The sequence below is a fragment of the Saccostrea cucullata genome, unplaced genomic scaffold (assembly GCF_032062105.1).
Source record: "Saccostrea cucullata isolate Sc308-1 unplaced genomic scaffold, CSIRO_AGI_Scuc_v1 ctg34, whole genome shotgun sequence".
Taxonomy (NCBI): Eukaryota; Metazoa; Mollusca; class Bivalvia; order Ostreida; family Ostreidae; genus Saccostrea; species Saccostrea cuccullata.
The window spans coordinates 138,340-260,235 of NW_026933012.1; the positions used below are offsets into that span (position 1 = coordinate 138,340).

Genomic DNA, 121,896 nt, shown 5'->3' on the forward strand with positions numbered 1-121,896 from the left:
GTATCTAGGCTTACTGCACAATGAAATGCAGGCTATGACATGGATGTTCAGGCAAAATGACGGAGAATGATTTCTAAACTTTGCTTTGGCAAATTCTTGCAAAAGTGGTTCACGCTCAAAGGTGACAAGAGTCAAATACATTGGTACCCAACAGAAGGCCTCGTTCCATAGAAAATCCTTGTGATATATAAAAAAATATCTCCAAGAAAACATTGTCAATCACATTGTTGAACTACTTGACGATTTTTTGCGGAAAATTTTCAATGTTACACACACTACATGCAATTTTTATTATAAAGAATGTTTTATACAAATACATATAACAGTGAACCGTGCGCGCATAAATTTCGCAGTCGAATTCTCGAATTACGGGAGAAGCTTATGTACAAGAGAAAGGTTGGCCCGAGGTGGTATACAGTTGAGTGCCTATGGACAAGCCTTGCTAAATAATGGATAGGGACATACTATAAAGCATTGATTGAGATACCAGTACAGTGGATGCAAACATCTATTTCATAATGAAATCCATTAAAAATTATATAAATCAAGTGTTTTATTTGTAATTATGGACTTACTATAAAGCATCGATTGAGATACCGGTACAGTGGTTGCAAACATCTATTTCATAATCAAATCCATTAAAAATTATATAAATCAAGTGTTTTATTTGTAATTATGTTTGTTTTAATTGCATAAGGTTTTCGAAAGCGGATCATTGCGCTTGGTGTTGATGTCAAGACTGAATATTGTGTTTAATCAAAGGAATAATTGTAACAGTACAGTACAGTTTGACGATATTTACACTAAAACAACTATTTCACATTGAATGGATAAGGTAATCAACACAAGCACATTAATTTGTTCAAGGAAAATGTAAATGTTTTATAAAGGTATTCCTAACAATGCTTCAACCAATGTGTACGAATACATTAATATATTTTTATGTAGAAATCGCGTTCTCTCGAAGAACAAAAGCCCACTTACTTTGAAATTGTTTTAGGGGGTAATGCAAAACTTGTGTATTTGCCTTTATAAATGCTTCTTCATCCTTTGATTGAAGACTAAGTCACTTTGTAGAAAAAGTACTTTTTTGCATAATTCAAAGAAAGTCAAAATGTATATACTTACTGTGATTGCATTACCAGATCCTTTATGCATGGCATGAGTTCACTAGATTATCTTTTTTGTAATTTTGCCTAAGATCGAAGAATTAGAGTTAAAGTTTAAGACAAATTTCATTTTTTTTTTCATAAATCGTGACAAATATATTTAAATAAAACAAAAACAACAGGGATTAAAGAAAGTTTATAACAAATGAAAAGCCAAGGGAATGTTTCAGCTTTCTACATGAACTGCAGTACCTGTCTACCTGAGGTAACCATGTTCGTTTACCTTTAGATAAGCTTATCCAAAAAAAAAAAAAATCAAATACATGACATTATATTTTTTCTCAAACGTTTTTTCAAGCATGATCAATAATTGCAACATGAAATGAATTAACTCAACAGAATTGAGAATTCGTGTGAAAAGTGTTGTATAAAGCAAAGTTTGAATTATGGAGATAACGAATGTCATTTAAGTCCAAAACTCCATAATATTGCAATAATATAAATCGGGAGCAGAGCTAAAATGGTTCTCTAAAAAACAGAGACAGGATAAGGTGCCATGGAGGAGATGGCATCCCATGTCGATCCGCCGTGTCATGATCAGGCAAATGGAAAATCCGTTCATCACATCATATTTATCATAAAGTTATGTTACCAGATTAGCATCAACATATTTTCTCTAGTAAAATATCAAGAAATGAAACATTGGTGTCAAATTTTTTTTTATAGGATCTTTGATTTATGTGAAATATCGATCAGTATTCGAGCTCAAAAGTCCGTTACGCATTTAATTTACAAAATGAGAAGGGAGCAATCACGGACCTTCTAAACATCAGATGTTGGATCAGGTGCCATGGAGGAGTGAGCATGCTCCTTGTCATGATCAGGAAATAAAAGAAAAATCGGTGGACAACTCAGTGTGTTAATACTGGTCCAACAATCAGGCTGATAAACGTCGGTCAGCATTTGACTTAATGATAAATAATTGTATTTGGTCAATCTACCATTAATTTCGAATAGATATACAAATGATCAAAAACAATGAGAATATTTGATGCTGTCCTTTAAAAAAAAATACCTGGAAAATCCGAAATTGAATTAAAGAAAATTTGTAAGTAAGTGTGTTAATACTGGCTGATAGTACTTTCATACAAATTATCATTGGCCTATAGTTTTGTCATTTTAAAAAACTATTTTGATACATATAACCCATAAGTCAGCATTTGACTTGATTATAAATTGTATTCGCTAAAATGTTCATTGGTATCAAGCTGTATTTGGACTGTATATCATAAATTTGCACAAAACATGATATATCAGAACTGTTCGTTGAATGATATAAAAATGGATCACAAACCATAGAATTAATGTTTTAGTTTGTATATAAAGGTATGTATATAAGAAAAAAATATAAGAATAAATAAATTATATGCAGAATTAGGAGATTTGCCATTTTATATTTGAAAAAAATGTCAATGATGTCATAATAAACCCATCCGGGCTTATATATCCAAAGGGGAATGGTTCCATTTTACTGAAAAAAAATGTCAATGATATCAGAAAAACACCCTGAACTTTAATTTGTCGTATGGAATTGTTGTATATGAAGTTCGAAAATCGTAGTTTTTTATGTAGTTGATTTGATAAAATTTTGTGATTTAAAATTTTCCAAAAGTTCCTTGAAATTAACAAATTTGATAATTAGAATTTATCAATACTTTGTCCATAAATCTAAATGTCTAGCTCAAGGCTACAGCCTCGTGTAAAAGTCCTTGAATGAATTCTGCTTCATATAAATTCAAAATTAAGTATACTTATAAGGAGACTCAATTGCTGAACTTCTTTATCACAAAAGTAGGTTAAAAGGTATGTGCATTGATTTTCGACTTAGAAAGGTTTTCATTTATGAAGACATCAATTGAACTTTTTGTCCCCCGCATTCACTGAAAGTGGGGGATATTATTTCGGTCTGTCTGTCCGTCTGTCTTTCTATTTGTCTTTCTTTTTTCCGCAAGCTATCTCAAAAAGCCTATTTTACATAACTCCCCATGTCCTAAAGAAGACGTCTTTGGATTTTGAGGTTTATAAGATCAAAGTTTAAGGTCATAGATTCAGAAATTCTGCCTTTATTAACATTTTCAGGATTCACTAGAGAATATGTAACATTTTACATAACAACTCCCTAAGGCAAATTTATAAAATTATTGTTTCTAAAACTTTCATTAACGTGTGATATTATAAGAAGTTTTTGAGATTTTGCAATTCAATTTTTACAAAATTTTCCAAAAGTTCTTTGGAATTAACAAATTTGATAATTTGAAAATCATCAATACTTTGTCGATATAACTAAATGTCTAGTTCAAGGCTACAGCCTATAAAACAATTTTGTCTTACACAATTTGAACTTCTTTATCACAAAAGTAGGTTAAAAGGTATGTGCATTGATTTTCGACTTAGAGAGGTAGTCGTCTGTAGGAATAGTTCTTAGTTATTTGCTGATCAAACAAGATTAATTACAGGATCCATAATATATACATGTACATCAATTTTATAAATTTAAATTCATTTCTTAAAAAGATTTACCTAATACAATTTTGTAAAAAAAAAACGTGAGGTTTTAAAATTATTCAAATCAAAAAGTTTTTTTTTTTAATTTTCATCCATATTTCTGGAAATTTATTGAGCAAATGTATATATTTAAACAATAAACTTTTTAGCTATTTACAAACCTTTAAAATGTTTGTTCTTAGGGTTAAGTAGGCTCATGAGTAGGCACATTCCAATAGAAAATGCATTATAATGTTTCACTTCTCTTCTAATTATGTAGAGGACAAATATAAAAAGAATGTAGGGTGATGAACAAGCGTCTTTACAGTTTGTAAAATTGATTGATTGATCATATATTGTTTAACAATTCTAGTCTCAAACCCCAAAGGCCTCTTTTCACTCTTTTAGCATCTAAGCAGTCTTAAAAACAGTTTCCATGTGGGGATTCATAGCATAGATTCATTCCCTTCGTTGCTATTGAATTTACAAAACATATGGAGATAACGAATAGTATTCAATGTCAAAAGTCCATAAAACAATACAAAATAGGAGCGGAGCAAACACAGACCTCTCAAACATCGGATGTAGAATCAGATGCCATAGAGGAGTGAGCATCCCCTGCTGACCTGCCACATCCGCCGTGTGCTCCTAGTCATGATCGGGAAATAACAGTAAAATTTGTCGTCAATTCAGCGTGTAAATAATAGACTAACAATTGGTATGAAAAAAAATCAGCTTTTGACTCAATATTGTATTTGCTGACAAAGTCATTGTATGGACCATAGAACTTACAAAATGATGACCTTAAACGAGGCTGCTGATATTCTTGTTTCATCAACGTGTTTGTCATGAATAATTTACTACGTTTTAGAAATTGTTCATACGCAGAGCATGCTCTTGCGTATCGAATCAACTGAGATAAAAAATCTCCGTATACACGTATGAAGATATTTTGTTGCATAAATAAGGGAAGTTGACGAAAGAAAAGTTAAAATCATCGTGTTTATCATAGAGCTTGATTGTTAAATTACCGTTGATGTCTTTTTTCAAGTAAAATACGAAACAGTGTTTCAGATTCGGTGGTGTTTTTTTAATTTCAAGACCAGGATATATCGTATGGACATAAGAATGTTGCTTTATCTTGTGAAACCGATTTCTTGGAAATTAAGTTTGTCAACATCTATTAGTTCTTACTATGAAAAGAAATAAGAATTCATACTCGTTTGTAAGGTGTCAAGATATTTGTTATTTCAAAATTGCCTGACCAAAGACATGTTTACTTAAAAATATAGATCTTTGGCATCCTCCAGATTTCGGCTGTTGAATGGGATTTTTGCTCTAGGTTTGTAAAGGATACTAATTGACTATATATGTGTAATCTTTCATGTCTAAGACTTTTAACAATCTGTGTGAATTCACATATGTACGAATTTTGCTTATTTTTGAGTGGAACTTTTTTTTCATGAGGCAAATACTAGTATTTAAAAAAAACTATGACATGTTAAGAGGAATTCTCTCTCTCTCGGTTGCCTTCAGTTTGACCCATGAATATGTCAACGACTTTGTATCAATTGAATATATATTTTTTTTACTCAATCTTTTAGAAAATAAAATAAAATCGACAAAAAATGCTCGAGAGTCAATAACATTAAATTGTACATCTTTTTAAATGAATTATACAACCATCCCTCACTATAAATAAAAAAGTAGGCTTTAAGTTATCATCAAGATGATTGTTTTTCAATAAAAAAGACTAAATTTGAAATGCAGAAATTTTCTTCTCCTCTGATTGGTTATCAACAAAATTACCTTGTTAAAAGTTGCTCTTATCCTACACAAAAGTTACTCCCAAATTGATATAAAAAGAATGCTATAGAGTTCTTCATTTTCAATACCTATGTATAATTTTCTGAGATAATGTCTTCAAACTACCAAAAAAATCTCTATTTTACTTTAAATAAGCGAAATAGAATTCAAATAAATTTCTTTGTAAATTGGGAAAAAAATTATTTAACATCTTTAAAGTCATTGGAGACGACATTTATAACCAACCTCAATAAACACAAGTAACTTCCATTCATACAAAATGTATGTTGACTAAATATATTTAAGTGAATTTGAAAGAAAAGAAACCACAGAATCTACCATATCTGTATATATTTTAATTTTTACGGTCTATAGACAATATGGTTCAACTAATAACTAAACTGTGTGACAATGAAGATGTTTATTGCTTGAAAAATCATCATCAACTTTTCTACTATGTGTAGTAATAATAATATTCCGTTATAACCTGTATATTTATGATGTTTACATCGATCTCGTTACTTATTCGACACTCAATTTCTTCCTGTAAGTATGATTTTTTTTCAAACCTAGTACTATAGTATGCTTCTGATAAATGTTGATGTTACAGGGATTTAAACTATCTCGTTAAAAGTCTTCATTTTTTAATTTCTATGGTAGTTATAATCATCTTGTTAGCAAATATAAAGTAAATATTTAATTAAAATAAATATAAATTTCATTTAGATACATATACATGTACATCAATGGATAGACTTTTCGGTACACTTAAAAAATGTACATAGGAAAAACTAATTTTATAGAAAATGATATTTTATTAGGATGCATTATATAACAGCTCCTTTTTCAAATAACCATCGCCGCTACACATTCATCACTACTATAAAATAATATACATTATCTTCACAAATTCCTTTGGATGAGACCTTTAAAACCGACACTGTGTCACGGTAGGCATTGACACGATAATATCCCTCACTGCTCAAAGGCCCCAAGTGTCGAGTAAAGGTCTAATCTGAAACCCTTCTGCAGGATATGGTGACGTTCTCCATATGAGTGTAAGTTTCTTGAATGGGACGCAAAACAACATAGAATCAATTCCACTTTCTAGCGTCTCATATAGTTTTGTACATATATACTCGTATGTGCATTAGAACTGTTTTTATGCTCACAGCAGGGAGTTTATGCTCACAAAAGGGAGGTGAATCTTTGACAATTTTTTTCCACTTTATTGTATAAAATCTTAGCAATTGCTTTTCAGTCAAATAAGTTTTTAGGCCAAATTGTCGTTTTTGTTGAATAAAATGGGTGTAAAATGAAAAGATTTTTGTAACATGAAAGATCGATTGCGAGATGCGTGGGTTTTGATGGCTTATTTCAACCCAATTTGTCAACACATTAGACGATTTTAAATCTTTGAAGTGAATGAGTTCTTTATGATACTCTTGATACTGAATCAAGGGATTTTTTTTAACTTTATCAACTTTAAAAGTTAGAGAAAATTATGATAATTTAATACATAAACTCCTGTCCTCCGAGGCTCCTATGTTAAAATTTAAAGATTTTTCAAATACATTAATTTTATATATATTAAAATTTTCATGATTTGATAAATGAAGGCAGGGAGGCCCAACCTTTAAGCCCTGTGGACATAAAATTCACAAAAAGGTAGAGGATTAATTGTCATTAAAAATATATAACGTACAAACAAATTCTGGTCAGTGGGAAAAGAGTTATACCGGGTACTGAGGGAAAGATAAAAATGTTTTTCTTATGAATATAGTCACCTGCGTGGCACAGTAGTTAGAACGTCTGTTCTATAGTCGCGAAGTAAGAAGTCGATCCTTACGTCGCGGGTTTGAATCCCACAATGGGACGCGGAGACCGGTCCTTTGGATGAGACCGTATAAACCGAGGTCCCGTGTCGCAGTAAATGCTGGCACGAAAAAGATCCCTCACTGTTCAATGGCCCTGAGTGCCGAACATAGGTCAAAATTTGTAGCTCTCCACCGGCAAGTGGTGGCGTCTCCATATGAGTGAAAAATCTCGAGAGGGACGTTAAACAAAAAACAATAGTTCAAATCAATCAATCTTTTATACATTTGTTAAAAACTCTTTAAATTCATAATTTCAGGATTTTAAATATTTTTTCCCATATTTTTTGCATGCATGATATGTTCAAGGTTGGTTCTCAAATAGGAAAATTCATTACTTTGCTCTACAAATGGCGGCCAAGAGGAATAATTTTATGCAAAATACGTCATAGAAAAACGTTCTAAATGTCGAGCTGAAGGCCACAACAAGTGTTTTCCACTTTTCATGTACAATATTTTGGACAAATTCTACTTCATTTGAATATAGAAAAAATTCTGCTTATAACTAGACACAATTGGTACCCATGGGAATTCCAATTGTTGGAAGACCTTGTCTCCCAAAATCACATAGATATTGTCAAACAGAATCTCAAGCATCTTTTTTAAATCAACTTCAGAGTACTTGTGTGTAAAATCAGAATGGTTTTGATAAAATAATTTTGCAAATGGCCAATTACAAGGCAAGTAAATTTACCATTTTTATTGAAAAAAGCAGCTGTGAATGATATAAAAAAGCCTTGACTTATTTGGACCTTTATCGTGGGGAATGGTTGTGTATACAGTTGAAAAGTCTTAAGTCTTTAAGCTGTTTATTTTGGTAAAATCTTGTGATTTCAAATTTTCCAGAAGTCCTTGGAATTTTAAGTATCCACATCTGATTTACACCACTTCTCGAATATATTCTTTCACAGTACTCTTGAAGTTTCTCTTTCGTTACTGGTAATATCTTAGCGAGGAGAAAAGGAAGAGGCTTGGTTGAAGATTTACTAGAACCCGCATTGTATCTTTGTTTTTATGAAGTTTCGGAATTCAAAAAAATTCATTTTGGGTGTTATGGATATTAAAAAATATTCAAAACTGACATATGATTTTAAAGAATTTCTTCCTTAGAGAGGGAAATAAGAGTTGAAGATGGATTACCACGTGCACTTTTAAGAGTAAAAACTTCTTTTAAAAAACAATTTATACTTACAAACCAAGACAACGTTATTACCTGCTTTGTCAGCAGGGACTAGTGCGTACTGATCATGTTATCTAATTCTTTTTTTCACTTCTGGATTATTGAATGCAGAATGATAGAGGGTTTTCATATTGCTCCTCAATCATTTAATACTTGATTGTAACATAGATCTGATATACATTAAGTCTATTCTGACAAAGTGTCAATGTCTTCTTTTTTCATATCTGGCATACACATACACAAGGATTCCAAAAATGTATTTTAAGAAGCTTTTGTCATGCACACCTTATATCCCATGGTGCCTGGAACCAGGAGTTCAGATTAACATTCCTTTCAGAGGAGTAATAAATGTCCAAAAGATTATAGATAAGATACGATGACGGGCAAATACGGAATTACAATAGGCCACATGATTAAATTTTCTAAGATTTATGAAAACACTCTGGAACATTGCAAACTGTGGTTGTCGTAAATATGATTTTATTGACATAATATCTAATCATACATTCAATTTCAATTGAGCTGAACAAAGTGTTTTAAATATATTCCAGTAATATTTGTATGAGACTTAAACGGAGATCGCTTCATATATCGCTTTTCCGAAGGTTTTAAGTCTTTCTTGGAAAACCTAGAATTTTTAAATACAAATTCTAAAACCAAAAGAGGACGGAAAAGCAAAGCATCTCTATTATATAGAAAAAGAGAACAAAATATATAATGTATTGTTCATAACATTTATCCCACATATGCGCCTTTCCAACACTTGATATGTATAAAAGCAAACAATGTAACAAAATGTTGCAAAATGTTATACATTCTTATGTTTGGTATTTGATTCACTATTAACAGATCGCTTATGTTTAGATTCCACATTTTCTGGCATCGTTTCCATCGATTCTCGTTTCGAGTTAGGAAGTCCTGGAAGCATGTTACCATCTAAATCACTCACATCTCTTTTATAATTGTAAAGATTCATTCCACCCAGGCTACTTAGGCCTCTCTTGTACCCATGTAAACTAAACCCACCCAGCGAACTTAAGCCTCGCTTTGAAAATCCACCGTGGAGTGACATACCACCAAGTGAACTTAAACCTCGTTTGGAAAATCCTCCGTGGAGTGACATACCACCTAGGGAACTCAGACCTCGCTTTGAAAACCCTCCATGAAGTGACATACCACCAAGGGAACTTAAACCTCGTTTGGAAAATCCACCATGTAGAGACATGCCACCCAGTGAACTAAGACCCCGTTTCTTGAAATCACCATGAAGGGACATTCCACCCAGATTGCTGAGAGCTCGCTTATTAAAGCCTCCGTGTAATGACATTCCTCCAAGAGAACTTAGCCCTCTCTTGTAACCATGGAGGGAAAATCCACCTAGGGAACTTAGAGCTCTTTTATAATTATGCAATCCGAATTCACCCAAAGAATCTAACCCTCGTTTGTAATAGCTGTGGAGAGCCATTCCTCCTAGGTTACTAAGCCCGCGTTTTAAATTGTGAAGGGACATTCCACCTAGTGAGCTAAGCCTCCGCTTTGCAAAGTTGTGAAGATTTAATCCTCCGAGAGAATTCAGTCCTCTTTTGTATCCATGAAGGGAAAATCCACCTAAACTGCTAATAGCTCTTTTCTCGTTGTCACTAGAGAAATCCTTGTCATCAAAAATTTCGTCAATCTTATTCTCTGATGGAGAAATTTCTTGAATAAAATCCAGAGAATTTTCTGGGGTATTGTTGTCAGTTTCGATAGGTTCTGGTTCCTGTTGAAAGATATCTTCTAGATTGTCTCCCGCTTCCCTGTAACCCTTATGTACGATGGTGCCACCTAGGTTATCAAGGGGAGGTAATGTAGTCATAGAGAGTGGTGCAGGTGTGGTGAGAGTCCAGCCCATAAGTAATTCTAAAAGTTGACTGTCTTCTGAAGGATCGAAGCTTCGAGTCTAAAAGGAATTAAAAAAAATGGTTTATATATATGTTTGAGAATGTTTTTACCAATATAGAAAATCGTTCAAATATGCATAGAAAATTTAAAAAAACACATTTTACAGATGTTTCTGTAACAGTTGATTGCCTTACAGATAAAGATCTTTGAATATATTTTATTATTATATATTATATCAACACTGTCCAAATTCTGTCCATGTAAAAAAAAGTATTCTTTTGATGCTCTTAAATCATTTATATTTTATGTAACGTCTTCATAACCATCGCTGCTTTCAAGCAAAAAGAGTAAATGCCAAAAAGAAAAAGAAAGAAATATGATTGCATGAAAAATACTTTGGATATTAAAATGGAACAAGTAATAAGAATCTTTTATTTGAGATGTCCAGTTTTATTCAGTAATGAACTTGTTATTTCATGGCTGGATGGCTGGGGATAGAATTATGGGTTTTGTAATTATACCGGAGTGGCGATTCCTTCCATGGCTATCGTAAACTTGTCCTGCGGCTTATTGGATTACTTCAATCAAGATATAAATGAATTATTGACACTAGATGTTCTCCCAGAAAGACAATTCTCCGGTAGCCGGCGACTAATTAGAGACCCCAACTTTACGTCAATACCTATGTATTTGACCCTTCGGGGAAGCTTAACGGAATCACGTGGTCAAACAAAATAGAAAGTTGCAGGTAAATTGCATGCTTGTAAGTATAGAACTATGTTAGCGAAAGATTGCTATTGATATGAAATAAATATAATTTCTGGCGATGGTTATGTTTCATACACATCAAAGAAAGAATTATTTCTCTCGTTGGGCAACAAAACTTTTTTAGTGATTTGTCTTTATTTGAAGAGGCTTAACAATCATTTTCTAAATTCTCAATATTCAAAATCCCTTCATCTGAGTTGATGTTTTATTTAGGCGTCAATAAGGATAGGTTAGAAATGGAATCCTAAAAGAAACAGATTTAAAGAGATAAAAACACTATTGTATGCATTATTTACAAAACAGCTTCGCAGTTATTTACAACTTATTTTATTCAGCAATTCCTCGATCGAGTCATAAAATGGTTACAATCGAATTAAAAGTCTATTACAGGAAACAATTGTATAACTAGTGGAGACCAATGGCTGAATGTTAGGGACTGTTGATTGGCCTTGTTACATAATTTATCTGTGTGAAAAATCGGTTTCTTAATGTAACATCTTATATTTATAGACGGCAGCAGTTCTGGGCCTGTTTATGGGTGTCATGTAATCAGCTGAAATACATAAATGATTGATCTCTGATCTTTGCTTAATTCCTACCGATCTTCATCGAATAAGATTATAATGCTAAGAACTTAACCAAGAGTACATGCTATTTCTCATGTCGTTTTTACTAGAGGACACCCTGATCTTGAATTACCAGGGATCGACTTCGAATTTGATCCAATAAGATGTTAATTCCAAGAACTTTACTATCTCCTGTCATTGTTGACTAAACAAATAAAATGTTTCCTACACGGCTTATATGAAAAAAAAATCTGCATTATTACTGTATTGAAAAAATGCCGGGGCATTGTATTTACTCCAGTAGACGTAAAACAATAATTTTAATATTTTGTTTGACTCTTACCTTACCAAACAAAGCAAACAATTTTCTTTAATTATTATCCTCTTGTGTTATTTTTTTAAAATTGAATTTCATTAAAATCCAATATTCATTATATTAAAATCTTAAACCAATAAAATCAAAACTGATTCAAAAGTACTCTTTACAAAAATTATTATCTTTGACTCAAAAAGACCCTGAGAAAAGTTAATGTTTAAAATTTTAGACAGAAATCAACTTAAACATCAAAACTTCATCTTATTGGGTTAATTAACATATTTTTATAGGCTTTCTACTTTCAGAAGCAGTAATTTTGAACATCACTTGACAGAAAAAGCATATTATATATTTATAAACAGGAGGCTACTTATGAAAACTGCTAGTATCATTAGAAAATATGAGGTTTTGTCATTGAGAAAAAGTAACAAATATGATATTTATGTTATTTATCAAACATTTTAGATAAATATCTCATAAAAATCTGAATAATTTCTAAACTTAATTTATATGTAGTACTAAAATTTTATGATTTGCATGCATATCTAAATAAAGATATTTTTGCTGACCTGCAGCATAAGTTGATGCGAAGCAATCCTTATACTAATAAAATGTACTTTCCCCTTTCCTCCTATAAGTTAAATTACTTTTTTTTCAATGAATCATAATTTTTCAGGGTTTATTGATACAATACCTATCACTATATACACGGTACCTATGAATATGACAAACATTTTTGTTGTGTTGCAGTACGACTAGTTAATTACATGTATTGCACAAAAGGGTCCTAATCGTATACAAACGTATGTCTTTCACAGACTACGAAGAAAGGGGCAAAACCGTCACAAACTCATGCAGAAGGGAGAATATTGATTTTTTTGGAAACCTCAGGCAGTGTCCAAAGCGGAATAACTCAATCGGGTTCTCCCGAAGATAATGGTTTGTTAGCTTTTTAAGGAATCACTGTCAAGTTTGTTGGGTATGCCAGGGCTTCAACGATAATTAGAAAAGTGGGATAAATTGCTTACATGTAACGGGCTAATCCCTTTAAGCATAAATTTCCCCACGTTTCTGACTATTTTTAATGTCCCTGGCATATCCAACAATCTAGACAGTGATTTCTTATATTTCCATTTCACTATGAAATAAAACTAAATTTAGATGTGAAAAATGTTTTCTAAAAGATTTAAATTACACGAGACGAGGCCTTCTTTGCCAATTGCAATAGTCCCCGCCCGCCGACTCAGACACAAACACAGACGCATGAGATCTACATGCATTTTAGGCCTTCTTGGCCTAAATTGCCGAAATTCGAAATTCACATGTATATTCCGGTTGAATTATTAAGAAATCATCTCACCTAACAAGAGTTATCACAAAGAAAACAAAAAGAAATTGAAATATGTTTAGTTCAACGTCCCTCTTGAGATTTTTTCAATTGAATAGAGAGGCCACAACTTGCCGATGGACGGCTGCAAAATTAGACTTATGTTTAGCACTCAGGGAAAATGAGCAGAGAGGGATCTTTTTCATGCCAGCTCCTATTGCCACACGTGACCTCGGTCAAAATGGTCTCATCTGAAGGCATTGGGAGTCTAACCGCGAGTAAGAACCAAATCCTTACTCTGCAGCGCTGTAACCCTGCCCCGCGCTTAGATACTGAAACAGGGCGCGTAAATGATACATTCAGCTGTATATGAAGGTGTATTGTTCAAAAATATATATATGTTGAAAATTTAATGTCATTATTGTACAATCATATATAATAAAGTTTTCTCAGGAAGCTATACTAATTATTGAATTGTTCAAGAGGGAACTACATTGTACGCCATATGTGTAAGCATTTGCCGGAGAAAGACTGCTTTGAATTCGAACGTACAACTTGAAGGCAAAATTGGTTTTTGAAACAACATACTATGGAAGACTAAATAGTAAGACTGTATTTTCCATGGATTGTGAACAGTAATTTAAGCCCAAATCTAGCCTCTTCCCCAATTTCCAGGAAGAAAAATGCTGACATCAATAAGTTTCTTTGACATTTTCAACACTTAATTGAATGAAAAAGATACCTTTACACTGCTACAATAAATGGAAACTTTCAAAGTTTCACAATGACTACAACTTTAATTTTTGCATGTCAAGACATCCGTTCCAATTCAGAAATTCATTTTTATATCAATGTATACTGTGTATTTTTATTATAATTTTTTTTGCCCTCATGATTCTAAAAAATAATTCTGCCTCAATGGTAAAATGTAATTCATTTTCAACTACATCACTTCATCCTTTCTTCCCTTTTGGTCATCGAGTTATTTAATGGTTCACAAACACCTTCAAATTTTAAAGGAGATGCGAAGTCAGTATTTTTATACCATATTTCAATATGACAGAAACTTGATTTTAAAACAGATATCAATATTAATGAATATTCAGATTGTTCGAGTTTATTCCTATTTCATTATCATTCGTCTGTTCGGTATTAGGATTAAAAGATTCCGAAGCTTAAATAAATCCTACTAAGAGACCGCAAATCCCTTGAGAATTTTCTTTCCCCCTAAAAATTTAAAATTAAAGCGTTATGCATATTGAGTTTAAAATGAGTCATTAATTTTCTCATTTTAAACGGCTCATTAATAAAATATACAATCAATTTTATTTATCAGCATCGATTAACAGAAATGTAAAATTAAGATCACGATACAGAAAAGGGAGTGTGATTGAGAAAATTATGCAAATTAATTTTCTTGAGAAGATTTTTTTTATTCAATAAAAAGGAATTTTTTGCGGCCTTTTTAAAACAAGGTCAAAAGCGCGTCCTTACATGATTGCTGTTTAGCATTTTACTCTCCTTCTCTGTCATGCGTGGCACAAAGTTGGTAATTCCACAGTATTCCTTAATAGTTAAAGATTAAAGTTAATCATATTATAAGAGAGATAACTCTATATTGTTATTGAAAAACATAATTGTCCATCAACAAATATTCCTTTAAAGAAATTTGTACCAGGCATTGTAATTGTCTAGTTTTTTAATTATTTCCAATTTTTGCACATGCAAGTGTGTAAAATGCTTTAATTGTTTGAATTTAATTTATAATGCTAATAAGCAGTTCTTTTGGAAAATCATTAAAAGGTTCAAGTAAAATTTTATAAGAGTGAGCAAAAAATCTTGAATCTTAAGGGAAAATTGTTATGAAAAAAACATTTTAAGAGCGTTTCAAATTAAATATAAATTTTGCTATATGCGGAATAAGGAGATAATCTGCTATACGCAGAGTAAGGAGTTAATCTTTGCGGACCCGAATCTCACTGCGGAACGTGGATACAAATGTACCTGACGTCACGTATTTTTCTTCTAAAAATATATATATACCCCAATCTGCATTATTTTGCAGGGGGTAACGTTATATATTTTTATAAAAGAAAAACTGGTAAAAATCAGGTGTCTGGTCCTTGAGGTCCCGTGTCACAGTAGTTGTACGTGCTGACAAGAAAAAGATCCTTCTATATTCAATGGGCCTAAATGCCGACTTAATCTCAAAATTTGCAGCCTTCACCCGGCAACTGACAATGGTGGCGTCTTAAAAAGAGCGAATGGTTTTCGAGAGGGACGTAGAGCAAGAGACAAACAAACTAACCCCGTCTCTCGTATTTTCTAAGAAACAGCCTTATTTGGAAATATTTAAATTCTTTATAAAAATCAAATGGTTATTTTGATGTTCCATTTCCAACAACAAAGTACAGGGCCTGCTAACAAACAGAGTCGGTCGGCGGAAATGAAATTCTAAATTTGAAAACTCCGTGACGGTAACCAGATGCAAACAGTCTAACGAGAAATATTTGTGCAAGCACCTTCGGTAAAATGCCATTGTGCACAGATACCAGCATTGATTAATTAAGTTGGGACCTAACTAATTAGAAAACTGTTGAATTAGTGGTTAGTGTAGAAACTTAAATCGTACCAATCCGTGGAATTGGTCGTGTTTGCTTAATCTTCTTGTTCAAACGAGCAACATATGCTGGATTAGCTACCAGGAACTCTGCCAGCGTGTCTAATATGGCCACTCATGTAGATGAAATTTTAATTACGCTTTTTGTTTTATGACTGCGCGTTAATTTTCGCTGTCTTTTATTCTTCCTCCAATAAAGCACTCATTCTTGCAATCGTGAAAGTGAATTATTAATATATTGCACCGCATTGCGTCATTGTTTTTTCCTGTGTTTAATGAAATAACAAAAGGAAACTTCATCTTGCCCTAGAAATTATATTTTTTAGCTAAATTTCCCATTGACTCGATTCACTTTAATGTAAAAAATCTTATTCTCCTCCACGGCACCTGATCCCACCTGTGAGGTTTTGGAGGTCCGTATTTGCTTTGCTCCTATTTTGTATTGTTTAATGGACTTCTGAGCTTGAATACTGTTAGTTATCTCCATATATTTCATTGAGACATATGTTAAATTATTAAGGAAATATATTTTTTTTACCAATTTATATTACCTGTACAAACATTACATGACTATTAAAATCATCTTTTTATATATTACGGTCATCGCATTATATTTACATCCACTGAATATATTATAATAATTGTATCTGAAATAAGCGGCGAAAAAATGTCCTAAATTATTATGACAACTTTTATAATATTTAGATGCGTCATGGTACGAAATAAAGTTTGCCTTCATTAATTCGGATAAATTAAAGCTGATTTAATTAGTTTACTTCCAGTCTTGAACGAAAGTAATCCAAACATTTTGTAAAAACTCACGAGAATCTGTCTGACAGGGTGTTTATAACTCTGAGTTCATTCGATAGCCAATTAAACATCAACCGTGAGAAGTTACAGACAAGATGGGCGATCACCAATAAGCAGTGTTATCTGAACATTTCATCTCAAATAATTTGTGTGTGAATTTGGACAAGATATGACACATCAAAAATCATCTCTGGAAGAAATTCGCCAAAATATATTGAATGTGTATGAAGGTTTGACAGATAATTGATAGCAGCAATCCAGTACAATTTCATGAAAATCAAAACTTTCAATTTTTGGTCTTTGTTAAGGTAATAACGAAGACCTTGGATAAATTATGGATAAAACATGTCAATAATCTCTCTTTCTCTCTCTCCCTCCCATGGAGTCCCCCTCTCTCTCTTTCTCTTAGAATTTACTTAGAATGACGTTTAGCACAAAAAATGGACGCCTCTCAACCATTTTGTTCTTCCACTTTGCTACGTAATTGAGAAAAACGAAGTCGTCGATGAGTTAATTATACTCGTGACTATTAACTTAAATGAAAAATAACACTGTATATTAAACAGATTTATCAAACAGCGAGAGGATCACGCTTGGAGAGTTAAATTAATAGAACTCAGGAAATATATGTCTCGCAAATTACTCGCTATTTGAAACGGTCATTTAGAAGAAATAATAAAGATTCATTGTTTTAATAATCACTAGTGATGAAACCAAACTTCTTGATGTATCTCCTAAAATATCCAAATTCAAATCATTTAGTTTTCTGGAAAAAATATTCTGGCATTGGAATTTTTTCTTCATTTATTGCATGTGCATCAACATTAACTTTTCATCAATTGAAAAGTATGAAACAAACTAAAGAATCATTCATGTTCTCTAAAAAAGAGATATGGAGATATGTATGGAACACTTTTCTTACATGTTTTGTATTTAGTAAGTATTGAAGAAGTATTTGTCTTCATTATGTCCTGAATGGTGCTCATTTGACAAGTTTTAAAAATTCATCATGTTTACTGTTTCAATCAAAGTACAAAACAAGACGAAGTTAGGCGCAATTATTTTCTATTTTGATGTTTGGAATTTCGAATCAGGGTTTGTCAAATACAATACCATTTTTATTATCTTAAGCAGATTTCTTACAGATAAGTGATAAAAATTTTTACTCCTCTAATTGAAAAGATTCATATTAGTTATGTCGATTATCAAAAGAATTAGATCCTACAGAGAAGCGACAATGCTTTTATTGCTGTAAAGTGGGAGAACAGCATCATTGAATGGATCTCCAAGATAGCACGCAATAGTAAAGCCTTGCACTGAATAGCCATCGTTTAATATACAAAATTAAATTATCTCTCATGCAATATTCGGTTTATTGTTCTCCTAATATGCTTCAAAGAAATGTAATTCTAATAATATAACCATGATTGTTCACGCAAGAAATATAACATTTCATTTAGAAATCAAGTGAAATAAACGCTGTAATTGTGTGTGAAAAAAGAATTTATTGTCAGCGAAAATACACAGATGTCCCTAATTCTTTAAAGTAATCTATATTTATTTATAACAAATTAAGGGTGTCCCGCTCCTTCAAATTGTAACAATAATGATGAATTCATAATTGCTTATTGAATTCTCGAATCAGACAAACGGAAAAATACAGACCATCTTTTTTGTTGTTGTTTCCAGAAGACTGGAAGACAAAAAAATCTAATGAAAAATATATGAAATGATTATAACTGAAAAAAAATGGCTTCTACATCGTCTTCTTATAAGGACCATTATTTTACTTCTTAAGTTCCACATTTGGTTATACCACTTATACTCACAGACAATTTCCACGTTATAATGAAATTCTTAGAATCACGTTTCGTCCTCGTTGCTTAGTAGCAGAGCATCTGTTGTAGAGTTTCAATGTAATGAGCTTTTCCGGTTTCGAGTCCCACTTTGGGACGTGGAGACCGTTCCTTCGGATAAGACCGTATCAACCAAGGTAGATGTTTGCACAAAAAAAAAACCCACTGACCAAAGGCCCAAAATTTGCACTCTCCACTGGCAAGTGGTGGCGTCTCCATAGATGTAAGTGAAAAAAATTCACGAGAGTGACGTTAGACAACAAAAACATCACATTTCAGATCTAAACACTTTAAATTCACTCAGTAAGCTGGACGGCATTTAAGTATTAACTTTAATCTTTTGGAATTTTATCCAAATCTTGGAAAAATGGTAAACTTAGAACTTATCTTTATGACAAAATAAACCAATTTAGTTTTACTTTAGTCTGTGTACAACAGTATATCTTATGTAGATCAAATTTTAATATGAGACATGGTACTCACAAATAAGTAAATCTTAAAAGCGCTTTGATAGAAAGATCTCGCATGAATCAAGACTTTGCAAATATTATAGTTGTTAAAACGACCTAGTTTGCATATACAGTAATATTAGGTCAAAGCTTGACAGACATGTTCCATATCAATTTGCAGGCTATCGTTTTCATCTTGATATTGACAACGGATTAAAACGTTTATTCGTTCAATATACCAGACTTAGGTCGGGAGGAACTGATCGAATGAATACTTGCCTCCATCTAGCCACCTGATTCCAACACTGATGTTCCCAGGTTTAATTGACCACTGTTTGTAATCTTAACATCTTTTATTACTAGAATAACAAATGCGTTAAGAATAGAAAAGATAGTGTACTTTATACATATTATTGGTTTTGCCAACAAGGATCAGCCAATTAAGCATTAGCTGTTTTTGAGATGAGATATAGCATCATGAAAAGGCATATTAAAACAGGAACATGTTTTCTTTGTGATTTCTCATTGAGATTAATCATCACAGTCCCTTGGAATTTGTATAGTAAATCAACGTACTGGATGAAAAATGGAAAGCTGAAATTAAAAGATCGTGAACACGAAAAGGAATTAGAATTTTAGATTAAGAAGAACAGGTATTACCGGGGCCTATATACATATGGTAGTGTGAGGGCTTTTAAGCATTGGAAAAATTTCCAACATTACGAAGGAACATGCTTAAAAAATTGAAAGACATAATAAAACTGTTTCTATGACAGAACATTTTTTCTTCTTATTTTTTTAAAAAGATCTTTTTAGCTTGTTAAGTAGTAGTAGTGGTAGATTTTATGAACATTTAATGTACATGTCTGTATATAAATTATACATTTATAAAACATGGGCTTAATATATCTTTAACCGTTAATTAAAAACATTAAAATTAGCTATTTCAGTTTGACTAGATTTCTTGATCAATATGAAGAAAACAAATATAGCTATAGATTTCATGAAGTTTTCCTTTTAATTTTCAATCTCAGTGATTTCTTTTGTATTTTTTAATATGAATTTTGATTCCCTGTGATTGGTCTAGATGCCTTTTCCTAAAATGTACCTCAGAATATTTATATTTCTGATTAATATTGTTTTCTTCGTAGAAATTTACGTGCGTTGATTTCTTAATAATTAAACTTGAATGTAAATTTCGCCGTGAAAGATCAGTAGGTGATATGCATGTTAATTAATCTTGTGCAGCTGACTTTATGTCTGACGTCAGTGGGCGGGACTACTGAAATTGACATGGTAGGCCTCGTGTATTTTTATCTATTAAACAGCATTTTCCTTTACATTTACAATTTTACATACATGTATAAATGTATATATACATGTAACGATTATTTATGTAGTTTGTTGGGAATGCTATGGACATCAATAACAGCTGGAAACGTGTAATTATTTATGTAAAACGGGCTTCGCCTGTTATGCAAATTATTCCTTGATTCCAACTATCGTTGATTTCCTGGTATATCCAACGAAGTAGACAGCGATTTTTTAAGTGTCCTCACCTGAAACTAAAGTTCTGGGAGTTTATTTAGGTTTTCCCTCTTACCACCCATATAATTATACCCCCGCTTGAAAGCAGGAGGATATATAATAATCGGTATGTCCGTCCGTCTGTTACACTTTGGGGTACCCATCTCTTATCCGCAACTCCTCTCATACCACTGAATGAAATTTGATGAGACTTTCACAGAATCTTTATTACATGCCATTGTGACCTAGCTCCTATTTTACTTTTTCATTTGATACATATTTTGGGCTTTACCATAGCAAAACATGGACACTGCCATTATATTCATATGGGAGGCGGGGGTATCATTTAGTGAGCTCATTGCTCACAGTACCATTAGTTTTTATTTGCTTACATTTTTCTCAACTAATCAAATTGCTCGTTTAATCATGCATCGTTGTGAAAATATTTACATTTGCTGTGCTTTTCTACACAACCAACTAAAAACTAATTTGAATGCCATTTTCATGAATACTTAGGCTTAGAAATGAGGAAAACTCCTGATAAATAACATAACAATGAGGCTATAGAGACGTTAATGAAAATATAACGATATACGTAAGGCAGGAAGAATACAAGGATTTGGTATATTTTGATGCTTTTAAACATGTAAAAAGGTTTAAAAACCTTTATATTTGCTTTGTCGGCATCATCCAGAAATCCATACTTTCAGTAGAAATGTCCAAGTTTACTTAAACAATAAAATGCTTTGTTCTTTGTTTGTTATTTTAGCTGATCGGGTTATGTAAATTTTTTTGCAGTTACTCCAGTAATCCATATTGTTTAATTTATATCTGTTTAAATAATCAATTAAAGTAGGATTAAAAAGATTAATTATTGTATTAATGTGAAAAAATGGAACAGACACTGATTAAGACTTATGCCAAATCTAAATATTCACTAGAAATTTAAACAGATATACATACGTTGTTCATTTTGACACCATAAAGATTTTCTTTTTAAGGGTTTGCCTGACTTCTACTCAGAAAAGATCGATTAATTGACCCTGATTTAGTTATAAAGCCATTTTAATTCTTGTCTAAAAGCTTTGGACAGATAGTAATAAATGCCGTAGTTGATGTTGGCGATAACTTCCGGTTCTAATTCTTTGAGGTGACCATTTCTACTTTCACTTTCTCTTAATTGCTTTTCTTCTTTTTCTACTATCCTCGATTCTTTCTCCAGAAAAACCAATGCGACACAATAAACACAATATGTATGTGGTCGCATTCCAGTAATCAAATTAATGTATAGTATGTCATAAACGAGTCTGGTCTTTTGTTGCGAATCTTATGGTTAGACCACGGAGGCGGTCCCCTTTGTCTGGGGATAATCTTGAATAAGGTTCATAGAATGAATTCGTGTTCTATCCTGGTTAGTCTTATGCTAATTCCTCGGCTAATTAAGAACAGTTTCAAAGGGCTATTTTATCATCTATTTCAGACTAGTCACGATAGACAATCATTCTCACGTTGAAATTAATTTTAATCATTGCAGTCCAGATGAAAAGGTGTTTTCTTCCAATGGGTTAATGTTCAGTGCAAGTAAAATTAATCAAATATCTTATAATTATGAATGTAGAAAGTGTTGAAAACTCCTCCCAATATCTGTCAGAAATTAAAATACGTGTCCTTTAATTCATTAACTTTTTTTGATAAGCCGTTGCAAAATGCGTATTAAGAAAAAAAACATATTGATTTGTCACTAACATAAACTAAATCAAACAGGAAACAGGTTGACTAGAAGATTTTATAAAGAGTTAATATTATCTAAGGCACAAAGGCATTTTTCAATAACTATGGGTTGTTTCTATGAGCACTTCACTCGCATTTAATAAATAAAAAGCTTTTCTTAATGTGATCAGTAACCGAATCCCGGTATTGCAATTCTATAAGGAAAAACAGCTGAGAGCCTGAAGACTGAAACAAATGTTGAATGGGAGGAGGGAATTAAAGAGCCATGAGTTCACTGAGGCGTGATGAATTTTCGCGCATTAAATTGGTGTATTTAGAATACAAAAATTTATATTATTACATGTGTATATACAGTAAAACTTAACATTGATAGATATCATCCTGGAAGCATTTTCATATATAAAAACATTTAAAAGAACAAACGTAGAATGAGCACTAAAACAAGGCATACATGTCTTCATCTTAACCACTTTCTGGAAATTACAATGTAAATTTTTTGGTTATCAATAATCATTGTTGATCTCTTAAACAAAGGTATAACATTTTAAAGGAGAATAACTCATTAAAGTCCCATTTATTTAATATACTATACATTTTCAAATCTCATAATTAAAAAAATAGAAATATAAACGATCTGTCTACAAAATAGTTGGGAATTATTACAAAATAAAGCTTGGGATTTAACATAACAAATCCGGTGTCACAACCCCTTCTTTCAAATTAAATGCATTTTTTAATGAAGTCAATACGTTTCATCCATTGATCATAAGATTTTTTTCTTGAATAATTTGACCTAATATTGGATTTTACTTCATGAAAATGGCCAAACTAATTGCCTTGTTGGCATTATTGGGCAAAAACAAATCTGAGTATTTGACTTCAAAACACTGTTAATGACAAATAACGTTTAATCTCAACAAATTGGCTATTTTGTTTACTAATTACAATAAAGAACAGTTTTCGTTGAAATGATCATATAAAGTACCTTCAAAAGCTTTCAATCAATGATTTTAATGAAGTTCATAAAGTGCAGATAACAGCTCTTACTTAATAACAAATAAACAAAATCTTGTCAGGACAAATTTTAAAATTTCACTCCATCTTTCTGTCTATTAACGAACATCTTTCATATTTAAGAATATATTACAAATATATGTTATTGTTATATATGCTAATATCTGGTAAATCTTGAAGTCTACTTAATGCAGATTTAACACTATGATTTGAAATAATTTTACAAATATCAAATTTTGTTCTTGTTTCAAACTTGTCCTTTTACCTAAGAGTTCAGTTTTTTCTCAATACTACATTGACAATGAGTTCATTTTCACACATATATACAAAAAAAGAACTATATTCAACAATTCTTTGCGAATGAAATACTTGCTTTCTTTCTATGTCTAGCCATTATTTTTTTTCATTACGGTTATATTTTAAGAGGTTCTGTCGTCTACAGAAAGATTTTCAATCGCAGAGTGGTAATTCTTGTCTTAATCTGTCATTTCCTTAATTACAAGAGTCTAACAAAATCCTGGTAATGTTTGAATGAATCCCTCGGTATTGGTCCTGAACTTTGATGTTAATGGAAGTGCATGTATACACAGCTTTACGTGGCTAATCGTGCTCATCAACTAGAACCTTGGTCACTTCTAGACTCAGCATAACAGATCACGAGGTTAATGGCGAATGCCAGACATTTGTACTTGTTACTCATTAAACAAGCACATATACCTTAAATGATGGCATAAAAATTTGTATTTGATTTTCTTTTTATTTCATTTCAAATCATTGTGTATTTAAGTAAAAATAACATAGTAATTAGACTTACTAGAATAGAAATTTGAATGTATCGAAAAATAAAAGATATTTAACTCTTTTTAATGAAATACAGAGGAGAAATACATATTCTCAGATTGAGCCGCTTCTGTTAGAATCTATTTATAGGGCAGAACATTCACCCATCAATGACCGATTAGAACCCTTTACGATTGAAAATGGAGAAAAAGGTACGTCTTTTTGATGTTTAGAAAAAAGAAGTAAGTTTTTCCTCTGTGCAATCTCACCTAAGCAAAGAGAAAACTCATATCTTACCTTGTCTGCTTCTTCTAGTATTGTGCATTCACAGTTTCTGATATATAGCAGCCCCAGACAAAGAAATGAGACCCAAGAAATTGTCATCTTAGTCACTGCAGAGATACAGTTAGGCTTCTCACAAAGTAAGCACTGTTAGTACGTTACTACTATAGCTTGTGGCGCTGCGTTTAAATTACCGCCAGATATAAGGCGGACCCACTCCTGGTTTTTGTCCGTTCGATATGGCCGCAGAGCAGATCTTTTATCAGAAGTAGTTGGCGAAAGGGGTTAACGTTTTGAAGTAGATGCTCTCTGCCTTTTCAGTATATGACGGTTATTGTTCATAACTTATAATACTCATCAGCCTATTGGTGTGACGTAAGCAGTGAGAAAAGAGGCGGGCCTCTTCCAATCATCATCTGTATCTTGATTTAAGTTCATATGAATCTGATATTAAAGCTAATCATTTTTGTCACGCTAAAAGAACATAGATTCAGTTGATCAAATTTTAATTTTTCATTATAATTTTAGATATTTAGGGAGGATTTACAATATTATATCTAAAGATTTAAAGGAACTAAAACGAAAGATTGACTATAACTTTCATGTAAATATTATTCTTATATTTGTATCATTTTTTAAGATATACATGTATATACATACAAAACCTTGCTATTCTAATGCAAATTCATTTCATTTTTCCCTTTAATCTTTTTTTTTTTAATTTCAGGGTCAACTTTATTAAAACTATTAATGTGTATATCTTTATCGATGTATATATTTTTACATAGATGCTGCACCAAAATATACGGAAATTTCTCTGTGACTTAATGACTATATCGCACTTTAACAGTTTGTCCATAATTCATTGATCGGATAAAAGATAATGAGTTTATGCAATGGTATGTTTATGAAAAAAAACTGTTTAGCACATTAATATAATGGATTGATGTTATTCTCTGCCCTTATGATCACCCATCGATCCTATTCAAAATGCAATAGAACTGGTTATGTATACATGGTCATCTTCAGGTAATAATACATGGTAAAAAGAAAAAATGTGCGATAGAGCGAACACAAAGTGGAGACCTAGAGAGAAAGAAACTTGGAAAATCTAGAGACGGAATACATATTAGAAATATAAAATGAATGTACATGTAGTATAGAGAAAAATAGATGATCCCCGCCTCTCATATGTTAAAATGGCAAAGTCCGTTTTTTTTCTCTGGGAAACCCGAAATAAGTGACAAATCAAAAAGTAAAATAGAAGGTGCACAATGTCATTATGTAATAAAGAATCTGTGAAAGTACCATTTTATTTTATTTATTGGTATGGGAAGAGTTACGGATAAGAAAGACACTCGTCAATAATATAGAAATAATGGCCGTGTCTATGTTTTTCTCTGGGACACCAAAATGTGTGTCCGATCAAAAAGTAAAAATAGGAGGTGCACAATAGCACTATATCACAAAGATAATGTGAAAGTCTCATTAGATTTCATTCAGCGGTAAAAGAGGAGTTACAGATAAGAGATGGGTACCCAAAAGCGTAACGGACGGACGAACGGGCATTCCGATCACTATATACACTCCCACTTTTCCATCGAAGGTTATGAATATATGTAAAATTAGAGGGAATACAGTGACAACTTTAAGGAGATAGAAGTCTATAGAGTATCAGGATGGAAAGTCTGAAGTGAAAAAGTGGAAAATGTAAAGTAATACTGGGTAAAAAGTTCAAAATAATTGGTTAAATCTCTAGAGAACAAAGGGTGAAAACGTCTAAGAAGGTCAAGAGTCTTGGGAGGAAAAAAAAAGAGAAATATATAGGTACTTCAAGGTGGAAATTATTTTTATTCAACGAATTGTGTGTATTTTCCCTAGCCTTAGCGTGGGGAAGCGAACATGTAACGAGTTGGATAATAATCATAGCCAACCACAAATCATATGAGATTCTTCTTATTCTCTCGTTTATACACTACTGTTTTATATGACACTCTTTTATATGACTCAAATTTATTTTACTTAATCACTCTATCGCAAATCCAATTATGGGTGTAAAAACTGTGGTATGTAAAAATATTGAAGAGGTAAAAGATTAAAAAAGATATATCTGAATTATAAAAATGCCATGCAGTAAGAATATGAATTTGTTTTTCTCATATCACCCCTTAAATGCTAATTGTGACCTCATGTACTTGTTCATTTTCCTGAATTTTCTTATAAAGTCGCACTTTGAGTGGAATTTTCTTTCATGTAATAAAAGCAAATGAATCGCCCATAATGGTTAGAGAGATGGGAATTTTAAAAGGATTTTACAAGACATATCTAAAACTTAAAGTAGGCTAGTGTACCTTCTTTTCACAAATTTTACCTGTTTTCAGCCTTTCCTTTATTTCTCGATCTTTTCTGCAGGCGAACTCAACATGATCTCTAAATAGAAGCTGCTCATCTGAGTGCAAAAATGTATTTAAAGATTGTAACAAAATAAGTCAGTATAAATTTCATTAGAGTTTTAGGTGACTTAATCCTGACTAAAAACCTAAAAAAAATAGATATCAACAAAATCTCATGCCTACATGTTCATTGTGTGGAACATGAGATGCTTTTTGTAGTTTTTCCTTTAGAGAAGTGGACAAGCTTTCGCCTACATCTAAATCTCTATACAGATCTTCAGGTTTGAGTTTGGTAAAAAGTGTAAATATCGAAGCATGCAGGGACAATCTACACTTAAACTGACATTTCGACACAGATATGTCTGAATCTATTTCACACAGATATTTCTACAGCTTTATCATAAATACACAAAACATAAATTCAAGACTGAGAACTTGTGAATATGAATTAACACGGAAATGTTGGTTTTTCTTGTATAAGATGTGCATTTCTGTTAAAATTGTTTTTTTTTTATAAATATAACACGTCTTTTACGTACATTCAGACATATCTTATTCGAACAGTCAGTTGAAGAGTAGATTGTCTTCGGTTTAACATTAATAAAAACCTTTTCAAAAATCAAAAGGTTTGCAAAGAGAAGGAGTGTAGGCGACAGTCTATCCTTTCCTCTAAAGAGATACATTTACACTGACCTCTATATTGTCTTAATATATATTCTTGTAATTTGTCGTAATCTGTATGAGTTTCACTTTACAAACCGCACATCAATATTATCAAAATAAACAAGAAAATATATCTAAATAAGACGGAATATATATTTTGTTTTAGTGTAAGTAAATTCAAGCTAATGATGAAATACATTAGATATAATTGACACAGCACACCAGTCCTGGTGCATAGATCAGAATAAGATGATCGATTTTCACATTTTGTGGATAGGGTAATGAAATATGAAGAGAAGATCTGAAATCATTAGTCAAAACGAAACCTTTATACCTCAGTGCATTTTAACATATTTTCACTGGTCCTTCCTGACATTTGAATGACTATTATACCCCCAGAATTGCACAGTCACAAGTTTTAATAAAACATTTCATTTGTGAATGCATAAAGGAGTATTTTTTTGGTTACTAAAATGATGAATTACTTTTTCCTTATTAAGCTATTTGTAAACTTTTCTTCAAATATTCGTACAGCGGTTTTGTCCCTTTACTAACATCGTGACCTCTACAGTCCCCCACTCCCACTCTTGGAGTACCTGCTTATCTATTGGTTTGGTACGTGATACGTACCGGAAAACATTGCGCGCTTGTTTACCGTTAATCGACCGTAGTCCAAATCCGTCAAGTAATATATCCCGTTTCCCACAATCTTTATAAATTAATTCCTTAAACATGGATAATATTTACCCTTCTGGCCATGGTTCTATCCGTCAAAGGATGATAAAGACATAGTACACAGATGAGTGACGTCGATTGATCAGTGTTAGATGAACCCTTGTATTATTCCTTTAATGTAACTATAGACAACAAAACGCGATGAAAAGTAATTGGAAATTGATTTATTCATTTTTTTCCCTCTTGATTTTAAATGCTAAGGATCCTTCAAAATATGGAATTAATGATCCTATAGCAGAGAACCCATAATATTTCACTAAAGGGTTTGCGATAAAAAGATTGACTTCAGTTTCGGTGTTTACTTTTAGCGGGAGACCTTGCTGATAACAATAGTCCATTTTACGTCAATTTTTCTGTCAAAATTAGCTATATGTTTTCATCACTTAGGCTTTAAGTATTTTGAGAGCATTCAGGAAGTCTTAGATTTATGACACGATGAAAATAAACACTCTGTGATGTTGTAATTCGGTAACAAATTTTTAATTTCATTCAGAATATCTGTAATGCAAAAATGATGACGTCATATGACTGGGGATTGCAGCTTAAATATTTACAATTTGAAATAAGCAAAGAATTATACATTTTAAACAATCTTCGAAGATAATTTATTTTGAATCTACTGATAGGAGACAAACATTGGTTATTGTATTTATGATTATTGATAAAACTCACATGCACATGATAATGACGTAAAACTAGAAATAAATGAAATAATTACATGTATTTCACTTAAACGTCTTTTTCATATTATTTCGAATAAATATACATCCATATAGATACATTTATAAGTTTTAAACTTTGATTTGCCCCCCCCCCCCAAATCTCATCCTATCTTTCTCTTTATTTTTTATTCACAATTGTTGTTGTTTTGTGCTGTCATATTGCTATTTTTCGAAAAAAAAAAAAAAAAAAAAAATGCGGCCTGCAACATAATGATTAAAAATTTTCAAAATGACCACTGTTGTATTAGAACTTGATAAAAATTTTTAATTTCATTTTTAATTTCTTTTTTTTTTTTTTTCTTTTAATATAATTTTCATTTTTATGGTAATGGCCCTGTTGCAATGAAAAATAAATTGATAAAAAGTGGGGTATATACGCTTATGTTTCAGCTCCTTAAAGTTAAACATTATTATACACCCCTCCCCCCCCGCTTGAAAAACGAGAGGGTATGTATATAGTTATCGGGATGTCCGTCCGTCCGTCTGTTACGCTTTGGGGCACCCATCTCTTATCAGCAACTACCCTTATACCACTGAATGAAATTTGATGAGACTTTCAGAGTATCTTTATTAACATGTACACACTTTTTGTGACAAATATTTTGGGCCATTGCAAAACATGGACCTGCCATTATATTCATGTGTACTTTTTGATCTGACACATACTTTAGTTTTTTCACACAACAAAACATGGACACTCAAAACTTTTAATGACAAATTATATTCATATGTGATTTAAAAGAAAATAGCGGGGGTATGCACCAAAATTTTTATTACAATGCACAATACCTCTAGTTTTTCGGCTGTTCAAAAATACTAATTGAATAACTTCCATAAAAAAAACAATGTTTGGAAGTATATTTGAAATTATTTTTATAATACACATCTGCCATGTTCCAATGTCACGTGATATGACTAATTGAAAAGTGAAAGATGTTTTATATTTCTTTCCATGTGTTAATTTTAATAAAAAGCAGCATTTTTTAAAGGAATGACCAAAAATAACGTTGTATATACGTTTATGTTTCAACTTTTTAAAGTTAAATATCATTTTTCATATCATTTTTTCTAAAGTAAATTTTTGTATTAATTTATATTGTGTGTTAAAATATTCAACTATTTATATATGTAAATTGGCGTCTTTGATAGCAAATTCTTAATTAAAAACACACTTTTTTTGTATTATATATTTCTTCGTGTGATTTAGAAGAAAATAAATATAGTATTTCCAAAAAAAAAAAAAAAAAAATGGGCCAATATTTTTTTAAAATACTGTACAATGCACAAATTCATGCATATGCCATTTATAGAACTTGTGTATGGCTATGTGTGTACCAAATGTTTTTCTCATCTGAAGATAATCGACTTTTTGATATATATTCTAACTGCATGGAATTTCAATGATTCAAAAAGAATTATTTTTTAATTTCTTGCATAATTTCACTATCTTAGAAAAATGCAGGGCTAGATTTGTACTTATTTGAACTGTACCTTGTTCCTTTTATCAGCATTATTTTTACTTATAAAAAACAGAAGTAGTTTGCACAAATTATTTAAATAATTTTTCAGCATAACATTTTATACTCTCATTGTTATTTGAAACTTTAATGGCTAATACATGAAATGATAACAATTGTAGAACTAATGGCAAGTATATCTGATGGAATTTGCATAGTTTCTAAAGTATTCAACAACATTCTGCTGTGTTCCAGTATAAATTTGAAAATTATTTCCATTTCAAAATTCAATTTGTGTTTAGATCTGATTTCTCAAAAGTTGCTGGTAATAGCTTGTAATGAAATTGTTGCAGTTTTCCATATCTTTCAACATTTTTATTGATAGATAATACACATTATATAAAAATACATTTTTGTTATAATTGTTTGTATTTTGATATGTAGTGTCAACGGATGAAATATGAGGTAAAGAGATAGGAAATGTGTTTTATTTATTTTATTAATATAAAATTTGGTTTATTAATCCTTTTGAGTAAATAAATCATTTTTTTTTATTTCATGATGTTACTTTGTACTCCTTTTGCTTTTCAAAAGTTAAAAAAGCATATTGATGATATATTTTATGAACTATTAATAAGATTCATGAGAACTCAATGTTGGCCCTTGTTAATGTCTTTATTTTAGCTAACTAAAAATCTTGAAGCAGTTCTCATTGGTTTAAAAACAAAACGGCTGAATCATTGTTTTAATCATCATACTGTAGAACACAAGAGACGAAGTCCCATTCAATGATAATAAAACACAAGTTAGTTAAGGCTAACCCAATTACAAGTTGATATAAGTGCCAGTTGATTTTTATCAGATAATTGAATGAAGAAGTGCACTCTTAAACAATAATCTGATGAAATTAGATTTTTGAATCATTTATGAAATAAAACCAAAATAAGTTTCAAAATGGCGCATTGAAAGAGCATTTTTTGCACAATAATAATAAATATAAATGCATACATTTTTATCGTTTACCGAATGTACACATGTACTTATCAAAATAAAAAAAAGTGTTGAAAATGGCTTAATATATATTTCCATAGATTTTAGTAATATTTTACAAGAACCATGTATACTTTTACACAAACAGTGATATAAGGACTTCAGTTACATTTTCATGCGGAGTGTCATCCGGACCATAGTTACATAAGGCATTCATGCGTAATAATATCCGGATTTTAGTTATAAGTTAGTGATTTTCCTGTAAAGAGATATCAAGTCTTAAGTAACATGCAGTCGTAATTTTTTTTTGCGTAGTGATATCCAGACTGAAACTACATAAACTGTGCCTTTATATTTAGACTTCAGTTCGGATGAGAACGACCACTGTTCGTTATCTCCAATATCACATTATATTCAATCGTAGATTATTAATAATTAGACTTTTGCTACATGTAGTAGTGGGATTTTCCTGCAGTTATTCTCAAATCTTGGATACATGTAACATATGTAACATAAAATTTTCCCGCGTGGTATATACAGACTTTACAACATGTTGTCGTAAGATTTCCCTGCCTAGTCTACACAACCTTGAGCTCCTTTTATGACATCCAGATTGTGTCGCAGTTTCCACTTTTGGGATTATCGAATGAAAAATCTAAAGCATTAGACCCAATGGCTTTTAGAAGTGCAACACTAATAAACTACAGCCAAGAATTAATATATTGTTCTGGGCAAATTTAATTTTCGTTATATGTCGAACGATCGGTGAAAGTGTGAAAATAAGGAACGCAAATTTATCATGATGAAAAGTGTTTCGCCATTATTCTGCAGTGCGCTTTTCAGTCAATTTAGGATGAATTTAATTCCCACGTCTGGACAATAACTCCTAATTGTAAATGACCTAGGGTGTTCAGAGCTCACTTTATCAAATCAAAATAATTTTTTGCCTAAGTCTAATGCCTTTTTCTGCTTTGAATGGTGTATGATTTACTTTTCCTGAAAAAGATATATTTATTTTCATTTCCTGTTTCGTGATTTTAATGTATATTTTAACATGATATTGAGAGCAAATTATATTAAAATATGATAATCAATTTACAATTTGAAATAAAAATGGTTGCTCATAAAGTCGAATTTGTTCAATTTAAATTTGTTTTAACTGCATCTTTCGCGAAACCTTTTTTTTTTAAACCTGATGTTCAATTTTACTTAAAGTTGTGTTTTTGTACATCAATTTTATTTATAATTCATTATTTTAAATTTAATATAAAGGAAATTTTTCATGTTTACGAATACTTAACTAACTAAAGGTATTTCTAATGATCAGCAAATTTTTGAATTTCAGTCCATTGTCAAATTCAGTAAAAATTAAAACAGATTTAGAGACTCCAAGCATTTGTTATGTAAACAAGGCTTGAACCATGTTTTTGTTTACATAGGTAAATAGAATAATGATCCTTGATATGTGTCTCTTTATGTTCTTAAAGCTACTTGTGTGCCAAGTTATATTGAAATCAAACCAAAAGAAGTTAGCATTTTGAAACAATTTTACAGAAATTTCTAATTTTTGCTGACAACATCGTTTTGAAATCAAAAACATGATATTTTCTAAACTTGTGTGTTATATTGAAATCAAAAACTGTAGGCACGAGCCTTGAAACCATTTTACTGAAATTTTATTTTTGTAAAGAATTCATGGAAATCAAAAACCGATAAACCTAATTGTATCTCCTGTGTGTTATATTAAATCAACAAATGATGTTCAAATTTTTAATGAAATCATTTTTAGAATTGCCTTAGTTCATGGAAATCAAAATGATAAAAATTAAAATTGGTTGAAGTTACTTGTGTGCCAAGTTATATTGAAATCCCAAAACTGTAGGAAAGCATTTTGAAAGAATTTTACAGAAATTAATTTTGTGTTTATCGAAATCAAAACATACACAATTTTACTTATAGTCTGCTTGTTTTAGTTATATTGAAATATAATTAGATATAAAGGAAATTTCACAGAAATTTCTATTTTTAGGTTCATGACAACAGTTTATCGAAATCAAAAATGATATACAAATTAAAAACTTGTGTGCAGTTATAAAACTGCAAAACTGTTGCATTTTGAAAGAATTTCACAGAAATTTCTATTTTTAGTAACCACGGCTATCCGTTTATCGAAACAAAAACCGATATACAGAATTATGTATCTTAGTGCCCTACTTGTGTGCACAAGTTATAGTGAAACAATCCATTGTCAAATTCAGTAAAAATAAATAAAAAAACAAAACAAAACAAAAAGGTCGAACAATTGGTAAACATATTTCTAATTTACATACTATTTTCTTAACGATATTTAGATTGAGAATTTACGGAATGTACACTACAATTCTAAAAGCTAGGTAAATTATAATATTGTAAATCTGAATTATTAAATTTTAAGAAATTTTTTTCTAATATAAATAAGATTTTAAAATATTTTGACTTTTTGTCACCAAACATTTTTCCAAATTTTCCTAGAATTTGATGGTTATTTTAAAGTGCAGATCAAATAATCTTGAAAATGTGAGTTTTTTGTGGAGTAATTAGGGGAGTACAATTTTGGCTGTTCTGGCTAGTTAAAATGTCCTTGTTACCAATGGCCAGCAGGATATGAGGACACGCGTCGATTAAGGGCTAAATAATTTTCCATTGATTTGCTGTCAAACTATTTCTTCAAATGACATCTGGTTATCAGCACTATTTGCAGGGCATGGTTTTTCTCTAACCAGTAAACAGCGACATTCAGATAAAGTTGTCTCCTTAATTAAGGATCAGGAAAACCAAACGCTCAAAGAAATCTTCTTTTCATAGTCTTATTTTTGTCGACAAGTATCGCAAAATTGATTTCCGTAAAATAACCAGAATTATCTAAGGAAATCACAACTCGTATTTTAAATATCCTAACCTAGAACAAAATTATTCTTTTCACTGGTACATCTGTTTAGTATAAACATGACGTAAATTTGAAAAGGGAATAATCACTACTACAAGGCAGCTGATCCAACTTCTTTCATCTATTATTATGCCCTACTCTTGATAAGCATTCTCAATATGTTGTTATTTTCCACTTTTAGTCAGAAGATTGCACTCCAACGAACATTCATGATGTTCTATAAGAAACTCAACTTCATTGAATCTCTAATTGAACTCATACTTCTGTAAGTATTGACCCAAAGCTGTGTTTCAAATACATAATACAATATCCGTTATTTTGCAAAAACAATGGCCACTCTGCTGAAAGTTCCGTGTACCTCGTCAATGTATAATGCTCACGGCGGATGTGAACGGTTAATCGGGGATGCTTACTCCTCCTAGGCCCCTATTGATTATCCTAGGTTACGTTTTTATGCTTTCTTTACAAATTTATATTGTTTATATATATATATTTTTAAAGATCGACCATTGCTCATTATCTTCACGTTTTACATTACCAACTGCTTGTGAAGGTTTTAAATCTCTATTACAATATAGGAGGTTTGCCCGATATGAAGAGCAAAATAATTAGATCACTTTCTCCTTTGTCTAGTGATCAGTCTGTCTGTCCACTCGTAGCTCATACTACCAATGGAACGACAAGAAGTAGCCTTAGACATCTTATATGTGTATTAGTATGCAAGATCTAAGATCCTTTAAACTACTCTAGGGTTAAGTGAAAGACTTTTACCTTCTCCTTTTAGTTCTTATCAAAAATGTATATTATACGAGTACCATAATAGTCAGAGGAACTTTAACAAGTCAAAAATTATTTTATCATATATGATGATGGATAAGGAGGTAACGAACAGTATTCAATATCAAAGTCCATGAAACAATACAAAAATAGGAGCAGAGCAAACACAGATCTCTAAAACAACAGAGATGGGATCAGGTGCCATGGAGTAGTGAGCATCCCCTGTCGACCGGTCAAACCCGCCGTATGCCCCTTGTCATGATCGGGAAATAACGGGAAAATCCGTCAATTCAGTGTATAAATAATGGACTTACAATTAGTATGAAAAGCATCAGTCAGCATTTGACTCAATGATAAATTGTATTTGCTGACAAGGTCATTGTATCGACCATAGAACTTACGAAATGATGCCTTTAAACGAGACTGCTGATAATCTTGTTTCATCAACTTGTTTGTCAATTATTTACCTCGTTTTAGAAATTGTTCATACGTAGAGCATGCTCTTGCGTGTCGAATCAACTGTGATATGTAAACTCCGTATGCAGATGATGAAGGTATATTGCTGCGTAGGTAAGGGAAGTTTACGATAGAAAAGTTAAAGTCATCACGTTTATCATACAGCTTGGTTGTTAGATTACCATTAGTGTGTTTTTCAAGTAAAATATCCAAGTTTGAAACACATATGTCGGACTCTGTGGTATCTTTTATCTCAATCTCACCAGGATATATCGTATCGACATAGGAATGGAAATTACCATTGTTAATTGACAATATGCCGTCGATAGATTATCTAAATGTCGAATTGAAGGCCACAGCAAGTGTTTACTTCTCTTCACGCATACAAGTTTGCACAAATTCTGCTTCATATGAATACAAAAATAGGTTTGCTTATAGCAGAGCGCAATTGGTACCCATGGGAATTAATTTTCCATTAGATTGTTGGAAGACCTGGTCTCCGAAAACCACATAGATATTGTCAGTCAGAAACTCAAGCATCTTTTTTATGTCGACTTCAGAGTACTTGTGTGTGCAATCAGAATATGTTTTAACAAAATAATTTTGCAAATGACCAATGACCAGGTAAGTAAATTTACGAGTTCCAATTTTATTGAAAAAGCAGCTGTCAAAGATAACAAAAAGTCTGGACTTTAATTTATCGTGGGGAATGGTAGTGTACAAAGTTGAAAAGTCGTAAATTTTAAAGCTGTTGATTTTGATAAAATCTTGTGATCATGATTTCAAATTGTCTTAAAGTTCTTTGGAATTTTTGAGTATCCACATCTGATGTACACCACTTCATGAATAGATTGTTGCACTATACTCTTGAGGTCAATATTTTAGTGAGGAGTAAAGAAAGAGGCTTGGTTGATCATTTACTGGAAACCGCAATGTATCTTTATTTGCAAGGATTCTTATGAAGTTTCGGAATCCAATATATATATATGGTTGTTCAAATTCATTTTGGTTCTTCGATCTTTCAACATGTAAACATTAACTGCCATTTTGCTTATTTCAATTTCTTTTTCTCAAGAATAAAATTTCATAACATTTGCAAGATTTCAAATTTTTACATGCAGAGTGCCACTGTTGTTGACAATGTGTCCATAAATCTGTATTTTACTAATTCTTAAAAATAGCAAACATTTTTCAAATTGTTTCTTTTAAACCAAAAAAGGTGTTACTGAACTTTTGATACTTTGTAAGTAAGTTGCATGTCATAGGGCATTTTAGAAATTTTCAGAGTTTTCGTCTGGTCCATCGAAGTGGCTATGAACAAAACTATTATAAAATACACTTTTATGCTTCCATTATTTGATTATAACGATCACTGGGTTCATAGATATAAAGGTACATCTTTACTAATTAAAAAAGACAAATAAGGATAATTTAGCATGCATACCTACAAATTCAAGCTATCCTTTCACTATGTTGCACAAATTTTAGAGTAATAATAGGTGAGCATTGTTGCCCATTATATTCACTGGAATTCATTAAGATCTAACTTAATTTTGAAATAACATATGTGATTTATTGCTGCACTTCAATTTTTCATGAAAAAGTGTAGTTTGTCAATGTATAAAAGTATACTCCAATTCACGTCCTCAAATATTTACAGAAGAAAATAAAATATTGATGAATTGTTCGGTATCAAACTTCCTCTCGAGTTGTTCTACACAATCTGTCAATTGCACAAAAAAATTACATTTCATCATCACGGAATAAATTTATTTTAATAGCTGAAGAATTCGTAATAAATGCTGTACTGTTGATGAACTCATTCGTAACTTTCTTTGTGTTTTACTAGCGTTTAAAGAAAACAATAGATGTTACAAGAACATGACGTTAATCTTAGAACTGGAATAAGTGTACCTTCTTCAGCCAAGTACCCTCTATGTTTGGTAAAGGTTGACATGACATGTTTAACGTAAGGTGTTGTGGCACTGTCCAATTCCGGGACAAAACTTCAGTGAAGCACGGATGAACCTGTATGCAATTTCAGACGTTAATAATATAATTCTTTTCATGTGCTATAACACTTTTTAAGCTAACGAAATGACTTTTATTAAAAAAGGGAATAAAGTTATAAATTTACAAGCAAAATGTATATACACGCTCACAAGAAAATGTGTATAAAAGGCAATGTCTTATTTATGTATATTTAGGAGTTAAATGATTGAGTTTTTTGTTATATTTAACTGTTACGTAACTCACCAATTTAGGTGATAAAAGAGGACACTCTGTTGCACTCTTCCCAATATTCATCAATGTATTGAAGCATTCAGAGGGCCCAACCTCCATAGTCAAACGAAACAATTCACCATTCACCACCTGGAAGATAGATTTCTTCAAGTCATATTTTTATTCACAAAACTTTGAAACGAGTTTTTGTGTAGTATTGAATTGTTTGGAGGAAAAAGGAATATGCCCTGGTGCTAACAAGACTACAGATACAAATACGACGAATTAATTTCGGCTCAAACTATTGCAGGGTATGTTTTATTTTTGAAGTACCTGTTCCGTGGCATTAGTGATTTTGTAGATGACCTCTCTGAGCACATCTTCCCCTAATCCATTTTGCAGGTTGATGGACTCGATACCAGCAAATGAAGCTTTGATTACTCTTGGGTCTGTCACATTGACAACTTTCTGTCCGCCCGGGGGAGGCGGTGGGTCATTCGTCTGTAAAGACATTGTGATATAATTTCACGAATGCACAATTACATGTACATTGTAAATATACCTAATTCATTTTCACAATAGGATGCATTTACTGAGGTATAATTTTTTCCTATTTACATTTATTATTATATTTTTATTCAAAAAAGAAATCTAAAATTTATAAATCTTTTCATGCATTGGTGTAAATTTCGTCTTCATGTATAATAATTTTATAAAAGTTCGTAAACAAATTAATCAAAGGTGAAGCAAAATAAAGTTTTTTTGCTGTTCTCTACAGAAATATTTAAGATTTGCCCCTTGTTCTTTCATAAACAGTCTACGGTAGATAAACCAAAATACACAATGTATAAAAGAAATGTAAGGCGATATCCGGAGAAGCAACTCAATAATGCAAATTAAGCAAATACGTCTGCGGCTATTCAGATTGAATCAAAATCGTGAGACATTAAATTAGGATGCTAGCAGGTGCAATGTTAATTACTCCGTTTTCTTTCTAGTTGCTTAGCGGCATCAACAGCTTCCAAGTTTAGGTCGAATGTAATTATTAAAATGAGAAAAAGTCCCTTTTCAAAAAATAGTTTTTTTTTGTCATTTAAACAAGACTTTAAAAAAAAAACATAAAAATGGACATAATGATAAGAAAAACAAGAGATGTTTTAAAAATTAGTCCAAAGGGGCATTTTCAAAAATTGTCAAAACAGAATTTAAACGTTTGATTAATCTGTACACTAAATTTCAGAACCTCTGCAAAGAAAATCGGAAACTGCAAATAATTGGAAAAATCCAGGGGCACAACTCTAAAAAATACCAAATTTCATTTCAGTATACATTGTGAAGAAAATGAACGGAAACTGCAAATATTGGGAATTTTAAAATACCCAAAACAGAAAAATATTTATCTGATAAATCTGTATACCAAAACATGAAAATGAACGGAAACTAAGTGGACCGACAGACCGACAGACAGCAGCAAAGCAATATGCCCTCCCTTCTTCGAAGGGGACATAAAAAGAAACAAATTCCATACCATGAAGTTTGTACAACATTTGAGCATCCCCAAAAGGTTTGCAGGTTACGAAATATACTAAATGTAGATAACTAATTAATTAAGCATTAATTTGAAAATCACCTGGTGCCTGGATTCTCCGAAAACAAATGAACCTATTAAGGTGAGAAGTACAACGTAAGTCTTCATTATTGTAAGACGTCTATAAGATCTGGCTGTAAGATAGGACCGATAGCCGTTCTAATTTTTTTTTGCAGTCGACCTTGACATTGATACTCTATTCAGCGTTGTCAAGATAACAGACTTCGTTCAGATTTAAGACGGGCAGCTATAGTGAATTCTAGTATGTTCTCAACAGATTTGAAAGAAAAAGGTCGAACCGTCAATATAATACGAAAAAAAATGATATCAAATGTAAGCAAGAATCATTTTCTAACTGCTAGCGCTCTAGTACGTTAGGCCATATGTCTGGAATACGCATGCTCGGCTTCACGGTCGGGCATTCTCGGAAAACTTTACGGTCTAGCTGTCTGTGAAAGCGACCATTGAAAGACTGTACGATAACAATGTGGTTGTGTCATTAAATAACACTGGCCTTTTCTGTTTGATTCTGAAGTTTGTTTATTATCGTGTCACTTACACTTTAAATAAAACTACACAAAAATAATGCCAAGATTACTATAGACATCTAGCGAGCGAGTTATACCACCTCTCTGGACAATGCCGTCAACTTCTTTAAAAAATCGTTTTTTTTTCTTTAAAAGTTTGTTTGGAAGACACAATAAGCGATTGATGCAATTCAGTTCCACTCTAATATAATTCTAATTCTATAAAATACACTTCACAAAAAATTACAACTCTAACTTTCAGACTCAAGACTCATTAAACATTAAAGAATTCAGCAAAATAAAGTAGTTGGCCACGAACCTTCCTTTCTGTTTTTAAAAATTGCTACGGCGCTAGCTCATCTATCTTTTTTAAAAGATAAACTTGTTTATAAGAATATTGGTCTTTTAGATGTTTTTCCAAACGTTGTACAATTAGAGAGATGTAAGGAACTCGATTGAACCAACTTAGTATTTACCAGGGAATTATGATTGCTCGTGGATGAAATTACATCCCCACGAACAAATTCAATTTTGCTTGCACAATAACATTGACTCCCACGAATTAAAATGATTCCACAGTATAAACTTTTATTTTCAATTGTATAATCACTCCATAACCACCCATCCTTAATAAATGATATAGAAAATAAAAAGAAAGAACTGGGATTTAAAATAAAAACAGTTAAAATGATACGCCATTGCTTTATTTTTAAATTGATTTCATAATATTTGACATGAGAAAGAAAATAGAAAACTGAGAAAACGGAATGGAAGATATACTAAGAAATTGTATATTTATGCCTGAAGAATTTATAAATTTCATGAATAGTCTTCTGAAACGTAACCTGTCTGTCGTTAATACAAATAACCTCAAAACGCATATGTTATCCACTTAAAATGTAATAGCATATTTAACTTTAATTTCAAAGTAACCGTATCCTAGAAACATGTACTCTCGGTTATAATTTCACATCGAACATTCTTGTTATTGTTAAACAGAAGTCTTTCTTAGGGATGGTGTAAGAGTAATTATTCTCTGAATGTCAAATAAAAGAAAAGAAAGATTACCAATATTTCTTTGTCGTGTTTGCTAATTAGATTTGTTTACTGTTCATGATAAAATGGCGTTGTAACACCGTCCATTTTATGAAGTAGAGTATCACATAACTTTTCTTATTTGTTTAAACTCTGACATAAGAAATTGAGAGAGAGAGAGGGGGGGAGAGAGAGAATGAAAAAAAGTGAAAACTGGTATTGAATGCTAGAATACTGCAACAGTCAAAAGGTCAACCTTATAAAAGTGCTTGAATCACCAAGGGAATGTTCCCGGCAATTCACATTTTTTAACTTCACACAAAACCGTAAGCATTGTTGATTTGTGAAATCATATAAAAGCCTACACAATAAAATATCTACAAATACATGTGTCTACGATAATGCAGGAAAAGTAGGCAAAACTTCGGAAACAAGATGCTATCATAAGACACTCGCAGTTTGGCGTTTCCCTCTAAGTACATGTATACACACCATCATTTTTGGGTAACAAGCTACAATTATATCACGTTTTGGGATCCAAGGGAAAAAATATTGAAATTAATATTTTAAAATCTTAATGCATATCTAAGGGACATGTCCATTATATTTCACAAACATGTCATGGCTATTGCAAAAAATAGAGGAGTTTCGGGACCAGTAGATAAATCACCGTTTTTAAACCCCAAAACAATCACGTAAGGATAAGGGCGAAAATTTCACAACTTAAACACATTTACTGGACACATCCAATCACATTCATACCAAAATAAATTTAGGAATCTACAAAAAATATCAAAGAAGTTCAGGAAACCAGGCTTCAGGCCAAAAAAAAAAAAATAAAATAAATTCAATTTTGATCTTAGTCTCACTTAACATTCATTTTGAAATTTTTTGGTAAGAAGAAAGGCGTTCAAAACCAAATATCCTAAGGGTGAACAGGAAACCAACAATCATATATTTTGAAATAGATGAGTTTGTTCTTGCTCAAATTAAAGAGGATTTCAAGAAACCAGGCTTTTGTAGAAAATCATTTTTAACCTCAAATCGTTGGTTTTGAAAAAGTCGATTTTTCCTATCACAAATAAAACCTAGTTCCATTAACTCCTCTTACTCTTCTCATAGCAGCCAAAGCTTACTTTTGAATAGGGTATGGAGTTTTCTTTAAATAATAACATGATTTGATAATTTTTGATTTTCCTTATGGGACGATTGAGAGTTCCAGAACAATATTTCTTCTATGACAAAAACCTTGTTCCCTGAACTTATCTTAACATTTTTTCGCAGAATTCCTATCATATTTTGGAATACGATTGGGAGTGTCATTCATATAGATATATAATAAGGTGTCAAAATTTTGATTTTAACACAGGATGAATATCAAAATTTCAAAATGTGCTGCTCATCTACAGAAATCCCAAGTCACATTCAAAAATAACTTTTGAGTACTATGAAAATATAAGGAAGAGTTCACGGAACCAGTTTTATTTGTGGTATTAAAAAGGAGGTTTTTTTCGAAATCGCCTCTAGGGTGAAAAACTGAAAAATCATTTTTGCTTATCAACAGGACACCACATATTATATTCCAAAAATATGAGTTGGTTCTTGCAAAAATTGCAAGAGAGTTTCAGAAAACCTGTTTTTTTTTTTTTTTGGTTAAAAGAAACCTTCTAACATTATATCGAAAATATAGCACCCTTATATGTTAAAAAAGAAGAAAATGGTTCTATGGCGATGCTCATGTCTTGCACTGGTAAAGTCTGATCGAAAACAAGAAGGGACACAATAACAATACATAAAAAAGATTGTGGACAATTACATTCAGTTGAATAGATAGAATTTCTTATAAGAGTTCATGAACCTAAATTATATAGATTTAATGGCAATGTTACTGTTTAGGTAAAATAAACATACAATTAAAACGTGAAAGAGGTGGTAGTATACGGAATATTGTGTGAAAAAAAGTCTCATTAATGTTAATTCTTTGTATTTTTTTTAGTTTATTACCTCACCAGCATAATAGAAGGATGGGCGGAGAAACATCATTCCAATCTTTTTATACTATATACCCCTACTCTTAAAATAATGCTTTCCTGTTGTATATTATATTTTTTAAAAAAACGTATGTTATATTTTGTGTAACAGGAACATATATTCAGAACAATTACTTTGATTTTATGGAAGATTGCAGGCCGATGACAGCCAGAGCTTTCTTCCAAGTTTTTGAAGAGATGGGTCAATACCGCTATATAAACTGAAGTTGTATCGATAATTAAATTCAAATCGTGCTTTATTTCAATTTTTGTAGTTTATAACCAAGAAGAGTAGGAACACTTTCTGTTGAAAATAAAAGAAATGATTAACAATTAAATAATTTCTTCGAATATAAAAAGATTTGCAGAGGATTATGCATTTTAAGAGCTGTCATGGTGCAAAAAGGACACATTAAATGTTGGTTTGAACATATTTTATTGTTTTGATGTTATAACAAAAGGATTGAACACAAGTTCTTAAAAACTTAGAACGTCCTCTCCTTTAACATTAAATGTTATATTCGATGAATCTGTGTTTGTAATTTCATCTAATCTGAGAAAAGCAAGATTTTACAATTTCAAGCTTAATCCCATATTTCTTCATCTATCATAAGAAGAGTATGAGAACTATTACATTCTACATGCTTTCAGAATATCCAGAGGATTATTCCATCAGAATGTAAAGAAAAGTAAAAATTGAAAAGATATATAAAAATCCTAAATTCACTGGGGGTTTTCTTTGGAATACACTAATGGGTAGTTAATTGATAAAATCTTATGGAGACTGTTAAAGTTATATTACATGTATATGATATTTTAGCTTATTTTACCAGAACTGAACATGGCTAATGGTTTTCTTTTGGAGTTGATAGAGGAGGGGTCAAACGAATGAGAGTCTAATGACATTGCTACAAACCTAAGGAAAATATTACTGAAATAATGTACCAATGTTTCATCATATCACAATGTTTAAGTCCAGGATTATCTATTATGACAGTGGCCGCTCTTTGGACAGTGAAGGTTTTATGGTACATGTACTTAATAATGAGTTGTATTTTTTGCATCCTGATAGTTGTTTCTTATTGAATTGTTTCATCTTCAGAATCCATATTTGAGATTGAAACTTAAAAAAAAATTCTGCTTATTTTTTCCTGCTTATACTTTCCTTTATATTAGAATCCTCTAAGATTGTCCAAAACGTGATTCCTAGGTTGAAAAGATAAGGAAACAATTACTTTGGATGCATTATGATATCATTACACTTAATTAATAGTTGACAAATGAATGATGCATTTATGTCACAAAAAAGGCATAACCAGAAATTGAAAAAATTGGATCCTTGAGCTACAGGGATAGAAATACAATGAACTTTTCTCTTGCTTCAGACTGATCAACATCGTTAAATACATCAACAAAACTATAAAGTAGCACTAACACAGTTAGTAGTTTTGGGTTATGGAGAACCCATCTATGAAGCTAATGAATGTGACAAACGGTCCCATGTTGACACATTTGTGAAGGGTCGTGATTACTTTTGTATTTTATTTAGAGCTGGGGGTTTTACGACAAAAGAAAACGAATAAATAAAACTGAAACAAGATAACTTTTATACAACCGCTACACCCACCAAAAATTATGGAATTTTGGAAATTTTGAAATTACTGAATTTTATATAAAAATCAGTAACATAAAAACTGACGTCAATTCAAAACCAAATAAAACCAGTCCTAAACTGGTAAATGATATATTAAAGTTCAGTCTTTAAGACATCATCTAAGACATCATTGACAGTTGCGTTTTCAATAAAAATTGAACTCATCAACTGAATACATGTAACATTGTCATTTATCATTCGCAAAATTATTTCATTAAAAACATATTGATTGTACACACACGTTTTCAGGAGTTAAAATTGCTTGAATTTCTAATTGACAATACATGTATCTATGTGGATTTGGAGACCATTTCATACAACAATCTGTTATAATTCCAAGGGGTTCCAATTTTGACGCGTTATCAACGGACTTTTTTAATCAAATAAATCAGAATTTATTGAAAAACCTACGCATGAGAGACAGAAAACACTAACTGTGGTCATCAACTCGACGTTTAAATAATCGATCATGTATTTTCAATACATTATACTTATTTCCATTCATATTTGGACACGAAATATCCCAGTTAGCTTGAAATCTAAGATTCCACAGAGTCTGTCATATCTGTTTCAAATTTGGATATTTTACTAAAAACACGTTAACGGTTATTTAACAACAATGTTTTATGATAAAATGATGACTTTGACTTTTCAATTCACTTTCCCAGCAATATACCTCCATCACCTGCATACGGAGTTTACCACGGTATATCTCTCGACCGATATGATCTCAGTTGGCTCAATACGCAAGAGCATGCTGTCCATAAACACTTTTTCAAACAACGTAAGTTATTGACAAAAGTCGATAAAAAAAAAGAATATCAACAGTTTCGTTAGAGTCACCATTTCATCAGTTCTATGGTTAGTACAATGACCTTATCACCAAATGCAATCTCTCATTGAGTCAAATGCTGACTAACGTTTTTCATACTAATTGACATGCAATTATTTATACACTGAATTGTCAACCGATTTTTTTCTTGGTTTTTTTCAGGATCATGACAAGAAGTACTTGGGGGGGGGGGGGGGGGGGGGGTTCCTAGCGGTTGCCAGGGATTGCACATTCCTCCATGGCACCTGATCTAACCTCTGATGTTTTAGAGGTCCATGTTTAATCTGCTCCCAATTTGTATTGTTTCAATGCACATTTGTGTTTGAATGCTGTTCGTTCTCTCCATATATCATGTAGCTTTAATGACCTCCTTCATAAAAAAAAATATTCAAAACATCCTCTTTAAAATAAGAGGACTCTTACTGTGACTTTCAAATCCATATTTAGATGTATCAATGAAATTTTTATTAATAAACCATGTTACAATCATTCATACATCAACTTGATATCTGTTGAGTCTGGCCCCTTCCTTTGTCATATTTGGATGTATTTATGTGTGTATATAGATGATAATGACAAACAAAATAGCAAAACTGTGATAAACGGAACGGCATTAAATTTATGACTGCAAGCTTCCCATATAGTATAGTAATAAGCCAACTTCATGATCACTTTTTGTTGATGTGATGTAGGAATAATATGATATTTAAATCAAAACGAGAAACTGACAAATAAATATATTTAAATTAGGATTACAACAATTATTTTAAACGCAAAGCATCAGCTTGTGCAAATATTAACTGTGGTTATAAGGCCTTTTTTGTCTGTCATAATTCACACTTGTTAGGTCATTGGTTTTATACTAAATTTTAATACTGTATACTATGTCTACCTGATGAAAATATTGAGCTCATGGTGGGTGAAAACGGTCGACAAGGATGCTTAATCCTCCTTTGCACTTGATACAAATTCTGGGATTTCCACGGGAGAGTCTTTGTGTTCTTATCAGAATTTGTTCTATTTATGAGATTGATCAGTGTTTCTTTAAAATTTATCTTTTATATTCATAACAATTTCGAAAATGAAATTTAAATCCATGACAAAAACTGCCAATCATTCTTAATCTATTTTGTCGACATAATGTCTAGTACAAGAAATGACGAGGAGTTTCCTCGCTTGCTCCATGACTTATCAATATAAACTGTATAAAAAAAAGAAAAAGGAAATGTACAGCAGATGAATCAGCAGAAAATAAAATAAAGATAATGTGGATATATAGAGAAAATGCTTGTTATTAAATAAAAATCACTTGAAATCTTGGAAAGCAAAGAAGTTCATAGAGTATAAAACTTTGTACACGTATAGACCTGTAATAGAGTTTAATCTGATAACTCATCCCAGAATTTGTATATCATTTGCATCCTCGAAAACTTTATTAAACTTTTCGTAAAGAACACATTTATCAGCGTGTTACATGTATTTGAACATTGGAATAATATTTCTTTGTGCAAAATAAAAACGACCGAAAACACTAAATCTTTATCATCTTTTATAGTAAATGAACGTATTCTGCAATGTTATATATATTGCCTCACAATATTCCACTTCAACTCAACATACGGTTGAAAAGAAAAACCCAGGAACTTTTTTCAGATATGTGAAGAAAAAAATGGTCAATTGAGTATTTATAAAATAAAAGATTTTTCTACAATTGTATAATTACTACAAGGTTTAAGAAAATGATAACAGAATTGAGATAATCATGCAGGTAAAACAAAAAAATCATATAAATGGAAGCACATCATTATAGTATATGTTGACAGTTATATTGAAATGAGAAAGGTGCAGTTAACGTAAAGTAATCAATTTAAAGGACAGAGGTATAGAATCTGGTGCACAGTTGGAGTAAATACCTCATGACATTTGGTAACCCTATGCATTTATCAAATAAATATACGATACGGTGTCTTAATAATTGGTATGTTTCAATCTGGTACAAAAAAACCTTATTGAAATATGTGGAGATTACGAACAGTATTCAAGCTATAAGTCCATAAAACAATACAAAATAGGAGCATCAAAAACATCAGAGGTTGGATCAAGTGCTATTGAGGAGTAACAATCCCCTGCCAATTGGTCAGATCTGCCGTGTGCTCCTTGTTAGGATCGGGAAATAACGGAAAAATCCGTCGATAATTCATTATCTAAATAATGGTATAATAATTAGTATGAAAAATGTCAGTCAGCATTTGACTCAATAAAAAATTGTATTGCTGACGAAGTCATTGTATTGACCATAGAACTTACGAAAGGAGACTGCTGATATTCTTGTTTCATGACTTGTTTGTCAGTAATTTACCTCGTTTGAGATATTGTACATTCGTAGAACATCGTCTTGCGTATCGAATCTACTATGATATATAAACTCCTTATGCAGGTGATAAAGGTATATTTCTGCATAAGTAAGAGAAGTTGCCGATTGAAAAGTTAAAATCATCACCTTTATCATAAAGCTTTGTTGTAAGATTAACATTTACGTCTTTTCAAGTAAAATATCCAAATATGAAACAGATGTCTATGACTCTGTGGTTTCTTTTATTTCAAGCTAACCGAGATATATCATATCAACATAAGAATTGAAATAATCATTGTTAATTGACAATACGTCGTCGATATATCTAAATGTCGATTTGAAAGGCAGGGCAAGTGTTTTTTTTTTAAAAATATTGTTCTATTTGCTAAGAAGGTCATGGATATTGCAAAGGCTAATATTTACATGATGTACTAATATTTACATGATCCTAAATGGCACCTGATCCCATCTCTGATGTTTTGGAGGTCTGCTCTGCTCTTATTTTGTGCTGTTTAACGGATTTTTGATCTTGTATACTGCTTGTTATATCCATATGTTTCAGTTGAAAGTCATGTTACACCATATTTCTTTTGTAGTAGCTCTTTCAATATAATGCTGCTCGTAACCAGAATTATGTTTTTGCATATTGATTAAACGAGACCAGGGACAACAGCACCATTTATAATGATTGAATATAAATAGAAAAACGGGGAAGTTGACCATTTGTGCCATTTGATTTAAATGTAAGGTTTTGCCATTAAAAACATATAGTCGGTTTAAAATCCTAATACTAGTATATATTTTAGTAAAAAAAAAAATATAGCAATATAAAGTCACATTTTTCAGATTCGAGCACGAGTTACATGCAGAAATATGAGAGCGGGGGTGGGGTGGGGGGTTGAAGCGCAGGTTTACGTTATATTTATAATTTGGTAAAAAGAAATTATTTCCTTGAAAAATTATTACACTGCTCCTGAATATTTAGCAGACAAACTACTATATTTATAAAGTGAACGGGTCAACGGCTGTTTTTAAGGCGGGATTATATAGCGATCACTTGGTAAAAACTGAGTATTTATAATTCCTTGAAAATATACACTTATGTTTTGTCACATATCTGCGGAATTTTTTTATCATCTTTCTGTGTATCCCATATCACATATGCGATAATACTTTCCAGGCCCCCTCATGTATCACTGCACAGGACACCTATCGTTGGAGATATTGCTACTTACAATATAACAATGAATTCTAACGCTAGTTATTCAATGTTTCAAAACAAAATGAACCTAAGAAAAATCAGATAAATCATATTTATCAAGCATATTGCTAAACAACAAATCATCCAAATGGAAATGTATAAAGATTTCCAAAGTAATGCAATTCCATAACAGTCGGCGTATGTCGTACTCCCTCATAATATAATAACTAAACTCCCGACATCAGATATGCGTACGAGGGGTGATCAAAAAGTTCGCAAACTATCTCTATATCTACAAAACCACAATTCAGATTAGAATGAAATTCGGTATACACATAGCCATACACAAGGTCTATAAAGAGCATATGCTGAATAAAGTTTCTCTCCTTGTTTGTGACGTCACAATGTGAAAATGACGTCACTATTTAGGTCACTTGTGACGAAAAATGGTTGTCTCAGTCGAACTCGTTCACCAAACGACTGTACAATTTATTGTGATATCTTAGAAATCCCTCTACAGTATCATATAATAATTTGTACACAGTTTATTGAGATAAATGAGTTCCTATAAATTCAATTAATGATTGGATTAATCGTTTTAGTGAAGGAAGGCTGATGGTTAAAAATGATACTTGTCATCTTGCCCAGTGAAAGCAAGTTTGAAAAGATGTGTATTTTTAGTTGAGCAATTTGCTATCAAAGACCTCCAATTAGCACTTTGAAAAATAGTTGAATATTTGAAAAATGATATAAGTATTAAATACCTAAGATATCGTTTACTTTAGATTTTAAACATATTAGATATGATAAAAAGGATGCACCCATTCTCTATCCACCTTGAATAAAGGTCTCTCCTGAGACAGAAGATTTGTGTTTTAATGGTCGCCATGCTTATTTTTGGAAAGGATGTTATTATCCACCCATTCTGTTGCCGAGATATGACCATTTCTGACAAATTAACTGTTCTTGTCATAAAAATTAACTCACATGGAAAGAAAAATAAAACTCGGAAAAATCTTTTAACTTTTGTGACAGAACGCTACGGAGGGGGTCACGTGACCGCCAATATCACGTGATTCGCGCATGCGCAGAACGGTGGTTGATGTGTGCATTAAAATCGGGGAGGATTATATTAAAATATAATCAACATTAAAACCAAATATTGTTTCTTGTATGGAAGTTATTCAATTAGTTTGCGAACTTTTTGATCACCCCTCGTATATCATAGTCAAGCAGTTTGCTTAACAACAAATCATCGAAATGAGTTAAAAATTCCAAATTGGCATAATCCAATTCCATAGCGTCAGAGGCTACAGCTTCTATATAAATTCTCACTTCTCGTAACAAAAAAATACTATAGTTTACTAAAGTTAACTATAGTGTGATAACTTTGACACATGAAAACTTTGATTTACTTAAGTGTAACTTTGACACTTTGATTTACTACAGTGATACCCTTGACACTTTGTTTACCAAAATCGATGTAGCTAAAAAACGACTTTTCAACTTAATACTCAACCATTCCCCCAACATAAATTAAAGTTTAGGCTTTTCGATATCATTGACAGATGCTTTTTCAATAAAAATGGAAATAGAAAATTTACTTACCTTGTCATTGGTCATTTTCAAAATTATTTTGTTAAAAAGCATTCTGATTGTAGAGGTGCACACACAAGTACTCTTAAGTCGACATCAAAAAGATGCTCGAGTTTCTGATTGACAATATCTATGTGTCCAACAATCTATTGGAATTTCGATTGGTACCAATTGCGCCCCGTATGAAGCAGAATTTCTGATGCGTAAAAAGAAGAAAACACTTGCTGTGGCCTTCAACTCGACATTTTGATATGTTGACGACATACTGTCAATTAACAATGGTAATTTCCATTCTTATGTCGATACGATACATCCTGGTGAGCTTGAGATAAAAGATACCAAAGAGACTGTCCTATCTGCTTTATGTGTAGATATATTACTTGAAAAAGACGTTAATGACAATCTAGCAACCAAGCTTTATGACAAACGAGATGACTTTAACTTTTCTATCGTCAACTTCCTTTACTTATGCAGCAATATACCTTCATCTCCTTCATACGAAGTTTACATATCTCAGTTGATTAGATACGCAAGAATATGATCTACGTATGAACAATTTCTAAAACGAGGTATATTATTGACAAACAAGTTGATGATACAAGAATTTCAGCAGGGTCGTTTAAAGTCATCATTTCTTAAGTTTTATGGTCGGTACAGTGACCTTGTCAGCAAATACAATTCATCATTGAGTCGAATGCTGACTGACGTTTTTCATGCTAATTGTTAGTCCATTATTTATACACTGAATTGGCGACGGATTTTTCCGTTATTTCCCGATCATGACAAGGAGAACACGGCGGGTGTGACCGGTCGGCAGGGGATGCTCACTCCTCCATGGCACCTGATCCCACCTCTGTTTTGGAGGTCCGTGTTTGTTATGCTCCTATTTCTTAATTGTTTTATGGACTTTTGATCCGGAATACTGTTCTTTATCTCCATATGTTTCATTACTAAAGTTATTATAATTATGAAAACTTTGATTTACCATAGTGATCACTATGAAAACTTTGATATACTATGGCAAAAACTTTGATTTACTATAGTGATAACTTCCATATCTTTCCATATCTTTCTTTGATAATTTTGATATATTGAAAAGTATGACACTATGTTGATCACTTTGAAAACTTTGATTTTCTTATAGCGATAACTTTGACAGTTTGATTTACTAATGTAAACTTTAGTTAACTATTATAGTAAACTATAGTTAAGTGTAGTATTTTTGTAAGGACTGACACACATGTAATCAGATATAAGACAAGTTGCATATATCATGGATGTTGCGTTTTATTAAATCTACATGGGGCGTGGAAATCTCGAGCTCGGGCGCGGTTGAAATAAGGAAATGCAATTTTACTAGATTTTTATATTCTTGACCACTAAATTAGAGCTTTAAGTGCATTTTTAAAGTGTATCCCTTTAATTTTTCACCTAATTAATCCTTGATATATTAGGTAATTAAAAAATGCATCCACATGTAGTGATAAATTTTACTTAATTAGAAATGGCGTCATAATAATTATTTAATTGAAGATGTCCTACCCTTGCAAAAGATATCTTTCTGGAATTCATTATCAATATCTTGCAAAAAAGATAAATCAAGTGGTGTTCCACCTTCTGTAATTTTGTCAATTGATTATCAGGAACTTTCTGCTTTCCATCCCTCTCTCCTAAAATATATTGCTTGGTTGTGCCCTATTCCCAACTCAGAGATACAACGTGTTCTTTTGGAGATAAATAAGCCTTTATTTATTATCAAACTCCAGGTTTGGTCATGTTTCAATTGCGCATTTAGTTTTTTACATACATGTTTCTCAAAAATAAAATAAAGCGGTGAACTATTGGGGATATGTAAATAAAAATAAATATTATCACAAGAAATGTATCCAAGATTTATACTTTCTTTATTTCCAGTACACATTATATATTTTGATTCAAATATATTGATTGTTGATGATTTACAATTGCTTAGTCAAAGAAATCATTTCTTTCACTCCCTTTAGTTTTCTCAAAATTTTCAATAGTAAATCAAAGTACAATCTGAATAATGTACTTAATCTAACCAAATTAAAAATATAGAACACGATTATTACATCATATACTTATGACAATGATATTAACCGTAACACAATGATACAATACTATACCTCTACTGGCAATCAATAGTTTAAAGTTTACATCATACGAGAATCAATTTTGCTTTTTGTAACAAAAAGACTAATTTTTTTTATTACAAAAAATAATATCACAGTAATAATAACAATAGCAATAACTAATAACTAAACAATAACGACACTTGGATGTCCTTCAATTTTAGTTATTAATTCATGAAAATCACTGGTAAATACATACACATCTACATATCTGACTTTCAAGTATATTTCTCATATACTAGAAAAACACAAAATGTTCTGTCATCCATTTTATTGTATTTGGTTTTGAATCAGCAGAAAGCATTTAATGAGCTGTTTTTTACTGAAAAAAACATGCTTAGCCACTGTCACGAACTTCATATAGTATCACTTCTTGCTCATCAGATGTTCGTTCCTTGCTTTTATGAACTCCAAAACAAAAGTAGATTACAACCCCTGAAAGACAAAAAAATATGTTAAACTAACTGTTGGAGATGTAAATAAATATAAACAGAGAAATAAACAAAACACTTGTCTAACTTACCAACAAAAAGCCAGAGAGAAAAACTAATTAAGGCATTTGAAGGAAGTGACGTCAGAAGAAAAATATTGAGAGTCAATGACAACAGGGGAGACAGGGGTATCCCTGGAGTTTTGTATAACAATTTACTTCGGTTCTGCGGTTGTTTGCGTAAAATAAAGGCTGATACTGTCATTGTTCCGAGAATAACAACCAACAAGAAAATGGACCACCATGAACCCATGCAGATATATTCCCAACCAAACGTCACAATCAGAGAGACTACGAGAGAGGAAATAAAGTATATCACAATACACAGCACTGAAATTAACCACGATGTAGAGGAAGGTTCTATGACGTCACTCACGTGCAGCGGAAATAATGTGCTCTCACTGCCCGCAGTAGTCAAACTTACTATACTGTTCATTTTCTTGTAAGTGCTTCCTCTTAGTTCCTCTATTCTTTGAGAGTGTTTAAAAAATAGCAAATCCTCCTTATCTGCCTGAAATTGTCTATTGACATAAGAAGGATGCGAAAACTCTGTCATACATTCTTCTTCATTTGGATCTTCGTATTCCTGAATCATTCCAATATTGACTTGTTGGTATCGTAAAAGTAAAACACAAAGAGAGACCACAAAAAAGGTTATCAGTGTGCTGGCTCCAAAAATGGACAAAAGAAGACTTAATTTACAGCATAATATAAGAACGAATGATATTAAGAACGACAATAGCAATGATTTCACTGGAAGTTTTCCTTTTAAAGTTAAATCCCCAAGGCATTCAGGAAATAATCCATCTCTTGATAAGGAATACATTATTCTGGGAACAGCCGAGAGAAGGGAAATGGTTGATGCTAATAGGAAAAGGAGAGCTCCAACGCTGAATACATAACGCGCACCTTGTATGTGACGATTTTCAAAAATCACTGCTATTCCTGCGTTATCTACGAATGTATTGGAAGGAGACATGAGAGTCAGAGCTGAGCTCACAGCTATCATTGAAATCATCGTAAGTGTGATGACAATTGCAAATAAGGCTGGAAAATTTCGTAGAGGGTTTCTTTGTTCCTCGGCTGTGTTGGCTATCGTATCCACAGTCAGAAATGGGAAGATGAGAATAGATGCTCCTGATAAAATCTTTAAAGAAATAAAAACGCAAGATTAGAATATGCTTTTAAAAACATAAACATTACAACGTATTATGACATTGGCTAATGGAGCGTTTCATTGCATTATACATGAAATGTACGCTACTTTTTGTTCTTGAAAAGCATCAAATAAATTAGAATTGAAATCGTATCCGCTGGTTGATATACTAAATGAATAGGTGATGACTGTGCACATTTTTTTGTTACTAAATGCCTATTTGGTGCAAATAATTTAATTTCGTGAATTTGAGTTACGAAAATTAGCCTTTGGCAAGTATTTAAAAAAAGTATTGGAGATTGATCTTAAACCCCATAAAATCAAAAGCATTATGTAATAAAAAGGAAAATACTTTCAAACAGTACATAAATTGCAGTTACCAACATGTTTCTTTTTGCTTTTATTGAAAGGAAAACATTTATTAGAATGTTGTATCATCTCTCTGCGCTCATACTTTAATTTTAAGTCCCTAATGAGAAATCAATTTGGAAAGAATCATGCATTTCCTGGAATTACGAAACATTTGATAAATTGTAAACATTTAAACTAGAGTTTTCTGATCAATTGTATTTTTTTCCTTTATATCTTTATTTGCTCAGAATCAATTTCCACACAGAGGAATAAGGTTTTATAAATATGACAAAAGAGGCCTGTTTAAAGTTATTTTGTTAGAAGGCAATTAATCCAGAATGCACTTGTCGTATTCAGATGGTAAATATTAGACGAAATTATCCAATTTTGTCCGAATCAACCGTCGGCGATTATCATTATGTCAAAAAGTGGTTTTAATTTTTAGTCTTGCGTATTAAGTTCTGTAATGTTTACTCGAATTGATTTTCTTTGATGGATTGCCGTGATCCATTTGTAGATTTTTCACTATCTTTTCACCAACATGCAATATTTATTGGGAAATGATGGGCTTTTAGCTCTCCAAGACAGCGTTCTATTTCGCAAATGACTGCAGGAAGTCATAATAAATGCATCAATCTATGGACTTGACGTTATCTCTGAAGCGGTCTGGTCTTTAATTCTATATTTACTTGACATTTTGTAGTACTCACAGACAGATGCAGATCCATCCATGGGCTATGGTATTTTTTAAATAAATAATAGATGACTATGTTATACCGTTATCTCAGTTAATTGTCGATTACCTCTTCGCTAATGCGCTACGCTAATTACAATATTTTCAATATTACAATGATAAGAAAATGTTTTGGTATTCTTCCTCATGCATATCCGGGTAACAACATAAATTTGAGTTGCGTAAATTTATATTTAATTATCAAAAACATTGTCTTTCAACCAAAAATAACACCTTTAAGAATTCAGGTGAAACAATCGTCCAAAGCTATTCATTAATATACAGAATACATATGGAAGAAACGCAAGTTTTTGCCAGGGTACATATTAAGTTATTGAAAATTTCTCACTATCGTTCAACTGGTTAAATATCTTTTTTGTTCCCTTTATTGGACTAGAGTAACATATAAAAATTATGTGCTCGTTCTCAGAACTTTTCAAATACCCCTTGTATTAAACTTTTCAAAATAAAAAATTACAATAATTGATTTAAGAATTTCAGAAATCTAAAAACAAAGCAAAGAAGAAATAGATTAAATGGATTAAATATAACATATTGCATTGCATGGAAGTATCAGACTTAGTTTTCAAAACAACATTGAAAATCAAAGTCCCAAATGTAAAGCATAAAAGTATTGAATTACATACTATAACAACGGAAAACTATAAAAACAAAAGGCTCCTCCAGTTTTTCAAAGAGAAAAGCTTGAAATAGTTACTTCAGAACATTTCAACCATTATTAACAAGAAGAAGCAATTAAATTACACTTTATTAAGATTTTTCGTCATTATATACAAATGCAGACCTGAATGTTTGAAATTTTGACATCAGTGTGTGAAAATCTATGAATTATTTAATAACAATAGTTTTATTATTCTATAACTTACTCCTTGTATTCCAAATCTAAAGAATCCCTCCCCACCCGTCCAGTTGTCGTGTTGTACGTGGAAGAATCCCACACAGATAATGGAGAATACCACCACGCCGCCAAAAATGCATAACACGCAGTTAACGACTGTGGATAACTAAAAGTATTTTAGATAACACATTTATTATATACAACTATGGTTATTAAAATTTACAAGAAATATGTTAATATTGTGTTCGCATTTATTATTTCTAAATTATAATTCATACCTTGGTACTAATGAGCATTAGAGTCGTGCAGACAATCAGTAACAGAACAGCAATGAGGTCGGGTGATGGGTCAATGTAATGCCCATCTGACCAATGAAATGACGAGTTCATCAATCTGTGTAAGAAAAATACATTTGTAACGTAAAACTACTTCCACTACAAATGGCTATTCATGGTAGAAGAAAATAAAGATCAGTGTCGTATTACTCTGAATGTTTGGGAAATTTATATTTTTTAAAAAATGAAACAAATCCCTATTCCTGTGATAAGAATAGAGACCTTGCATGGTGGTTGTTCTCAATAGTTGCAGTTTCTAAGAATAAATTCTTCCAAAGAATTTTTTAAATAAGAATCAAACCGTGAGCCAAAGAAAAATAAATACGCAGCTGCATGGAATTCTTGTTTGAGCAAATTATCTTGTTTTTTCAATTAACTGCATTATATATTTGACGACATATCTGGGTTTATATTTTATCCTTCATATAAAACGTAAGTAAAAAAAAAGTAACGTCAAATCAATTATCTAATGTCATGTAAAATAAAGGCATTTCAACATTACCGAATTTGACACCAAGGCCGTGCGTAATGTCCATTACCCTTAAAACTTCCATACAGAGGTGCCACTATTTCTCCAAATACGCAATTTTTGACTACTGGGTACATGTAATAAGAGGGCATTTTGATGTTTTATTGAAAGATTTTTTTAAACACTTTACTGGATTGTTACATGCAGGTAAGGACTTGTAAATATCGAGCTTAAGAAACACAAAATGATTAAGGTTTCGTAATATTTCATACCAGAACTCCCTTCAGTGTAAGTAATATCCGCAATAAGCGACGAAAGCAATCAAGGGGCAAATTTATTGCAAAATTTCATTGTCAAATAAACATCTATCTTAAGCAAGTTGAAAGAGGGTTGAATAAATAATTTTGTCAAAGGTGTATTCAATAAGTTTTGCTTATGAAGAACAATGTTTGGAATAATGGAGCTACTAGCGATAAATAATTTTTGATTGTTCTTAAACTTTTTGTGGAGAGTGGATCCTTTGATGTGTGTTGAGTTATGCATGGACAACAACTGAATGTATATGACAAATCATTCAAACTGGAATGAGGAAACCTGATTTCTAGATACATCCATATAAAAAAAATAGTTATTAAGTTTTTCGTTTTCGGAACAGAATGATTTATATATCACTAAAATATCAACTGTATAACGGTATTGCAATCCAATAATTAGTAAATAATTTTTGTAAATGAAATATTGCCATCAGACTACATTGAAGATCTTACTGATTACCTTGGAAGGGAATTGTTTGTTAGATGGCCGAGATATTGACTCCATGCCTTGGCGGATATCGCCACACCAATGCTGTGTTCCAAGATAAGACTCCATCCTACCACAAACCCACATAGTTCACCAATTGTAGCGTAAGTATAAACGTACGCTGATCCAGTACGGGGTAGACGTAGAGAGAATTCTGTGAAACATAATCCTGGAAAGTCCAACATATTTTTTATTGAGAAATATTACACTAATTAAATTGGTGAATGTATTGGAAAGATTTTTTTCTAAACTAAAAAAGATGAAACAATAAAATTGATAAAAATATTGTATTGTAAAAATATTACAAAGTTACTCTTTGAATTCAAATTTCTCTATTTTAAAACAGCAAAAGTTTTTCATCTCGCTATTACTAATGATATATGGTTATTATGCCCATTATCTGATGATCAGTCCATTTCAGAAAGCATTCGTATTTATCAAAAGTAGATTAAGCTCATTAGACAAAGTGCTCTAATGACATATTAAAGATTTCTGTAAAAAGGTTATCAAAGCTAAAACTTTAGAGGCAATCTCATGGTCAAACAAACTTTTGGATTTTTAATCACTTACGAGTGCTGAATCCAATATACAGGTATTTGTTCAGTTGTCTTGGTGCACGTTCACTGATGTTTATTTCGATAAATTTCAAGATTCATTTGTACAAATCTTAATAAAAGGACAAAATATATATCACAGTTTAATACTCAGGACGATCTTACCGGAGAGTGTGGCGGTGGCGGATGCGAGAAGAACAGAGAGAACTACAGCAGGTCCAGCAACCGATCGTGCAACATAAGTAATCAGCACATATACTGCTAGACCGATAGAGCCTCCAAGTCCTACAATGGAAAGAAATATACATAATAATGGCTTATGAAAAAAAGTGAAAATGTCGAACAGTGAATGATCTTAAAAATCCACAAACAAAACAAATTTGTGAAGTGTGCACAACCACGGATGGTTGGAAATTCCGGTTGGAATAAGGTGCCTTGGAAGAGTAAGCATCCCCTGTCGACCAGTCACACCGGTCTTGAGACTGCTCAATCAGGTTTACTGTTTGCTAAGCTTATAAAGGCTCCAAATCCTCTAACCGACAGAAATGAAAGCAGTACATGAATAATCGGGAGTTTGGGTACTTACAGATAAGCTTACAACTGTAGAGTCCACAAATCCCACAGAGGTAAAAACTTTCTTTATGCATTTGAAATCGGGACATAAACAAAGTACCACAGCCCAAAAACATAGAAAGATGAAGCATTGGTGGCCAGGAAACAAAGTAAGATAAAAAAAAACTTCAACAGTTACCAAATAACCAAAAAGAAGTGTCGGGCTGACTTACAAATCTGAAAGGGACTCTAATTGGGTGGAATGGCAGCGTATAAAAATATCGCCTATTTATACTTCTCAGAATTTAATTAATACAGAACAATTAATTCATTGAATAATAATAAGCTTAGGGAAATTTTTGAACTGAAATCAATAATAATGGACTAAGGTTAGCAAAAAAATTAATAATTCTTGAAAAATTCTTCTAAAAAATGTAAGAAATGTTGTATTAGCAATATCCTTATATGAACTTCAATTATTTATTTCACTTAAGGAAATTCATTTATCTTATTGCATCTGATACCATCAATGAAGCTGTGAAGAGAATTTTTTTCTAATTTATTTTTAAAATTCCCTCTCATAGATTGTTTTAGTCACAATGCACTTGGATACGTTAAAAAATATCACGAAATAATTCACCGTGCAGATGTTTTGCGTGTTATTTTTCCATTATTTTATCCCATCAGTAGTAACATGCGGGAATTTAACAGCAAAATATAAGTTCATTTGGACATCAGTAGCAAGTGAAAACACATTATCTAATAGGCAGGGCATTCCTTGTGGCGGTCAATTATTGCTTGCGTGATTGCTTCTACTTTTTATTTGATGAAACTAAACACAAAAATGCCATCAACTTTATGTTCAAGCAATGTGTTATGACATTGTCCTATCATTGATATAAAAGCATTTCACCGTTATGATCTGACAGAAGAGATTTCCATCATTATTTAGTGAGGGCATTGCGATTGATTGTAAGAAACATTAATTATATAAAGCATTATTTTATATCTTGATCTGAAACAAATTACGACTTTTGATATTGTCTATTAATCTGATATCCCGATAACGTTGTTGACGTAGAATATACACTCCATTTTGTGACCAAATACAAAACAGTCTTTCCCAGAAAAATAGTTAATATGATTGTTTGATTTTTTTTAAAATTCTTGTTAAGAACGTCATCATACCAAATGATAATGAAACAAATGGAGATAACGAACAGTATTCAAGATCAAAAGTCCATAGAACAATACAAAATAGGAGCAGAGCAAACACGGACCTCCAAAACATCAGAGCTGGGATCAGGTGCCATGGAGAAGTGAACATCACTTGCTGACCTGTCGCACTCGCCGAGTGTTCCTTGTTCCATGATCGGGAAATAACGGAGGAAAACTGTCGTCCATTCAGTGTATAACAATGGACTAAAAATTACAGAGTAGTTTGAAAAATGTATTTGATCAATGAAAAATTGCATTTCCTGATAAGGTCATTGCATTGTCCATAGAACTTACGAAATGATTACCTTAAACGAGAATGCTGATATTCTTGTCTCATCAAATTGTTTGTTAATAATTCATCTCCTTTTAGAAATTGTTCATACGTAGGCATGATCTTTCATATATCGAATCAACTGAGATATATGAAGTCCGTATGCAGGTGATGAATGTATATTGCTGCATAATTAAGGAAAGTTAGCAATTGTAAAGTTAAAGTCATCACGTTTATCATAAAGCTTGGTTGTTAGATTACCATTAATGTCTTTTTCAAGTAAAATATCCAAATATGAAACAGATTCTGTGGTATCTTTTATCTCAAGCTCAATAGTATCTATGGAGATTAACTTTCCCAAGAAACGCACTCTCCTATTTTTAAGCCCGCTAATTATGCTCCATTATTAACTGACCCGTTTTAATATTCCAGCGAAGCAAAGAGTACTCGAAAACTTCTATATGAGAAGAGGAAAACACTTGCTGTGGGATCTTTGGGATTCAAATGGACAATAAGATTTATATCAACTATGATTTTTTCATTTAACAATAGTTATTTTTATTTTTATGTCAACTCAATACTGAACATGAAATAAAAGACACCACGGAACCTGCCACATCTATTTCACATCAAGATTTTTTACCGACGAAAGAAGATAAGGGCCAGCTTACAACCAGATTTTAAGACAAACGAAATGATATGATTTCAGCATTTATCATATTCAACATTTACTGACTGTTTACGATATTATGTCTCCCAACAGATTCGCTATTCGAGATTTTGTTCTGAGTACGAACCATTTATTAAAGTGATACATACTACTCACTGATAAGTAGAGGTTACAGGGAATCAACAACATCGTTAAAATAGGTATTTCATAAGTTTTATAGTCGTTATAATGAACATTTTAGCAAAAAATAATCTATTCTTGGGTCAAATTTTGGATGACTTGTTTCATATGAAATGTTAGCCCTTTGTTTTAAACTAGATGTAACTAGGCAATGTGTCCTCCATCAATTCATACGGCCCACGGTAGGTGTGACCGGTCAACAGGGGATACATGTACCTACTCCTCCTACGTACTTAATTCTACCTCTGGGGCTATGCCCTCTTATATACTGTATCATTTGAACATTTTGTAGATTTTGAGATCGATCTCTGTTCGTTTTCTTTGCCTATTTGACTGGGATTTTATAGGTTAAATATAAATTACCAATGCCAAGAACATCTGGGACATTGAGCTGTCTTTTCAAATCAGTTTCAAGTAGACGCTTGTTGTCAATGGTTTTCTTTCTCGAGATGGATGCAAGTATCTTTGAATAGAAGGTCATGATACATCTACAAAAACAAAGGTAGACCAAGTGAAAATGCAATTAACAACGTAGATGAATATTTATATAATTTCAAAGTAATACATATATCAAATACTGCAGGTCGTTTTAATTCCACGGAGTTAAAATTTCACGATTTCTAAAAAAGTACCGATCGCAGTTGTTTTAATTTCACGCAACAAGACACTATTTCAAAGTTCTTATAAGCATTAAAACATATTCAAAACACTAACGTTAGCATTTATGATGGGTTTAATTTCGTGGAAAACTAATAGATCGCGAACATAGTGAAATTAAAACCCATCGTGATTATTCGCCAATATACAGTACTAAATTTTAAAGAAAAATATTCTCCTGTCCATATCATTCTAACGAAACAGATACACATTCTCATTTATTAATAGATAATATGAAACTTTTTTATGAGGTTCTTAATAAAAACAACAATTTATTGTATAAAATTACAAAACGGTCACTTATTACGAATTGGGGGCTGTCTCCTCGGAGACTGAAAACATTGATAAACACAACCAAGTCGAAGGTGCATATCAATCTTATAGCCCACCTAAGTGTTACCAGTGGTCTCTCCTTTTAATTAACTTTAGCGACTTTCTAATGCTGTAGATTCTGACATGTCAAAGGTACTCTAAAAATCGTTCCAAAATCTTAGGCCTAGACATCTTGATCGACTTTGTTCCACAAATGGTTACCAACCCTATCAAAGACGTAGAACGCAGTGTGACTGAGTTTTATGTGTTGCTTATGTTATTTTTTTTGATTTATAGGTAAAGAAATACACTGGACAATGATTTTATTAAAATGAGAAATATGCAATGAGACAAAATCAATCAAAACATCGAAGCAAGATATCCATAAACATGATTGAAAATGTTACAGCACTTTTTAAATGTACATCTATTTCAAAAATTTTCTCAGTTTTTTTTTCATTTATTGGTTCAGTGGCAATCAGCAATAATTTCAATTCGCATAAGATTTTCTTCAAAATAAAATAAAACAAGAGCTTTTTTTTTTTGGTTTTACATTAAGCTATTGATTGACACTTTCGCTAATTTCTATCAGGTGTAATAATCTTTGATTACACAGTGCATGGATTTCAGAGAGATTACAACCTGTAGATTGATTGAGATTCTATAAAACAAAAGTGGGTGTTTATGTCAACATTGATATTTGTCTGGACTCATAAAATAAGGTGTCATATTTCATGTATGCAGACCGGAGAACAACGTAATTTATCTTGTAATCGATTCTAAAATAGTAATTAAAGCCTCTTTTGTATTGATGAAAACCCTTAATAAAACTTTCATCGAAGCCAGTCTTTGATTTTATGTGCAATATTGGTTTGAAAAGAATATACTTCATGTTAAGGGTTGTCACTTGAAGTATAAAAAATATACTTTAGATATGCTTAAACATGAATCACCTTTAAATTACATAGTTTAGCTCTTCAAATAAACTGTATATAATGTGCTCAATAACAAACCATATATGATTTAATAAACTTAATAATACATGTATGTAGAAAGTCTAAAGTTTAAAGAACTTTAATTAAAATTCAAAGCCAAATGTCATGGTTGGCAATTCACAATAAACCACCCTCACAACACAACTGTTCTCAGTGCCAATGTAAAGGTCTAGATTTGAAGCCTTTCACCGGTAAATGGTGACGCGTCTATATGAATGAAAAATTCTCTAACGAGATGTAAAACAACATGTATACACGATAAATCTAAATGAGCCAGGGTATTTTTCATTTTTTTTCTTTTTGGTGAAGTTGTTGAATGAATTCTGCATTCTGTAATACAAAAATAAGTCTGCTAATATAAGGAGGTTCGATTGGTAGTAATTGGAATTCTTATTTACAAATTGCTGCCAGATTTGACCTCCAAAAGTACAAAGATATTGTCCATCAGAAATTCAAGCATCTTTTAATATCAATTTTAGAGTTCTTTAATGTCCAATTGAAAATTTAAAAAAAAATATTTTAGCAAATGTTCAATGAAAAAGTCAATAAAACGAGTTTCATTTTCATTGTAAAAGCAGTTGTCAATGATACCAAAAAGCCTTGGTTTTATTTATCTTAGGCAATGCGTCGTATGTTTTGATGTTTATTGAATTTGAAAAAAAATGATTTCATATTTTTAAGAGGTTTTTTTTGATTGTGTAAGTAATATAGACGTCTTTAATTTCACGTGTCTAAAATGTCACGGTTTGTAGGAAAGTTACCTTTCACGGTGGCTTTAATTTCACGGATAATTGATTTCATATATATAACATTCATTGTCGGCTTTAGCTAGGTATAAAGTAAGATAATATTCACGATAGCTAAGAGTTCGCGGAAAAATTCTTCAATCATGAACATAGTAAAATTAAAAACACCGTAATGTATTCCACTTCTACAGTATCCACATTTGATTTAGACTACTTCTGGAGTACTTGTATGTTGTTGCCCAATACTCTTGACGTTCCTCCATCACTGCTGTTAATATTTTAGTGGTATTTTAGTTTTAATATTTTAGCATGCATATTTATTCAGAAATCAATTATGAAATGAAAATATTGGGAATTTGAATTCACTTTTACCTTTAAAACAAAGTTTTTTACCTTTATAAATACTGCTGTATTTATATAAATACAAAACTCTCGATAAAATGTCTGAAAATATCTTCATTGTATTAATAAAAACTTTAGAATCTTTTCATAGCTAGTGACGAATCAATTAGAATTTCACGACCATTTTTAATATGAAGTAAAATTTTACAAGCTTTATAAACTTCTACTTTGGACGCAATCAATATTAATTCAGTCACAATAATTCTATATAAGAATCCACAATGTTATTTTTTTGACCTTACTATTATGTAACTAAGTATAATGAAATAAATATAATGAAATTATCGTTTTATAAGAATTAAAATAAAGCTTTGATTTGACAGAGTAGAGCTCTGTGCTTAATTAGAAATTGAAATCCCCTGTAACTATTAGATATAGACTTAACAGTTAAGTAATCTGTCTTGTAGTATGTGATTATGGAAAAAAAGACACCCAGAGGACATTACATCTACAGGGAATGTGTTTGCCTTATTGGGTCTTTTTGATTAATTCTCCATAAAATTGTACATACGAATCTTGTCTTTTACATGAACATGCTGTCTTTCAAGCATACACGATATCAAGTTCAAAACGAAGAAAACTTCGATAATGATAAGAACGAAGTATTTAAGAGAGCACAAATAAATTTCAGAAGCTCTCTCATCTTCATTACTTGAGTAATTTCCAGAATTGGAAGTTCTTTTCAACCTCTTAAATCAATTTCTCAAAATTAAAAATGTCTTCTTTTAAATATGTAATCATTCTATCGTTTTATTTAAATAGGTATGTTTCAAATAATTAGTTTATATAGCATTCAAGAAAAAAGCTGGTATCTTGATTCCGATTCGGAAGGGTTACTATAAATTGTTAAAGGACTGTCTATTTTAGTTTTCCAGATGCAAGTGCGCCGGACCGTATCCATGAATATTTTACCATTTGTAAAAAGGTGGAAATCCAGATATAAATTTTGTAGATTTTTAATGTTGTTCACTAAATAGTTCTCTTTCTTTTGAAAAGATGTACCATATGACATGGTAAAAGTTTCATATACTTTAAAAACATTTATTTTACTTATATTTTTGGTTTTACAACGGATGAAGAAAAAAAATCAGGAATTCTATGTCTTTTCCGCTTTTTGCAAAGCAATGTGTTGTAACTGCATCCCTCGGGCAGACGGAAATCCTTAAATATCATTAAAAATTGTAGCAGCCATACAAAATAATGGAATTGAATCATCAAAGAACAAACACATTACAGATCCATAAATATTGATATACGTCCTACATTATTAAGTGCAAAACAATAGCTGGAATTGAACAAAAATTGATTTGATGCTGAGTACAAACGAACACGAACTAAATTTATTATTACGGCATGATTTAATAATTAAGTCTAACAGTTCAAAAAAATTAAACGAATTTGTTCTCCACTAGCAATATATGGCACTTTTATATACTGTCACACAAAGGACTTAATCATAGCAAATAACATGAATATCTGTATTCGAAGTTTGTTAAAGTAATTCAAAACTCATTTATTGATGACATTTGTTTCTTTATAATAAACTTCATTTTCCATTCAAATCCGTCTCTTTATTATACATACAAAAAATTAAAAACAACTACAAAATAAGCTATGACAGTAAAGTATTCAATAATATCAAAATTAAAAATTATGCTTGGTTATAAAATAACATATTTACTAAAATATCAAATAAACTGGCATGACAGTTCTAACACTTTTTTCAGATGAGGTAATCATAAAGATTTTAAAATTGAACAATAAATCACCGACCAAAAATAGAACAGTAAAATAAATGAAATACGTGGAGATAACGAACAGTATTCAAGCTCAAAATTCCATTAAACATAACAAAAAAGGAGCGGAGCAAACATGGACCTCCAAAACAACAGAGGTTGGAAAAGGTGACATAGAGGAGTGGACATCCCATGTCGATCGGTCACATCCGCTGTATGCTTCTTGTCATAATCGGGAATAAAACTGAATGAATTTGCTAACGTTCGTGAAAAAAGAAAGTCTCATTATATAGAAAACATTTTTAAAATATTGATAAAAATTAAATAACTTTTCATTTCATTGAATATTTTTGAATTTAAATTGTTTACAAATATAATAAATCAAATCATTTATGGATACCCTTTAACGTACAGTGTATTTTGACATTTCGAAACTGTTCTGACAATACTATATAAAATTGACTTTTGATAATCTGAATTTATCGTTAAAATTCATCGGTGTTCATCAGTCATCTGTTTTCATTACCCGTCATTGTAATTTTACAAAATGTTTGATAATTTCGGACACCGACAGGCGAAATTTATTATTCCAACATTCGAGAGAATAATGCCAAACAAAATTTATTTAAACCTAAATGAAAAATTATGTTTGAGACATGCAAAATACCTATCTCTTTAAAAATTTGTTTTTAATGTTGGTAAATTTAATTAGTAACACCAGAATATAACAACATACACTCACGAAAGGTGTGATGGTCAACGGGGGGTGCTTACTCCTCTTATTCACCTTATTCCACCTCTGGAATGTCCAAGGGTCCATGTTCTATCCCTTTTACCAAAGTTAATAGACTTGTTCGAGATGGACTAGTCTACTGTTCGTTATCTTTCTCCTTTACATGCAAGATACAACTTAATTATGTTGACATGAGACCTACACTTTATTCATGTCAGCATGCGAGAAAATTATGTAGGCCAGCAACTTATTTATGCAAAAATGCAAGATTTATTAAATAAAACATGCGAAATATCGATGTCATATTCGAATTAATTTCCTCGACTTGCAACATACTTATGTTGACATTCAACATATATTAATATATTTATATATACATATAGTCATATATTGATTTGCAAGATATTTATTTGGAATTATTTCAAAAGAATTGGTACCTTGCATGTCAACTTAAATATCTTGTATGAAGACAAAGTTACATTGCATGTTGTGCATGTTGATATTTTTTGTTGCATGTCAGCAAAATAACTTTGCATGTAAGGGGCAGATAATTCCATCAAATTAAAGCAAAATTGGTTTAAAGTGTTACTTTTAATTCTAATGTGGTCAATTGTAGTCAGTGTTGAAGGAAATATACCCTGTATTATTGATTTGATAAATATTCGATGAACCATCTTTTACCCTGTTATGAATTGTTTGTCAATGTCTTTTGAAGCTTGACAGGATATCAAAGTACATCGAATTTTTATTATATCTAACTGTTTTTTACGCTATAAAGTTATTCGAATCCGTACTTTGTTTTCATATAACATTAATTTTTATAACAAAAAAATGCAATCGTCTATCAAGTTTTATGAAAGTAAATATTATTTTCCTCATCTATAACAAGCGAAAAATATGCATACCGGCATTAAGAAGATCTTTTAAAGTAAAATCTTATTTTTATCCTTTTAAGACATAATCATATTTCTACTGATTAGTAATCATGTTTGGTTTGTAGGCCATGGACTCTATAAAACGGTTTTCATTGTCTAAATAAAATCTAGATTCGCCGAAGTTTTATTTTTTTAATATAAATTTACCAAATAAATTTTGCGCTCAATAATTTTTTTCCTTTCAATGATTTCATAAACAAATCAAAATAAAAAGAATGTCTGCATTTAAGATTTCCTTTGATTGCAGTATACTCAGTTGAGCAGAATCAACGGGAGTGTATGAAGGATATGGAGATAACAAACAGTATTCAATATCAAGGTCCATAAAACAATACAAAATAGGAGCAGAGCAAACAAGGACCTCCAACACATCAAAGGTGGGATCAGGTGCCATGGAGGAGTGAGCATCCCATGCCGACCGGTCATACCCTTGTCATTATCGGGAAATAACGGTTAAAATCCGTCTTCAATTCAGTGTATAAATAATAGACTAACAATAAGTATGAAAAATTCCAATCAGCATTTGAAGCAATGATGAATTGTATTTGCTGACAAGGTCATTGTATCGACCATAAAACTCGATCTTTGATGACTTTAAACGAGACTGCCGATACTCTTGTTTCATCAACTTGTTTGTCAGTATTTTAGCTCGTATTAGAGATTGTTCATACGCTCTTGCGTATCGAATCAACTGAGAGATATTAACTCCGTATGCAGGTGATGAAGATATATTGCTGTATATGGCTGTAAATTTCTAAGTAAGGGAAGCTGACGATAGAAAAGTTAAAGTCATCACTTTTATCATAGAGCTTGGTTGTTAGATTACCATTAACGTCTTTTTCAAGTAATATATCCAGACATGAAACAGATGTGTCAGACTCTGTGGTACCAAATCTTTTGTCTCAAGCTCACTAGGATATGTCGTATCGACAATGGAATGGAAATTACCATAAGATTGTAAATTGACAATACGTCATCGATATATCTAAATGTCGAGTTGAAGGCCACAGCAAGTGTTTTCTTCTTTTCACGCATAAGATTTTGCATAAATTCTGCTTCATATTAATACAAAAAGGTCTGCTTATAACGGAGCGCAATTAGTACCCATGGGAATTGTTGGAAGACATGGTCTCCAAAAACCACATAGACATCGTCAGTCAGAAACTCAAGCATCTTTTTGATGTCAACTTCAGAGTACTTGTGTATGCAGTCAGAATAAGTTTGCAAATGACCAATGACCACTTAAGGAAATTTACGAGTTCTATATTAATTAAAAAAGCAGCTGTCAATGATATAAAAAAAAAACTGGAGTTTAATTTATCGTGGGGAATGGTTGTGTATAAAGTATCAAAATCGTAAGATTTTAAGCTGTTGATTTTGGTTAAATCTTGTGATTTCAAATTGTCCTTAAGTTCTTTGGAATTTTTGAGAATCCACATCTGATTCACACCACTTCTTGAATATATTGTTGCACAATACTCTTGAAGTTTTTCCTTCACCATTATCAATATCTGTACTTAACTGTATAAAACAAAATAAAATGATAACCAAACAAAGCAAAAAATCGCAAAGTATGATACAAAATGGTTGCGCTAGTACTTCCAAAATGTAGCTATTTTAATATACACATGTAAATAAATTTATATACTTAAGCAGCCAATATATTGGATCAAGTTCCCTGCCATGAAAATAATTCGCGCCTTCGGGAGACTATTTTTGATGACATCATACAATGAATAAAATTTGATGAGGTCTACTTGGACCTGGCCAGATATTTGTTGACGAAGGTCGAGGTTAACCAAATCCTTACCGAATTCAAAAGTCAATAAACGTTTTATAATATAATCAGGAATTTTACAACATTTTTGACGTTTTAATTCTTGTCCCCAATAACCCTCCCGGGTTTTAATTTGAGGTAAACACATTCTGAGGTAGACCTCAGGAAAGAGTGTAAAGGCGAATCAGAGGGCGTCAACATTCCTGATCATTTGATAATAAACAATACTCGCCTTTTCTAGGCCTTTCTGTGAATATATCGTTATATTCCGAGATTCTTTTACATTATCATATCAAGTGAATCACGTGGTATAGCATTACGTCAGCGTGATATGGTCAGTTACTTCTGGTTTAAGTGATAGGGCGCAAAAAATCTAAGAGCTCATTATCGTTTTACATACGAGTTCTTTTTTATTTCACCAAATTTGTCCTAGACAAATAATTTTTCTAAAGTATCATGTCAGTGAGTATTCTACAATTGTTAATTTCGGTGATTATAAAATACTATTTGACGCTTTTGGTGACGATTGCCTCATTATTCAAACTTTCATAAAACAATAGTTAATCTTAACGTAAGGTTTCTTTTTTCTTTTACTTCAATGAAATGCCCCGAAAATAGTCATATCGAACCGGGCGTAAATTGGCAAAACAGCTGACAAATATAATTCATATTTTGTATGTCAACGAAACCTTGCATTCAACCGTTTTAATAAATGTGAAAGACTTTATACATGTTGTTGTTATAGACTGTGATGTACTTCTTTGATTTTCTCTTAAGTGTTTTGAAAAATCGAAGGTTTTCGACCATTTACTCGTATCTTGCCGTATTAGATACTAGTATTACATTTGTAGCTGGAAATAAAATTCTAGTGTAAACTAATTATCAACGATTCATAATTGGTATAGAACGAAAAAGACTTCCATTTAAATCCCCAAAATCTGATTGAAAAAAAACGTTGTACTTCTTGTTAATCATAAATAATTTTTAGCCAGAATCAAAAACATCTAAAAGCCACGTGTTCCCGTGACGTCGTATGCGGCATCCAAAGTCAGAGAAATTAAACATATAGGGTGAATTCACCATGCATCGGATACCCTTGTACTTCAACAAGTTCTAGCGATATCGCTACCGACGGAAAATTATTAAAATGGAGTTTAACATTTAGTTTGTGATTAAAATAACAATTTAGGACACAATTATATGCCGTTTACTGAGAAATTATCCCAAAAAATCGAGTTTTTAGAAAAAACAGAAAATTCACCATGGATCGGACATTGTTCACCATGCATCGGACAGACGGTATGGAGACCGGAAAAATATCATACCTTTATCACAATGCTTTAAAATCCTTGATATGGATATATTTTCATCTTTTATCTAAGAAATAACCCTCAACTGTAATTTAATCGACGATATTATTGCACAAATGTAGAACGATTCTCGAGACCTCACTCTGTCTAAGAAATGCTTTAAAATGCTTATAATGCCGTAATCATGGTTTATCATACTCTGGTTTGTAGAAATAAATAGTAAAATTCCAGACGTCATTTATCGATAACTTGTATTTTGACTGAAAATATAGAGTTTTTATTTTCTTTTCCCGCAAAAAACAGCTGTCAGCTGGGTTCTGTATGAAAATGGTAGTACTTACCTTTGCATCGAAAAGTGTCCGATGCATGGTTTATTTGTGTCCGATGTACGGTGAAAATAGCATACTAGTAAAAACCAGCTCTAATAAGAATTAAACAGACATTGAAGTGAAATTTAATTATAATTTATGTAAAATTACCAATCCCTGACAAAATTCACCAAAGTCCGACTCGTTCCGTGGAAGTCGAATTTAAAAGAACGATAACTCTAAAAATTGCAAAATCATAAATTTCGGGTTATTCCCCTTTGATGATGTAAAATATGACGCAACTTCAAGGCCATTTGCGGGGTATTTTTATCACAACATGATAAACACAATCGGTATCATTAAAAAATTTAAATCTTGGTCTTTATGACAGAAACAAATAAATACACAGAACTCATAAGTTGAAAGAGAGTTTATTGCCTAAAGTTGTATGTGTCCGATGCATGGTGAACTCACCCTATACCAAATATATTGTTGATAAAATACAAAGGCTTCACTTTTCAAATATTTTTAAAAGGTATTTTTCAGGTATTTACTTGGTATTACATCTACACATTGAATTGAATTTAAGCTTTAACAAGTGTTTCTGTAAAGCAATTTTTGTTTTAATGATGAGTAATTTTTTTTTATTGATTTACATGAAACAAACATTTCCTCTTAAGCTTAAATTACCAAATATAGTAGGTAATTTTTCAGCTTGACAATGGTACGTAGAGTGTGAAATAAAACGATTCATGTTTTATTTTCAAAAAAAATTCTTGTCGAATCAATAATTATTGCATTTACGACTTCCAATTATGTACTAAGCTTTATCTGTGGTACAAATTATAACCTCATATCAATTTTTACATGTAAAGCCTTAGAAAGTTAAATGTGGAATTAAAGAAAACATTATCAATAATTCATTTATTCTATTTTAAAGTGGGTGTGTGGGACATATTCAAATCGACAACTTGCAACCACTCAAACCTATTTTTTCGGATCATTTATTATGCATTAACTTCCAGGTGAAATGAATTCAATGCAAATACAGATAATACTAGTATACATGCAGTCAAGAAAAAATAAATAAGGATTCTAGTAAGAAATTTAATTTTCAACAAACGACAGAAGTGACACAGAAAGCAACCTTACATGGTATTTAATCAACAACGCCCAGCATCAAGTTCATAGACTATTTATTACAGCATAGATATGTTCATGCAAGTAGTCTAAGCAATACACATTTTTTCATGATCTTTCTGATGTATTTACATATTACCATGACAAAGGGTTATATTTATGGCTTAGATAGCTCCTTAGTCAGAGACTCTACCGGAAGTAAAATATTAAGTTAGTCATTTAGTGATTATAGATAATGCTGAGAGACATGATGTTAAATAAAATTTTTGAAGACATACTCTCAGATATTAAGCGTGAGGTAATTGGTATTACCAAGATTAGCCTTAGTGTGGTAAAGAAGAATCGGCTTTTGATGGCTCATCATTTAATTAAAAGCAATGCTTTATGTATTTTCTGACACAAAAGATGCTTTTAAAAGGAAGCGCAATTTCCCCTTTTCTTCAGAAGAAATGATCAAAAGTTTTCTTTTTCAAATAAAAAACGCTTACTCATCATTGCGATGTTAAGGAATAAAGATTTACTAAACTAAGCAAAATATTGCTTTAAAAATGTGATTATATTGATTTTTTTTATTCTATAAATGATAATGCTTAATTAACGATCACATTGCAATTGCACTTCAAAAGGTGATCACAGAGAGAGTGAAAGAAACAAATTTAAAATAATAATAATAAAAAAAAGAACAAGAGGAACACAGCATTGGTGTCTTTTAACATAATTACGTATCTTTATAGATACATAATATATACAGGTAATAACAAGGTTGCTTTCATTTAGACCTTCTTGATATTTAAAAAAAATTTGACCCCGAATTATCTATATAAAAAATACAGCAGATTAAAGATAATTTTTTTAAGGAAAAGTTCATCTGTTTTATCTTTTGGAGCAACTTACTTATTACTTGCTAAGTTCCATCCTGATATTTGAAGTGTTGTTTGTCCTGTGATGCAAAGTGAACAAACCAGCCTCTGAATGCACAATCAATATAACTTAATATACTTCAATACATTTTGAGTGCAGTAAATCAGATCAACACAGAGATTTTGAAAGATCTCAGTCTACGAACGACGAGGGTCCCAAGTCCAATGCTCTCTCAACGTGTCTGGTAGTCTTAAAAAAGCCAATTCTCTCGGTGTGTGATATCGACACAAGGTCTCCGATGGGAAATGTTTTAACTCTTGCTGAATACGAATAAAAGTTCCTCTTTGTGGACTTTATTAGGCGGAGAGTCATGGGAAGCCGATGTTTCGCTTCCGAGAACCGTAATCAACATTCATGAAACATGCATGCGCTCACTGTTTTGTATCATTTTATAGGCATCCGGTTGTTAGCATCGTGTTAATTCCCCGGATGTTTATTTCGTGGATGGATGATGAGATAGATTTATGATATGATGCACAACGTATAATGTGAATATTGAATGTGGTAGTTTTATTGCTGTTACGGGTGGGAAAAGGTAAACTTATCGACTCTTCGCATCTCACTTTTATCAATATTCGTTTAAATTTTGCTATTGCTCAAAACTAAGGTTTTGACATGAAAAATGTCAAAGGAATCATGATCACTGACTTTTTCAATTGGTGTTTTTTTTTATTATTATTAATTATTGTTTAAATTCAGCACGTAACATTAAAGATTAATTATTTTCCAATTAACGAAATTGCTACATGTATAAGTAATGTTGAAGGACAAACACTATAGCGTCAAAGGATAAGTTGCAATGCTGAGAGTTTTATTCTTTTCTGTGTCCTATGTATCATCTGCAAGAAATTGATCGACACAAGTTCTTTCTCATTATATTTTTGACTGATTTTGATTTTAATTTCTTCACCGAAAAAAAAAATAGTTAGCACTATCCAGAATATGTTGAATTTTCTACGGACATATTCTAATGAAAATCCTTAATTCAGTTGAACTTTTCTGATCGTTTATCAAATTTTTTCTCTATAACCATTTGACCACTTTCAATCAACCCCTCCAATAATTATTCTTGGGAAAATAGATTCATGTCGGTTCAAATAAAATACCACGCTTGTGTAAAAAGGAATGATGGAAATTCAGATATTAAAAGTTTTCAAAAGATTGACGTGTTAATATAATTTTTCTCAAGGACGATTGAGTAAGGACGGTATAATTGAAATAAAGCTTCTTGAAGATAAAATACAGATGAATATTTATTCAAATCATATAATCTGAGAGTGGGAACACATTTGGAGATCAATTCTTTTGATGTGATAGATAGGGGGATTTTTTTGAAATTCTCTGAAAGACACATTTAGTAGTGTCATGTTATTCAAGTATCCTCAAGTACTGAGTGTACAACTAGGTTTAAATTTATGTGTTCAATTCTTGGCAACTGAGGTAGGATGGGCCACTTTAGGAGATCAAAGTTTGACATCAGAAAAACTGGAATCAGTATTCTTTTTTAAGAACGACAAGATCCTCAAATAGTGGAAAATCAAATTTTGATAAAAAAAAAATTATGGCCGCTAGGAGCGATATCTTTAAAAAAAATCTTTATAAAATATTTATTTCGAGGACGGAGGGGCCCTGCGTAATCATATAAAAATAAGACGACAGTCTCTGATAGTTTAGATTGCAGTGTATTTTAATCTTTGGGAGTAGAAGGGGTATATAGGGAATAATTGATTTCCAATTGGAATAAAGAGAGTTATTCAAAAGTTTTGTACCAAGTACAGTTGAAAAATAATTAGTCATATTCATATATACAAGCATCCTAAGGTATAGGGTGTTTTGTATTTTCAGGTTTATTCAATTCAAATCCCTTGATATAGATTTGTGTCATACAACAGAATCAGATATTCTGTTAAAAGTATTTGGGATATTAACAAGAAAATTGAAAAATTATTAGAATATCATTGCCAGAATAAATCATATAGACAAATTCATAAAAATACATAGAAAAATTCTCATATGTAAGAATCCATTATCTTCTTGATAAATTGATACATATGAACATTTGAATCCTTGTTCTAATTCAATCCTACAGTCCATGTTAAATGTAGTAAATGTACATGTACATACAGAAAAAAAGTCTGTAATGTCTTTTTCTCCAGAAAAGCAAGGACATGAAAGTCATATTCATAATGAAGCATCCTTATATAAAACCCCGTTTTCAGATAATGTTGGATCGAATGAAAGCAAAAAGCCAAAATATTTCATAGTAATAAAGAGGGAAATAAAATCTTATGAAAATTATGAAGAAGAACAGCAGGACAAAAGTGATTTTGGTTGTGGCATAAGGACCTCTTTTTTATCAGACGTTTTAATTTCTATATACTGAGTATGTATTCCAAATATCAGTATCAGATAGTACATGTATGTCTTTTGCGATTAATAAAAGGAGTAAAATAAGCACGGTATTTTTTTTCTTTTCTCAGAAATATAATTCACAAAATAGGTAAGGGATTAATTTTTTATAAGAAAAATATATAACGTCAGTAGCATCGGTGGGCTTTAAAAAGTATATAAACAACGGTGATTTTGATATAACGGTTTAAATAATTAACAATTATGAGAAAAGCAAAAAAAAAGATACCCATCTGTTCTGCTGTGCAGAATGAACAATATAAAATTTCTACCACGGGTAATTTCTACTCTCGGGTATTCTACAAATAATGGAATATGTGATTCTTGGATATAGTGTAACATGAACATTCATTTGAGAATCTCACAAGCAACAGCGATGATTTTAAACCCTGTATATTATTTATTCAAATGATTCTCTGTGCATTGACTTATCCTTATTTTTTTTTTAAGAGAATTAATTTATTTTTTTTGGTTTTTTTTGTATTTTTAAATTGTATTAAATGTGTTAGCTTTTGAACCAGTTAGAATACTATTTATTGAAACATTCTGATTGTACACGCAAGTACCCTGAAGTTAGTATTAAAAAGATGCTTGACTTTCTAATTGAAAATATCAATCATAATGTACTTTTTAGAGATCAGGTCTTCCACAATCTGTTTGAATTGTATGTATGATGGGTTAAAATTGTGCCTCGTTGTTAGCTGGCCTTTTTATATTCTTTTGAAGGAATATTTATTCAAATACTTCTAGAGGAAGAAATACTTGTTGTGGCGTTCAACTCAACATTTAGATAATTATATCGACGATGTATTATCAATTAACAATAGTTACTTCCATACTGTGTATATCCTCTCGATACATCCCAGTGAGCTTGAAATAAAAGATACTACAGACTCTTACACATCTGTTTCATATTTGGATATTTTTCTAAAAAACATGAATGGTAACCTAGCAACCAAGTTTTATAATAAACGTGAAGACTTAAAATTTTCAGTCGCTAATTTACTTTACTTATAAATATGTATCATTAAATACTAACTAGCATGACCTTCTTTTAGGAGTTTATGTTTCTCAGTTGAACGATACTTAAGAGCATGCTCTACGAATAGAAGAAGGATAAAAAAAGAGATCTTGAATGGGTGGGAAACATGTTGATAAAACAAGGACATTAACAGTGTCATTTGAAGTCATCAATTTTCAAATGTTTTAGACGGCACAATGACCTTATCAGCAAATACAACCTATCAGTGACTTCAGTGCCGACTGACGTCGACGTTTTTCATACTAATTGTTTGTCCATTACCGGTATTTACACACTGAATTGTCTACCGTTTCCCCGTTTCCCCCCAATCACTATAAGGAGCACACGAGGGTTGTGACCGGTAGACACGGAATGCTCAATTCTCCATGGCAGCGGGTCCCATCTCTAATTTTTGGTGGTCTGCTCTGCTTCTGATTAGTGTTGGTTGAATGGAGTTTTGAGCTTAAATATTGTTTGTCATCTCCATACGTTACTTTTTACATTCTAATCATTTGAATACTGCAATCTTCATGCTAACACTACTTATTATTTCAAAAAGAGAAAAGACCTACATTATCTTAATCTGTGACTTAAGACTGTGTTACCGGTATCTCATTTTTCATTCACCATTTCTTATTATTTACCGGTATCACCTTGGATTTTTCAATGCCATAGTTTTTCTTATTTATTATTAACTTAGTTAGAATAAAACATTTTCTCCCTGAAATTCAATTTTGCTTAAATGATCGAATTCTTTGCCTATTTTCTACACATTAATTATTAGCATCTACTTTTTGTCCAGACTTTAAAGTTACTTTATCTTGAAAATTAATAAAAATGCTATGTTTAACATGTAGCAATTTCCCCGAGTGAAATTGAAAAAAAGTCAATGATTAAGAATTTTATATAGCCAAAGGCTCAAGTGGGTTTTTCTGATCGAAAGTTGTGCGTGGATTACTGTTTCCCTATGCGCCTTCTATTCGTTGTATGTCTGTAACCTTTTTAGAATTTTCAATTTCTTCCACAAAACTAATGTGCAAATTTCAACCAATTTACCACAAAGCATCCTTGAGAAAAAGGTTTAAAGTTTTTACAACTGAAAATCAACATATTCTTCTAAGAAGGGATGGTTAGATAATTACTGTAAAAGGTTTGTCACATATTTTAAAAATATTTCTTCAAAACCACCCTCAATTAGGAAAGGTAAGATTTTTGACGATGTCTAGGATCAAATTTATTGAAATGATTCATATGGAATTTCCAGGAGACCGTCTTTTTTCATAGAATTGAATTATTCAAAGATGTTTAGATCTATCGTTGTTACTTTCACCCTTTTCATAATTGCCCTTAGGGGACACCCATGCGAAATGATATTCATGATTTTAAGAACCTTTATGAGTTGTTCATAATTGTTCATGAATGGTTTTTAAAGGATTCTTAACAGGTTCATAAAAGTAGTTCATGAATAAAATTCATGAAAACATTCATAATTCCTAGTTCATGAACAAATGATGAACAAATATGAATATTGGTAATTTTCAGTTTAAAGAAAAAACTTAATAGTTCAAGGTAATGAATGTTCATGAATTTTCATGAAGACTAAAAATGTAAAAATTATTGTCACAAACGATCGTTTTTTTTTTAGACCCAAAACACTCTTTACTCCCATAATACAACTTTTGTATGCATATGCAATTGTTGAACAAGCCCCTGATTTAATTAATAACATGCTTTTGTTTTGATTTTGAAAGTATGGGATCAGAGCCGAGTAGGGGAACATAAGAGGTTAAAATCACTATTTTCTACTCTATGTAATTGATAACTTAGATTCTTCAGGATAATAAAACTCTGTTATGAAGTGTCTAGACGGGAGCATTTTATTCTCATATTGAATTACTAATGTTTCTTCATCATTTAAATTGGCCAGCTATATTAAAATTGTGCTTTAAATTATCTCATTTTTCATGAAACAACTTTGTTCGACCGAATTTTCTCTATTTGTCAAACTTTTAACAAATTGTAAGAAAATGAAACAGACTTACAGTCTAGGTAAAATTTCATAATCTTCGTAAAACTGTATCATAAATTTATTGACAACTAAAAAATTATATCTCTTGTCCGTACTGTACCGTACCATTCGTGGGTCGAAAAGCTTTATATTTTGATGCAGTTATAAAGTCACATTTTTCTGTCCATAGTGTGTAAATGATACAGCACAGGCTGCATGGTTGTGAAGAAGCTATGATATGAACCACATTCGTATTTTGTAGTCTATCCTCCTATACACTTTCATAGCTCAGTTTGAGGGCGAGTGGTTCCAAGAGATATTTGTTGTCCTCTGATATGGAGGCGGCCATACTTGAATACGAAACTATGGCTCTACAGGTATATGTAAAACAATCCAGTTCAATAAATGATATAACTTATATTAATTTTAAAAAATTAATTTCAGCGAAAAATCATTCAGATAGTGTTTGTTACTTTTTGTTTAACAAAAATCTTGGCAATTCGAAACTATTTCTTAATTAGCTCTGCAGGACACTTTTTAAGAGGCGCAAACTTTGAAACGCGCGAGACGTTGGAAAGTGAATCGGTAGAGTGGGAGGATTATTAGCGTAGATCGAGTCATTCTTTGTCAACCTTTGAAGAAATTAACAGAATACGAAGAAGGAATATCCAGAGGATCAATTTACTTCATAACTGCAGATATTAGTGGTGAGTTACAAAAAAAATAAAGGCAATCGCTGAATCTGTGAAATATTTGTCAAGATGTTACTGTCTATTTGTAAGAGTTCAGTTATGTCCTTTTTAATGAAAATTTTGTCAAACTTTGTTATGAGTAAGGATCCAACCAAATAACGTTACATTTAATTTTTAAAGATTGAAACATTCATCCTGTTCACCTATAACATCTTGAACATGGCGGGCAAGGGAAACATTCAAACAGGCTAAACTCCCGCTCGGAATGCTTTAAAATATGGCAGTGCCTATGATGCAGAATTAAATGAAACAAATATGCAAAAAAAAACCAAACAAACAATTAAGTCTCAAGTTTTCACATTTATCATGTTTATGAGCATTTTCAGAAAATCTTTCTTGTAGGGAAAAGAGAAGCAGTTAACAGATAATGTTGATGAGTTGAGATTAGAAGATTAAAAAACTCTGGCTGCCAAAAAAAAAAAAAAGAATATAAAAGATCCAGGCTCTTGAAGAAAAACAAAAGAAAGGAATGAAAATATGAATCGTAATCGATCAAAGGATCCAAGTGATGAAATTCTGAAAATTCCACACTCCTGGGAAAGCCAATAAGATTTTTTTATTTGACCACCTCTCCTCAAAATCCTTGAAAGCCCTTTTAGTTGATGCCCTAATTGCTGAACACACTTTTCTGCCAGACAGTGAGACTTGGATTAAAAATCATTCCATTTTAGGCATACACTTTGAAATACACTGAATAAGGAAGCCACTTTCCTCTTGACCAAGTAAGCCACTAAGGATAAGGATTCTGCAAAGAGTCACGTTTGAATTAAAATTTTTCATAATTTTACTAGGAATGAACTACATAATTTATTTATTACCGTTATCACTTTTCAGAGTTGTTTACTTGAACAAAGATTTTGTTACCATGATTGGAAAACAAAAATTCTGTGAAATCTTTCAAGATGCTATTAAAATATTTTCTTTTACAGTTTTTCATTTTGCATAACTTATTACATTTTTGTTTACAAAAAGCAAGAACATTCATGAATAGTTCATGAACATTCCTAAATAACTTTTACAAATTATTCATGAATAGTTCATGAAAATGCATTGAACCTATTAATATCATTCATGAACTTTTCTTGAAAGTTCAAGAATATAATTCATGAACTTTTCTTGAAAGTTCAAGAATTATATGATCATTTTGCAGGCATTTAAAAAATCCAAGTTTGTTCATGAACAACAAATAGTTCTTGAATATTCTTGAACTGGGTTTTCATGAATAAAATCCATGAAATCATGAGTGTCCAATTTTAACTTCATGGGATCTTCATGAACAATTCATGAGCTGATTCAAGAATATAATTCATGAACTTTTCTTAAAAGTTCAAGAATTATTCTTGATCATTTCGCAGGGGCGACGGTGAGAATAGGGACATTTTAGAAGATGAAAGTTTTACATATGAATACATAGGGGGAAATGTTTCAAAATTTTCTTATAAAGAAGAACAGGGTCATAAGTGATATTAATATGAAAGGAAATACTAGTATTCAAATTCTTGATTCGGGTGGTTAGGTGGGTCCAAAAAAAACCTCCAATTGTTGTGCGAGAAATATATAGGAAAATATATTTTTTTAATCTTCTGAAAAGACAGTAAAGAGCCGTGTTGAGCAACACATGCTTCAAGAAGTAACGATTTGGTTTTTTTTTTATTTTGACCTCCTCCCGTCCTCCAACTTCCTGGGATCAAAGTGTACCCGTAAAAAGCGGAAATATTCGAAATATTCGTTGGGGATTATTTTTCATTTATTTCCTTTTAAAAAAATAATTATCAATGGAATTAAATCCAACTCTGAATTTTAATATGACTAATAGAATAGGATTTAATGATAGATGTTGTTGAATACATAATGAATTTGCAAAATGTTCATTTAAAACGAGTCTGTTGATTTACTTCAATATCTTGCCTTGTTTTAAAAATTTTTGAAACGTTGAGCTTGCTCTTGTACCTGGAAGACATAATCTCTAAATGCAGATGATGAGAGTATATTGCTACGTACAAAAATAATATGTGCTTATACATACATTCACTTATTTCTTCATTACAATGTAATACGAAATGCATTAGAACTATTGCATATCTTTTGGAGATGTGAGTGGTACTTGGATTTTGATTATTTAAAAATTGATATTTATGAAAAAAACACCCACTTGCAGAGAGCTACAATGCCACCATTAGAGAAAAACATGAACTGAGTTGATATGTGCACACTAAAAATTCGCTATATCTCGAATTGTTTCTCAGTATGTGCTAAATATTACTGACATGTAACGTGGGTTCCTAACATTTTTATATACTTACTTCCAAAACAAAACTGTCTTGACAAGCAAAATTCGTGCAAAATCTTGTGCGTGCAAAAAAGAAAACAGTTGCTGTGGCCTTCAACTCAACATTTAGATATATCGACGACGTTTTGTCAATTAACGATGGTAATTTCAATTCTTATGTCGATACGATACCGTTATATCGTGATGAATTTGAGATAAAAGATACCACAGAGTGTGACACATCTGTTTCATATTTGAATATTTTAATAGAAAAAGAAAATAATGGTAATCTTACAACCAAGCTGTATGATCAAAGTGATGACTTTAACTTTTCTATCGTCAACTTCCCTAACTTATACTGCAATATACCTTCACCACCTGCATACGTACCGTATATACTCGCCTATAAGTCGGTCCGCCTATAAGTCGGTTGTACTTTTGGACGTTATTTTTGTAGGATTTGCCATTGACCCGCTTATAATAGCTCACTTGATTCGATACGCAAGAGCATGCTCTATGTACATTGTATGATCTATTTCTAAAACGAGGTAAATTATTGACAAACTAGTTGATGAAACAAGAATACCAGCAGTCTCCTTTAAAGTCATCATTTCGTAAGTTCTATAGTCGATACAATGACCCTGGCAACAAATTCAATTTATCAATGAGTAAAATGCTGACTGACGTTTTTCATACTAATTGTATTAATAATTATAGACTGAATTGACGATGAATTTTTATTTCCTGATCATAACAAGGAGCACACGGCGGGTTTGATCGGTCGGCAGCGGATGCTCACTCCTCATTGGCGCCTGATCCCACATCTGATGTTTTGAGGTCCGTGTTCGCTCTGCTCCTATCTTGTATTGTTTTATGGAGTTTTCTTCTTGAACACTGTTCGTAAAATCTATGTGTTTCATTACTAAGGGCTCTGTCCGAATTCCCTTGCAAAAGAAAATGGCAATATGAAAAGGAGTAGTTTTCCATGGCCCCAATTCCATACATTAGAGATTAATTAACAACGGTTATGGGCAATAGTAAAAGAATATATTAGATACAAACTGTTACAAGTTTATAATTTGACATGGCAGGTTAATCATAGCGAGAAATAAATCGTGAACAGGAAACTTTTTGTGAGCAATTCATAAATTCACAAACATTTTTCAGTTCGTAGCATTGAAGTTATCTTGGTATCCATAACATTTTTTCAGATCAGCGAACTACAGATCTGCAGTTAGTGCATCAGTACTTTTATGTATTCTTATGCTTATATGCAAGCTCACGGCAGCTTGTTTTTGCTAATTTTGTGTAAGTCATATAAAACACTTTCATAGAGATGAATAATGTCATTTATTAAAATGACGGTATAAATGTGAACAATTTAACAAACAAGAAGGGGATCAGATTCACAAGCTTTGATTAGCAGTTACGTAAAATATGATAATGTCTGATCCCCCAAAACTGACTAGAAAAAAGTATCTGTAAGACAAGACAATGAAAACTTCATATGAAAAAGTTAGCTACTTGCCTTAAAAAAGAGCTTGGAATTACCACCATGAACTACAACATATACATGTATATATTCAATGATCATTGTTTACAGTTGAACGAAATCTGTTCCAGGGTGTATTCAAGAGCATCTACAACTAGTGCTAATTGTAACGGGGACCGTTACAGATGTTCCCCAAACGCTCCCCAAATCCCTTTCGGTGCCATATTCCCTGTTAGCTTCATTAAATAAGACAAACTCTATGCATTTTTGACTTTAACAACGTTTACCCAGAAGTGTACCAAGTTCATTCAAATTTTAGCATTGCACGCGTGCGCATGTGAATGCATGTGCGTAATGACCGTATCATCTTGTCTACACAATCTAATATATATTAAATATACTAAATACTAAAGTATTTAATCCGAAAGTATTAAAAAATACACTCATTCAAGTGCATTTTTGATTTCACTCATTTCACGTGCACGCACGTGCATACATGAGCTTGGTGACCATATCATCTATCTATGTTCCAAATCCCACCCCGTTTGGTTGAAAACCAAGGGAGTTATAGCTGTTTAAAGTTTAAGCCAATCATATTGCAGCGCACGTACATGCACGTGTATGCATGTGCATGGTGACCATACCTTCTTGTAGAAGTCCATAATATCTATCTACGTTCCAAATCCCATCCTGTTTGGTTGAAAACCAAGGAAGTTATAGCTATTTAAAGTATAAGCCAATCAGATTGCAGCTCACGTGCATGCACGTGTTTTCATGATAATTGCTATATATCATGTTGTAGGATATCCTAATGCATGGCTATATTCAAAATTTCAAAGGATTTTGTCAAAAAACAAGAAAGATATTGAGACTTTAGTTTCAGCCAATCAGAGCGAAGCGCACGTGCATGCGCGTGAGATCTTGCTATTTTCACCATGTCATCATGTCTATGCTACTAATATATCCTCTTATTATGAGTTTCAAAGCATTTCATCAAAAAATAGAAAAGTTGCGGCTATATCTATTATATCGGTCCTTTCACGTGTTGCACGTGCGCGCTCTTGCAAGCACGTGCGCGCAAAATGACCTTGATTCCGCAAATCTACATAACATGTCTACTGACCCTAAAAAGGTTTTACCTACATCGGACGAATAGTTTACTAGATCATTCCCGGACAAAAAAGTACCCAGGAAGAAGAAGAAGAAAAATAATAATAACTAGAAAAGAAACTCGTTGCGAGCAACGAGAGGTCTTCCGTCCGATTCTGAAAAAAATCCCGCAAAATTGAACTGAAAAAGTGATAAAATTTTTTATGGAAACAAAGGAGATTGAACCCGGGTCGCCAGCATGGAAATACAAAGCGCTTATTGTTACGCTTTTGGGACCACATCTCTAAATCTACTTGTATATTACTTCTGAAACAATTTATCTGTCTTAGAATAATGAAAGGCGATCACTATTCATAATAATGCGTTAAACCCCACGGGTAAATCTTCGCGCCAAACTTGCTCAAGATGATCACATCGCAATTTGTTACTTGAGTTTTAAAAGTAATTTTTAGGATAGATAATCTATTAGTGATGAACAGATGATACTGTTTTCTTTCCTTTATTCGATATATACTCAACTTTTTATTCCATGCAAAACCATATACGGACATGTCAATGTTATATATTTCTGCACTATTGTCGCCATTTGTCTACTACTGAAGTCGGCAATGATACATTATTTCGTGCCAAACGTCACAAGTAGTTCTTCACGCTATTCCTTTGAAATGTTTGATCTATTTAATGGATGTGATAGCTTCAATGAAAATTAGAAATGCATGTTCTTATAACCGGAATTTCTAGCGTTAGAAAGTATATTTATCACATTATACAAATATTATATCGTATACGGCCAAGTAACACTAAAGCTGTGAATTCGGTAAGATTTTCCATGAATTTTGTATCCTGTTTACCCCCAAAGTGGAGATGAGTTACACGTTCATAAAAAGACTGGAATGTTTCACTAAAAAAAAAAAAAAAAAAATTCGCCCTCCGACGGTCGAGGAATCTGATACTCTTCATGTTCAATAACTTGCATTTATTACCAGAATATTTATATAACCGTTAATAAACAATCTTAAAAAAAAAATGTTTTTCATATTTTTGTCTTTTCTATTCATTTAATATGTCATAAGCGTGCGAGGTAAAATAAACAGAAGTCAAGTTGAAGTAATACTTTAGAAACATAGTGAATATTAAGTCAGGCAAGTTTCTTGAAAAGCTATTACTTATAACGATGGTTTAGGATAAGTTTTTCCTGGTGCAAAACAAAAGTCTGTAGTCTTCGTATTTCCAATTGTAGTCATGTTGTATTCTACTATGAGATGCAGACAAAAGCAATTTCAATAGAAGTTTGAGGAAACCTCATATTAAAACTATACTCAATGCAACGTAATTGCGATGTAGCAATCTAAAGAATCCTTTACATTTCATAAATCTTTTTGGTAGAAGTTTCGTTCATCTAAACGCTCAGCTGACCTTCTAGAACCCGACATGCTTAATGGCGGAGTTCATGGAGACGCCCCGCCATCTTGGACACGCTTCAGATTTTTAAATGCGAATATCTAGTGTGTGGATTGATCAATTCTAAAATAAACTATAGATTAAGCCTTTCCAGTAGGGTCTCCATTAATATTAAATATATCAAAGAAAAATATCGAAAAACAAAAAAAGTTGAAAAAGTGCATATTCTGTATTCACTTCCTGCAGCGACCGGAAGTACTGACGACGCAAACGAAGGCAAAATTGCACATCTATAACTCATGCATTATCATCTCTAACAAGTCTCCAGTTAATATCTTGAGCCGTTTTCGAGAACATTCGAAGACAAAATTGCATTTTAAAATCAGGAAATTGCCCATAACTTGGCACTGGTAGCGAATTTTCCAACAAACGGAATTTTATATAAAATTCATATAGTGACCTATAATTCCTGAAATTTTCATTGAATTCCACTGAATAGTTTACGAGAAATCGCCTGCACAAAATTTTGTCTAAAAAAAAAAGAATAATAATAATAACAATAAAGAAACAATAGAATCACTATAAGGTCTTCCGTGAAGACGGAAGACCTTAATAATAATAAGAAACTGAGTAAAAACAATATGTTCCCCAACTTCGTTTGGGGAACATAATTACTCTGAAATAATGGAAATGGCAATAAAATTCTATTCTTCGCATGAAACATCCTACAAATAATTTTAAAAAATCTTGAATTAACTTGTATATATGCAGAGTTTGATTCAAGCAGAAGAGATATACACTAACGAACCAAATTAGTTTGCAGACAAACATCTCGTCTTCTAATTCCATCTTAAGGTTTATTGAATGGATTTCTTCTTTCTAATTAGGAATTTAGATTTTTGTACCACGCACATAAATACTGGAGAACGCTTCTGACATTAATTAAGAGATATGTCAGTGAGACCAACTCCGTAATTAAATAAGGGACCTGGGAGATAATCACCCGGGTTAAGTTTTATTGACTCCGTGTTTAAATGCAACCCATGGGAAATATTACATCCCAGATTTAAAGCGATTTCTTTCCTTTTCTTTTAATAATTCTTTCTCGATCTCCATCCCTTGACTGATGTTGAAAACGAGAATATTTAATTTTAAACTTAGATTAGCAATCTGTCATTTACAACTACGGGACTGACCTGCTTAAGATCTGAACGACTTTCTCTTATGTATTGCTTAAGATCTGGTGATCGCATTACAGATATCTTGTTACAGGTCTGTATTAACCCAACGTGGCTATTCCTGGAAATATGATAAATTATTCACTGAAAAAAGCAACCAAGAATAGACGGGCACTTTAAGTGGTACTGCATAACAAAGCATTGATTTGATAAAGTATTGAAAAAATATTTACCTTGATTAATTGAAAAAAAAATTAAAAGAAAGTTTGAAGAACAAGACTTAAATGAACATATTCGGACAGAATGATGTGTTTTCTACCAAAAAACTGTTGACTCTTCTTTGATCTTTGAATGTACTGCTATTGAAATAAATCAAGTATTTTGTTGTAAATTTTGAATTAACGGTATGGAATATATAACAGGACGTATGCTATGCTAATATTGATATTGTTTTTCTGTGTTGTTACTGGTTATATGAAAAAAACTGCATTGGTGTCGAACCAAAAGCAACTGACTCAGTGAAAGGGAAATCATGCAGTCCCGGTCACGTTTACTGTGTTTAATAATTTTAATGACTTTATTATAAATAAATATAAAATTGTAGACTTGGGCTAAAATGTAAACCTGGACTAGGCGCCTTGAGGAGGTAATTAATCTCATAATTCATAAATGTACACAGCACACACAAAAGGAACGTGGAACTTGATCACCCGGTATTGATTTAATTGTGGTCTGCGTTTTTTATACAATAATGGTGATTGTTTGGTCGGGCATAATGTAACATATAGCAATAGGATACATAAATACCTACTGAAAGAAAGATATTCCGGAATACCCATACATGTATTCTTAATTGCATAACAAGAATCCTAGAAACCTAAGATCTTAACAGATAAATTTTCTAATTGAAGCACCGTCTTAATTATGTATGGTAGGTTTTGCATTTACGTCAGAGAAGATATCCCTTGCATAACAATCTTAGAACAAAATCGACAAAATCTATCTTAAACTAAGGAAATGTTTCTAGGATGAAGAAGTTTGAATAATGATGTTAAGAAGCAATTACAAGAGCACAAAGCAAGACACTTAGCATACTAATGGAAACTTAATCAGATATTGCTCTGAAAAACCATTATTTAATACCAATAACAATTGCTTAAAATCGAGAAATGTCCACGTGATGTCTCGGACCTCTTCTTGTATTCTGTGAGAACTGTGCAGCTGTATGCGAGATTAATTCTGATGTAGACTTAAAGTCTTGCAACAAAGAGCATCATTCGTGGAATTAGTATAACCGGATTTTCCTTGATCAAATTTTGCATATTCTTTTCTAGTTTGGAGGATAATTGACAATCAAAAAAACAATTTAGGCTGCGTGGCTTTGCTCACATCTAAATGTGATATTGGCAGATCTACATGCAGAAGATATGGAGTTTACTGTAAGATTGATTAACAAGATAAGGTCCATGGCACTTATAACACGGAGATAAACCAAGTACAACTGCTCATCTTCAACAGACAATCGACAAGAAGACTCATCTTATATTTGGCTTTCAGATTTTAACCAATCAGAACCATCGATTGTCGGGCTCTAACATCGGTCCAAAATCGCCGTCCAATAATCATATTATTGAAATACCACAGGACCCAGGATCAGGCAGTGAGCAACAATGACCTCCGTCAGTTCCCTATCAATAACATCACACTTCGCCATCCACAACTCCCATGGCTGTGTATTCATGGTATCAGGACTATTCTTCATTACGTTTTTCACAGATCAAGTCCAACCCAATCAATTAGGAAAACTGCGGACACCTCATTTTTCTGGTTGTATGGTCTAAGAACAACATTGGCATTTCTTCTTTTTTTCAATAACACAGACGTCGTGATTTATTGAGGTTTCTCAGAATTAAATCAAGTTTCAATGATCTTCTTCAAGAAGATTTAATTGTCTGGACTCTACACTGGGAACAATAGCTTTTAAACGTAGTCCTGCGGAATTAGGTTTAAAAAAAAGTTAATTATCTACTTTTGTGTCAAGCCAGACGTAAAGAATTTACGGTGTTTACGTTGGTAAACTAATCATTTTTCTTTTAATTAAAATGCTTAGCATTAGAAATTACATATGGGTGTATATTTCATTGTCATTCTTTTGAGTACATTGTCTCTCAGAATTTTTTCGTTAAATTACAAATAACTTCGTTATTATTTTTAAGACATAGAACAAAATGCTATCAATTGATGAGGAGAGCTTGATGTTTGAAGGCACGTTGTAAAACATATACTTAATCTTGCCCCTTTTCATAACCATAGTTTAATAATTATTTAAAACAGATATTGTAATGTTAGTTTCACCTAATATTTATCATTAGTATGATGTATAAATAATAAAATAACCTACCAATATCTTTGTCTGTTAGTTGTCATATTTCATAAACAGACTTTACAATGTAGATGAATTTGCATAAAATTTTGCAAAGTTTGAGGTTTGATTTTTCTGCTATTTCTTTAGGAGGAAGGCAAAGGACTTCTTTGATCCTAATTCATAGAATCCAAAATTATTTGAAGAATGAGTCTCTCGGAAAAATGCCGAGTCTACAATGCTGAAAGCAAGTCTTTTTCATCCTAAAAAAGACAAAAAAGCTATTTTCCTTTCTTTGTCTGCCTGAGGTTCATATAATCAATATAAATCAAAATAAAAAAAAAAACGAGGACACACAAAACAACTTGTTTTGAAACACAAATATCCCGGTCAAAATTTCCAGAGAGTACATGTATGACGAGAATTTAAGAATTTCTTTAAAATCAAGATGAAAAGGTTGATTTAAAAGTATTTAAGAGAGCATCTTATTTTTTGCAATGTCTGCACTATTCAGGATTCTTCCATTTTTTTATATCACAGGATGAAAAGCCAGGTTTCCCAAATTTGGAAACCCGATGGAAACATATGGGAATCGTGACCTCAGTAGTTTCCATATAGGTTCCATTTTATGGAAAGCACATAGATTCGCGACATGGAAACAATCAACTTGTGGTTTCCCGTAAGTTTCCCAAGATAGGAAACCGTGGGACCATGCCTCAGTTGTTTCCATGTAGATTCCCGACATGGAAACAATCAACCTGTGGTTTCCCGTAAGATTCCCGAGATAGAAAACCATGGAAACATGCCTCAGTTGTTTCCATATAGATTCCCGACATGGAAGCCATCAATCTGTAGTTTCTTCCATGTTCCCTGGTAGAGAAACTTTGAAATTATATCTCATATTAATTTCCACTTAAATGTATTTTTTATTTTACAAAAAGTTAAATATTTTCTGAGGTTACCACATTTTTTCCTGATTATAGAATTTTTTCAAACGTGTACACATACTGTATCAAAAGAATTAACTCCCCCTTCGAACAGTTAAAATACCTAGAAGTGTATACTTTCTGTGTGATAAAATTTAATATTTCATGACCCTGAACGCAAATTAATTTTAAATTGGATTTATCAAATTAGTCTTGGTAAACTCGTCTAGAATGCGTGAATTGGAATAGAGAAGAGTAAGTGCAGTTATATAGAAATCAATCATAAAGGAACAAGTTGCGATTACTGATTAAAAGGCAAAATGTAGATGAGTAAGACTTTGTATAGTTACAAAGAAATCAATGTAAACTGGTCAGAAAAAAATCATTCATCGAATGAGGTGGCAAGGGTGTCTGAGTATTTTAATACTAGTATTTTGCTATCGTAAATATTGTTTAAGATATTTGTGTTTTTTTTTTGTGTGTGTGTTAGTTTTTTTTATTTATTCATTATTATTTGTTTTGTTTGTTTGATTGTTTGTTTTTTGTTATTTTTTGCTTCTCGTTTTTTTTCGTGGGAAGCCCCCCCCCCCCCTAAAAAAACCCCCACATATTTGAAAACGTTGGTATGGCCTGTGTAACTACAGGCAACTGTCCTCACGTGCCATATCAGGTGGAGACACGTGCCGCGAAGACACCTGTCACTGTGTATTTTTTGTATATTCTATGTGATTTGAGAGGGTTTTCTATCTACAGGGTACAATGGGTTGTTGTCAAGCATGTACACACACAGTCTCCGCAAACTCGTTTAAAAATAAGATGATGATTTGTGGTTTTTATAATCATTAAAATTATTGTATAATAAATCATAATTTATACAAGAGAACATTATTTATTCATATATTCACATAAATAACCTACATTTATAAAACTACCCAAACCCATTTATGAATTGTTGAAAATAAAAAGATATATTGCTCTTTCGAGGAACTTTATTTGTTGTTGAGAAATAGTATCAATTAATTGCTGTGTTTGAGCTTCAAGAATCAGGAGAGTAATAAGATTTAACATTAAGACGACAGCTTTTGATTTATTTTCTGAATATTCAAGACCCAAACAAGGTTTAGAAACATAGCAATATCGAGGGTTCACGGTTTATTGAGAGGAATGCCATTTTAACGAGCGATTTATTGTTTTCTGGAGAGCTTCTCCGTCACTTCTCAAGCAGACCCAAAACATAATAAGTTCTGACATTAAGAAAACTATCCTCCTGGAAATGGAATATTAGAATACATCAAGTATGGCCATAAATGACAAAAGCAATGAACCTTCCAGTATTTTATGGTGATTACAATGTTCATGTGTGCAGAATCGAATACACAGAATACTAATTGGATTTACGTAGATTCTCAGGAAAATGATTTTTTATACATGTATCGTAACCTGTCCCAGAAATATAAACTAAGGATAGTTTGAGGACCCAGTCTTAACAGTTGAGGTCCCCAACCCTTGTAAAATCCCCACAGGCCCTCAGTCCGAAATATTTGAATAAAACAATTAGCGACTCCAGAATAAGTTAGACCTTTTCCTTCCGAACAGACACCTTGGTTGTACATTCTGGTGGCCACAACATCAAACGGAGTCATGCACAAGGTATTCATTACGGCACTTGCAAAGGTTGCTATTAGTGCATTGCGCCCATCATCGGGATCGAAGTACTGTAAACAGAAAATGGGCAATTTATGTTATGCCATTTAAACACGATCAGATAATGGGATGATCATTGTCACGTGATAATCAGTAACACAATCATTACCTGTTGTACTCACTTTCAGACCAATGATATACTGTCTAACAAAGGAGAATGTAGTCAGCTGAACTGAAGAACCGACCATAACTTTTATGACGGAAGCATATGCCCCTCGCCACATTCCAAACAGACCGGAGCTGCGGTAGATACTCAGCAGTCCGTGTGTCATGCTTTCATGGGCGTGCTGGTATCCAACAGCGATGTCCTGAACAGCTTTTGATTGAAGATGAGTTTTTACCTTTGAACAGAAAAGATTAATTATTTTTGTACCGTGTGATTTAACTTTATTATTTTTCTTTGGTTTGTTCAAATTTGTGAGTAATTTTTTAGAGTTTGTTTTCATAATTCAAATATAAGCTAGACTACGAAAAAAGAAGATTTTTCAATATTATTACTAGTATCTGAAACCGTGAAATTACATATCTTACTTAAAAGAACAGCATTCTAATGAAAAAAATAAAAACATATCTACAAGGTTATCAAAGATAATGGTTAATTTATTTTTATTATATTTTAAATCGTTTATTTGATGAGCTTTATCAGGTGAACGAGAACAAAGCTTAAAAATAATTACATCTAATCAACATGTTATCAGAAAAAAATCCTTTTTTGGTAAATTTTATTTTATGTTGACAAGTTCTTATTTCTTTTAAAAATACTCGGTACGCACCAAATAAAACGGGCTTCCAACCCATGTTGCTATACCTCCAGCCAAGGCTCCAGCCGCAATGTTCCTTGGGAAGGAGTATTCCCCTGACGGCGAGGTCGTGAGCCCAGCGTTGGTCAAGATTTGGAATGTCCCCAGTCTGAGGCCATTCATCGTCATCTGGTACCACAACCCTGGAATAAGCCCCTTCTGAATACCCGTGATTCCCTCATTTTTGGCGATTGTATAGAGGCCGTGTAAAGCATTTCTATCAAAAAGTGTGCTTTCAGTTAACTTCATCATTTTAATTCAAGGGAAAGTTTGAGCTAATGTAAGTCTACATACAGAATCAAAGTATATCAAACTAGACAGCTGAAAACGGTATATATATGTACAATTTCATATTTCCTCCTTTTATTGTGTATATTCAACGTCTTGAATATCTATTAATCGAATATCATATATATACATAAAAATATCAAAATTAAATTCTGTTACAATTAGAACAGTGTCTAAGAACAATGTCACAGTATGTCAATCACAATGTTATTACGGATATTTTTTGCCCGCCTACCGAGTTTCATCTTAAAGTTACTGTATAGCTTTTTGTGTTTTTCTTTTCATGATAAGAATATTTCGATAGGAGGACAGGTGTTTAGATAAGATTACCTATACACAATGGTAGTCTGTCCTCTTGCCTTAAGTTCCCCCTGTAACTGCATACGGATTTTGACCACCTCCAGTGGGTTGGTGAAGAGACATGCTCCACATCCTGCTATTCCAGCGAGCAAAAACTCGACATAATGACTCCTATTCATCTCTTCATATCCGTATTAAATACTCCATCATGTATTTAAATTTATTCATCAACCAGCCTCAAATTTGACCCCTGGCTGATCATATGATTAAAATTCATTTCAGCAAGGTTCGTGAATGTAGGCTCCATATACATGTACATGTGGGTCATTTTGATAAACTTCTGGATGCATGAATTCAGAAGAAATGTTTGATAGATAAAAACATAAAACTGAGTTTTTTGTCAACTGCTTTGTTTAGAAAGTGAGGAATTGAAAAAGGCATAACTCATTTAGTAATACTTTTAAGATTAGGGAAAATTCGGCCATTGACCATAGTTTAGTTTCGACGTCAGTTTAAATAATCATAAAATATCTGTTATCCTCTATTCCGGTAAGATATCTGTCACAAAAGATCATTGCTTGATTTGTTCCTGATTTCAGCTTTATCTAGCTCTATATTTGAAAGATAAAATTAGAAAATAGAGGGTGCAATTAAGTATCAGTACATCTGACCAGATGATCATCGTTTTGTTGTTATGTAGTTCATGTACGTACACGTGTACCCATCTTCAAGTTGTTGCATAAACGGATTAAAAAATCAAGACACCTTCAAGTTGTTGCATAAAGGTTTAAATTATTAAGACAGCTTCAAGTTGTTGCATAAACGGATTAAATGATATATTAATGGCACGCCAAATTCACAAAAATGAGCTAATCATAGTCTTGCAGTCGATAAACTAGGTTTATCGGTTGTAAACTATAGTTACGGACTTTAAACTATAGTTAACAACGTTAATCTATATTTTACATCTGTAAACCATAGTTAACGCGTTTGTCTATGTTTCAGAATAAACTATACTTAAAACTGGAAACGATCATTTGCGATTGTAAAACATAGATTACAGGTATCGGATAAATACAGTTTCACGATTTGTAAACTTTGGTTTACAACTCTTAACTATAGTTAACGATCATTCTGATAAATATAGTTTCACGATTTCTGAAACTATACATGTATTGTTAACAACCCTTAACTATAGTTTACGATTGTAAATTATAGTTTACAGACGTGAATCTATGTTTATCAACAAAATCTATTGTTAACGTTTTAAATGATATATTATGGCACTCCAAAGTCACAAAAATGAGCTAATCATAGTTTCACATTCGATAAACTAGGTTTATTGGTTGTAAACTATAGTTTACGGACTGTAAACTATAGTTAACAACGTTAATCTATATTTCACATCTGTAAACTATAGTTAACGCGATAATCTATGTTTGACAACCGTAAACTATACTTAACACCGAAAACTATCATTTGCGATTGCAAAACATAGATTATCTGATAAATACAGTTTCACGATTTGTAAACTATAGTTTACAAACCGTTAACTATAGTTAACGATCTGATAAATATAGTTTCACGATTTGTGAAACTATAGTAACAACTCTCAACTATAGTTTACGATTGTAAACTATATACAAACGTGAATCTATGTTTATCAACAAAATCTATTGTTAACGCTTATTACAGACAGATAAATAGATTTACGTAAACTATGTAAATAAATATAGTTTTACAGATGAAAACTATACTTGAATCGTTAACTATAGTTTACGGTTTGTCAACAAAACCTAGTTGTATCAATTGTGAAACTAGGTTTTACATTTTTGTGAATTTGGCTTGCCATAGATAAAATTAGATTTATTTAGCATTCGTGAACTATACTTAACAACCGTTAAATATAGTTATACAGATGAAAACAATAGTTTACGAATTGTTAACTATAGTTCACGGTTTTTAAACTATAGTTTGCAGTCGATAAACCTAAATTATCAACTGTGAAACTCTGTTTAGCTCATTTTTGTGAATTTGGCGTGCCATATATATTGATCCTCTTATCATTTTTTTCCCTTTTGAATTTTTTTTCAAAAGCCATCTCAAAATTGAAATTAAAATACATAAAACTCTAGCAGATCTTAAGATGCAAAATTTAAAAAAAATATATCTATCACAGGCACCTGACGTTACTTATTTTTCTTTTAATAAAAAATATACCCATACCTAATAACTAGGTAGGGTTATATTTTTTTATTTAAAAAACAAGATGTGTTTGTGAAACACTGTGCCCCCGGCGGCAACAAAGTTCGAAAAAGCTATTCTTAGCATAATGGTTACAGTCAAGGTCACAAGGTCATTGACCTCGGTGTCGTTTGAAAGCACTTAATTAGTGAAGTAGGCATACCAAATATAAAGTCTTTATCTCTTATGGTTCAAAAAATATACCGAAAGTTCGAAAAATCTATTTTTAGCATATAGGTCACAGTCAAGGTCAAAAGGTCATTGTCCTTGGTGTCAGTTGAAAGTGCTTATTTAGTGGAGTATGCATTTCAAATATGAAGTCTCTTATCTCGATCTGTTCAAAAGTTATGGCGAAGGTTAAAGTTGATAACAAATAGAATAAAAGTAGGTCAAACTCCAAGGTCAAGGTCAAGAGGTCAAATGTACCCAAAGAAAGGTCATGTCACAAGTAACACACCTATGAATTATGAAAGCCATAGCCCCAATCACTCAATAGTTATGGGCTAGGACAAACAAACAAACAGACAGACAGACAGACAGGACAAAAACAATATACCCCCGATCTTTCGATCCGGGGGCATAAAAATAAGCAACGTCAGATGCCTGTGCTATCTATCTAGCGCTAGGACAAAGAAAAGTCTGTCTAATAAAAAGGATCTCAACATTTTTCACTCTTATGAAAAAAGTTAGCACAATATGCCCATCCGGGTTGTTTCAGATCAGTGCATAATTGACTTTTTAGGGGAAGGGCATGCTGGTACAGGTTGTTTTGAAAACTTCTGCTGTGTATGTTTCTAAAATCTCCTCCAGAATAACAAACTTCAGCGCTACTTTCGATGAATTTTACCTTAACATATCAGCATAGGAAAGTAAATTAAAAGCGTACATGTAGTAATACCATAAGAACATATTATAACTATGTATATAAAAAAAGGGTCCATACACTGTTCTTCTGAATTTATCATCAGGTAAGCTTTTTAAGTCTTTAAAAAATCAAATACTAGTATTTGAGAAGTTCTTATCATAGAAAAAGACAGAAAGCAAAGTTATTTTTTCGTCAAATGTTTTTATTGGAACTTAAAATTGATGGAAGGTAACTTGTTCAAAATCTGTATGTCCATCCCAGCACTTTCCATTTAGTTCATCACACCTTTGAATTATCGGTTTGTGTGTGTGTCTGTCTAATCGAATCTGTAGAGTATGACTGTGGCTTTCTTGGTTTTCACTCTCAGTTGCTGACGTCAAAACATGAACCCAGACATCGTTTTTCAGAAGTTGTTCCCAATCGCTAGCCGGAACGAAAAACTCATGATCATGGTTGTCTATTGGATTCACGTGAGAGGATGTTAGCCTGAAATGCAGATCTGGTTGGACAGTCTCGTGTTTGCCTTGAGTGGCCGGTTCCTGGTATATTGGCGACATTGAAGACATGTGGTTCAACATTTCGAGTAAAGCGTCTGCTTCCTTTCCAACGCTGTCGCCTTCCCTGTGGAGGGGATAGATCGGCCATCTTTGTCTTACTTCACCAACACCGGGAATTTTAGGTAAAATTGTTTGTATTCCAGATGCCATAACTCGGTGAATAGCTCCTTTGTCATCAAGGACACCAACGTCCTGTCCAGGAACATTTCCATAAAATTCAACAGGAGTTTGATAGAAGTGAAGGGTTGATATGCCTTTGTATGCCAGATTAGCGTTATGGGAATCTCCTTTACGACCATTTTCAGTTACCTCGCTTTCATTTTTCATGTCAAGATTATATGGATTCCAGGATGCAAGAGGATTGAGATAGATAATTTCCAGAGGAATGGCATATGAGAATTTTTCTGTCGTTGAGGTACAATTGGTCTTGAGAGTTCCAACCGTCTTGCACGACCTTAAAATGACCGATGCTACTCGGTTTTGATGGTTTTGTGCCATCCACAGGTTGCTATCGGAGAACCCCCTTTGGCTAACTTGCATTCCATGATGTAACTTGTACTCCCGGTGGTAGCGTGCGGTGTTTTCTGCCCTCTCTCGTCCTTCTCCAGCTATCAAAGCAGTATGATTAAATTCACTGTCATGTTGACCTCCTCGATAATTGTTTGCCCCTGGAACTCCATGCATCAGAGTGTCCAATAGACCTTTAGCATACGCTCGGTCTTCAAATTTTCCGTATCCTTCAACTTCATCAAACTCAGCTTGAGCTGCAGATGCAGCGACTGTAAATCTGGCTTCCTCGGTACGGCTGTAGGTTGACATATTGTATTTTCTTGTCACTCTGTAAGCAATGTCGTCGATTGGTTTGAAAACTTTAAGTGGGACACCTTGGTGAATTGGGCTACAAAGAATTCTGTAGGTCCATTGGGCGTATCTTGGTTTGCCATGGGTGTCTATGTCCATTATTTTTTTAGGCAGAAATGCTAAATCTTCATTGAGATCCTTCATACCTGTGTACGACATCAGCCTGACTTTGTCAGCGAGGTTATCGTAGTCAGTGGCGTCTAAGTGGTGGGTCTCGCTATGGAAAGGTTCATGAAGGTGTTTTGTATCCCACTCCCAGTTCCCCTCCAGGTAACATAAGACTGGTTTGAAGTAAGGTTTGTAGTTCCTGATGGTAGAGTTTTGAAGTCTGAAGGCCCGGAAATACTCTTTCATTTCCGCTATCTGCTCGGGAACTGTGTGTTTTGTTGTGACTGAAGGCGGGACTTGTGGGTATGCAATTTTGTCTGTTGCGTGATAGTTCCCTTTATGCTGGCTGGGCATTTCTAGGGTATAATCATTATGACGGGTTCGGAATTCAACACCATTCAATACAGCATTAACCTCTCCAAAGCCAATAACGTCTTTGTAGTTTGGATGCGAGTGAATGGCACTGGTGGTTTCCGAATTAAAAGAATCAGTCCCAGATGACAAACGCCTCACTTGCTTGATACCTTTATAAAATGAATTCATCTTGTTTAGTGATGTTAGAGATGACGTAGAATTCTTTAACACATTTCGAAGGGGGAGTACAAACTACATAAATGTATGTGATTACACATTACCCGAGTCTCCATCAGAGCGAATCCTCTCTTCGACATAGAACTGCTGGGTAACCAGTTGTTTGGTCAGATCATTCAGTATATCCTCCATTTTCTTGAGCCTGTAGTTGGCGCCCAAGCTCAGTCCCACCACACATACAAGGATGAAGAGCTTCATGATAGACTGACGCGAGAAGAAAGGTATGCATTTTGTTACATCAAATAAAAACTAATTTAAACAAATGTCTTAAAACATCATATAAAAAGAGAAAGCCAAATGAATATACATGATCTGTTTACGTCAAAATAGTTTGATAAGAAGCAGTGTAAATAAATTTATAATTACATACAATTTAAATAAATGGTCTCGATTTGGTAATGAAATATTTAAGATATACGATAATATGATAAATCATTAGAAAACATAGGTTGAATCATATGGATCGATGTTTCACAGATTTCAGTAAATAAACAGGTACATGCAAACATAGAATTATCCTTCATACGGATTAGGGTTTGAATTACATATTAAACTTGAAAAGAATTAGAATATCTTATAAAGTATCTGATCGAATTAAAAAAAATATTTGAGCAATATGGTTGAAAAGGAACCACCTGAATTGCTTAGGTAAAGCAAACCGAAAAAGGATTTAAAGAATCCCTTAAAAAAAAACCTTTGTATAATTTTCAAAACATCACTATATACTTTATAACCAGATCTTTTCAATATTTTTTTTAAATAAACTTTCATTACAGCAAATTAAGATAAAAACATTAAAAATAATTTCCTGGAGAAATGAATAATTAGAAAATAAACCAATATACCTATTTGTGTCAGCCTTCGATCGCCAAATAGCCGAATCGAACTGCTGAATATTACATTCTGTGTATCGTTTTTATAGGCAGGTGAATTTGACAAGACATTATGATAACATCCATTCTCTGAATCGAGATAATACAGAAAACAATGTGTTAAGGGGAGATAACTGGTTCCATCTGTCTGTCAGTCGGTTCACAAGGGAGATAATGCATCAGTCGATAGTGATTACCAGAGTATAAGTACTTTTGTGTTGATTATTCATCAAAAAGGCAGCATATGTTCTGAGAGGACAATGTGGATTAACAACTTTTAATGCATTAATTTTTTCAAAATATTTTATTCAAAGCATAAATTAATTAAGTTTTTTTTAACAATCATAAATATATGCTGAAATTAAAAATCTGTCTCCTTAAAGCTTGGTAAATGATATTCTGTTGGATTATAAAACCGGAACTGTTTATGGATTTTCGATGTCTGTTTTTCTGTCTATCAGTTGCAACGATTGCATGGGCGTCGGAAGCAAATTGAAAGGGGGGGGGGGTAATTGAAAGGGGGGCTAAATCAACAAAAAAGGTAAAACCCAATTTTCAATGCCTATATATTGTATATATTTGCAAAAACAGGGGAGGGGGGCTAAGTCCTCCCTAGCCCCCCTGGTTCCGACGGCTATGAATTGTAATGGTTAACCTTAATGTTAGGTATTTGTATTTATCTGTTTAGCAACTGTTAACTGTTTAGCAACTGTTAACTGTTTAGCAACTGCCTCTGTGAATTTCGAATGAATGATGAATTTCACGATAGAGGCACTGACCCGTAATCCTGTCATTAGCAAATCAGTGTTTTAGGGTGACCTATTTAGGTTCAACTTTTCGCAGACATCCTCTAATCTCAGCGCAAGTAATTCTGGATGAACATTTTTATTCAAGTTCTACACTAGACCTTCGAAGTCAGTCCAGACTCGCTGGACATTGACCTTTGACATAATTTTCATTTAACATTATTTGATAAGATTACTGAGAATATTAGCAATGTGTGGTCTTCATCGAATCTCAATTATAGATAAATATGGATGCAACTTTTATCATGCAATGATTTGACTACGTTACGCAGACTTTTCCAAAGTGAGAATTTCTCCCGGAAGACTGTCTACACTTTTATATTGAAGCTTCTACTTTTTGAAAAGAGAATCAGGGGCGGATACAGGATTTGTGGTTAGGGGGGGGCGTGGATAACTTTGTTGAGGCAAGAGGTCTGGGGGCCGGTTACTAAGGCCCCCAATTTCCAGGGCGAAGCCCTGGTGGGGGCCCAGGGGGCGAAGCCCCCGGAAGCTCCTGGGTTTTCGTGTATTTTAGAGTAATTAAAATCAGGCACAATAATGCATATTTTTCAATTATTTTTGTTAAAAGTATATAGCATATAGGTGGTGGCCCAGGGGGCGAAGCCCCCAGAAGCTTCTGGGTTTTCGTGTATTTTAGAGTAAAACCAGGCACATATTAACCAGTGCATATTTTTCGATTTATTTTTGTTAAAAGTAAATAGCATATAGGTGGGGGCCCAGGGGGCGAAGCCCCCGGAAGCTCCTGATTTTTCGTGTATTTTAGAGTAAAACCAGGCACAATAATAGTGCATATTTTTCAATTATTTTTGGTAAAAGTAAATAGCATATAGGTCCGGATGTTTAAATAATAAATGTATTGAATGTTTCTCAATTCTCATTGTATTGTAACACATGCCACTATATAATAAACAATTTACTTACTTATTACTTACTAATAGTGGTATTGGTTTGTGATGTACCAAAGTATGACGTGTTTAATACTAGTCATGTCATACTTTGAATAGTGGGGGCCCAGGGGGCGCAGCCCCCGGAAGCTCCACGATTTTGTGTATTTTAAGAAAGAAACCAGGCAGAATAACACTTATTTGGTTAGTTTTGTACCAAAATGTGGCTTTATAAATATTAGTCACATCATACTTTGAAAATTTTAGGGGGGGGGGCGTGTCTACACTTTTATATTGCCCCCCCCCTTAAATCCGCCAGTGAGAATCTAAAATGTGAATTTTCAGTAGTAAGTATCCCACTACGTATATGTTTTAATTTGATTCATACCATCGATAAAAACGTCAAAGATTTAACTTGTAACTTTTCAAGCTGACCACCCACACACCTCTATTTTCAAAAACGGATACTAAGTGACAGCAGTCCTAGAGGAGAAGTGTCACTAACAGTTAGTATTCCGAAGGAAGTCTCCCCTGCATTTTAGCTGAGATAATTGTCAGATCTTTATATTCCATTACTCCAAGTTTTCAATGCTTAGATCATTCCTTGATGCTGCCCCCCCCCCCCCCCCAAAAAAAAAATTGTTAGCTGACAATAGCTAAGGTGTTAACGTTACAACAATAAGAAGCTGTCAGTATATTTGTGGAATTCTTTTTTATTTGATTTATATTACACTATAAGAAAGAAACAGAGTGCTGAAACAAGCTGAAAAGGGTCCTTCCACACAAATTAATTTGCATTCAACATATCACAACAGACTACGTGTACTCAGTAGCAAATTCATGTAAACAACAATCAAAACTTTACATATTTAGTGCCAAAATATTATATACTAGTACATAAAGCAAACCTAGTGTGTTTTACCCGAAAAATCTTGTACAAAAGTATAAAACAAGAAATGTTTAAAGAAAATAAATGTCAAACAAAGCATTGCAATTTCTTTGCTATGATACATTCTCTCTCTCCCTCCTCCCCCTTTTCTCTCTCTCTCTCTGTAAAATAAATCTACGGAGTTTATCATCATTGCAAACAAAATAGTATTTGACAGTTCCATCAGACAATTCTCATTATGCTGACATTTAGATACTTGATAATGTAATTAGGTTAATTTACTCTATGATGAACTTAATATTAATTAATCCCTAGAATGCGACTGAAATCCCAGCGAATTGTTATATTACTCTGATCTTAAACATAAAGTTGTTTGATTAAATGATTTAACAAAACAGGGCATTATGGAATGTAAGGTGGTGGGCATTCAAAAATGAATGAACAAACATCAAAGTGTAAATATCATTTACTATAATGAACAGAAATATTCTTGACTAGTCTTAAAAGTTTTTGTTCCATTATCTTAAAGAATCAACCCTTATTTTCTTGACTGAAAAACTATATGCAGCTTTTATCATCTGCATACCTGAGTTTGTTTCTTCAAAGGTAAAGAATGTCTCAAATTTGGTCCCTTATCGGTAAACTGAGTTAACACTCAAATTACAAATTCTCTTTTACATACTCTCTCCATTCATCCATAGAGGCATTCATTTCTAAAAATAATGCTTTGGCATACACTCTTAAAATGTAAAACAATGTCACAAAGTCTGTGGTGCTAAAGAAGGTGTCTGCGAGGGCAAATGTGAGTGTTGATGGTATAAATCCTCTGCCATACTCAACCATCCAGGTGTCAGCAGTGAAGAAGACTGCTGTTACATTTCCCATTGGGTGGGGCACAACGTCACCTAGATTTCAGGTAAAACTGTGTAAACAACAGGGTATGTGTACATGTACTATGTTAGTTCTAATGTCTTTTGGTGGATTTGGTATTAAAACTTATCATCTTTTCTTTTTTTTAAACATGCAATTTCATGTAATAACATGTAAATACATTTTCAAAACATAATTCACAAGTAATCATGTATATTCTGAAACCTAGCCATATTAGTTAAACTTTATTAAGCATTTACAATAATTTGCTGAAATAAATATATTAAAGCATAACATGCACTCTTTTCAAACTAACCAGCATTGTAGTCGTGAGCCTCTAACTCTCCCTCCCTCCATTGCTTCATTGACCCCGAAATCAGGGTATCGGAAATGTTTGCCCAGTATCGACCTAAAAAAGTGTTACATAATATGCCTTAAACAAGGAACAAACATAAAAATGTGCTTCAAAAACTGTGAAGAAGTCTTTAATTCTTTGTGTGTAGATAACTCTTTTTTTTTTTTTTTTTTTTTTTAAAAACTGTACTATTTCACATAACCATTCAGATTACTATTCGATGTCATCTATATTTATACAAAGTGATCCACAAGAGAACATTTTTAAAATAAAAAAATTATGTAACAAATGAATGGAATTTTCTTTTGTATTAAAAGTTAAGAATAAATCAATTTTAATCAAAAGAAATATAAATTAAAAAAAAAATCAGTAAAAGCATTCAAAATATAAAGAAAGATAACTCTAACTTTTGTTACCATTCCTCAACCTTGTGCAAAAAACTTTTAATTTGAGGAGAAAAGGTAGAAAGAAATTGATGTGAAAACATTGTTCATTATGGTTTTTCATAATTATGTATGGTTATATTTGAATTAATAAAATGTACATGTAGAAACATTTCCTTTTAACTTTTAACATACAGAAGTATGCATTGTAAAATAAAATGATGATCATGATATTCCTGTAGGACTATGTTATTAAAGACAGATAGGTACAGGTACAGGTGTTGGTACAAAGAGGTCCTGCGTTCTAGTCCCAGACCCCTGGTTTTCTTTTTTACTACCTTTGACATTTGGTGCCTAACATAAAAAACTCTATTCCCTTGAAATATGCTTTAGAGCATTTTCTTCACTCTTAGGGAAAAAATTCTACTCAGAGGGGAATACGTCACCTGGATTATAGGTGTGTGTAAGTCAATATATAGGGTCTCAAAAGCCAAATGATTAGAGCATGTTATGCCAGAGGCCTTGAGTTTGGGTTCTAATTGAGATTCAAACTTTCACCGTCTGTTGAATAACACATTTTTGTAAATTGTCTCTACACTGACTGTACCTTTTTTCAGTGCATTGACATTGTTCATTGTCGTGCATGCTCTCTACTAGTCCACTTAGTCTGACATTTTCCAGGCCTTTTTCATAATTTCAATATTTTACATGCCACAAAAATGTCAGAACTGGTGCCATTCTGAAAACTGGAAATATGCAGTCTCCACCTAGAGGGGTATTCTCCGGTTGATTGTCTATACGTTTATACTTGTGAACTGAATTACATGAAAATGCTGAATTCACAACTTATCAACAGTAGAATGCCTTTAGTACTCAACAACATTGTTTTTATGATTTGTTTATAAAATATACAGTCCAGTGAAAACATTTTACAGTCCAGTGCAAACATTTTATTAGACCCCCAAGTTTTGTTTTCATTTAGTGTATTTTAAAATCTCGAAAAACTTGCATCAAAATATGGAGTGATATTTTCTTTTCATTGATATCCGTGAGTACTAAAAGCATTGTGCTAATTTTAAGATTTGAATTTAATTCAGTTGCAAGTATTGATAATCAGCTCAGGTTGAGGAAAGTAAAATTTTAAGTTTTTATAATGGCACCCGTTCTGACATTTTCCTGACAAGTAAAAAGTCTGGATATTTCAGACAGCTCTCCACCTGAATTAGTCATTTCTAACACCTACCTGAGTGACCTGACGTCTCCACAGCTGTACCAAAGAACAAGATATACTCAGTCAAAGAAGCATGCAGCAGGCACATGCTGCCCATCCATCCACCAGCATTCATAAATATCCACTGCATGTCCTCCTCTGGTAGGATGTGTCCAGGATACATTCTACGCAACACTGTACCAATCTTCTCAAAAGCTACCTTTGGTTTCAAACCTGAAATTTGACAACGAAATGTTATACACAGGATTCCATCCTTAGAGTAAAAATTCCTTCAAAATGATCAATTTTTAAGGATCACAGCGGGTGTGAACTCAACTGTGAAGAGGGATGCTTACTCCTCCTAGGCCCAGATCCCACATCTGGAATTTCCAGAGTCAGTGTTTTATGCCCTCTTCACTTATTTGAATTGTTTATAGATTTTTGAGATCGATCACTTCTCTTAATCTTTGCTTTTTTCCTCTGCTGTCAGCAATGTTAACTACAAATTCAATTTGCAGTACAAAGCTGTTCAAAGTAGTTACTATGTAGGAAGTACAGTATTTAAAAAAAAAATATCTGTAACTTAGTGTTTATATGCTAGTTTCTTGATTATTTTTAAATTTAAGATTGGGTACCCTAATTATTAATTCATTCCTTTCTTTCAAAATGGAAATTTTGATCATCAACTTAAAAATAAAAAGTTACTTTATGTACACAGGTACATGCACTCGTCACATGATAAGACGATGTCATTGACTTGATTGAAACTCTTTACCTGCATATTTTTTAACCAAAACAGCTACTTCGTCACCGCTTGTTAAATGTTCCTTTTTGTTTAACCAGTACTGGATGCAGAAAATTAAGAAACATAACAACAGAACCCATTTTACAGTCGAGTGTAGACAACTAACGCTGCAACACCACATTTTTTGGGTTTTGTTTACGTTGTAGGTTCTTTGTACCTTCTTTTTAGAAGAGCTTTCAATACTTGATTAACCCGTGTACTTAGTATTCGATTTAATTAACTGCATTAAACACTTCATGGTAGTCCTTTTTATTGTAAAAGAGTATACTGGGTTTTTTTTCTAATTCAGACCTAGACTGCACGTGTTTATGATATTTATCGATTTCAAAATAAAATAAATATGGAATAAGAATACAAGAAATTTTAGTAAAATAAAGTAAACGAATTTATGATTAGTCTATATATAAATGCTGGTTTGCATATCGAAAATTATCACGGGAATACATACGTCCTGAATAGTTGTCATATTAATTATCCATTATTTGATATTTCGAATATTTCAAAAAATAAATGGGCCGGCACATTAAAGGTCATAGAGGAATGTTTAGTTTTAAACGCATGCAATACCAGCTTACCGGCCATTTTTTCATTTGTCGATGATAACTTGAAAAAAAAAAACCCATAGAATCGGATTGAAAACCATTACAAATGTTTTCTTCTTATGTAGAAGATTTAGAATAATAAATTCTGCTTAAAGGAATGCAAAAGAAAAAAAAGAAGAAAAAAGAAATTTAAAAAAATCTACTGATAAAAGAGTCCGATTCAAAGAAAAATACTTCGAACGGCAAATAATTATCATTTGATGTAGCATCACTAAAATGATCTTTAATCAGTTCAATTGACCAATATAACGAATACTAGTGCAGTGTATCAAACTAAACCGTTCTCGCAAACATTTAACAATACATTCTTCAGATACTCGTATAATGGTGTTTAAAATGAATGGTTTGAAATAGTTAAAGAATTTTTTTAAATTATTAATTGCAGTAGCTCAAGGATCCTAAAAACAGGCACGTAGCATCAGGGAGGGAGTCCGGGCCTTCCCTTTCCCAGACATACCTTTGTCCAATAGTACATAAATGTTCACTGGGAGTCCAACCAACCCCCCCCCCACCCACACACACACACACACACACACTATTTGTTACAGTGTAGTTAATTTTAAAAGAGTATTGTAGCATGTCTTAGTTAAAAAAAAGTGGTACTGAAAACGCCTCTATCCTCCCAAAACACACATGTACAGTACAATAAAAGCACACTCATTGAGCTGAATTTTCACTTTCATTGCTACTTGGACGTATTTCTAAATTAAGGATAAACAAGTATGATGATACAAATGAAAAATGGATGCCTGGATTGGTAAATATTTTTTGACCTAATCTGGTTGTAAATTATTAGAATAATACATCTATATCCAAAATATAAAGAAATTGTAAACTTCGATGTTTAATTTAAAATCCCCCTTTTTGTATCACTCTTATTTAACTGAACAAATTTTCATCACTTAAAATCCATTTTTAGGTCACCTGAGTAAACTCAGGTGACCTATTGCTATCTGTTTTTGTCCGTCGTCGTCTGTCGTGCGGTGTGCGTCGTGCGTTAACATTTGAACATTTTCAGCTTCTTCTCTAAAACCACTGAACCAATTTCAACTAAATTTGGCATATAGCATCTATGGGTTAAGGGGAACAAAAATTGTAAATTTCATGGCCCCTGCCCCCCTGGGGCCTGGGGGGTGGGGCAAAAACCACTAAAATTAGTGCCATCTTTAAAAATCTTCTTCTTTACTCCTGGACTTCAAGCAGTCAAACTGTTAGTATGATTGTAATCAGCATTGAGTCCTCTACCAAAATTATGTAATTCATGGCCCCAGGGTCAGGAGTTCTAGTACTAGGGCGGGGTTAAATAGGTTATATAGTGAAAATGCATTATTTCTTTGAAATACTTCTTTTCTGCTCCTTGGCATTAAATAAACTAACCAAGTGCATAGTTGAGTTGGAAATGACTGCCTCTTCCAAAATTGTGAATTTCATGGCCCCAGGGCAAAGGGTTGTAGTGCTAGGGCGGGGCTATATAGATTATATAGTGAAAATGCAAAAAATCTTTGAAAATCTTCTTTTCTGTTTGTGGGCATTAAATAAACTAACAAAGTGCATAGCTATGTTGAATAAGACTGCCTTTTCTAAAATTGTGAATCTAATGGCCCTATGGTCAGGGGTTCTAGTGGCAGGGCGGGGCTATATAGATTATATAGTGAAAATGCAAAAATTCTTTGAAATTCTTCTTCTCTGTTCGTGGAGATTAAATAAACTAACTAAGTGCACTGCCTCTTCCAAAATTGTGAATTTCATGGCCCCAGGGTCAGGGGCTTTAGTGCTAGGGTGGGGCTATATAGATTATATAGTAAAAATGATTTATTTCTTTGAAAATCTTCTTCTTTGCTCCTGAGTATTAAATAAACTAACCAAGTACCGGTACATAGCTATGTTGAATAAGACTGCCTCTTCTAAAATTTTGATTTTTAATGCCTCAGGGTGAGGGGTTCTGATGTTAGGGTGGGAATATATTGATTATATAGTGAAAATGCATAAATTCTCTAGAAATCTTTTTTTCTACACCTGGGTATTTAACCAATGAACTATGTACATAGTTATGAGAAGGAAGGATGCCTCTTTGAGATTTGTGAATTTCAGAGCCCCTGGGTCAGGGCTTCTTGTGTTAGGGTGGGGCTCAAATGTTTATTTAGTGAAAATACATGAATTCTTTGAAAATGTTTTCATTTTTTCTTGGGTATTATGCCAATGATCTTAGTATATATTTATGACAAAGAAAGCTGCTTCTTTCATAAATGGTTATTTTACTGGCCCCTGGGACAGAGGTGCTTGGTGGAGGGGGGGGGGTACATAATCTGAAACTTTGGTATTAATCAACAACATTATGAAATAAAACTTAAATGGTGCCTCTTTCAAAATTGTGTCAGAATTCCATGGCCTCTGGTTTAAAACATGAATCACATTTAATTTGTTGGAAAGTTGTTGCATGATACTCAGGTGACCTATAAGGCCCATGGGCCTCTTGTTTGTGAAATTTGAAAGCAAATTGAAAAAAAGATGCTGTTAAACTTATTCAGTTTACTTATATAAACATCACTTTTTTTTCCCCCAAGATTTTTTATATTAATGCTTTAAATTATCTACCTAAATTACAAGTGCAAGTTTTTTTCCCCTGATTTATCCGGTTTCAGTAATAATAATTAACATTTTAAGCATACATTTGGCTCTTAATTATAATCGGCATGCTTATTATCTGTGGATGAATAATTTTGATAACGAACATCAGTCCCTAACATTTCAATTTCATCGAGCGCATTTCTATTACTTATGACTGTATACTGTACTAGTATTTTCGCCTATCTATTGAAGTTCCCTTTTTCTTCTTTTATTCATATTTTTATTATGGTAAGAGACGTGTAGTCATTCAAATTTATCTTTGAAAAAAAATCATACATATATAGAGATTTTTTTCTCTTGTTACATCCCGGAAATCAATAAAATGGGATTTTAACGTATTTCATTGGCCTTGAAATATTTACCTTGTGTTTATTCGTGCATCTTGTTCAATCTGAGTACACGCACCATTTCTCATCTTAGATTTCAATATATTTTTAGCTCACCTGAGCCGAAGGCTCAAGTGAGCTTTTCTGATCACATTTTGTCCGTCGTCCGTCCGTCCGTCTGTCCGTCTAGCTGTCCGTCTGTAAACTTTTCACATTTTCGACTTCTTCTCAAGAACCACTGGGCCAATTTTGACCAAACTGGGTACAAAGCATCCTTGGGTAAAGGGGAATTTAAATTGTTAAAATGAAGGGACATATCCCCTCGCAAGGGGAGATAATCAAGAAAAGACAAAAATAGGGTGGGGTCATTAAAAAATCTTCTTCTCAAGAACCACTGGGCCAGTAAAGCTGAAACTTATGTGGAAGCATCCTGGGGTAGTGTAGATTCTAAATTGTTCAAATCATGACCCCCAGGGGAAGGGCGGGGCCAATGGGGAATCAAAGTTTTATATAGAAATATATAGGAAAAATCTTTGAAAATCTTCTTCTCAAGAACCACTGGGCCAGAAAAGCTGAAACTTATATGGAAGCATCCTGGTATAGTGTAGATTCTAAATTGTTCAAATAATGACCCCCGGGGGATGGGTGGGGCCACAATGGGGAATCAAAGTTTTATATAGAAATATATAGGAAAAATCTTTGAAAATTTTCTTATCAAGAACCACTGGGCCAGAAAAAGTGAAGCTTATGTGGAAGCATTCTGGGGTAGTGTAAATTCTAAATTGTAGGAATCATGACCCCCGGGGGAAGGGCGGGGCCATTATAGGGAATCAAAGTTTTACATAGAAATATATAGGAAAAATCTTTGAAAATCTTCTTCTCAGGAACCACTGGGCCAAAAAAGCTGAAACATATGTGCCCATGGAAGGATCATGGGGTAGTGTAGATTTCAAAATGTCTAAATTATGATCAGTGGGGTAGGGTGGGGATGCATTATGTATAACAAGGGTGAAATCTGGTAAAGAACAGAATGGTCAAAGCTTCTCAGGTGAGCGATGTGGCCCATGGGCCTCTTGTTTATGAAGGCGGATGAATAAATACAGAATGAAAGTAATATGTTTGATTTTTAAGTGGTGAATCGAAACAGGATTAGATTAGTATTGAAGAAATCAGATATTACTACTCTATTTTTAGACTTTTTAAAAGAAACTTTGAATATTTGTACATGTACGTATGTATAGAATCAGCCAAAATTTTACATCACACTTAAATTCGTGCATACATTATTTTCAAAGAGTTAACGCTAACCCTAACCCCAACCCTAACCCTTGCAGAAGAATGGATAAAAAGTTTTAGGCAAATATCTAAAAAAAAATCTCACGATGTTTTACAGAAGTGAAAATAGTGACATGTTTTGTAAGAGGCTAATCATAATGTATCCGGTGACAATGAATCAATTTGACACGTCTAATTATTGAACTCTATACATTTCATAACATTTTGAGAATTGCTTGAAAAAGTTTAGCAAAACATTTTTTACGATATAGATTTTATGTGTAACGGAATTAAAATTCACAAAAAATTTTTAATTGTTCTCATTTGTAAAGTAAAAAAGTTGCAATTGAATGGTGTTCGTCGAAATAGTGTGACACTCGCGATCCAAATATGTACATCTACTTATAACAGTAAATCCCCAGTCACGTTTCCAAAATCGACCAACGGCCGACGGTTTTTGCAGCAAAAAAGGGATTCTTCGGGTGACAGTCGGCAGATCATCTGCCGTTGTCTTGCCCGATTTTGACTTTTTTTGTCGGCCGACCAATTTTGTGTCCATCGGTACAAGTTAAAATTTTTTCCTGCGTCGGTGGCCGATTTCTTTTTTTGAAGCAATCCGTCGACCAACTTTCGATCATCGTGCGACCACCGGCGATCAGTTTATAAAGTCGGTCGTCCGTCGTTCGACAATAAGGGTTTCCAAAATTTCGGCCGACGGTTAAAATCGCACCGTGGCTCAGAGCTCGATGATCGGGTGACGATTAGCCGACTTATGAATATTTAACCTATAAAGGATACACTAACAAAATTTGGATGCGTGGATTGATATATATTTTTTGAATGGAAATGACACAAATAATAAATCCGCATACCGGTAATTTAAAGGTCTCAAGTTTTCTTTGTGCCACTTTGCCTTGCAAACATTTCTCATGCCACCTATTTGAATATAGATGTATGAAAATATTGCTTATTTCTAAAGAAAAAAGATTTTTTATGTCATCGGTGTTCCTAGGAATTAATGTGACTGCTCCGTGTCGCCCGATCATGTTCTTTCAGCCGACCATACCAGAAAAATTTTGTCGCCCGACCATCGGTTTAAATTTGACCTAGGCATATGCAATTAACAACACAATATTTTGTATATCTTTTACTCCACATGTTCAAATATGATACATTTGCAAAATTGTTCACTTGAAGTACAAGTTTTAGATGATAGAATAACAGCAAGATAAAATCTTATCACGACCAATCCCATCCTGTTATCTTTTCAAAGTGTATTGTGATCAATATTTATTAAATTATGATTGCATGGATGATTTGTATCTTGAATTTGCTTTAAATCCAATATAATAGCAAATTCATGTGAAAAGTTGATAAAATTCAATGGTACTCCAAACAATTATTAATAAATATTAAAATAAAAGTACGCTTTCCTATTAATAAATACATGTATAAAATGATATTCATAATTCACCGTATGTCAGTAGAAAACGCACCTGATTATGAGCTCCAACCATAATGCGTACTTTAGAGAAATATATATACAATCAAAAATCAGGTCGAAAAAGTATTACAACACAAGTAAAACATATTTTGGAATGCATCATGGGTCAGAATGGTTACCAAACTCTCACCATAATGTTTGGAGTTTAAATGAACTATATTTAAGAAGACATAGAATTGATTTCACTAAACTAAGTTGTACAAAATTATTCCAGTTGAAAAGGTAGTATAGAACAACATCAACGCAGGAATAATTTTTGAAACGAGACAGACTGTTAACAAGTAAGTTGATGAATTAAGGATATGAACTACTTGTATCTGGTTTAAAGTCAACATTAAGCAAATTTTATGGTCGACAAGATGCGCCTGCATTTTGTTGCAGACTAAAAAATTTGGTCATTAATTCAAATATTGACTGGCGTTTTCCAGTACAAATTATTTGATAATTAATTTCACGCTGAATTGTATTTTGATTTTTTTCCTGTTAATTCTCTCATAACAAGAACTGAATGATGAGCGCATGGCGGGTGTGACTGGTTGACAGCCCTGGATGCTCACTCCTCAAGGATACCTTCTTCCACCTATACTTTCAGAAGTCGATGTTGACTCTGCTCATGCACATCTTCGCTAGCCAAGGGTGTATATGCTACTCTCCTCATAAACCCTTGGCGTACGGTGCTGTGAAAATACGGGAATGTTTTCGTCACGTGATCTCGAATTTTGAACTGGTACGCACAAATTGCGTCATCAAATGAAATATATAAGTATTTAAATCACGAAAGTTTTAAAAGAATAATTAACAAAAAGGTTTTGATGTCTCTTTTAATTCCTTAGAGTGCAAATATACATCTTCAATATAGATTCTAATTCATATTTTGCATACCCAGGTATATCTTAAGATTTTGGATGACACCATATATATTCATAGAATAGCATGTGATCGATGTTTAATTGCGTTTTTTATTCCCGAGAGGAAAAAGTCAAAATATGTCCCAAACGCAGATCTCGTTAATAATATTGCTGATTGGTCGATCAAGTCAATCCACTCCGGAATATCACAACTTGAGAAAAAAAAAACTTTTTTTAACACCGTATGCCAAGGGCTTATGAGGAGGGTAGCGTATCGAAAACCCTTGGCTAGTGAAGATGGGTTCATAAGTGAAAAGTGTAGTGTTTAGATTCTAAACACTTTCTCATACACGTTTAGAAATTTTACATGTTTAGGAAATAAAAATATAAAAAAGAACGTGACAACGAAGTGTACAGAAAAGTGTTTAGATTCTAAACACATTTCAATCAGTATATACAAACATAATAAAAGATCGGACAGTTTCACTGTTCCTTTATTTCGACTTTACTGGGTATGTCGAATTTTCATATAAAATGAAGTAAAGTTTTAATTCACAACTAGAAACGTCGATGATAGTGAAAGAAACACTATAGGATCGAGCTCAAAACCGTATAGCAAATGTCTTTTTCTTATGTACTAGAAGTTTTTTAAATTAAATTCTGCTAGGAACAAAACAAAAGGGAAAAAAAAGAGAAAAAACCCAGATCGACTACTAAAAGAGCACAATTAGTTCCTATCGAAGTAGTCGGGTCCGATTTACAGAAAAAAATAATTCAACAGCAAAGAATTATTATTTGGTCCAGTATCACTAAAATATAGTGTCATGCTTTTCTTTAACTTTAATATACGCTATTGACATGATTGAGAATTGACCGACAGAACAAATACTAGCACAGCTGTTTCAAACTTAACCGTTCTCAAAAAATCAACATATTCTGGTGTTTCTAACTAATGATTTGAAATAGTTGAGAAAAAAAATTTGGAATAAATTAATTGCAATTAATAGCTCAAGAATCCTAAAAAACAGGCAACGTACCAAACAGGGGGTGTGTCGGTGAGGTGCTGCCCCCAAACTGGGAGTCCGGTACTCCCAACCCAACCGGTTGTGAACTCATAGGTGTATCTGATATATGTAATTAAAACCATGCACCATTCTTTAATGTTTTAAATTATCTGCCTAAATGATAAGTTTTATTTCTGATTTAACTGGTTTCAATAATAATAATAAACATTTTAAGTGTACCTTTTGGCCACTTAATCTGCATGGTTAAGGGCATAAATAATTTTAATAACAAACATTATACAGTCCTTAACATTTAAATTTCACAGATCACATTTCTATAACATGACTATTTTCGTCTAGCTGTTTAAGTTTCTTTTTTCTTCTTTTCTTGTTTAAATTTGATATTATATAAAAGACGTGAACATGGTGAAATCATTAAAATTTATATTTAAATAGAATCATACAAACTGATTTTTTATTTTTCTCATGTTACATCCCGGAAATCTATAAAATGGGATTTTAACGTATTTCATTGGCCAGAATCGTTGAATAGAAATATTATTCATACATATCGTTCAATCTGTGTACACGTACCATTTCTCATCTGAGGTATAAATATATTTTTATTGAGGCAGATAAGTAAATACAGAATGAAAGCAATGTTTGATTTTTAAGTGGCGAACTGAAACAGGATTAATATTGAAGAATCAAAATATTAAATTACTACTCTTTTTTTAATTTTTAGCTCTTAAAAAAACGTTTTCAATTATACTTGTACGTATTGTCAAGGATAAGAATTAAAATAACTGTTGGACATTTTAAGCGAGGGTGTGATAGTATGTACAGAATCAGCCAAAACTTTACATCACGCTTAAATTTCGTGCCTACATTATTTCTGAGAGTTATTTTGTAAAAGAATGAAAAACCAAAATAATAATAATAATAATTTTTGGTTAAAACTTAAGAATTCCACGAAATTTTACAGTTTAAAGTTTGTCAGTTCATACAGTATACAGATTATTCACAGTTTATCCGCTGACAAAAAAAAAATCAATTTGACATGCACGTCTAAATTTTTAACTCTTCACATTTCATATAATTTCGAGAATTGCTTGAATTAAAGAAAAAATATTTTTTACGAAAGGGATTTTTTCATGGATGATGGTGGAATTCAAATTAAAGAAAAAAAAATAATATTGTTCTAATTTGCAGAGTTAGAAAGTAAAAAAAAATGCAATTGAGTAGTGTCCATTTAAATTTCAATGTTCAAATGGTGTGACCCTCGGTATCCAAATGTGTACATTTAATTACAACAGTACATGTACACCATTAACAGAACAGTATTTTGTATATCTATTATTCCGCAAGTTCGGATATAATATATTTGCATAACTGTTCACTAGAATTATATGTACAAGTTTAAGAAGATACGTAGAATAGATAAAATCTTTTCACGACCAATCCAACAAGTCAGTTTCCCACTTAATCTTTTCCCTGTGTATTGTAATCAATATTTATCAAATTATAAATGCGTGTATGATTTTATCTTGAATTTGTTTTAAATCCAACATAATAGCAAATTCATGTGAAAAGTTGATTAAATGCAATGGTACTCCCAACAATTATTAACTATATTAAAATAAAAGTACGCTTTTCTATCAAAAAACAAATGTATAAAATGATATTTATAATTCACCGTATGTCACTAGAAATCACACCTGCTTATTAGTACAAACCATCCTTACGCGTACTTTAAAGAAATATGTGCACAATTTTAAAGCAGGTCGAAATAGAATTAAAAATTCATAACATATTTTGGAATGCATCATGGGTCACAGTCTCTTACCAAACTATAACTATAATATTTGGAGTTTTGATAAAATATATTGAAGAAGATATATAAAATTTACTTAACTGCATTGTGCAAAATCATTCCAGTTAAAATAGGTTCTCAACAACATGATACGGAATAGTTTGAATACGAGACGGGCTATTAACAAATGAGTCAATGAAACAAGGGTATCTACAATGAAAGTCAACATTCAGGTAATTTTATGGTCGACAGGATAATCTTATTTGCAAACTCAAACATTTTGTCATTAAGTCAAATATGTTGACTGGCGTTTTCTTCATTGTAATTGTTAGATAATTAATTTCACACTGAATTGTAAATTTAATTTTTTTCTGTTAACGCCCTGATAGCAAGGTTTTTACGAGCACATGACGTGTATAACTGGTCGACAGGGGATGTTCACTTCTCCATGACACTTGATTCCAACTATACTTTCAGGGGTCGATGTTGGCTCTGCTCTTAAGGTGTAATTTGTAGTGTTGTCTGGAATTCTGAGTATTATCGTTATCTTCACATTTCTATGCAATGTTGGAATAAACTCAATCTTTTAGTCATGTGCATTATATCTGATTGTAACAAGTTATTTTGATCTTAATGTATAAAATCAGGGTTGTTCAATGCAAAGTATGTTTTGCATGAAAAAGCGGATAAATATTAAAAAAATAATAATAATCACCAAGTTGAATATTATGTTTTCTCTTACATATTTTACTTGGCATACCATGATTTAATTTATACATGTATTAAAAATTTTGTTTTTTTTCCTTTCATTAAAAGCGTAGTTGATGAAAGCATTAAAATAATCGGTCTAGAATTCAAAATCCAATGCAGTAAATTACAGCCAAATGCACATCTTCGTACGTGTTTTGGAACTTAAACTGTATTAGGATATAATGTGAAAGAGAAGTAATATCTACATTTTTCAAAATTGCTAAAATATGGTTCAAAAGAGTCCCTAAGGTTGATACAGGTAGTAATGTTTACTTTTATTCAGGATTTGCGAAAATACTTAGAGAGGGGGTTAAAATGTCTTACATTGATGAGATTATGTATCTACTCAACTTCTTTGTTTTTTTTTTAAAAGAATGAACTTTTAATGTGTGATATAATACCGTTAAGGTTCATTGATAATCTGATAAGAGAGATAACTCTTAATGACATAAATGTCTTTTATTATTCCTTTATGATTTTTTTGATTTTGTCTGTGGTACTATAGTTTGTATTTCACTTATAAAATACATTTCTTTTGGAAAATCATTAAAGTCAACATTTTATATTTTTTTAAATTGTTGTTTTTAATTTTGCACTCCGGAATATTTAGCTATCGTATAATTGTTTGTATTTCACTTATAAAATACATATTTCTTTTGGAAAATCATAAAAGTTAAAGCATTAAAAAACATTTTATATGAGTGCACTTTTCTTTAAAAATGGAATGACGAATAATTTCTCATTAATAATTTCACAAACTTTGAATATTTATGAACATTTACATATAAGGTTATAAAAAAATTTTTAATGTTTCCATTTGTTTTTTAAATATTGAACATTGAAAAAAGTAGAAAATAGTGTTATCTGGATACATATACACTCTGAGAACGCTTTAATAATCATTTTTTATTCAAATATGCTTCTCAATTTGTCTCAAATCCTTATAATGAATACTTTTTTCATTTATATGGATATATATTTCCTTTCATTACATATTTATTCTTTCTTCTCTTTTATTTTCATTTTTTCCCACTGAAAGTATATCTAAAGAATATAAAATATATGAAATGTTTGCTACACTTTTATGTCTTTGATTCTCAGGTCCAAGTAGAAAATAATAATTATATATCTCAGTTTTTTTCCTGTACTTTTAAATTTAGGTTATGCACATAAACGATTCAATTCACCATTTAAAACAGTTGATCAATAATCCGAAAAAAATCCTGTTCATATGTCAGTAAATTTTGATTGGTTAAATGCGAAGAACTGTTTTCATACCTATCACTATATAAGAAGATTAAATAAAACAGTACAATCATATAGTTTGGAAACTGCATTGGTTTCAAGAAAAATAGAAGATGAAGGTAAGTTTCTTTTTTAAAATGATGTATTGAACAATGATTTATCAAGTAAGATTAAAAAGGAACTTAAGTTAAACTAGTCATATTTTGAAAAATAAATGTTTATTGCAAACATATTGTGTTTGACAAATGTTAATGACAATGGACTATACATTCAACTCGTTTTCAAAATTTCAAGTAGGAAGAATTTGTGAAAGACCTTTTCAGTGAGTCATCAACTCATCAACGATAATTCTCGTGCAGAGGCACTTTACGTTTTACATTTTTAAATAAAAAAATTACCTATTAGTTATTTTTTTATGTAAGAAAATATGTAGCGTCAAGTATTATCATGAAATGCCTTATGTTTAGAATATGTACATGTATTAGTTAAAATTGTTTTCTGCTTTTTGTTTTATATACAGATTTTGATAGTTGCTGTCCTTGTGGCATGTTTTATGTATTCCTATGGTCAGGACACTAAATGCCTTTTAGAAGATCCAGAAGATAGGAAGATTGATGGGGGAAGTCGAGCCCAGACACCTGAAATGATGTAAGTAACGTCTTGTTTAGAGGTCACTATAATTACAGAAAAAATTTAATAATCATTCATGGATGATACTTTCCTTACTGCGAGTTTGAGATAAATATTTTATTTTTTTGTTTTAAAAAGAGATCTCAGAAAAAAAAAACCAACAAAAAAATTATTTTTACTATAACTTTTCTCTATACAAAAAGGATTTCTGTTCTATTATGCTCAGTATTTTGTTATTAATAAGTTATCGCAATGTTATTTTTAAAAATGTGCTGCGCTTAAACATAAATCAGGATAAATAAATTTGAGTCCGCCCCCACCTTGAAAATAAATACTTGTGATTATATGCAGGTAACATTTGTATCATAGTAAGATTATTAAGATGGGAAGAGAGTTGGACACAGAATTTAGGGATTTATTTTATGAAAAAGGTGCTACATAAACAGTGTACAGGTTTGCATATAACACTGACGTAGATAGGTAAAAAAAATCAGACATTGATAATTTCAAATAGTTATGTATGATCATTTATTAAAAAAAAGAACATGTCCCTAGACGCTTTACCCGATGTTTTATATTTATCAATTAGTATATGTTCTAAGTATACAAATTTTACGAATATGAGCTTATGTTGTTCATATGAAAACGTCCTTTCTATTAGCATTAACCCTAATTACTTTGAAGAGTTTTCACCTGTCTATAGATATTTATACGAATCAACAGTTTAAATTGAAAGCTGAGAAACAAATGCTAAGAAACGAAATTTAAGTACTTAAAGGACGTTAAAATGTACAATCTTACAATCAAGTACTTAAAGAAAACGCTCAGTCTACATAAAACTTTACTATGGTGAAACGATTTACATTACTGAAGAATAGTTTGGTGTAAGCAAACAGAAATGAAACACGGTAATACAATTGAAATTTTGCCATGAATAAATAAAGGAAGATAGATTTGAATTATGTTTATACTATTGATGAGAATTTCAAAGATACATGTACCTTATATTTATGTCAAAAGTTCAAATCAATATTACTTTTGAAATAATTTTGAGAATGAATCAATAATTCATCCTTTCTTTACATTACGCAATTATATTATAATTTTAATACACATAAATGACGTTGTAATAAAAAAAAAATCAAGATATTCAAAATTAAAACTTTGACTTGAGTCAGTTTTCAATTGTTAAGGTAAGTCACTCAAATTTGTTATATCAAGGATTTTTTGGGAAGTATATTTTGGATAAGTACTCATATAGTATGACTCAAAATCGGAGAGAAAATAGGGGGTCAGTGTGCATCTTACTGATCTATGGTACAATTAAGTTGACCTTTTTGCACTTAAATTTTAATTCTTTGATTTATTACTTTATCTCTAATTTTATTTTATCAGATGTTACTACGTTAATAAATTTAATCTTATTTTACATAACATAGTTTGAATAATATTTATCATTGAACAAATCTTGCATTAATTAATGCGCGTTTATCATTGTGTGACCTTTTTGCACTAAAAAATAACATATTTGGGGTATTAAAAAACTAAATAGGCAATAAAATATTTTCTTATATCAAGCTTTTGAGGAGTTAAGTGCTGATCAGTCACAGGTATCAAGTAGTATAAAATAATGAAAGAAAAAGTTGGGGTCAGTGATGTTAATTTTGAAATATTGGTCAAAATATGTGATTTTCAGGCAAAAAATGGTGTAAATTTTATCTTGACTTCTTTAGTATATCTTCATTTCTTGGCAAAGTTTGTTGAGGGAAGGTGTAAAACTTGTTTTAAAAATATAAATTAAGACATATATTAAATATTCCTGCAATATCATAACGGAAAATATTCGACGAGTAAAAGTATGTGAGGCTAAAGTTTCAAGACATTAAATTTAATAAATGTGCAGATTTGCAGAAAAAATATCCTTCCACCACAAGAAATAGTCCCTCATAAATCTTGCTTCTTTGTAGATTTTTAAGCAGTTTTTTTGATAAATATTAAAAAATTTACATTGTTGAATATAAATATTTTATAAAAATTGAATTTTAATAAATATTTTTTAAGGAAGAGGTTCTGCGTGAATTTTTCTAAAAAGCTGACGAGTGACATACCTTAAGGTCATGAGACCTGACTTGTAATGCAAGAGCTACATGTAGTTATGATACAACTTGCTAACTTCACATCGTGCTGGAGTGTTGATTCACGCAGCTGTATATTTTTTCGTTTCTTGCTTTGAGTTAAATATAATGGGTGATATCTCAAATGCTTTTCATCTAGGCAAAAGATTGATGCTGCTTTGATAGAAAACACTGAAGTAAAAAAATCAGTGAACGAAATATCAGCCGAAAGAGTAGAACCGATTGAAAAGTAAGTCGATTATTATAAAATATGAGCTTGTAAATAAATAGTTAAATAAATTTGATAAAAGATTGACATTATTGATTTTAAACCTTCTTTTATAGTAAACACTTTGCCCTTGACACTTGTCCAAGAAAACTAGGTTTCATCACTTCCGTTAGTGTAAACAGTGAAACGTGCTATGTTGTGTATCCAAGACAACAGAGGGTGACCTACGCAATCTGTGGAGGAAGGTACGACTTTTTTTTAATCAGAACTATGTAAACAACATTAAAATATATTCTCTATTTTTTTTCCAGTATTCGTTTTGTAACTTCTGGTGTTTTTTTTTTCACATGGGAAATTTCATAATTGAAAAGTTCAATGTTAAAGAGTAATTGGTGTTGTCATGTGTTAATGTTTGGACCAAAGTCAGCAAAGCCTGTATGGCAATATTCATTTTGAAAAATGACTTCTTACAAAATTGAAAATAGGGGGAAACATATAATGCATTACTTTCCAAACTTGTTAGCTTGCTAAAAAACTATCTGAAGAAGTACAATATGACTGAATATAATTCAGAACTTTTTATTCATTCTTTTTCTCATTTCTTCACTCGAATAAATTTCTTACTATTTTCATAGATTGTTTAGCTGTTTTGTTTTGTATGATTGCAGTGATTGCTATGGGAACAAATTATACAGGAGTAGATGCATCAGAAATGGATGGACCAAGCTGAGGTTTTGGGTGTGGTGTCCAAAGTGTGGTTTCCGACTGATTTCTAGGTGGTACCCACAATGCTGTTCCTGCTACAGATGGCGCAGTTGCTTCACAACAGCATAAAAGATATAAATAAAATCTGAACTGCTTTTTTTACTTTAAGTTTTTGTTTTTAAACAGTTGTTTACCTTTTTTAAATTTAGATATTTGATTCTTTTCAATGTTTTCTCTCTTAAATCTTTTTAAAATATTTAATTTGAATAAAATTTTCATTTTTCCTAATGTTCTTAATTTATTTGTGCCGAGCATGTGTTTGCGTAAAATATCAAATTTACCACACTCCAGTTACGGTTGACTGACACCCCGATAAGAGAGATACGTTGCCTAGTAAAATTACTAACATTACCCAGAGTTTATCTTACAAGCGCTAGTAAATGAGATCTTGAATGGTCAATTCAGTCAAACCCGGCTTTCATCACAATTGTTTTAGTGGTCAGTGTTTGCTCTGGTCCTGATCTATATTGTTAAAGGTTTT

General features: G+C 32.1%; 6 protein-coding genes across 8 annotated transcripts; 1 reads left to right on the forward strand and 5 right to left on the reverse strand.

Moving 5' to 3' along the window:
- Positions 1 to 8,976: 8,976 nt before the first annotated feature.
- LOC134236898 (feeding circuit activating peptides-like) lies at positions 8,977 to 24,741 on the reverse strand. The gene is made up of 2 exons (XM_062719055.1): positions 24,456 to 24,741; positions 8,977 to 10,452 (listed from the first exon to the last, which is right to left on the reverse strand). Exons 1-2 carry the CDS (start codon positions 24,540 to 24,542, stop codon positions 9,322 to 9,324), a joined length of 1,218 nt encoding a protein of 405 aa, XP_062575039.1. The 5' UTR covers positions 24,543 to 24,741; the 3' UTR covers positions 8,977 to 9,321.
- Positions 24,742 to 25,304: 563 nt separating this feature from the next.
- Positions 25,305 to 73,760, reverse strand: LOC134236900 (high affinity cationic amino acid transporter 1-like). Of its 3 annotated transcripts, XM_062719060.1 has the most exons (12): positions 73,336 to 73,752; positions 61,754 to 61,878; positions 58,665 to 58,784; positions 57,919 to 58,114; positions 56,619 to 56,733; positions 56,369 to 56,506; positions 53,522 to 54,388; positions 52,246 to 52,251; positions 38,116 to 38,283; positions 37,816 to 37,932; positions 37,474 to 37,587; positions 25,305 to 25,421 (listed from the first exon to the last, which is right to left on the reverse strand). In XM_062719060.1, exons 2-12 carry the CDS (start codon positions 61,869 to 61,871, stop codon positions 25,371 to 25,373), a joined length of 2,010 nt encoding a protein of 669 aa, XP_062575044.1. In that variant the 5' UTR covers positions 61,872 to 61,878; positions 73,336 to 73,752; the 3' UTR covers positions 25,305 to 25,370. The 3 variants fall into 3 exon arrangements, with proteins under 3 accessions (XP_062575044.1, XP_062575042.1, XP_062575043.1); XM_062719058.1 differs by lacking the exons at positions 25,305 to 25,421; positions 37,474 to 37,587; positions 37,816 to 37,932; positions 38,116 to 38,283; positions 52,246 to 52,251 and adding an exon at positions 52,484 to 53,186 and having other exon boundaries at positions 53,275 to 54,388; positions 73,336 to 73,760; XM_062719059.1 differs by lacking the exons at positions 25,305 to 25,421; positions 37,474 to 37,587; positions 37,816 to 37,932; ... (1 more) ...; positions 52,246 to 52,251; positions 73,336 to 73,752 and adding exons at positions 52,484 to 53,186; positions 72,574 to 72,628 and having other exon boundaries at positions 53,275 to 54,388.
- A 17,501-nt stretch (positions 73,761 to 91,261) lies between these two features.
- Positions 91,262 to 93,613, reverse strand: LOC134236915 (solute carrier family 25 member 35-like). Its single transcript, XM_062719084.1, has 4 exons — positions 93,413 to 93,613; positions 92,768 to 93,011; positions 92,117 to 92,335; positions 91,262 to 92,005 (listed from the first exon to the last, which is right to left on the reverse strand). The coding sequence occupies exons 1-4, from the start codon at positions 93,559 to 93,561 to the stop codon at positions 91,697 to 91,699; spliced, it is 921 nt and encodes a 306-aa protein (XP_062575068.1). The 5' UTR covers positions 93,562 to 93,613; the 3' UTR covers positions 91,262 to 91,696.
- Positions 93,614 to 96,557: 2,944 nt separating this feature from the next.
- Positions 96,558 to 99,513, reverse strand: LOC134236916 (uncharacterized). The gene is made up of 3 exons (XM_062719085.1): positions 99,454 to 99,513; positions 98,653 to 98,812; positions 96,558 to 98,541 (listed from the first exon to the last, which is right to left on the reverse strand). The coding sequence occupies exons 2-3, from the start codon at positions 98,804 to 98,806 to the stop codon at positions 96,704 to 96,706; spliced, it is 1,992 nt and encodes a 663-aa protein (XP_062575069.1). The 5' UTR covers positions 98,807 to 98,812; positions 99,454 to 99,513; the 3' UTR covers positions 96,558 to 96,703.
- Positions 99,514 to 101,867: 2,354 nt separating this feature from the next.
- On the reverse strand, positions 101,868 to 105,848 carry LOC134236917 (sigma non-opioid intracellular receptor 1-like). Its single transcript, XM_062719086.1, has 4 exons — positions 105,653 to 105,848; positions 104,911 to 105,111; positions 103,246 to 103,338; positions 101,868 to 102,964 (listed from the first exon to the last, which is right to left on the reverse strand). The coding sequence occupies exons 1-4, from the start codon at positions 105,801 to 105,803 to the stop codon at positions 102,720 to 102,722; spliced, it is 690 nt and encodes a 229-aa protein (XP_062575070.1). The 5' UTR covers positions 105,804 to 105,848; the 3' UTR covers positions 101,868 to 102,719.
- An 11,874-nt stretch (positions 105,849 to 117,722) lies between these two features.
- Positions 117,723 to 121,527, forward strand: LOC134236918 (uncharacterized). Its single transcript, XM_062719088.1, has 5 exons — positions 117,723 to 117,796; positions 118,198 to 118,325; positions 120,582 to 120,671; positions 120,767 to 120,895; positions 121,319 to 121,527. Exons 1-5 carry the CDS (start codon positions 117,791 to 117,793, stop codon positions 121,482 to 121,484), a joined length of 519 nt encoding a protein of 172 aa, XP_062575072.1. The 5' UTR covers positions 117,723 to 117,790; the 3' UTR covers positions 121,485 to 121,527.
- The last annotated feature ends 369 nt before the right edge of the window (positions 121,528 to 121,896 follow it).

Excerpts from the sequence above, each read along its gene's own strand:
- LOC134236898 (XM_062719055.1), bottom strand. The coding sequence starts at position 24,542 with ATGACAATTTCTTGGGTCTCATTTCTTTGTCTGGGGCTGCTATATATC. Across the intron at positions 10,453-24,455 it reads TACTAGAAGAAGCAGACAAG|ACTCGAAGCTTCGATCCTTC; the intron begins GTAAGATATGAG and ends AATTCCTTTTAG.
- LOC134236900 (XM_062719060.1), bottom strand. The coding sequence starts at position 61,871 with ATGACCTTCTATTCAAAGATACTTGCATCCATCTCGAGAAAGAAAACC. Across the intron at positions 58,115-58,664 it reads CGCCACCGCCACACTCTCCG|GATTATGTTTCACAGAATTC; the intron begins GTAAGATCGTCC and ends TGGACTTTCCAG. Across the intron at positions 25,422-37,473 it reads AGGGTACTTGGCTGAAGAAG|GATCGATGGGTGATCATAAG; the intron begins GTACACTTATTC and ends CATTTTGAATAG.
- LOC134236915 (XM_062719084.1), bottom strand. The coding sequence starts at position 93,561 with ATGAATAGGAGTCATTATGTCGAGTTTTTGCTCGCTGGAATAGCAGGA. Across the intron at positions 93,012-93,412 it reads CAGACTACCATTGTGTATAG|AAATGCTTTACACGGCCTCT; the intron begins GTAATCTTATCT and ends ACTTTTTGATAG. Across the intron at positions 92,336-92,767 it reads TTGGAAGCCCGTTTTATTTG|GTAAAAACTCATCTTCAATC; the intron begins GTGCGTACCGAG and ends TTCTGTTCAAAG.
- LOC134236916 (XM_062719085.1), bottom strand. The coding sequence starts at position 98,806 with ATGAAGCTCTTCATCCTTGTATGTGTGGTGGGACTGAGCTTGGGCGCC. Across the intron at positions 98,542-98,652 it reads TCGCTCTGATGGAGACTCGG|GTATCAAGCAAGTGAGGCGT; the intron begins GTAATGTGTAAT and ends CATTTTATAAAG.
- LOC134236917 (XM_062719086.1), bottom strand. The coding sequence starts at position 105,803 with ATGTGGTGTTGCAGCGTTAGTTGTCTACACTCGACTGTAAAATGGGTT. Across the intron at positions 105,112-105,652 it reads TTTGGTTAAAAAATATGCAG|GTTTGAAACCAAAGGTAGCT; the intron begins GTAAAGAGTTTC and ends GTCAAATTTCAG. Across the intron at positions 102,965-103,245 it reads GGCTCACGACTACAATGCTG|GTGACGTTGTGCCCCACCCA; the intron begins GTTAGTTTGAAA and ends CCTGAAATCTAG.
- LOC134236918 (XM_062719088.1), top strand. Across the intron at positions 118,326-120,581 it reads GCCCAGACACCTGAAATGAT|GCAAAAGATTGATGCTGCTT; the intron begins GTAAGTAACGTC and ends CTTTTCATCTAG. Across the intron at positions 120,672-120,766 it reads AGAGTAGAACCGATTGAAAA|TAAACACTTTGCCCTTGACA; the intron begins GTAAGTCGATTA and ends CTTCTTTTATAG.